Here is a 144179-nt window from a genome sequence, read left to right as displayed (position 1 = left end):
TTAATTGAAACTGATAGTTACAGTAACTCCATGAAACACATCACAGCTTGACGTTGTCCTGATTGGCTCTTCTCACTAAAGATTGTCTGAAATCTGTCCAATCAGGTCAGTTTGTCTCCGCTCAGCAGCTTCACCTTGTTTTGTGTCTGATCGGAACAGGTGTCCAGTATTTGTGCTCTAATTTGTTTAAAATCTAACTTCTCTTGCAACAACATTCAGTGTTTCCCTTGTGATAAGCCGAGGAGATTTCATAGTAAAAGCCTTCTGTGCCGATTTAATTTAATTTCCTCCTAAAAATGCAGCGAGACTTTCACCAGTCAAACTCCCAGAAGGAGGTGTGATGGTGACCAGACCCCCCTCCCGTCCTCTCTCTCGCCCCCCCGCCGAGCGAGCCCGCATGTCGTCCCCAGGTTGCGACAGCCCTAATTAAAATGTCCTTCCTCATTATCATCGATTGCCCCGCGCATTTTGGAAAACAACTGCAGCGCTGAGCTCTGGCAGCGGCGGCGACGGCGGCCAAATATAGACATGTGACACTGGTCTTTAGCCCCGTCAGATGGTCCCGGTCCGACATGAGAGCGAGAAAAGTGGGGCAGCAGCCGAGTCTCCCCAGTGGACGCTGGACCACAGCTCACACACACACACACACTAACACACACACACTAGACCGCAGATGGCCGGTGCCCCATTCCAGGGTTCATCAGCCACAAGAAAAACAAACTTCCATCATTAATGGTATGATTTATTCATTAACAAGTGTGTGTTGGGAAGAAAGTTTCTCATTTATACAATCTGTGACGATATTTCTAAGAGCTTTACTGGATCCAATAAAACACCTTCAATTATTAATAATGTGGAAATGCTCCGTCTAAATGAGAATATTTTTAAATTATTCTACTCGGTTTTAATTCTCAGATTTATTCTACTGGTTGGATGAAGACATTTGTGCATTTGAAAGTCACGTAAAGTTTCGTCTGCAAGCCTTTTACAGATACATTGCATGCAAACCCAGGTCTGTATGAGTAAAGTAGGCTAATCTAGGGGCGCTTTCACAAACTAACATTTAGTCTGTTTTAATCCAACTCTGCTGCGGTTCATTTGGGGAGTTGTGATTGTAGTAATCGTACTCTGGTGCGGACCAAAACAACTGATCCGAGACATCTTCTTCGAGGTGGTCTCGGACCGTTTCCAAGCGAACTAAAACGCAGGATGTTTGCTTGACATCTGGGCCGAAGAGAGCATACAGTATATGCTAAATAAAGTCTAAAAACTGAGTCATAAACTGGAGGAGAAGAGATTTGTGCACAGTCACGTTAGATCAGTGATGAGTCAAAGTGAAAAAAGTTCGACAGCATCAAAGTCCGTGATTTCCTGCATAGACGGGAAAAAGATAAATTCACTCCTTCGTACACGCCCCTCAGCAACTTGTTTTTTTTATTTGGTCTGCTTTATTTTGTGCACTGTTAAACCAAACCAGACTATATAGAGGTCTGCAGGGATGACGTATTTTTGTAGGAAGTGATCATCTCCCTGATTCCCTCGACAAAAAGCCAACGGGATTGTTTCATTGGGTTCTGGATTACTGCAGAAAATAAGATCTGTGGCAAACAAACATTTATGATACTTATACGTTTTGTTCAGTAAGATAATCTCAACAAATGAACACCACTTTAGGATTTTTGAAGAGTAAATGCAATTGCAAGAAGTAAAAAGCTAACGAACTACAGCGAGGTCACATGAGCGTTAGTAAACACAACGAGGCTGTAAAGGAGGATGAGTCGGCGTGATGACGTTTAGTAGTCTCATGTAGCTACTTGTTAACAACCGCCTTTTTTAAGACACGTAAAGTGTGACATTTATCGACATATTTTATGTCGTAGAACAAAACGTTAAAATCTCTTCAGCTTGTGTTAACCACAGACCTTATTTCAGGTATCTAACTAAAGACCCATTGACTTCCAGACGAGGGAACAGGAAGTGCTAAACTCATTTCTGGGTTTTAGGACTCATTCCTTTTAGCACTCTATAGAAAATGAACCAAAAGGAATTTCACTCTTATTCGGACTAGCCAAACAGCTTGTGAAAGCACCCTTAAACATTGTCTAGCATTGCTTTATTCATATCTAATGAATAACTAACAGAAAAACACCAAACCTGTGAAGTTGTCGGCCGTTAAACCAAAACACGAATCTGAAAGGAGCTGAAGGGAACTGCAGAATTGATGGTTAAAATCTACTAAATGAAAGTCATTGTTCATATAAAGAATGTGAATGCGTGCAGCTTCAATAGTGGTGGAGTTACAGTGGCCTGTAATTGACCTAAGTCGTACTTTGGATGTATCTAAAGACAGGAAAAAGGCTCAGTGCTGCAACATGTTGCCATCAATCATTCATCAGCCAATGTGGGCACTGAAACAGCCAATCAATGATTCATGGGAACATATTGCCTTCCATGAACCTTTTCTCCTAATTTTAGATATTATTTCTACCCTCTATGTTCTATAAGGAGGCAAATAACTCCCTTCCTGCCCCTTTAAATACCACTGTGCATTTTTATAACCCAGGCTTTAGGCTTTGCGAGCTTGACGGACAGATGGACGGACGAATGGACAGACTGAGTGAGGCAGACAGACACACAGGCATGTCAGAGGAGGCACGCTGCCGGCTGGCGAGGCAGGAGAGAGGGAGCATCTGCCGGCGGGTTTGAGGAGCAGCCATGGCTTCTGTGAATCAGGATCTCCCCCGACGCCGGTGGCGGGCCAAGAAGGGCCGCGGCGGTGCCAACGGGTCAGGGGAATCACAAATGGTTCAAAATATCATCACCTAAAAGGGTCGGGAATATCGAAACCTTGTGACACGCGTTTACCACAACAACCATTTACCCTTAAAGCCAATGAAACGTTATCATTTAGAGAGAGAGAGACTTCCTGTCATTCAAACATCATCATACTCCTTCTTTACTGTTTGGCTAAAGCTGCTCCTGCTAACTCCCCACTTCTTCTTCTTCAGTCATAAAACGCTGTAAAGCTTTCAGCAAATTGAAAACACTTCATCAAACATGATGGATGCTGGTGTTACTAAAGGGCTAGTTCACCCAAAACACAAACAAGCAAGCAATGCACATAGTGGCAAGATTTTGAAAGCGCCACCTACTCAGCCCAGTCTCACGGCAAAGCGTGTAATAGACCCTCCTGTCCACCGGAGGAAAGCGTGTCAGTGTCACCTTTTTTGTCGCTGAGGCGTTAATATTACACGCCTGCATGAAGGTGCAGTGTTATATAGTGACGATGACATTTGTCACGTGTTGTGTAGTGACAGAAGTTTAACTTTAGAGCTAGTTACGTAGTATATAAAGTGAGAAAGACCATTTACGGTGGGCCGGTGGATGGGTCAAACAAACACAGGACTTTCAAGCGGGAATCTTGTGTTTTGTTTTACAAGTTATTTAGTTTACGTACTTATTTTAAGCCCGACTATGACGTTTTCCCTTAACCTCACTAAGTGGTTTTGTTGCCCCCTGCTGGTATTGCACATTAATACAGCCGTGTAATATTCACATCTCTGCGAGGCAAAACATGAAACTGACATGCTGTCCTCTGGTGGACATACGGGTCTATTACACACTTTTGCATGATATCGCGTTGACCTATCGGTATGGGTATGTTACTGAATAATTTTGAAGCATATATAATTACTATAATGAAACAATCTGCAAAGGGAGAATCATTTATTGGGTGAACTGGTCACAACCTGTAGAGAGAGGCAACCTGGAATGAGAGGAAGCAGACAGAGTTTTAATAACTACATGCTATTGTTATAGACACAAAAACTCTCTCTTGAAACTCTAAATGCAGAGTTTAGTAACAACAAAGTAGAGGCAGAAAGTGAGTTGTGAAAGCGAGGAAGTTTAAGCCATCAATTTGTCCTTCTGGGGCAATAAAATATCTTTCATATTGCCCCTTTAACATTTAGAAAAAGCCTTTAAAGGCAGAATGCAACAGTCACACGTCCGAATTCCCCAAACCCGATTGCCAGAGCTCGCCCGAGTGCTTCTCCTCCCCCCTGCTGGTTATCTACGGAGAGCCACAGAAACCGGAGCAGGGGGGGCTTACCAAACACAGCCGCGGCCCATTTGACCACAGGGGAGGCCTGTCAATGGCCCAGATAGTTCTGGTAATTTCTCAGCGTTGACTCCACTGCTGCTGCTGTGTTTTACATATTCAGAGAGGGAATCAAATATGGGGGGGACTCCCTTTGTTCTGGTGTGTGTGTGTGTGTGTGTGTGTATGTGTGTGTGTGTGTGTGTGTGTGTGTGTGTGCTGGATCGCCGGGGCAGGGGCCGCGTTCTCCTCCGCGGATACGCCTTGAAGTCGAGGAAGGCGTAAGGTATATTTGAAATACTGAGGAGTAAACAGGATTAGCGTTATCGGCTGCACTTGCAAGGGAATGCACACACAAGCAGACGCACATACTGTATATATTTGAGGATGCAAACACTCACCAGGATTTGCAAGTGAAACATGAATAAGTGAAGCAATAAAGCATTCTCTTGATACACCAGCCGCAGTCAGAGAAATATTACTCTTCTCGGACCAAATAAGTGTTTTTCTTAATCTAAGTAGTCAAGCATGATTCTGAATGGAATGATAATTGACCTTAATGCTCCTCTTCTGTGAAGGCAGTGACAGCAACTCATGGCTCATAATGCCATGAAAGCGCGGGAGGCGAACACGAGGGAGGCGCCGATGCTTCAATTGCAACCAAACAGGCGATCAGTTAAAATAAAAAAGCGCGCTCGCCACTCAAAACGTCAAGAAAATGAGCGTTTCCCCCCCGCGGCGCGTTGAAGAATGGACGTGATTTTCTGAAACTTGTTTCTGCGTGTTTTTCTGAATATCAGATATCAGAGGGGCTGTTATTTTCAACCCCCCTCCCCCACCATACAAGCGGCGGATGGTGCTAATTTCAAAAACATCATCTCCTCCACGCCGAGTTCAGGAAGTTGATTTATAGACGGTGCTCGTGGAGTTAATTGCAGTGCGCGACACCAATCAGTCTTTGGGGAGATTTCTAAGGCAAGCGGGGATTAAATCGACACCCAGCACAAACAAACAAACAAACATATTCATATCTCCCGTATTTATTTATCAATGTTTTAGATTGCCTCCGAGATTGCCCCCTTTTTCTGCACAAGATTCAATAAGTTGACAGAAACATTGTCAGCACCGGGGTGTCGCTTTATATCGCTGCTGCCAACAAATCTGTCTTTGGGAAAATGGAAATGTATGTGTTAAGCACGCCCAAGTGATGCACCCCCCATCGCCCCCACCACCAGCACCACCACCACCCTCCCAGCACCCCTCCGTTGTTGCATCCACGAGAGTTGCTCCTCCACAAAATGATCATCGTTGTGTTCGGAAGCATTCATCTTGATTATAGAGACAGAAATGCTTTGATAATGATCTGCGGGAGACGGTCGTCAGAAGTTTGTCAAAAAGCACTAAATGTCAAATCCCCGGCGGTGGTATCTAACTATCTGGTGGTGTGACACACACACACACACACACACACACACACACACACAGACTTGGCCAATGAGACGTATGCCTCTTATTGCCTCCCATGCCTCCTCACTGTATTGCACTGAGAGAGATGGAGTGGAGAGCACGCAGCTGCAGACCAACAACAGCAGCAGTGTGTGTGTGTGTGTCTTTGTGAGGACACGTATGTTCAGGGACACAAAAACACTGCGGGAAAATGGAAACAGGGTTCGGCGCGTTTGTGTTACAAAGCTGTCAGAGCTGTTTGTGTACGAAGTGGTTCCGTTTGTTGAATGTGTTTCTGTCAAAGTTAAGAAATGTTTAAAGGAGCTTAAAAACAATCAGTCATGTTGAGATTGATTCTGAGCTCTCAGAATGACTTCAGTAAACTTTTGGTGGTTAACATGAAAGATATAGTGAATTGGAAAACAGAGATTCTAAAACACTTTATTTGGATGCTAAACTAACACTGAGTGCACATGAGATGTTGGTAATAACTTGTCTTGCACAGGAAACCTCTGAGTGTGCAACTCTGAGAAGTGCAGCCAACGCTGAAGTGCCTTAAACCTGCATTCTCTCTAACAGCCAGCAGGGGGCGACTCCTTTGGTTGCAAAAAGAAGTCTGATTGTATAGAAGTCTATGAGAAAATGAGCCTACTTTTCTCTTGATTTATTACCTCAGTAAACATTGTAAACATGAGTTTATGGTCTTAAGTCTTCTTCAATACAGCATGATGTTCATTCAGTAAATTATGGTCCCATTTAGAGTCAGATAGACCATAAAGCAGGGGATACTTTAGGGCGGGGCTACCTTGTGATTGACAGGTCGCTACCACGGCGTTGTCCGGTCTGGGAGCTGTCCGTGTTTTCGTATTACATCTTTAACCCTTTCACAGTGCGTTCATGAAAGTTAATTATAACATTTTTGGTCACCTAAAAATGTCTTATTCAGCGTTTGGTTGTACTTAGCTCCACCCTCTCGTGTCTCTTCTGGTTGCAAATAAACCACAGTGACATTATTTGTCTTATATATCTTTATAAATATCTTTTATAAATGTTATTAAAAGCGTGAAATTGCATTCTTGGCCATGAATATAGAGGCTACTTTGACACTCTAACCTTTTTGTTGTAACTTGTTTCCATGTTTAGGTCACAACTGAGTCATCAAGCCAGGCAAACTTCATCTGCTGAGGAAGACCGTGAGATGTAACTGAAAGCTCCAGAAAAAAAAGTAAGTAGACCTTAACTTTTTTTGTTTATTTTTTGTCAAATGCAAAAAATCTAATTAATATTTCAAAATACGACCAATTTCACCTCCTACAGTGTGTTCATAAACTGTCCAGTAAAACACAGCCCATCCAACCTTTCCTCGTGTAAATCTCAGTCACTTCTAAACTTTCGTCCCGCTCCAAAATCCTCAAAGTCAAAACATGGAGTGAAATTATAATAGGAAAGTGATGCTACAGTTTTAAATTTGTGCTTCATGCTGCTTCTTTAACTGACCTTCATTCAGTTTATTGTAACAGTTATCACATAATTGAAAACTAAGAATAGATATTTTAATTTAGTTTGTGACGTCATGTTATTTTTGGGGGGTCTTTACAGGGACCAAGTTAGTGATTTGGGGGCCGCAGACAAACGCTGTCTAGCTTTACTTTAGTCTAACTGCTCATGTTTTGTATTAATGTATTGGCAGTGGTAGAAGAAGTTGTCAACTCAAAATCTTTTTTTCGATAGTAAAACTATTCAAACCGCACAGTAAAAGTCCTGCATTCAAATACTTCAAGTGTTCAAGGTGGAGCTTTCAGTTCTAATATGATGCTAGATAATAATGCGTTATATTTTAATTGTTATTAGGGCTGTCAATCAATTAGAATATTTAATGATTGTCCATAGTTAATCACCATTAATCATGATTAATCGCCCATTTTTTATCTGTTCAAAATGTACCTTAAAGGGAGATTTGTCAAATATTGAATGTGCTTGTCAACATGGGAGTGGGCAAATATGCTCTCACTGCTTGTGATTATCATAAAGTGGGCATGTCTGTAAAGGGGAGACTCGTGGGTACCCAGAGAACCCATTTACATTCACATATCTGGAGGTCAGAGGTCAAGGGATCCCTTTGAAAATGGGCATGACAGTTTTTCCTCGCCAAAATTTAGCGCAAGTTTGGAGCGTTATTTGACCCCTTTCCCGACAAGCTAGTATGACATGGATTCATTAGGTTTTCTAGTTTCATATGATACCAGTATCTTCACTCTGGCTTTAAAACTGGAAAGAAATTAGCAGCGTAAAAAACTAATTTGCGTTAACGTGTTATTGTGTTAACTTTGACAGCCCTAATTGTTATATTTTGTGAGTCAAATCTGCAAACCACAAACCATAAACATTTCTCCGTCAGGTAAATGTAGTACTACAATGTTTTCCTCTGAAGTAGAAGTACACAGTAAGTAGTAGACAGTTGAGTTGCATATTTTTGAAGTGCTTTGAGGCCGAGGTTATATATATTTATACAAACGGAGCTCCTTCTGTGGTAACATACGACTCAATCAGCTTTTGTGTGCCTACAGAATCACTCCGTCACGCACACACATAATTTAAATGTTAATGACATCACAGGTTTCACTTCTTTAGGAGGAAGAGTCGCGCTCAGACGCCGACTGGCAGGTACTAAACGCTAAACGAGTGGAATTCCTCTTTAAAATGCTAATGAGGGCTGAACTCTGTGTGTGTGTGTGTGTGTGTGTGTGTGTGTGTGTGTGTGTGTGTGAATGCACTTCACAGCCAGGCGGCCGCTGTATATGCATGAGCGCTTGTGTATGTATCTGCAGCCTCTAAATGAACTGCCAGCTTTCAATACGATTACACTACGTGACCTTTTAGAGGAACTGACATAATATATACAGGATTTAGTTCATTATGGAGCAACTTTGTGCAACACAGGCTTTTATTTTGACACGTGAGATCACAAGAATCTCGCTTATTGTTAAAAATCTGCACTTTTTAGGAAGTTTTCTGCTGTAAGAAAGATCTTTTTCACAATAAATCCTTTTCAGTTTCTCACAAATCTCTCATTCGTGAGCCGAGTTTCCTCGCCGCCACCCCTCGTGTTGGTTTTGTCTCCACATATGGCCGGAGTGGCCGCCGCCCACCACCCGCCACCACCGCTGACAGCCTCCCTGGCTTCCCAGAGAGCAGGCAAACATCTTTTCGCGGGTACAAACATGGACCGACCCTCCCTTTGGCTGACGTCCAAACTCCGTCTCGCGTCTTCTGGGAGAACAAGAGGAGAAATGGAACAACTGGTTTTAATGAAACAATTACAAGACACTAATTATTATGTTAATGTTTTGCTACTATCATCAGCCACCGCTAACAGCCTCCTGCACCTAGAGGTTCAGAGCCTGCCGCAAGTGTGTGTGTGTGTGTGTGTGTGTTAGTGTGTGTGCTTTCTTTTCAGCTAGGTGGGAAGATGGACGTTTCTCAATAGGCAGCCGTGTGTACGGCAGGAATGTGTTGAAATGTAAAAAGGGCCACAAAGCGCCGGCTGTTGTCATTGAATGTCAGGTACATTAATTCCCATAATGCTCAGCGCAAATAAATTAGCAGCAGGGTTGCCAGTGATTCAAAGCCATCAGTTTTAGGTGTGTGTGTGTTTGTGTGTGTGTGTGTGTGTGTGTGTGTGTGGGAGGAGGGGGGGGGGCTCAGGAGACAGGCCTGGAGGCGAGAACACACACATGAAACACACACAAATAAACACATGCATCACGCAGACGCATGAAGACACACATGTAAACACATGCATCACAGTGCTGCTCTGCCTCCACACACACACACACACACACATGATAAGCAGCAGTGTATGTGGAGGCCATTGTTAATGCAGCAGCAGTTGTACATGTGTTGTGCATTAAAGGATGATTCCACCTTCCTGCGGCTTGTTGAAGCACCAGGTACGACGGCGTTCTGTAGATACACACAGAGAGAAATCACTGCAGCTGCAGCGTGTTTTACAACTGTTAGAGGAGGTTTTAGTCGGTAGTGTGACCAAGAAAGGGAGCTCCTCTTTGACAGGACCGTGACGCTGAAACTACATGTAGGGCTGTGCAACTATTTGAATTTCATTTTAATTTATGATTTTGGCTTTTAACGATTATGAAAACAAGATAATCAACAGAAAATGATTATTGTGCCGTTCAGCAACGATGATCTTGTTTTGTTTTGTCTTGTGTTGTCGGAGCAGCCGAGGATCACCTCGTAGGATCTCTCCCCAGGCCTATTTCCTCTGTCTTGATGTGGCGATATCGGCAACCCGCCCGACCCGTCTTGAAACCACCACATCTCGTTTACCATGCTTTGCTGTCTCATCACCATAGATATCTATACAACCAATGAGTTTATGATTAAATAGTTTACTAGAGCACAAAGTTCTTCATTGATGTCGCCTTTTAAGTTAGCTCTCAAAGTTCACCAGATTGATGCATTTAACTTTAAAATGTAGGCTACAAAATGTTCTTTCTAAATCTATAAAGTTTCCAAAGTCAATAAGTAATCGTGTTAAATAATCGCAAACTCAATATTGACCAAAATAATCGTGATTATGATTTTTGCCATGATGCAAAAATTGAATATCTCTGTTTTTTTAAACAAGTAATCTGAAGATGTCACTCTGTTGGGAACTTCATACTGTCTTCTCACATTTATAGCACATCAGTGGATAAAACAATTCAGTATTTCCCATTATTGTCCCGAATGATTCGATGAGTTTTAGGAGTCACTTATGGATCAAATTGACTTGATAAAGCAGATAGAGCTCAGCAGGAACAGGGCGTCTTTCTGAAGACATCGTACCAGGAGTTATTAAATAATCGTTTTAATTCAACAAGTGTAAAAGTCAGATGATTTCTCTGTGGGTTGTGTCCCTGATTCAGCTAATAATCTGTAAGACTTAATCGTCATGAGTCTAACAAGTCAAATGTTATAAGTAAAGGTCCGCTTCACCCAAATCATAAAGAAGTCTTGTGATTAAATGTGTTCATAGCCAGTAACCAGGACTCTATTTGTGGGAAGATATATGATGAATTGTCCCTTTAATTACCTCGTTTGATAACGCTTGACTTTGAAGAGTTTGAAGAGTTTTTGCAGTTAGTTGTTGGTGGCGCTCTCTGGGCCAGGTTTTCCTTCTCAGTGGGACTACCTGGCTGAATGATGGGTCAATGAAAGCAGTAACAATGTCCCAGACTGTCTGCCATAAGTCAGTGAAAGAGGTGATTCATGAACAGTGGGCACTAGGTCTTGGCTCGGACTCTTTGATTGAAACCTGTTTAGCAACAACTGCTAATTTCATTACATGGTGTCAGCGCACACTGAGCGGCTCCTAAAGGGCCCGCTTTGAACTCTCGGGGCCCGAACAATGACACGGGCCAGTCAGGGGGCCTGACGGGAGTGTGACGGGTCGGCGGTGGGAGGAAAAACAAAAAGGACGGAGGTTTTTCATAATGCTGAAGTCTGTCAAATATTTTGATATGTCCCACACACCATGGTGCAGCTCCTCCTGGGCTTTTTGCCTTTCAGCGGGGAAACAATTGACTTTCTTCACGATCAAGTCGTTCGCCTCCCCGCCTCCAGGCAAAACCTTTCATGAGGAGCCATGGCTCGCCGTTGCAGCTGTTCCGCTGGGGTTCTTCCCATGGACACCGGGGATAAAAACTCTTTGAGGAACAGTTGTGTGGCCTTGCAGGTTTCTCTTTTTTTCTCTTTGCTGCTCATCCAAACTTGGCTCACAAGAAACTTTGTGGTCCTTTTCTCTTTGTGGGACTTGGTTTGATCTTTTTTTCTCTTTCTTTTCTTTTTGTCTTTGTTGGTGATGATGATTAACCGGCGCAATGATCAGTTCAGTCAGCTCGTCATCTTTATGTGCTCTAAATCTGGTCTGCATTGCTCGAGCTGCTGCAGGTTGGTCTCTTATTCAGCTTTAAAACACGATTTTTCTTAAATCAGAACTAGAAATCGACCAGAGTGGTGAGATATGTTCACTTCTTTGCAGTGCTCCAAGGATTTTCTACAAGTGAGGTTGATACGCGTGTATCATATTTGATTCATAATACCTCTATGTCATCAATAAGATCAATAATTACCTGAAACACTTATTCTATCCACTCTGGCACATGTTAACTGCCCTTTGACTAGTGATCATTGGTGCAAGGCAGGAAGTAGACCTCTCTTATTTACCAAATGCAAGATGGCTACCTTCTTGTTGTGACCGTAGACATATAAGAAGTGCACGTTGTCATGGTAACGTCACCCGTTGGTTTGCTGTCTTGAAGCCTCAAGTTCTGCTTTTTTTGCCGTCACCAATCTTATCAATATTAAAAATTGTGCACTTTATTTTGTTACAATATAATGTCTAAAATATTTTATTTTATATATTTACTATATATATTATATATATAGTATATATATCATACACTCTTGATTAGTTAATCAAACTAATTATATATTAAATATTATTTTTATTTAAGACATTTTTAGTACAAATTGTGGTATATTTATATATATAGCCTTCTCTATCATAATTGTGGAGATTCTCTCCGGTAGTCAGCAAGTGGACAAGTAAAAAAAAAATAAAGGTGGAGAAAAGTAGAACTAGAGCAAGAACGTAAACACAACTAATAGATACAAATACAATAGATCAATATTTAATAAGATGCATGCGTATATTTCTTTATATGAATAATATAAATGTAATTTAAATGCAGTATATGCATGTGAATAATAACATTTAAAATATCATTTCAAAAGGAATAAATAAATAAATAAATGCAACTTAAAATTCATATTTTTGCATCTAAAAAAAATCCAGTTGAGATAAATAAATAGCCATGAAAGCCAAATGTATCCATATATGAAAAGTCATACATGCTAATTTAAATAGCCTAATATAATAATATATAATATAATAGTAAGGCTTCACAGGGTTAAAACAAGATCGCTGCTCTAGTTTCAAGAAAACGACACAAGAAGTTTCAAGTCTAAAAACAGACATTTTTTGCAGTGTGTACAACTTTTTACAGCGAGTGAACATCCTCAGTTACAGAGGAAGAGCAGCAGACTTCAGAACATGCACCATGAAGGTAACTTTGTAAAGTTCACTGCGGATAGAGGAGGCGTATGAATATTCATGAAAAATTACCCGAGCTCGCCGTGGCTGATAGCGGGCCCTTTTCTGCCGCCGTATTAGGCCTGTAAAAGAGATGAAAGGCTTGTGAACCATCCCCACTTCCTTGGCCTTATACTGGGACACAATGGCCAACCAGCCGCTCAATTAGTCTGCCATCTTAGACTGACTGTTTGACAGGTCTAGCTAATTGTTAATCCCGCCATAACTGTTGCTCAGAGTAATTAATCATGTAACAAAAGGGCTCTCAGCGAGGCAACCCCACCAGTGCCGATGTGTGTCAGAGCCGAGCGGGAAAACGCTGCAGTAAAGGTTGTCCAATTTACAGCTGATCAACAAATATTTAATCTTCATTTGCAGCACCTTTGCGGTGGCGAGTGGCGCCTGTTTTTCCCGGATGTAAACAAGTGTGTGCGTGAGATCTGGTGGCTTATGTAAATGCGTCTCCATGTGAGCCCCACAGGAGCGGGTTGCAGGGGTCAAGGACCATTCATCATGAGATGGAGTGTCATTTTCTCCACTTCATACGCAGGCAGCTGCTTAAGAGGACGAAGAGAAAAGGAGGTATTCTTTGAGGGGGGAAAGAAAAGGCAGAGCCAAGCACAATCCAGGCTTCAGAGAGGAGATGGCGGGGAGGTGGAGGCTGAATAGGAACACAAGGTGCCACTGTGTCAGAATTCAAATGTGAGCACAACCGGTGATGTCATTCACCTCCCCAACCCCACCTCGAGTCACAAGACGAACCACATTCCTGGGAACGGGAAGTGGACACAAAGAGCCACCGTGTTTTGCAGTTTTGCACCACTGACTCATGTCGTTGTGACCCATAAGTGATTTTTTTCCTCGGTGTGTCCAAATGATGATTAATATCTGTTTTCTATCTCCGTGCCGAATGGTCGCAGCGGCAAACAAGAGCACCTCTTGTTCGGATGAAAAAGGAATTCTGGGCTCCCGGGCTATGGGAGCTCATAAAGGCCAAATTGGATAATTTCAGGGAAAATGGACAGAGGTCATATCTCATTTCCATTTTTTTTTTTTTTGAGATTTAAAGATAGTCACGCAACCCTCACAGACCTTTCAACGCTGCCAAGAATTTGTGAGGTGTTTTACTAACTTCACAATAAAAGAAGAATCATCATAATCACCTCTTGAAAGTCTTCCTAGTTTCCCAACAACAATGTTCCCTTCGCAAGCAGCCGAACATGACAAAGAGCTGTGTTATTGCGACGCCAAAAAGGAGAAAAACCTGATGATTTGAGCAACAAAACAAAAGCCTTCGGGGAGCCACTGGCCGTCCCGCCGGCCGACCCACCTTCACCGCCACCGCGCAGGACCAAAGCACACACAAAAACCTGCAGACAATAAACAGAAACAGTAGGAATCCTTCCCTAATTTGACTTGCTCCACAGGTGGTCACCAGCTGCTTGTGAACAGGTTACTGGGGGCCCCAACGGAGGAGAGGGGATTTTCATTTTAAGTGGAACAATAGGCAACCGCTCAGGTCCCAAAACCAGGAGGTCTTTCTCTTTTTTATTTTTTTTATTTGGCAGTGCCTGGAGGTAAGTCGCAGCTCCACGGCAGCAGACAGTGAGGTCTTTTGTCTCTACGTCTGTGCACCAAGATGGGGGCTATCAGAAATTCCCCCTGTCTTAGTTCACATGATTCAATGAGAGCCCTGTGTGTCAGTCTGTTCTCTTCTTGTCTATTCATGTCGTCCACCGGAGGGAAAGACCCGGCTACGCTTACGGCTGCAGGCCTGCTTTTACTCAACCAACGACACAACAAACTGCAGAATGCATTTAACTCATAATTACACGGCTTCTCGTTCTGAATGGTGCTTCAGTCAAGCCCGAATGTTTGAAACGGGCGATGGTCATCCTCTTAAAATCCTTGAAATGCCTTAAATTTTCTGCCATACCTTAGCAAATCTCCTCTTCCAGATGAATCTAGCAGCTACCACGTATCCAGATAAACACATAAAAACAGCCTGTTGTCTTTGGGTGGAGATTCGGAGGGAGGCACATGGTCAGATTCAACTCCACACAACTGGAAGATGAATCTAAACAGAGGATATCTTGAAGGCAGAGGGACTTTTCCAGTAACTCCTGACTACATTCTGTACATGGACACCCAGACTGCTCTCCTGAGGCAGAAACAGACACCTGATCACCCAATATGAGGGAATAAGTTATCTTAAGTAACTGTTGGAATGTGATTCAATGGAGAAAAATGTGGATTTTCAGAGATGGTGTCTGAATCCACAGTAAAAACTGACTCCCAAGACGTTAAACTCTACTGGCGACCACTGGGATTGCACCAGATCTCTGGCACACGGACTGAAATGAACAACAATTTCTTTTATGCAAATGGAGGATGATATTGTCCAAAATTACAGGGAGAATTGTTGAATTTGTCATTGAAATAGCCTTGGAGAGAAACAGTTTTTCCTGGCAGGAGCAGAAACGGTGGTTGCTGGCTCACAGTGTGTTCATTGGACTCCACTAACGTCCATTCTGCTTGGTCCCGTCTAATCAAACCACACGTCTTCCAAAAGTGAATTAAACCAAAAGTGAAATAGAAGAAGAATGACTTAATCTGTAACAGTCCCACAAGAAAAACTAAATGGACTTTTTGTCACCTTGGAACCAAATTTTGTATGAAGAGAGCTGCAAAGCTCAGCTGGGGTTGAAACAGCGAGAAGTAATGAACTGTAATACGTTTATATCAAGCAAAATCATTATGTATGTACTCCACGTAATCGTGAAGCAGGAGGTAGAAGTGTGACAAACGCTGCATAGGGAGGAGGTCGGTGTGGATGGGTGGGTCAAAAACACCGGACTGTTTGTGTCCCGTCTGAAACCAGAAGTCAACATTGTAACGCCACTTATGTAGTCATTTGAACCCAAACCACCATCTTTTCCTAAACCTAACTGAGTAGTTTTGTTGCCTAAACTAAACTTAAGTAGTTTCCTGTGAAGACTGACATTTATTTTGAAGACTGTATACATGTAACCAGCGGAAATTGACACGTGTTGCTGGACATTCGTAGGAAAACAACCTAAAATTGTATATTTTTACTCTTTAGATCAATGTTAAAATAAAGATTTTAGATTTTTTTTTTGTGTTTCTAGCGGCAAAGTGCGGCTCGTCGCAATAATCAAAGTTTTCTGCAGCGAGGAGGTGCGATTGATTGGCTGCCGGTCCTCTCTGGCCACACTTTGCTGCAGAATCAAACGGCTGCAGCTCGCTGAGCTCAGGAGCGGCCGCCGCAGCTTTTCATCGACATAGCATGGCAGCTCGCCACAGGCCGTACTTCACCGCTGCTCTGGTGTGAATTCGGCATTAAATTGAAAAGTAAAAAAATGATCTGAGTAGTTTATAGTATCGATGCTGTGAGTTGACAGAGGTGGGAACCTCTTCCTAAAGTCTTGACTTTACTTGAATGTGATTGACCAATTGGGCCGCCCGTCTCACCGATCATCACACCTACTTTAAGGCGTCAAACACCTAATCTTTGCGCTCTGAAGCATCATTTTATACACATTTAAACTAAATTCAGTCTAAAATATTCGGTATCTTGAGATAATGACAGTACCAAAACTGAATGTAAAGGAATTCTGGATATGCTGGTTGCCCGTAACCTTTTCATTGATGTACTCTTCATATATTTTTGTTATTTTTCATCCCTCCCTCAGAGTTCATTCGGGGCTACAGTTGATGAGCTGTGGCGGTGGCGTGCCGTCCCTCGGGGTCACCTTAAACCGCGGTCAGGGCACTCAGCTTCTCCACTCGGCGCCCTAAAATAAAACTTTCATCTCCCTCGTCATCGCATCCTGAACTTGCCCCCACGTCCCTTCATTTAGATTCACACAGCTGATGTTTGTTGTGAAGAGGCGCTGTCAGAGAGGATAAAGAAAGGTTACCTGGTGGCTGAGAGCGAGACGCTTTACACCAGCAGATTTATCCACACTGATGTTTTGATGTCACCACCGGCTCCTCCAGGCGCTCTGCTGTTGTAACGAACCAAACCCCAATCAAATCTTTGAAGTAGTCATGTATGCATAAGCGCCGTCTACCTTAATGCTAAATAATTAGCAAGCGAGCGCGCGGCTCACTGGGATTGCTACCTCAGGGCTAAACTTGCTTTTCCTGCTTTGATCATTACGTTAATTAAATCTGGCTCCCTTGACAGGTCGGGGGCTAAAAAACAGGTAGGTGTCATAGGCACCTCGGCGGAGACAGGAGCACCTGGTGTGTGTGAGCGCTCCAGCTGTCAGCGGCGATGCCTTAAGAGTCAAGCGGCGGTGGCGTTAATTCGAACCGATGTCCCAAAAGGGGAGGGGAGGGGAGGGGAACAACTCAATTGTAAGACACCCCGATTCTCCGGTCTGGAGGCGGGCGAGGCTGCAGCTTTGCGGCAGCTTTGGCCAGAGGAGGAAAGAAGTCATGTTGTCAGACCTCAGTGTCAGCTCGCGTCATAACCAGCGCCTCAGGGACAAATTAGAAGTGTGTTTCCAGAGATGTGTCAAAAGTGTTCTCGGTCCACATCACAGCAGAGAAATCGTGCGAAGAGGGACCTAAACCAAAGTCAAATGCCAAGGGCAGCCAGAGGAGGGACTCACCTATGATTTATTTAAATCAAGATGGCTCTAAACTATGAATAATTACACAACTGTGCATCCATGTGTAGTCTTTTAATGTCATTATTCATGTATGGCGTGTACAGGAGGTCAACAGCAGGATGTAAACACCTCATGGAACAAGGACCTAATGCTCTGCAACTGCATATATTTATAGTACATACAAGAAGACACATTAACTAATATGTTAGTAATTATTTCAAAGAAGCCAAATCAAGCTTCCTACGGTGAAAAGGTCCCAACTAAGGATCAGGTTTAGGTTTAGAACTTAAAAATCTAGGCGACCTAGATGAATGTATCGGCATTTTAGGCTTTGTCCACACGTACACAGGTACCAGAAATACATCCATGAACGACGGACGTGGCCAAATAACCTGCTAACAGGACTTTTTACATGTTTGCAGTAGGGTTGTCAAAGTTAACGCCATAATAACGCGTTAAAGCAAATTTCTTTTAACGCCACTAATTTCTTTAACGCATTAACTCAACTTGCAATTTTGAGGTTGTAGCGGGCTCAGTTTTAAAGCTAGAGTGAAGATTCTGGTATCATATGAAACTATAAAACCTAAGGAATCCATGTGTACATGTAGACAACTGAAGGATTCTCTGTGCTCCAGCTGCAGGTGCATCAGTCTAAACATTGCTCCGATTGACTAGAAAAATATAAAAATGTGTCATTTCAAAAGTTTCAAAGTAATCTTCCTTTAACCCTCATACTCTGGAAGTGGGTCTCTCCTCCACAGAAGCTGACACGGGCTGCAGGGCAGGAAAGTCTCCCTGTCCATGATGAAAATAAGGCAAATGACGTTAATTTCATGTGAAATAATCTAGATTGTGTTTGTTGGATTGGCTGGAATTCAAAAAAACGACTTTCTGCCTGAGCCCAGCGGCCTTTCCTCCACATCCTCATCCAGCGCCCCACACCACAGAGCGTTCAGTAGTAATTAGTGTCTTCAATATGTTTAACCATCCCACATACCTGTTTAATCAAACCGTTTTCTGGGCATGTATTCAACCTTCAAAGGCAGCGTTTGAAAAGGACTCGGAAAACACAAAAGCGAGTCGTCTGTGAAGCTCCTTTTGATCTAGATCATTAACGTTTTGGAATCAGAAGTTGACATAAGGCCCGGTTTTGTTGCCGCACTCCTGGATCCGTTTCTGTGCGGTGGAAGTTGAAGATGTTTGGAAAATTGCTCCGATTATAGTGTTCATGTGCCATTTGATACCGGTTCCAAGAACAAGGAGAGCTGCAGCCAAACCAGACTACACCAATAAGAGCTGGCGGAACTGGCCGTCCTTTCATAGACCACATGGTCTCTTTACCGAGTGGACACATTTTATTATCATGGTAATCGACTTTGTAATTTCGGTGTGAGCAGCCCCACCCTGCTCCGTTTACAATGGAGAGATCTCAACACCAATTAAAGCCAAGTGTATCAAGGAACAATAGTTACTAGAAAGGACAACAGAGCTGGACTCTGAATGTGCAAAAGGCTACAAGTTTGTCCTCCTCCATCAAAAACTTCACATTTCAGAGTCAATTTAGCAATAATTGCTGCTGTTGTGCAGGAGCTCATTAGATAAAAACCTTCACTACAACTTGTAAAGCCGTCAACATACATTAGCTGGAGGTTTGGCCGTACGCATCAAAGATTGAGTCCATCGTGGAAAAGTTGTCGCATTGAGGGACGCGTTCAAAGCAAGCCGATGGGAGTTCTTCATCGCTCTCCAGCAGGAACATCAAATGACAACACAATACGTTCTTGGACTTGACAAAGACGGCTGTGAGAGACGGACGAGCCTCCCACACTGAAGCTCGCTCCATCTCCAAACCTTTTCAACGCGAGCCCGTCCTCGTCCAACCTCTTTGAGACCGATTCTCTGTGCAAACGGACGCATCAAAACCCGGAAAGCGCTCATCATCATCAACTGACTCTCCTGTCTATTTCTGTCTTCCTCCTCGAGCCTTGAAGCGCCGGCGCCTGTGCGCCCACGGGCAGCGTTTCTGAAAAATCACAAGAAATTCATTTCCTCCCTGGATGGAAAATAACAAAGGCATTCCTCATGACAGGCCTCTCTTCCTGTCATCTGCAGGCCACAAGTCAACTCATCTATTAATAGAAACCCCCTCCTCTTCGCTTCTTTATCACAACCAGACTGCACAACTCTCATCAGGTGATTTGATTAACAAATTACAGACGGCCAGGAAGTCTGTGAGCAGTTGAGGTGAAAACAGGGATACGGTGCTGTGTGGTTTTTAGTTTACAGCATTAAATATTCAGTTACTCTTTACTCCTCTGACCTAGTTCAGAGTAATTAGGTATACACTTTAGTAAACAAGGATTCCTGGTGAGATAACTTCGCAGCAGCAGCTCTCGATATCTTGGCGCCGAGCCTCAGCGGGGATTATCTTCGATCTGAAGGAGATACCTATCTGTTATGTTGATATTTCTGCTTTAATAACAGCGCTCTGTCCCACCGGGAACGCACAGAGAGAGCTTTTCACAACACGTTTTTAGTGTCTTCATTGTCACTGAATGTACTCATGGCTTTGTGTGATGGAGCAGGTGCTGCGTTCGGTTTATTTGTCTCCATTTGAATTACATCACAAAAACCTAAATGACAAACAATAGTTGTATATTAATATGTAAAATCGATTCGACAAAGCGATTAAACATCCCATTCACCTCAAGTGTATTATGGAAATTAATAAGTATTTATGATTTGGGTGAACCAGCCTTTAACCAATCAAATCAAAGCAGATGATGCTCTGATTGGCTACATAGTGTCAAAAGCATGTTAACAAGCCAAACGTTGTTTTAGTAATCATCCAAATGTGAAGTTAACCAACCTTAGCAGAGTGTGTGTGCGTCCTAATTCAAACTAATAAATTACAAAGTCCACTGAACAAAATCTGGTATTAGCACGAACACCTTTCCAGTTTAGTTAATTGTTAACAATGTATGCATGTAGGTGTACTCCACCACTTCTCTCTCATCCCTTCATATGTGAACACACATGAACATGACAAAGTCTGAGCTGTGAGACGCTGCAGTCCATCCGTCACCCACCAGCGAGCGCGTGCAACCTCTCATGCAGGCAGCCGGTCGGTCCATCACACCAGTCGATCGTACACTAATATCTCGGGGCATCAGCAGCTATTCCAGAAGCAGAACTAACAAGTTAAGCCCAAACATTGGGTTTGCATGGCGGTGGGGGAGTTTATGAATGGGGCGGGGGGGCATGCATACATCAAACAGAGACGGTCGGTCAATATTGGGGTATGGAGAATCAACACGCTCTTTTAAAGGAGAGGCTTATGCTCAAACATCACAGTGCCAGTTGCCGGGCCTGAGCGTTTCCTGAGGCCCGGATCGCCATTTCTCATTTGTTGCATTAGCAGGAAAGACGGCGTACAAATAAAATTTCCCTGAGCAAGGGAGGTATCTTTGCATACAAAACAAGGCTGTGTGTAATTTTCAACGGGGCGAGAGGGGAAATGAAAGTGCATGAGGGGGGAGAAATATGCACCTCCATCAGCGCTGTGGACGCAGTCGGCAAAACACATTTAGGAAATTAGCATTTCTGAAATAGTGCGATTTAAGAGCCAAACAGTTTTCCTGATATGAGAATGAGCAGTGTGAGGGTTAGAGGTGGGTGTTAGACACGGAGAAGGTGGGATTTGGCACATAATTAGATTATTTGGATGGTTTGAGTTCACCTGGAGGCACTTTTCTTCCCTCGCTTTCACAGAAAAGCTTCATTTTTTTCTCTTTATCTCACCTGAACTGAAAGTTCTCATGCACATTTCTCTATGAAGTGAGTCTCATTAGGTGTAAATGTGGGAGCGTGCACAGCAGCTTGTGCCGTTCAGTATTGAGGAGAAGAATAAAACGGCTCAAAACAGACTCTCCTTTTACTCACACTTCATTTTTAGAAGCCCAATTGAGCTTTATTGGCCATTCTCCGAAGCACAAACACACAAACAGCCATTCCTCTTCAAAATATTAGAGCGTGTGCTGATTGCCGCCACCTGCGTTATCACACCGGCTACTAAACAGATGCAGGAGAACGACTTCGGCGTAGAAAGCACAGCTGAGACGTGGCGTCAAATCTGGCAGAAAGCTATAAGAATCTGTTTGATCAGCAGCTCTGACGAGGAATGTCTCCCAGCTGAAGAAAAAAATATCCCGTCCTGCCCACAATGTAAGATGAGAGAAGACACCTACAACCACTGGCCACAAAATAGTACACTGCTGGTCAAATATAGTGCAGTAGCTGCAGAGTATTTTTGGTGTCGGGTGTGATGTGAACCTTCTGTTCTCAGTTTTCCTTAAGATGAAAGGCTGTTGTCCGTGTCAGATCTGTGAATCCTTCGCCAACACAGGACATGAGGTCAGCTTTTAATTTCTATCAAAACTAAACTAAAGCACACGCTGTCTCCTACCTGCATGCTCTCCTCATGCAAGTAACCCTGAAGTTGACACAAAGCCATGGTTTAAATATGTACTTAGGACTGGCTTCACATTGGAATACAGTCTTTTGAAACAGCAGTTTATATGTAACCTAGACCGGTTGTTCCTAACCTCGCCCTCCAGCCACATTCCCACTTCCTCGAACTCGTTCATCGCCATCCTCTTCGTCCTCGGACTTTCCCTCCAGTCCCAGTCTGCCCTTTCGACCCCTTTCTCTCCAGACCTCCAGTCACCTGACCTCAGCCGCCAACCTGCTCACCTGTTCCCTCTTTCCTCCTGCAGATAGTTAGACGGCCCTTTTCCACTCGCTCCTTGCCACATTGCCAAAGTTGCCTTGTGATTTGTACCTGCTGCGTTCCATTTACCTTGGAAAACGGAGGTCGGAGCTGTGCATCAAACTTAATCAAAACTTAATGGACTTAGCTCCAGCGATTGTTAACAATACCAGTTAATAACAACACATTATTCCCGTATTTTGTGCATACAAACACCGTAGCAACATGTCCACAGGTAGAAGTTGGACATTACTGTGTGTACGACTGATTTAATGAGACACAAATGAGATAGAAGTGCTATAAACAGAATAATACTACAGCTTTTTTACTGTTGATTCGCAGCGCAGCTATCTTGGATTTTGAGGTCAGGGTTGGTGAGGTTTGCTCTGACTTTCTGAATCCGACTTCAGGGGGCGTTCAAGTGGAAATTTTCTGACTGGAAACTCAGAAATGACGACTTCCTAGTTCAGATGGAACGCAGCATTAGCCGGAAAATACGAGTGTCTTACCCTGAGTCACAACATTCAGTTTCATTTTCACTTTACTGTAGTAATTCTAAGCCCAACCTTGTTTTTGCTAAACCTAACTATAGTGGTTTTGTTTGAATTCACCACATTAAACACGTATTTACTGCGACCGTGAAGTGACGCCGAGGGGTCTGACAAAGCGTCAGTATGTGACGAGTTGGGATGGGAACGTGTTGGTTGTTTCAGTGTGTACTGAGTGCTGCTTCACGTTGAAACACAGTCATATAAATGCTTTTGAAGCAGCTTAGACCAATCATCCTTTTTCCTCTGAATCAATTCTTCCAGGGTTTAGTCATAAAGTCATTGTTGCTTTCAACCTTTCTCATACGTGAAGAGATTATCTAATCAAAGTCTTTGCACAGAAAACACAGAAGCGCTTTTCTCTTGCATCTCTTACAGACGTGTCACTTTGCATTCAGGTGTGCATGAAAATAAAAGAAAATGTGAGTCCTGCAGCTTCACGGTGGTTGGAGCTTCGCTGGCCGTTTGAAAGGCAACACACTGCCATCAATGAAAGCCTCTCCCTCCACCTCTCCCTCTTGTCATGCCAAATTGTGTTTTACAGCATCTGTTCATTATAGATGGCCGACATGATGGATATGGTCATAATATTAATGTAAGACTGACACAGCAGAGACATGAATCATGGCCGACTTTATTTCAAAGCCGGCGTTTCATTGGCCCGCCACTAAAAAGTGATATATAAATGTCAGCGAATGGCAGCCGTAAAGCATTATGAAGTACATTTGATGGTGCATTTTCACCGTTATCAACCCGCTGTTATTTACTAATGCGTCTTCTTCATGTGACAGCCGATGTGGACGTCCATGTCAGTGTCATTTGCAGACTTAGAGACTCTACCTTTTGTCTCTTTCAGGTGCTGGTTGGGCAGTGAGAAGATGAAAAGGTAAGAAGAGGCAGAGAAAGGATGTTCTCATATGTAGCGAGCGCCTTTGGGTACGGAAGTCCTGGAATGACTTTAAATTGAAAGCATTCAATCAAATTGGAATTTCATTTCCCATATGTGTATATGATGTATGACAAGGGGTCATTATTCATTTCAAAGCAGGAATTCATTGGTGTTTAGTTTTATTTTCTAAATGCAGGTGAAAAATGGTTTGAAAAAACATGGAATAGGGATTTTAGATGTTATTATTTCCACTGCTCACTCTGCTCGACCAACTCACTTTTTGGTACCAGGTGCTTTTCTCCATTCGTTTTCCCCTGCAGATAGTACCCCCCTATTGTAGGCAGGATTCTCAGCTGATTGCCGTAGCAACGCCGCGTGAAACTGCCGTGACATCATCTTCAACACGACACTCAACCAAACAGAGGAACGTCTGCACTCCGTTGTAATGTACGATATAGTTTTGCAGGCTGAAATTTTTTTTTTAAATCTGGGTCAAGTAAATACAAAAATTGCGGTCTCAATTGACGTCAGCTTGGCTGTTTAAAAACAGCGGGTTTGTGCAGGATGTCCCGTGTCATGCTCGTGATGATTCTCTCTAACCAATCAGTGGTCTGCAGTGTTTTAACTCCACCTCCTAGTCTAGACACAGCTCGCTTGTAATCTGGTGGTGGTGCTAAATAAAGTACCAGGTACTATCCACAAGTTTTGGTAATGGAAACGCAAAAATAACCCCTCTAATGTATAACTGAACTGGACTGCTTGATGGGAACGCAGCTTTAATCATCTTAATTAGCATTTTTCACACCACTTTCTTTTATTAGAAGCATATTTGACAAGCTGTGCTTATTGCAAGATTATCTCGTTTACTAAAAAATACTGTGAGCAGTGTGTTATTGCAAAAGGAAACAAAATAAACGAAATACGGAGGCACTGTCCATCCTCTCCGCTGTCCACTATCAATAATGACAAAAAACAATGTCCAAAAAAATATATTTAAAAAATAAAGCCACATGGTGATCCTTATGTCCTGTCTAAATAATAATAATTAAAATAAAAATGACACAATTATCAGTGTCAAAACTGCAAATACATTTTCATTTAATTTGTGATACAATGATGAAATAATTCAAATTCAAAAGCTCAGTTAGATTTTTTGTTAAAAATTTAGTTTACACATTTTCTTCTGATTTGAAACTGCAAATAAAATGATTTAATATTTATTTTATATGGCTACTGACTAAGATTAACATTAAACTTCAGAGTTTTGAATTTATTTGATTAGCAGCAACTTTTTGTTTGCACATCATGCACACACATTTGTTAATCAGTTTAATGTAATGATCTGCGTTGGCTCATGTCACCTCTGGACTTCCATATTAAGCTGTCAATAGAATGATAAGAAGCATGACGGACTAATAGTTTGAGTTAGCATCAGTGTCACATTGAGTTTCTACATGATTGAAGACGCTCGTGTTTTCAGTGCTGCAGATTTAAAAGTTATAAAAGTATGTTTGGCGCTGTACGAGTCCATTTTAGCACTTTAACTTTTCTGAATCATCGAGCATCAGATCAAACTCGCTTCAACATTTTCAGCCCCAATATTTGACACAAACTTCTCTAAATCGATACCCCCAGGCCCGTTTGAACTTTGCACATTTGCAGATTTGATTCTGGTCTCGTTCTGAACGGTATCAGTGATAAGACGAGCAGTAAACAACCTGCAACACGTTGCACGAAGCAAACATCTCGAATGCTGAATGTGCTGCTTTCAGAGTGAATCAGACTACAAGCTTGTAGTTGTAAACACGCATGTAATCCTCTGAAGTACTGAAATGTGGTTACTCTCAGTCAGTTATTGAGTTATTCATCTCAGAAAACACAATGCAACATGCTGTTAAACTCTAAATAGTCCAAAAAATTATTATGTAGAGACTCCAGGTACAAATAAACACACAATTTTCTTCTCATTCTGATTAGAAATTATTCATTTTAGTTTGTTGTTTAGCAGATTTTCTGTTTTATATCATAGTGAATCAGATGTTTTGACATTTTTAGACGTCACCTTGAGCTCAGGAAAACATTTGGACTATTTTCTGATATTTTTATAAGCTAAATAATAAGCACTATTACTGTAGTTTCAGCCGTGCTGTTAACCCTACAGAGTTTCCGTAATCTGGAGTTGAGACTTTCGAGGTTTTTAGTGACAGTGTGGTGAAAACCTTCGACTCTCCACCCTCATATAATGACAGATCTGACAAAGTGAAGCCATATGGATCTCCAAAAATGTTTTGCCTTTATGGAAACTTAACTGAATACAAGTATTTATACAGTATACATCAACAACACCTTCTTGTGCTTATTTTATCTGCACGTGCAAATAATGCAATAAATGCAAAAAGCATCCTTAACCCTTTAAAAACAGACCTCCTGCAGGCGGCAGCGGGATGTCGTTGTTTGCATGATCCTGTTTAAATCAATGTCAAATATAAACCATAATATCTAGAGCATTCATGCTTTTTGCAGCAGAAAGCTACGGCTTCTGTCTTTCACGTTATCAGGTTGTACGCTCCTGATGACGTCATTATGTTACATTACATGCGGTATATACAAACATATCAAAATGCCTTTGCACTGATCTGCTCATAAATATTAACATATCTCCAAAACTAAAAAAAATTGCATAGTTCAAATAACTTAGAGAAATATTTTGTTCATGTTTCTACATTCAGAAATCTTTTGGATCAATATTTATATAATATTTTGTATTCATGTTTTGTGTTTATTTAGTAACATTTTATGAAAAAACATGTCCGATTTTTGTACTATTTTAAAATGTATGACACAATTGCAATACTTTTATCAATTATGATGCTTTATTGACTTACATAACCTTTTAGCTGAGGTTGTACAGATTTTAGAGACATGAAGCATTTGAAGATACTCCAATAAATGACATCACAATAAGCAAAAATATCAATGTAGGCACTGGTGGACCATTTCTATTGTAGAGTTCAAAAGGTTACAGTTGAAGACCATGAGAGTGGTTGAAAGCTCTAGAAAGAGTAAAAGTAGTGAGAGGACTTTGTGTTTAAGGTGTTTTTTATTGCTAACTCCTAACTATATGATTATAAAAACCGATATCAGACAGTTACAGACAGAAAATACACAAAGCAACAACTGAAGAAACTTCACTGATAACGTGACGACGTCCTAATCGCCGTTCAAAAACGTCTACCTCCCCGTGTGATTGGCTGCTCGTCTGTGACGCTGTGGATTGGCGGACGGTTCATGTCAGTTAATGGCATAATAACTGCAACTTAAGTGGTCAAGTGGCCTGTTAGATATGTGTGTGTGTGTGTGTGTGTGTGTGTGTGTGTGTGTCGCCTGGATTCCCTCCGTCGTGTTACTGTCTGCGGATAAAAACAATCATCTAATATTTTTCCATGACATCAAGTAATGTAAATTACGACGGGGTGTTGGTATGTAGTCTGTAATTACACATCACCCCCTCCCTCCTCCTCCTCCTCCTCCTCCTCCTCCTCTTCATCTACACTGCGGAGCGTTAGTGGTTCTTGTGTTGGGGCCTCGGTCTGCTCTTCCTCCTCCAGCTCTCCGCTCGGCTCGGCTCTGCGGCTGCTTCCAGCTCATCCTGTTTGAAAGACGACTGCTGCACCCTACAGTTTAAAAGCCTTCTCTCACTGTGGCTGCTCAGCTTCTCTGCTTTTTACAATAAAAAAATCACCAATGTTCATTTTTTTATTACATATCAAATACAAAGCAGCCTTCTCTGGCATCACATTCAGACAAAAACAGACCGTCTGATGATATTTTTAGTAAACTTATAGTTAATTTTAACACAGTGATGAATGAATAAAGCGTGTCACTGTCGTTCTGCAGCTTTAAAGTGCTTCCAACTCTTAAATAATTTCACCAGTCTGGTTTCAGTGGACACTTTTACTGTCCTGTGATGGTCTAAATGAAATATCAAAGGCTTTTTCTCCCTTAATGAGGAGAATATTCTGGCAATATTTGGAATTATTTAACAATAGTTAACATTCAGTTAAAATATGAACTAATATTGGCGTCATTCTCAGCACCTCAAAAGCTCCTTTTGGTTGAAATCTAATATAGAAGTTGTGCTTGTGAATCGTTTTATGTCCATATTTTGTGTTTTCTAATGAAGTATTTTTCTATTTTCAAATCAAAATATTATGCACTAACATTTATATAAAATGCACAGTTCTGCACACATAGCAAATGCATAATATTTTTTCAAAATATGAGGATGTCAGCACACTCAAAAACAATAAAATTCAACTGTAATCTACAATAATTTACATGTTGATATTTGCAGTGATTTGAATTTAAGTCCTTTAGAAAGTATTAAAATATATGATTGTTTTCATATTTTTTTCTTTTTATTCGTCTCACTTTTAATCTGATAACTTCCGCTAGATAATCTGCTTTTATTCCTTAATTTGAAAATATTTATTTAAATGTCTAAAAGTCAATACGATAAATGAGAGAAAAAATACATCAACTTCATCATCTCCTCTCCTGTCAGAGTTCAGTTTATAGATAGATGGCCTGTATACTTTATTGATTTAATATTATATAATATCATCTGGAGCTTTGCGTGTCATTGTATCCTGATGCAGCTTAAAGGGAGAGAAAATGCATCATTTTTAATTTCAAATTGTGATCCAATTTACTTCCATAACATGTCCTCTTTCAGACTAGTAGACAGAAAACATCCAACATACAAATTTAGATGTTTATTTTACTACTTTGCATCTGTAGATTTCTCCTAAATTCACCAAAAGTTAGCATTAAATAATGCCCCATTTGCATATCTATACATTAAATGTCAGAAAACTTGCAATACAAAAAATAATTGTCTTAATGTCAGTAATCATCTGGGGAAGTTATCTATTAGTTTATAATGTTTTACTCTATTCACCTGTAGTGTCTCCTCTTAAAGGCGGAATTAGGATAAGAGATGAGGTAATAATTAGTCGCACAGTAAAATAAAATAACAATATCTGATAAATAAACAAGTAAACAATAAAGATAAAGTAAGTAAACATTATAAATATGAAATGTTGATATTGCACAGAACAGTAAAATGGTGCATCATTTTTGTGCATCAATGGTTATCCTTAAAATATCTCCACATTCGGTCAAATATATTGTCATATTTATATATTTATTATTAATATGACACAGCTTTAATAAGAGACAACCTGTGGGTCTGATGAGTCACCACATTTGACCTTCTGAAAAACCCAAATATTCCCAGATTTGACCGTTTTATCAGGTGTGATCAGTTCAGTCAGAGAGAGACGAACATGAACAGACACAAATCTGACTGTTAGTGGTAATACTGGTCAGTCCGTACACACACACACACAAACACACACACACTCTTCCTGACAACCAAGTCAGCTCTGGACAGTATTTCTAAAACCCTAATTGTGCTGTTAGACCATCAAATGTAAAGAAGAGGAAACAGTGTTAATTACCACAAACTCCTCTCAAGTGGATTTTTCTTATTTTTGACGGCAGCTATAACCTTCATAATATTGGCGTTTTTTTTCAGGATGCAGTTTTTATAAAGACGTCAGGTTAAAGCTCATTTTAAATCCTGAAAAGTAGAATAAAATAAATAAACCATAAGTGAAATAGGGACTCGGTGCTGTCAGTTTATTTCCTCGCGGTAATTGTTGGATCAGTCCTGGAAGAAGGATCTCTCCTCCGTTGTTCTTCCTGAGCTCTCTAACATTTATTCACTGTTAAAAAGGTTTTTCCTCATCCGATGCGAGGGTCATAAAGGTCAGAGGGTGTCGTATGCTAACAGATTGTAAAGCCCTATGATATATTGTGATTTTTTTTAAAATCTAATTTTAGGAAACTGTCTAGTATAATAATAAACTAGTGTAATGAACACACCAGGAATACACACAAACACATTTCATGCAAAACAAAAGCTGCACTGTTTTTGCCACACACTGCATGTGATTATCATAAAGTGGGCATGTCTGTAAAGGGGAGACTCGTGGGTACCCATAGAGTCATTTTCATTCACGTATCTGGAGGTCAGAGGTCAAGGGACCCCTTTGAAAATCATGTCAGTTTTTCCTCAACAAAATTGAGAGTAATTTTGGAGCGTTATTTAGCCTCCTTTGCGACAAGCTAGTATGACATGGTTGGTACCGATGGATTCCTTCCCGATGCGAGGGTCATAAAGGTCAGAGGGTGTCGTATGCTTCCAGATTGTAAAGCCCTATGATTTGTGATATCGGGCTGTATAAATTAAATTGCCTGTTTTAGGATTGAAGATGCTGAAAATCAGTATTTAGTGTTTTGAAGTTGTCCCACCTAAAGCGTCTTTACCAAACTTTGACTAGATTCAGTTAGTTAATTTACTGTGGTTATTAAATGGAAGTGAATGATGCTGAATGACCTATTTCTGTTGTTTTTATTTTAATGGAAAGTATGAAATATTAGCTAAGTGACGTCTGAAACCATCTGAGTCAGTTACCAGTCTGCAGAAACTCAGAGTTTATCTAAGTTCAACAGTAAAAACAGGAGGCTAAAGAGTCAAAGGATGAAAACAACAGAAACACTTTGAATCTTTGTGCTGAGACATTTAATAACAATCAATCAGCGTCTGTTTAATCTGAAAATCTGCACAAGGACGTCTTCACTTATTTCTAAATCAGGTTTTTAATCATTCAAAGACACAACTTTTGTGCTTGAAAAAACACTGAAAGCTTTTAGTCTACTCGCCGTCATAATGCAAAGTCATCATAATCATTTACTCTATACATACTCTATATTTCTGCAGTGTCATGTACCATCATATATATAAATACAGGAATATATACAGTATGTACAGTGCATTAGAATAATATCTGTATCATGCAACATGAGTAGCTTCATATGCATCTAAACAACTAGGAGTGTTACGATACATTGATCTGGATCGATAAATAATATATAATCAAAGATCCAATATCCTCGATGCAAAGTCAAAATATTGATATCATCATCTTTAAGACCTTTATTTTGAAATTCACACTTTATATTTATTCTTTTTATTTAAAATAATATATTGTTTTCAATTAAATATCTGGAAGAGCCTATTAATAATAGATCATATTTAAGTGGCTTTTTGTGAGTTGAATGTTATTGATTGTGTTAAATTGACTATGGAAGAATATCTATATATATATATATATAGAATATGATATCGTCTCATATTGATTGCAGGCGCCTGAATTGAATCAAAATCATATCGTGGCAGACGTTGTGACATCAGAAAATATCGTATTGTCGTCCAGAGAATCAATATAATGTATCGTAACATTAATATAATCTATTAAATGCATGCATAAATATACAAACACTCTGTATATCTTTGAGTCTTATTCAATGTGATCACTATAATGAATCAGTTTAAAACACGCTTCAGTACATTATAGTAATGGATCATTATAATATTCAAACCAGTGACGCTAGTCTATTAGTATACAAGATAATGATCCGTGAATATAATATACACACATAATCACAATACACAGTTCATCTTTCACATGTGAACCAGCTACTTATCTCTTTACATCATGTATAAACTACAGTTTAGACATACTATATGCAGTATGATGACACATCATTATATGGATATGTACAATAAAAGTGTTTAATTCTCTCCAGCAGTGTCAGAAGTTAAGAAATATACGTGACAAACAAACAGTAAATGCTATAATTCTGTTCAGTAGTTGTGTTATAAGAGGACGTCTTACCTGAGGTCCAGTTCACACCAGAACTGAAACTGGGACCCAAACATGCAGCGAGCGACCCAGACTGGAAACATGCCACAACCACTGCTGATCCTCCACACAGACAATACGGCTCTTCATTTATTCTGCTCATCAAACAGCAGTACGAAGTGAAATGGAGTCTTTAAAGACAGTTTTCCCAGCAGGAAATTTCACTCAAAACCAAAGTCAATGCAAAATTATACACTTTTAATTTTAATTTTTTTTTATATATGAATTCAGTTTAACTTCAGCGGGGTATTGGCAAAAATCTGGCGATACGATACGTATCATGATACAGAAGTAACGATTCAATATACTGCGTTTACAACTAGAAAACCTAATGAATCCATCGGTACCAACCATGTCATACTAGCTCATCATGAAAGAGGATAAATAACGCTCCAAACGTACGCTACATTTTGGCGAGGAAAAACTGTCATGTCCATTTTCAAAGGGGTCCCTTGACCTCTGACCTCCAGATCAGTGAATGTAAATGGGTTCTATGGGTACCCACGAGTCTCCCCTTTACAGACATGCCCACTTTATGATAATCACATGCAGTTTTGGGGCAAGTCATAGTCAAGTCAGCACACTGACACACTGACAGCTGTTGTTGCCTGTTGGGCTGCAGTTTGCCATGTTATGATTGGAGCATATTGCTTTATGCTAAATGCAGTACCTGTGAGGGTTTCTGGACAATATCTGTCATTGTTTTGTGTTGTTAATTGATTTACAATAATAAATATATACATACATTTGCATAGAGGAGCATATTTGCCCACTCCCATGTTGATAAGAGTATTAAATACTTGATAAATCTCCCTTTAAGGAACATTTTGAACAGATAAAATTTGCAATTAATCGCGATTACATATTTTAATCAATTGACAGCCCTAATTATTTAAAAAAATATATTTGTCTACATAAAAATTAATCAATAAGACCTTTAAGATATCTTTTTTTTCTTTCCTGAGTGAATATGCTTTATAGAGTATTTGGTGTCGGAAGAAACCACATTGGGAGGCTGTAAGTGTGTGTTGATTTAATTCGCAGCATTCGCAGCAACAGTTGAAATGACAATCAAAAAACGACAACATAACACAGAACAGTCCCAGATAAAGAATAGTTGACATGGACTTTAGATTATTAGTCTTAAAGTTAAAGTGATAAGTAAGGATGCAACACAGACACAAACATCCTCCGAAAAATAGGCCCCGGGTCTTTATATTCTGCTTCTTCTTTAGGACAGATTATCTCCAAATCGTGCTCTTATTTTGTCAAAAGAGACTTAATTTAAGCAGTGATCCTTCATTTGTCTCCATTTGTGTGTTTTAAATAGTTCCCTGAGATTACCTGTCACTTGTGTCAGCGGTTGAAGTTTCAGATTAAACCCCCGGGGCTCGCCAGAATATCTGATTGTGCTGAAGTTTGGATTTAATCCAGCTTTAGTGTCTGAGCACTACTGTATGGGAGAAAGGAGGGAGGGGTGGGGTGAAAGTTGAGATGGAGACGCTTTGACTTGACTTCTCTCTGGCTGCTTTAAGTGAAGCCGCTCGGAGATAGACGGAGTAAATAGAAAACAGCGATTGTCGTCTCGCTCTGCCTCCCTCTCCGTAATCTGATTGGGCACGTTCCCCCGAATCGAGGGCAACGCCAAAACAAAAGATCACCAATCAGATAGAAGGGGCTCCCACTGAAGTTGTTGGCATGCTATGAATGCTTTGCCCTCTCATGTGCGCTAGTATCTAGCAGCGAGATTCCCCGTGTCGCTTTTATGTGTTAATCGTCACCGCTCAGTGAGACTATTGTGCTGTCTGCATCGCCGGGGGAGGAAACCGCAAAAAAAAATGAGGGGTGGGGGGGGGATGGTTTATATGGGGAATGAATGCGAGCGGCGGAGACTGCCAGCACCGTTTCACACGAGCTGAGAGTCGCCTCATCACCCCGTTGACGAAGGTCCAAGAGTGCAATGTGGTGCTCTGCCACCACAGACTTCTCTAATTGGTGGGAAAGAAAACGGAGTTCAATTATCACCTGAAGTTCATCTCTGAGATAAAGTAGAGCCAGGTGTTAAACACTCTGACTGGTCACCTGTAGTCCCTTAAAGGAGTTTCACATCTGCTTTTAATCACCTGTTCAAAATGTGCATGCTTTATGGGGAATTTGAAAGTGAAATCCGGTTTGAAGCGGCAAAAAAAACGTCTTTAAATCACAATGAAATGTTCTTAAATCCCAGTTTATATCCCAACGTTTCAACAGACACCAACATGTCCGGCTTAGTTTGATGTAATCGTGTAGCCAAAAACAATATTTCAATCAGTGGTACTTAATAAAAGGGTCTGAACATGCAGATACAGATGTTAGATTATATACAAAGTCATGCAGTGTAAAAAGAGCTTAAAGTGATGCTCTTCTTATCCCTTATAGAAAAGTTAAACTAGACAAAATGTCTATGCCACTCAGTTTTAGTGCTGCTTTTGATTACTTTTTCAAACTTGGGGATAATTTAGTTTGAAGAGGAAATTAAATCCCTTAACTTTATTCTTTAGTTAGTGTTCTAAATGTCTTTAATGATGTCAGTCAATGTGGATTAATGTGTTTTCTCTAATCTCAAAGTGATGAAATGGACAATGTCAGGAGAAGATCAATATCAGGATCAACAAGTCACTTTGTGTTGGTTTATTTCAAAGAGAAAGATTAAAAAAATACAATATGGTCAAAATGTATTTTAATCTCTAGTATGGGCAAAGAGCGTATAATGATAAGAAGTGAAAGTCAATCGTTCGTTCCACTGCAACGTCAGCAGCAAAGCTACGCTTCCACCATTCTGGACTGAAAGCGACTACGAAAACGTCCGCCTACTAAGTGCCAAACAAAAGTAAAACTAAATTATTTCTATTCCATTGTGATATTCTGCCGAAATGGCCTGTGTTGAACAATAAAGCATTATAAATATAATAAGCATTTTCAGTCCAAATGGCGGCAGCAGCTGTTAATAAAACAACAGAACTGTTTTCTTAAGTCTGTAGAATATGATGTGTAGGTCAGGACGTCTCTGCAGCACCACAGTATTTCATTTAAAATGGTGTTTTGACACACATTTTGCCTAATATTGCACCATCTCAATACAATTTGGATTAATTTTGCAGCCCTAATAAGTGTATATGTAGTTCTGGATCAACAAGTTCTCCGTGCTCCACCGCTTTAAGTGAACTATATACAGTAACTCAGACATTTTAATAGCTGCATGATTGTTTTACATGTAAAATGAAGATGAAAAGAGACACTGATGCATTTGATTCTCTTGGAAACTTTAGCATCAAATAAAGTAAAAGTTTAAAACAGTGTTTTGTCGAACAGTATGAGATCATAATGATGGAACGACCGCAGAGTCAAAGAGGTTAAGGGGAATTTAAAGTGTGAAGTTAAGTGAGTTTGCTCCCTCGCTGCTTAAAAAAGAACAAATACACAGAGAAGCTGCTCAGTTGCAGCTCTGCTCTGAATACTAATATCTCAGCAGTGTGTGTGTGTGTGTGTGTGTGTGTGTGGGTGTGTAAAGCAGATGCCATTCTGCTGATCTCAGTCCACATCCATCCGTCTACAACCCAAATCTTCCCGAAGGCCACCGGGGCGAGCCGTCCTCCTCGCAGCCTCTTCCCTCGGCGGGTCAGGCGGCGTCCACACTGTTTCATCTCGTCTCGCAGGTCGACCGACGCCTGACGGATAACATCTGCCCGCCAAAAATTCACAAGCTGCCGCGGAAACGACATCAACAGTCGGTTTGTGTTTCCGCTGCCACACGGTGTCATCGACAGTGTTGAATGTTGACGCATCTGCTGTGCTGTTGAGTCGCTGCGTTTCAACAAGTTTCCACGTGATCTTTAGGGATTCAAACACGCGATTCAAAAAGTGTGTTACTGTATGAAATGTTTTTAACCTACGTAATGTACATGTATTTACTGTATATAAATTAGGGTAGCAATTCAAATTTTTTTAAATATACATTTTTTTTCAGGGCAAAAACAGAATAAATGTGACAAAATTAAAATGAAATAAATCAATAAAAAATATAATATGATTTCACAAAAAATTTTATATAAAAGTACAAAAAAAAATATAACAAAAATAATATGACAAGTTACAAATGGCAAAATATAAGATACACAAATGTAAATATGATCATTCGTAAACAACATTTAGAAATATATATTACAAATAAAAGATTAATAAATAACAGATAGGATAAAATAACTAAATAAGTATTATAAAAATGTTGAAAAACAAGAAATTATTTCTAGTAAAAGATTAATTAAAATTAAATAATTAAATAAAAATACATAGTTGATCATTAAAAAGAAAAGAAAAAAGAAAACAACTCATTTAAAAGAAAAGATATTTAAAAAAATCTTTTTAATTTGGACCTGTACTTGATGGTTTTTTCTTCACATTATATAAAACTTTCAAAGGAAATTGCTGCACATTTTTTAACAGAAGAGCACTTTAACCCCGCTCCACTGTATGTGCTAAACCTAATAATCATTTGGTTTTCCAAAAACACCATCATGTTTTGTAAATGAGCTCTAAAAGTGTGTCTGCAGCAGCCGAACAAAGGCAAGTTTGCAGAGGTTTAAAGGTTGCATGGACTGTGTGGAAAGTGCAGCTCGTTACGACTCAAACTGCGACTCTCATTTGCAGAAACGAGTGTGCAGAAGGTTTAAAGGTTGCATACATTGAGCAGGAATGCAGCAAAACCGTTTGACTTTCCTGGAAAAGTACAGTCAATATTGTGCGAGGCTTTAATGGTCAAACATATGCATATTTTCTGCTCGAGTCCTCCCGCTTTGATAAAGCTCAAATACATTTGGTATCATCTATCAAACACGGGGGGGAGGGAGGAGGAGACGGCGGGGGGTGAGGCTGGAGAACAGAAGTTCGGTTTTGCCACGGTACCGAGCACTTATTTTATTGACGTGGGAAGACACAGGAAACGAGCTGCTTTCACTCTTGCATGTCGAGTCCTTCTGTTGGCGCGCGAATCCAAAACAATTTCAGATTTTGAGAAATACGGGGGCAGCTGGCGTTCCCACAGCCGTGCTGGAATTAGCCGTTTACGCGCTGCAACCCTATCTGCTCTGCACCTGGGCGGCTAGCGGGGCAGCCCTGCACCTTTGACTCAGGCCACCGCTGCACTGTGTGTGTCTGTATGTGTGTGTGAGAGTGTGAGAGTGTGCAGAGTGTCAGTGCACGAGGGCAACAAACAGAATCTAGAGCAGTAAAAGAGACGGTTGAACAGAAGGTTTAAAGTTTAACTTTCCTGACTTTAATTTGAACTAATAGTCTACTTATTAGCTTATTAGCTGCATCTCACAATCCTCATTAGCTCAGATGTCAACAAGTGGCTGAAGATGTTTGTCATTCCTACATTTTAAAGTGGAAATCTCGAAGATTTGTATTTAAATAAATGTCTGTGAAGTCACTATTTATAGTCAAATGAGGTAACATAATGGTGATTGAGCAACTCCATTGTAAACACACACAAAAAAATGGACATGTGCACAAAATTCAAAGATCATGCATATAGAAATATAAGTTTTCTATTCTATTTCTATGCTCGTGTATCAACAACAATACTCCAGATTGCTAAACTCTGAGCACAATGTATTTGTTTTCACTAAAATAGAAATTGTAAATCAACCAGGACTAAAACTTCAAGTATTGCCATTTAAAGTTTACATTGTCTTTGGTTCTGTTATATTTCCTCTGAAGCACTTTAAGGCTGTTTAAAAGCTACAAACCCTTTGCTCCTTGACATCTATTCAAACCCCTCTATTATTAAAAAGACGCATTCGTTTGCACGTCACATAAATTGTAGATGAGTCCAAGATGTGTGTTAACATGTTCGGTCACCTGATGCGCTAAAACCTTTACCGCTGATATCACGTCCAAAGTGATGTTTTACCTTCTGGTTCTGGACCTTCCACCACCTGTCTGTATTTACAAGATGTTAACAGTCAGAGTGCATGAACAAAATGATGCATTTACTTTTTCTTGAGTGGAACCACGAGGTGTATTTGTGTATATACAGTCTATACAGTACATACATACAAAATGACTACCTTAAATGTCAAATCAAAATTAATCTTGCAGTTAATATATGTATTTTTCTGCAGCCAAGATGCAGAGACAAATACTCTCTTGTTCAATGAATATGTTCTCTAAAAAAGTGCAAAATGCAACTCTCCTTCAAAAATAATCCGAGGCACACTGTAGAGTTTGTGCAAATTTAAAATGCCTTTATTTGACCTGGCATTAAGGGTCATTGTCCTGATGAAGACCTGTCGATCACTATGCATTGGTCATTTTAAACACAAGGCATTTTAATTTAGCTCAATCTTTACAGTGTGCGTTGAATTATTTTTGAAGGAGAGTTGCATTTTGTACTTTTCTGACAGCATATTCCTCCCAATGCAATGATCCCTTCTCAAGACTGATAAGCATCCAAAGAGCACCTGTATGTGATAACCAGCAGCGCTTCTACTCCGTTGTCTTCATGTCCAGTGATACTATCTCATCTTTGTAAAACAGAAGTTTATTTATTGTCATTATTTCTGTAAATTCTGATTTAAAAACTGGTCAGAAATATTGTAAATCTTCAATAAGCGCTCACCAGAGCAGGCCATGTGAATCCACACAGTGTTGTTGACTACAGCTACGCTGCTAGTCTATAAAACCTGTTAATGTTTAATTAGCAGGACTTCATTAGTTTGGGTTTTGCTAGAGAGATTTTGAGTCGTAAATGCTGTTTGAGAGTCTTCTCCATCACTGTGAGTTCTCTCCGTGTGTTGGAGCTGACAGCCCGGCGCGGTAAACAGCGGTGAGGAGCGAACATGTTGTCGCTCGTGTTGAACATCTGACCTGGCTGGAACCTGCGGCGAGCGGCGCAGCTGAACAGGAGGCCGTCTGGATGGGAGAGGAAGGGGGGAGGAGGTGGGGGAGGCTTGGCTGTACATGCTTGGCTACTTGCCCCGGTCCCATTGACCAGACAGCTGAACTAGCGAGGGAGGAAGGGAGGAAGGGAGGGAGGGAAGGAAGGAGGGAGCCTCTGTTTTTTATACATTACAAAATAATAATGTGCACAGTTATCTATCGTTTGACCTCCATCTCTGCTCATCAGTGCTGTTATGACAGCCTGTGTGTATTAAGGGTGTAAAGATTAACCGACACACATACAAGAGTCAGAGATCCAGCTATATGGAAACAACCACAGATTCAAACCACATTTTATATGAAATTTGGAAGATTAATATGCCAGCTGTCAAAACCAAACAGCCTCTCTCTCTCTCTCTGCCCTCAGCCAGCATGTGTGTGACCTGCTTCCTCTACAGACAACGCTGTCTGAGAACTTTACATTGTGCATTCTTCAAAACGTATACAGTAGTTGTATAATAGGAGAGACTTCAGAGACCGGGTCCGAAACACACTGGAGCACACGGAACAAACTTTATTAGAAGAAGGGCTGTCAAAGTTAACGCAATTATAATGCAAATTTCTTTAACGCATTAACTTGCGATTTTGAGTAGAAGAAGATACTTGTATCATATCCATCGGTGCCAACCATGTCATACTAGCTTGTTGTGAAGGAGGTTAAATAACGCCACAAACTTACGTTAAATTTTGGCGAGGAAATACTATCATGGCCATTTTCAAAGGGGTCCCTTGACCTCTGACCCCAAGATATGTGAATGTAAATGGGTTCTATGGGTACCAACAAGTCTCCCCTTTACAGACATGCCCACTTTATGATAATCACATGCAATTTGGGGCAAGTTAATTGTGATTAATTGCAATTATCTATGGACAATCATGCGATTAATAGCAATTAAATAATTCTATTTGCTTGTTTTATCTGCGTACTTTTCTAATGCAGAACGAGGCTCTTCAGCAGAGAGGGAAGGCTCCGTGAATATAACTTCACCGTGCCCTTATCCTGTTTATATCTTAAATAATAATTAAAAATTTAAAAATAACAATTTCAGAAATGAATGAGATGCTGAGATAAAGGCCAACTGTATATCTTTAACCCGTTGTAAAGTTTTGGCGACCCCTAGTGGGGCGTCAATGCTTTAAATATTGATTTATTTGTGTTTATTTACTAAAAACATTGTCAGAAATGTGCAATAATTTGCATTTACCTCAGGATTTCTACATGCAAATATAGTTAGAACATTTGTCATTCACCTGTGTGTGTTTGTGTGTCCATGCTTATGTACTGTAGGTCCGTACACTTGTCGGCGTGCACAGCGGGAGCTCCTCAGCGACTGTTAGTGGGTCTGCATGTGACTGCCTTCGCCTCCGCTGGGTCCCAGCAGCGGGGGGGGGGGAGGCTGCGAGTGGCCCCGCCCACCTCAGGCCGGTTCCAGCCAATCAGGTGCTAATGTGCGGGAACAGGAGAGGGCTGCGCTGACAGATGGCGGGCTGACCTGGAAAACCTGCCCCCTTTTCAGGGTTCAGCAGTCGACAGATGACAGGTATTATTTCATAACCCAAACACACACGCAGTGTCACACACACACACACACACTGTCAGTGTAAATCATTAACTAGTTGCTGTTGAGTTTTGTTCACTTTTATCAGTTAATATAGCAGTTTTTAACTTTTTTGAATTCTATTTTTCTTTGTTAGATAGATGATACACACACTGGACATGAACCTCACATCGATACGATGAATCGTTGCAGCTCTGCTTTATTCTGCTATTTATTTCCTTTACTGTGTTGTTAAAATGTCTTTACTTTGGTTTAGTGAGGCTGCAGATTCCCTGAACACACACACACTGGCTCACCGTGCACATAATTTCACACTTAGCCACTGACACACACACACACACATTTATCTGAGGCTCCAACCAGCCATGTAACTCCGATGTCAGGGCAAATCTGTCTGGCAGAAAGTGCTTTTTGATGAAGTCGTTCATAAATTTTAATACAACATGTCAGCGAACATGATGTATAGACGGGCTGCTCATTCATATTTCAAACAGGCTGCCGTTGAGCAAACAGCAGGGGTGTAGCTACCTTGCTCTACCTTAAAGTGCTGCGTGGTTACGGCTGTCAGAGCCGGAGCGGAGCACAGAAACGCTGCCAGCTACTCCGTTACACCTCTGATTCTTACAGTAGGTGCTGGGATTTTATTACAAATCAACCGTGTCCGGCTGTATCATGGAGGAGCACTGGAGAGCTGGCAGGAATAAAATCTGATGCATATTGTCATGCAAAATATCCTTTAAGGTTCAAATCATTTAATGGTACTTAAAGCGGCAGTCCACACACCAATGGGTGACGTCACAGTGACTACGTCCACTTCTTATACACACTGTATGATGAAACCAGAAGTCAACGTTGATTTATTTGTCACATAACTTCTGTACTTAAGTTACGCAACTAAGTTCCCACATAACTAAGTAGTTTCCTGTGAAGACGGAAGTTTATTTTGAAAAGACTGTATGCATGTAACGACCTGTAATTGACACTGAGCTCTATGGCACAGAGGAAGAAGAGATTTTTTGACTTTTTGAATGAGATGAGTTAAAGTAAAAAACGTTGAGGAGAAATAAGAGCCAGACAAAAAATATTCATTTTGCTATTTGCTCTCATATTGAATTCCTCTTCACATAACTCCGTGTGATTCTCGCCTTTGCTCAGTCGAAGGTGGCTGATATCTGATTTTCCCCGACCCAAGACTCTCGCCTTGTATGAAAATGAGACACATTACTGGTCCATTAATTGATCCGGCCGCTGCTTTGAAATGTGGACGTCCCTGAGAATCAAGAATTAGGGCCGACTCCGGGGCCAATTAGGTGAGGCTTCGCCGCGTCTCCTCCGACGCATCTCAATCAATCCGGACCGTCCGCAGGTGAAATGCCAGACGGAGTCGCCGGTCGCCGCCGTGAATGCTGAACGGCAGCCGGGCGGTAATGCTATTCATGTCCAAATCATGCCATGCATACAGCGCAGGGGGCAGAGGCTAATAGTCTCTCATTGGCTGGTTTTACCTTTCATGATCATCATGATGCTCCTCACTCAATATGTGATACCACCTTCCTTCTTCTTCTCTGCCAATAATAGCAACAGCACATCTATGAATAGCAAAGAAGAAGAGATGGGAGGTAATTATCCCTCTGGGAGGACCCCCGTCTCTCTCTCCCTCATTTTACTGGTTTTAACATGTAGCTTTGATAAGAGTTATGTCATGTTTTATTGATCCCTGTAGGGGAGGTTTTATCTGTTGTGTCTTCCACAGAGAGGTCAGAGGTCAGAGCTTCACTGTCTTAATCAACTTCACATGTAGTAACAGCGTGAAAAATCGGCAGTTTAAGTTTTTATTTCCATCACTATCCTTGTATCAGGTTCACAGATCACCCTTTAATGGTGGATCACCCGGCTCTCTGCCTGTCCACATGTCCAGCCCGTTCACCCCAAAAGGCATATGAATGACGGGATAATGCAAAAGGCATTTAGCGTGCAATTAAAACGCCATTTTTGCTTTTTGGTCATTTGTACGCCATGTGACTGCAATGTAATGCATCAGTGTAAATATGCTACGCTCAGAGCTAGTGGCAACTTTTAACCAGGAGACAGATGTTATGTTTTGTATGTTACGTTAGTGATGTTTGTGACATGTTTTTCGTACATATTTTACTTAGTTTACTTACTACATACTACAATTAGGGGGATCTATTGGCAGAAATGGAATATATCATATTAATAAATGTGTTTTCTTTAGTGTATAATAATCTGATAATAAGAGTCATTGTGTTTTTGAGCCCTTTATATCTTCATAGGGAGCAGGTCCTCTTCACGGAGTCCACCGTGTTGTACCGCCAAATTTCTACAGCAGCTCAGAACGGACAAACCAAACTATATTAACTTCTCCTGCTTGGGCTGGAGTCGATAACGTTACTTGCCGCCGCTTTCTCTCTCTTCCTTCACACAGTCTACGCACAGGCCCTCTTATCCAAATGACCTACAACTGGCTCTTGAGAGGACCATTCATGTTTTCGCGTCGACCACGGGAGAGGCTTCAGTCGGTTGCAATCCGCAATCTCACCGCTAGATAACGCCAGATCCTACACACTGCTCCTTTAAGCCCAGATGCTTTTCCTAAACCTAAGTGGTTTTATTACCTAAATCTAACTGCAGCTGTTACCATAGTTTTGTCGTGTGGCGTACAAATGACACGCGAAAAGCCTAAAATGCTTCCTCATGACACGCAGAATGTCCTTGTAATGTCGTGCTATTTATACGCCTTCCTGTGAGATCAGGTTGACAAGTTGAGGTCACGTTTTGTTAAATGTAATGTCATACTGTGCAGCCAACATTTGTTCAAATATACAGAAATATATTCAAGTTGTAGTGGAGAGAAGTTTTTCAGGATACCAGATATGTCCTTTGAGTTTTCGCTCAGTGTAAACATTGTGTGGTGTCAAAGAAGAGCTGGACCAACATGGTGCAGAATATATACGATGCTGTCAGTCAGAGTGGAACAGGATGATTTTAACAAACTTAAAGTTACTTAAGGGATAAATATACAGGAGGATGCTCAGAGACATACAGCGTAAAGAAAGAAAACAAAGCTAAACTTTGTTTGTTAAACCTACAGTATAAACAGGTCAGGTTGTTACTTTAAACGGGGTGTCAAATAGTGCAAGAATGTGTGGTTCCAACAGTGTAAGAGTGTGTGGGAGTGCGAAGAATGAATAAAAGGGATTAATTCCCAAGACAACTCAGAGGTCAAGGGTCAAATTCGTTTCCAAAAAACTCATTTTCAGTGCAGCTTGCGAGAATAATGAAACAATATTTAGAAAAAGGGACAAATCATCCCACTTTTAAATACTTCTGCAACTTTTTTTTTATAGAAATACATTTTTAGACACACAAAAGTATATATAAAAAGCCTGAAATCCAAGGACAGACCTGCAAAATACTGAAATAATTCTTCAAATTAAATAACAAATCCAGCTACACAGAACGGTATTGAGTCGGGACAATATGGGGTTCCTTATGAGCACTATAACAAAATTAAACATTAAAATTAAAGCAGTAAATAAAATGATATTTGTAATAATGTAACCGACTGATAAAAAAATAAAGTAGAAATATTCTCTGTATGCAACCTACTTCAAAATATTTTTTAAAATATATCCTTTTATAGAAAATGACCTCTCGTTTTAATGCTAATTATGACTGTCCCATTTCAGCCGTATAATCTGTGGGAGCTGTCTGAGCGTGTGCTGTGTTCAGATGCGTCCTGCCACTCTAAACCCGGTTGTAATCCCGCGTTCAACCAGCGTGAGCCTTAATTGAAATAATCCCTGCCGATGAGCGGGCCGGTGCTGCCCAGTGTCATGATGGGTCCAGTTTAACCCACTGTGTGACTCTGACCTTTCCCTCGCCGCTCGCTGGGACCATCTGAACCCGTCCCAGTAAGGACATCTGGTGGGATACTGGGGAGGGCGTTTGATCCGCCTGGCTGCTCCCAGAGGCCTTTCAGACCCTCTCAGACTTACTGTACAGCGCCGAGTGCTGCCGGAGGATGACATGACACCAGAACAGTTTAATACCGGTAAAGACGGAGCTTTTTCACTGAGTCATTTTAACTCAAATAGGTTCTGACTTTATGTTTTAAAGATATAATCCAAATGTGAACAAGAATTATAGAGCTTTCTATCGGAGGTTAATACCCAGAACAACAGCTAAATATTATTAATCATGTTTTTGATGCTCTTTTTTAGTTTCTAAATAGCTAAATCAATCAATTCAACTTTATCAACACAAATTAGTGCAGTTCAGATTGCTTCTCAGATGACTGACAAGCCAAAATAAGACGGAACAAGTGTGGACTGTGAAAACAACAGAAAAGAATGAAACAATTCAGCAATTTGACAATTTGAGACCAATGCAAGCGAGAAAATAAAATGATAAAAATATAATAAAATAGAATTAAAAGCTAGGATAACAGTAATAGTAAAAGTGTGAAGTAAAATAAAAATAGATGAATAAATTAACAGTAAAATCGGATACAAATTATACAAATTAAATACAATAAAATAAGTAATTTATAAAATAATCAAATATAAAATTCTACTAACAAATACAATGAAATAGGTGATTATTAAAAAAATAATATAATAAAAGTTAACAACTTAAATACAATAAAAAAATAACTGATTAAAAATAAACCTGGATTTATTTTAACACTCATAATAATTTAATAAAAATGTACGTTTTCATCTCTATCTATATTTTTAATTTGATAATATTTTTTAAATGTGCATAAATATATTATTTAATTAAAGTCCAGTGAACTTTCACCAGATAATCATCTTCCAGGAAGTAGTAACAGTCGGCACAGGCAGTCAAGTGTACAGATTTTAGTTTTGTTTTGCATGCTAGCCATGCTGAGTTTATCTAGCGGGGATGCTAACAGCAAGAAAAAGTGAATTACTTTTATTAATCACATATTGAATCATTTTAATTTTACATTTTTAACCTTCACAGCTAATAGAATATGATAAATCAGATTGCGCCTGTGTGTTGGGAGGAGATCCAATTGTGCAATTAAATAAAAAGAATAAACATTTTGCTTACCTTTTGCAAAAGTTATAAACATTCAGTATAGCAGCATATCATTCTGGCAAATACAGAGCAACCTATATGTCTTCTAGTTAAAAAATGATCCTCCTTAACAAGCATTAAAAAAAAAACAAGACTCATGAAATCAGCTGATTTCAACTCCAATGTAGAGAAACAATATTCTCAAATGGTTTAAGAAAAATACCCCAAACTGCATTTAAACATATCTCAGCATTAAATGCATGAAGAGGATGCTTTTTTGCAGAATATACTGTAATAATTATACTGTAAACATAAATAAAATCCCTCAATTTCCAGTTTAATTCAAGCATAGGAGACCTGTGAGACAATCGCAATAGAGGCAAAGGCATGGAAATCTTTTTTTTATTTATTTAATATAAATAAAGGTCAACACTTGGATGAAACTTGGAGATACAGATGTCCTGCCTGACTTAAACAAAAAGCCTCTTCGGACTGTGACTGATCTAATAAACAGAAGTAAAAGCTACACATTGTCTGTTTCTCAGATTTTAAACATGCCCACTGTGTTTAAACAGTCCTGTTTATAATGCATCACCTCTGAATTATTATCCAGCGCGTGTTCTTCACTAATGAATGTGTTCCTCTCTCTCTCTATTTAGTTATTCTGCGTCTGAATGGGGCCGTCTCTGCCTCTTTTTCCTGCCACTGTATCTAAAACAGTGCATTAACATCTGCAGCCCATTTAGTGCTGCTGACACCAGGCTAATAACAGTGTGTGTGTGTGTGTGTATGTGTGTGTGTGTTAGCGCGTAGCTTAAGCACCAGCCAACTAGCACAGCTGAAAGGTGTCACCGAGGCTCCTACGCCTCCTCTAACAGTTACTGATTCAGGGGGCGCTTGCTTTTTTTTCTTCTTCTTTCTGTTTTTTTTGTGCGGCCTCAAGCTGCCGGCTTTAAAGGAACATTCAACAGAAACTCTGCGTGTCTTTGACGTCCAGTTGGTTGTTTCCAGTGGCCGTAATCAAACGCCTCAGAAGGTCGACGGCGCCGACACCTGAGGGACTAGTTTGTCCTATCTGTAGGTGAAGGAGGGAGTGATTGGTGGCTGCAGACGGAGAGGAGGGGGTAAACACCGAAATAAAAAAACATCCTCCACACCCCTCGCTTATTCTTCCACTCTCTCTTTCTCTGCATTGTTATTTGTCCATTTCAAATTATTGATCTTTTACAAATATTTTTCAAGGTATCTTAATTACTCGCAAAAGAAGCGGCGCCTTGGCTGGCGGACAACACAAATAAGTTAATTTGCATTTCTGTGTTGTGAGTGTTTTGGCAGGCGCTGCGCCGGTCCAGATTGTAACCCCTATTTCTGCCTCCAAAAACCTGCCTTGGAGGAGCGTCCACGGAGGGATTAGGGATTTAGTGGGGAAGGTAAGTGTGACTACAAGCTTTGGCTCGCCATCTGCTCCCCAGCAGAGTTGAGGCCAACCTGTGCAGCCTGCAGCAAAGACCTGGGCACTGTGCTAACTCTGGTTGGAGCCAACCTGGCGCCCGCGGCCCCAATCACCAACAGTCTGCTGATTAGTTGTAAGAAGCACTCCATATGTAGCAAAGTTTTTTTCCCTCCTCTCTCTCTCTCTGTCTGTCTCCTTCGCTTCCTTCCTCTCCTCCTTATGTATTCCCTCGCCGCATTAAATAAATATGGATGTATGGAATTTTTTTTTTTAGCAAATGGCGGATCGCCTTCGGTTGTCTGGCAGGGCGAAAACGAGCCTGTTCTTCTCGCTCTTCCTCCCTCTCACCTCTGACAGAATACCAAGAAAAAGATGAAGAAGAAGAAATCCTGGCTCTTCTTCTCCCTCCCTCCCTTGCTCTCTTTTGCCTGGCAGCGCCGGGAGACAGATGACAAGGGTTTGTGGCCGTCTGATCACCCCTGGGTGGGTATTTTCTAATTTATTTAACGGCAGCTTATTAAAGAAAAAACAAGATGAAGAAGAAGAGGAGGAGGAAGAATAGAGAACACAGGCGGAAGGCAGGTCTCTCGCCCCAGTGGCCAGGGGAGTCAACCCAGCCAAGGAAGAACCAACGAAGAAGAAGAGGATGCACCGACTCCCCTGGTAGAGATACCCGAGAAGATCAAACGACACCGGAGGAGGAGGAGGAGGAGGAGAGAAAAAACAGAAGAAGAAACATAATGCTCATTATTTAATTGCAGCCATTCCTGTTGCCAGGAACCTATTTCTCAGTATTAATTATTCATATTTTATTTCAGTAATCCAATACTCAGGTGAGAGCGGCTGCTCTTGATAGAACATGTAATTTGGAGGCTTAATGGCAGCAGGGCGGCCGGAGCGAGGGATTACAGACCCAGTATAAATCACTAATGGCTGCGTGAACGTACGGCGGCTTGAATCCGTCTTGCTTTGTGTTTACTTGTGTTTTATTGTTGCTCCGAGGGAAACACTTCGCCGTGACCTTTCTCCACAACGTGAGAGAGAAAAATAAAAAATCACGCTTTCCGGCAAAATAAGTAATTTCCTGATTTGTCTAAACAAAGAGTTCATCAGCATCTTTCTCTGGCTGACAATGAATATACAGACACAGCGAGCAGAGGAGGACTCATACAAATCATCAAGCAGCGTAGCACCATCACTTACTTCTGATCCGATTAGCTTCCTTCTCCTGCTGCATGAAATTCATCTCGTCTTCACCCCAACACCTCCATTTGTCTGCTCCACCAAACACTTCATGATAATAACAATTTATGGACTTGCAGGAATTTTGGGGGAGATTATAAACATGCAGCGTTTTTGTCAGCTGACTGTAAAGCCCGAGGCTGTGCCTTTTTTTATTTTATGCTCCCACATAAATGTCTGTGTCACCCCCGTCGCCATCGCTCAGACAGGCTGACGGAGCAGGAGGCGTTCGCTCCTTCTCACCCATCCGTTTCTCTGCTACGGACGTGGAAATAACTCAAATAATCATCAAATCATTAAATCCAAAAACAGATTTATTTATAATTATTCCCAACATATCCTCATACTACTTTTTGTTTGATATCTTACGCACGTTTTTAAGTTTTTTAAACTACTTGTTAGGTTTAGGAGAAGACCGTGATTTTGGTTAGTTAATTGATTTTGTGGAATAAATATGAATTGCCGTGCATTACTTTTCATAGGTATAACTACGAACGGACATTTACTTTAGAGGTGCTCTTCGGTGGCTTTTATTGTTACCTTTGGACAGCTAGGCTAGCAGTTTCCCCGTTTCCAGTCATTATACTAAGCTAAGTCTGCTGTTGTATTTTGTCGTGGAATACGTTTGTCTTTGACGTATCACAAACAACAACGTTGTTAGTCCGCAGACGGCCGCAGCGAGTGATGTAGTACAACAAGCAACTTAACCCAGTAGTTGTGTTGCCTAAACCTAACTAAGTAGTTTTGTTGTGTTTTGTTTCAATTTACAATCTTAACCACGTGTTGAAAACTGCGACTGTAATCCAGGAGAAAATACGTTTCCCTCGGAACTTAATTGAAAATGTAACTTGAATGTCATTTTGTAGGAGACAGGGTTGCGTACAGACATGAGAGGTGCATCAATCTTCTCATCTCACTCCCAGAAAGAAAGTAAATATGTTTTTTTTTCATCCTCATTTAACAAGCCACTCTGGCTAAAAAAGGCCTCAGCCGAGAGAGACCAGTCATCTGTGAGTGTAAACCTGTAAATGTGCTGTTGCATCTACTGTAAAGCTTTAAAAATCACATGTGATGAGCTGATTTTTGACACCCGTCGTTCTCGGGTAGGAAAGGTGCTGCGCAGCATTTGGCCACACAAGAAAAAAGCCAATGAGGTCATAGAATATGCACACGTCGTGCATGCTCTCTGGTCTCCCGCAATTTGGGCTAAAAAAAAGTAAAGGTCAGCCACGTTAGTCAGATTGCGCTAGACAAATTCTAAAAAGGCTCGCTGGTCACGCCGAATGTATTCCCTGCAACATAATTAGCCCCCTGAATTCCCTGCCGTGCCAGGCTACCGGGTGTCTCCAAAGCCCCACCCCTTCCCCCAAAATGCCTTTCACCTCTGCTTGCTCTGCACTGATGCCCCTTCCTCCCTCCTCTCCCCTCTCACCGCTCCATCACACATTGTTGCTACCCTAAACTTGCTGCAGATGCGGTCGGCTGATGCATAAATTAGTCATCAACATTAGCATTAGCCGGCGCGTGGCACCCGGTGCCAACTGCTCTCCGAACGGCCATAAAAGGTCATGTTTTGATGACTGAATGCCACACAGGCACCTTGGCTCCCCGGAGGAGGGTTCCCCAGGTGCACGTGAAAGGTTAAAAATTACCTACCCGCCGCCGCCTGTCTCTGGCGAAGGAAATAATTAGGGGGTTTTTAGGGAGCGGCAGAATGCCTCGCTGTCAGATGACAGAGCGTTACCTAATGGTCGTATCTGGGGAAGAGTCAACCGGCCTGTCATTCTCTTGACAGGACAAATGAGCATAATGGTGGCAGGGAAATGGGCGCCTGTTCCCCCTTTTTCCAGCCAGGGAGGTGGGGGGTGGAAATGAGGGGGGTGAAATGGCAGCGCCTGAGCAGAATAACACAAGGACGTTAACCTTTTACATAAATCTGTTAACACGTGTATGAGTGCTGTTTAAAAGTGAGGCGTGATGCTCTCCTCCTCCAAGGTGCGTCAAGCTCGTTGCAGTTCTTTACTTGAATATATTTGTATGTTATTGCTGCACTAAACTGTCATGTAAACTTATATCTGTACTGGAGCTGCAAGAAAGCATGACGACATACGTAATCTACGCAGGCTTCACAGTACAGTATGTTCAAATTAGGGCCATCAAAGATAACTCGATAATAACATGTTCATTTGTTTTAACGCCACAAATTTCTTTAACGCATTAACGCAACTTGCGATGCATACTAGCTTGTCGGTAAGGAGGTTAAATAACGCTCCAAACTTACGCTAAATTTTGGTGAGGAAATAGTGGCATGTCCATTTTCAAAGGGGTCCCTTGACCTCTGACCTCCAGATATGTGAATGTAAATGGGTTCTATGGGTACCCACGAGTCTCCCCTTTACAGACATGCCCACTTTATGATAATCACATGCAGTTTGGGGCAAGTCATAGTCAAGTCAGCACACTGACACACTGACAGCTGTTGTTGCCTGTTGGGCTGCAGTTTGCCATGTTATGATGTGAGCATATTGTTTTATGCTAAATGCAGTACCTGTGAGGGTTTCTGGACAATATTTGTCATTGTTTTGTGTTGTTAATTGATTTACAATAATAAATATATACATACATTTGCATAAAGCAGCATATTTGTCCACTCCCATTTAGTATTAAATACTTAACAAATCTCCTTTTAAGGTACATTTTGAACAGATAAAAAATGTGTGATTAAATATTTTAATCGATTGAAGGCCCTAGCTCAGAAACATGTCTACATGCAGTAAATACTTTAAATATGTATCATCAAATGTTAAATCAAAACCAGAATCAGTAAAGAAAAATGCACATTTTCCAGTGAGTTATAATGCATGTTTTCCTCTACACTTTCCAATACTCATACTACCTCACTATTTAGTATGCCAGAAAAAGATTTACTATGTTCCAATACATAGTATGTCAAATGCATTGTGCCAAAAATACCAGGATGTCCTACTACATCCGGTTGTATTTTGAAGTATGCAAGCCAGCATGCTTTTCTGGCTATTCTGACCCATAATCCTCTGCACACGAGGGTCAAAGTTCAAGGCGGCGTTATGATGAAGTAGTACGTCCCAATTGTGTACATACTGCATGCAACAGTGCATACTTTGTAAGGGCAGCTGCAGTACGTACTAAAAGTAAAAAGCAAAATATGCGATTTGGAACATAGCTAATATGATGTTTTCAAACTCAACACTTCCTGTAGATCCTTCACATTAAAAGCCTCACAGAAAAAGACAAGTGATTATGACTTTTAGCCTGAAGCAGTTTTACAAAGTGTGGAGTTCCGACTGTAGGAAGACTGAAGACAACATGCAGCAGTTCTCTCTTTGTTGTATTTGAGTATATGAATGGGTAGGAGTTGAACCAACCTCCGAAGCAGAAGGTGGCAGTAGTGCACCTCAGATGTGAAATGAACAGAAGAAGAAGAAGGAGGAGAGGAAGTGGTGCTTTAGCTCAGGTGGATCACATTGTAATCAGAGAAGTTTGTGGATTGTTTTCACTGCTGCTGCTCTTTTAGCTCTTCCTCCTGCACCACAAACATTATGAAGGTAAAAATAAAACACCTTTCCATCTGCCATGTCTGTTCAAACATCCCTCCACCTATAAACCTAAAAACCAAACAAATGTTGAAAGCAGATTGAGATGAGCTTCACAGGTGGAGAGAGGAGGAGAGGTAAACTAGCAGCAGCTGTTGGCTCACCTTGGTTTCTCTCAGTAGATCTAGATGGAGACAGAAAGGAGAGGATATAACAAGTGTTTAAAGTTGTCTCTGTTCCTGTGTCTTTATAATGAACTGATTAAATATGTTGATAATTTACTGTTACATAAAGTTGATACTGTGTCAGGTAATGGTGTAAACAACAATTAAAGTAAAGTAAAGTTTTCCATATTTCAGGTACACGGATTTCCTTAGTAGTATAAGTGGTACTTTATGTACTTCCTGTGTACAAGGTTAACTCTGCAGTGAGCTCTTGATCATATGACAGATGACACTAACACAGCCAGAGAGGAGGTTTTATTACAGGTTATAGGTTGTAGGAGTGATGCATGAACCCTGGCCGTCAGGGTGAAATCCCCCAGAGCAAGGCACTAACACAGCTGGATTAGAGGGTTCATTTCTAAGGTTGTTGGTTCAGTTCTTCAGAGCAAGGCTCACACTGTACCAGAGTTACTCCCCTGGGGCCATGTGTAGTTAAAGTACACACATTCATGTAGTTATTTTGAGTATCAAACAGTGTGTTTTCTTGTGTTGTCATAGATTGATCAGCAACGTCTGCAGCTGCATCCAGACATCCAGCCGACCTATGACAGCGACGTTCCTCCACTCACATGATGTTTTGGTAAGCAGCGTTGTATTGGATGTTTACTTCACTCTACTGGTCTGTCTTAGTTTATTATGGTCTGTCACTCTTGTTAACGTGCATTATATTTAAAGGGTTAGAGCTCACGCTGATGACTGTTCTGGTCTTGACTCTGTAATTTCTGCCCATCTTGCTTAAACTTGATCATAAATTGAGATTATTTCCAAGTGATCATCTTTGATTATAAAGAAAATCCTTAACAGAATGTAACGTTTATTGGTACAGCTGGATCTGTTAGATATAGATACTGATATATGTTCTCAAGCAGAAACTTTAAACACTTGTAAACAAGCTAACTAATCAACTTTTCTGTGTAAAAGGGGACGGATAAGGAAGATTTCACTGTGCAAAACAATATTATCATTATTAAAGCAATAACTTAATGCTAGTTAGTGTTAGTGATTTCAAAGATGCCCCACAGTTAAAACAATATAACATCACATCCTTTTTTAATTTAAAATGAATACATTTTACCCATAATTCCTTGCAGGTATCATGTATCATGCAAAGTATCATGATCGTGATCAGAGGTGTGAGGAGCTGACAGCAGGATGGAGACGAGACCAACTGAGTCTGATCCACATCCACCTGAGTTCTCATCTAGACCAGGAATTCATCCTAATTTCAAAATAAGACTTAATGAACTTTATGAATGACTTAAACTGATATTGATGTTTTTAGGTGTCTAAAATCCGTTCTGCAGCAGTACATTGCTTTGCTCCCGTGCTGGTGCTCACTGACTATGGAGAAGTACCTCATACAACCACACTTCTAAACATCTAAACTATCCCTTTAAGTCATTCATAAAGTGAACCTGCAGTACTCTGACATATCCAGCAGGAAACTCACCTGCATCTAAAATGTCTGTAAAAATCAGATAATTTCCGTGTTGAATTTACTAAATAGAATAATTTCTAATTATGTCTTAATTTGAAATTCGAATGATTTCCTGGTCTAGATGAGAACTCAGGTGGATGTGGATCAGACTCAGCTGGTCTCGTCTCCAGCCTGCCGTCAGCTCCTCACACCTCTGATCGGCCTCCGAGGTTTCGCCGCGACGCCGAGGTGCAGTTTAACTCTGTGCTGCAGTGCAGTTTAATTCTTCCTGTGCCACATCCTGCATGTTAACAGAGGGGTTATTAACATAACAAACTTAAATGCCCTATATAAATAATATGTTCGCAGAAATGCAAACCGGCTCAGCTGACACTGTTTAGGCAGCGCCTCCAACATCTGTTTATGAGCACTTTGCCTAATGATATCATCCGATATCATTAACTGTGGCAGTGTGCGCCGCAGCAGCAGGTGCAGCTGTTTATGCCCCCCCAACACCTCCCCAGCACACACACACACACACACACTTGAAGAGAAAGACTTTCACAGTCTCCTCCAACAGCAGCACCAACCCTTCCCTCCCCTCCACCCCACCAATCGCCAAACCGCTCATTAGGACAATTTTCCTCAACAAAAAAGCGGCCCCTATGATTTCAATCTGTATATCACCTGTAATTGTAGTTTTTAGCGAGAGCCTGATTCCATACATTTAGCGGGAGTAAACTGCGACTGCGGGTGCGAGCGCTGAAAGCACGCCTCTCGCTGCGGCCGCCAGCTGCAGAGGCTGTTTTTAGATGGCAGCCGCTCTCATAGGCCTCTGGGGGAGGCGGAGGCGGAGCTTGGCGGGCCCCGGCTTTGTTTCCTGACTTGGTTTGCTCTGTTTAGATGCTGGAAATTATAGAAAATTATTGAAATTATTATTTCTGGCAGCGACAATGAGGCTGCTTCCTCTTCCTGACCGGAAGGCCACGTTCAGGGTCCTCACAGGTTCTCTGATCGTACGCTGCTGTAATTAGTCAGATGGTGCATTCAAATGTTGTGCGACACAGAGCGATCTGTTGCATTAGCTCTGTATTATACTGTAGATCCAAAACAAACAACACAATAGGAACTCTCTGCCGTCAGGTGCTCAATGTCATTCTTTATTTTAACTCTTTGTGCAAACTGATAGTTTCATTCTGATAAAGGTCACAGCTCTCAGACAGAGGGGTGGACTCGAGTCAGACTGGAGTCACAAACTAGAAAAACCTAATGAATCCATCGCTACCAACCATGTTATACTAGCTTGTCGCAAAAGAGGCTAAATAACACTCCAAACTTACGCTAAATTGTCGCGAGTTATGGGTGTTGAGGTGAAGGTTCAGGTTCTATGGGTCAAACGAGTCTCCCCTTTACAGACACGCCCACTTTATGATAATCACATGCAGTTTGGGGCAAGTCATAGTCAAGTCAGCACACTGTTAAAATGACATGTATTGCTCCACGTGTTGATGTTCTCTCTTGCGGTTTGGGTCAGCTGCATTTGGTCTAATTCTCCTTAAATGAATGCATGTTGGGTGTGTTCTCTATGGGCCTGGTTTCAGTTCAGTTAGTGATGAGTCATTCATAAAAACTAAGAGAATGAGCCTTGAAAGCTGTGACTTCAGCGGGTTAAAGGCCCAAAAGTTGCAAAAAAGTTCCCAAACAAGTGTTGATGATGTAAAATAGAACGTATATGTAACGATAGGTTTGGTTTCGCTGATACTTTAAACTGTAAATATCAACGTTCTTCTGTGAATCACAGTTTCTTCGCTCTGACAGTTGAACCCAAAGACGAGCATGTTGGCACCCAGAGGAGGAGTTTGATTTGCGGGCAAAGACCCCGACACTGAACCCGCTCTGGGCACTGAGGGCCAGCAGGGAATACACACCGACCACACACACAAACACACACATACACACACACACACACACACATAATGATGTAGTTCACCAGCTCATATCTACTCTTGTTAACGCCGTAGTAGCCGTTTATACGTGCACACACGCAACAAAAACACACAGATCAAATATATCCGAACGTGAGAAAACACACAACAAACACACACACTCCTCCTCCTTCCAGCTGTTCTCTAAATGTTGATTACACAAGACACCGGGGGGAGCCTCCTCCTCCTCCTCCCTCCTTCCTCCTCCTCCTCCTCCTCCTCCTCCTCAATCCGGTAGCCGGGCGATTCCCCCACAAGGAGGCTGAGCGGGACCGGCTGACCCGAGGTGCTCAGTGACCCGGGGTTGGGGGTCCAGAGAGGGCCGCGGCCCCGGGGCCTCTTGGCTGGGCTCTACTTCCCCCGTTTCCCTTCCTTCCCTCAGCTCATCTCAGGACGGGAGACATGGGCCGAGACAGAACGGCCCGGGGACAACTGGCCGAGGAGCACAGCGCAAAAATAACAAATTTAAATCATAAAACTCCTCCACTGTCGAGATGCTCGGGTAACTTTGTGTCAAGTGAAACGGAGACGGGGAATTAAAGTGAGATGATTTTTATCCGACGTGAATATTTTCAGGCGTTTGAGGCTCTTATCCAGCAGGAGAATCACATTAATGTGCACGAGGCAACATGTTTATATGAAAATAGTTTCAAAAATCAGTCTAAATCACCAAGTGGAGATTCACTTTTGGGCATCACGTGTTGAGATGAACTTTAAAATCTCTTGAAATCAGGAGATGGATTGTCATATGTGACACAAAGCGTGTGATGCATCACAGAATTTTGAGGAATCTGATAAAAAAGGGGAGTCTAATCTAACCCCAGTTGTTCACTATAGTCCAATCAGTGGTCACTAGCCAACATGTATCTGCCATTACACACTGCATAGAGACATATACACATTACAGTATTTAACATAATCCTTTAGGTCGTTTTATGCCACAATCCCTGACAACGTGACATTTGTGTCTTTCCAGATTGTCACCCTGTCGATCATGGTGCCAAGAGACCCGTCAGTCAGATGTTGAACTCCAACCTGTCAGCAGTCTGTGTGACGTATAAAGGTAAGAGAGCAGGAGAGACATTTATGTTCAGTAATGCCAAAAAAAAACAGGTTGTCTTCCTGTAAGTGTTGTGGAGCAGGTCGTACACATTGTCAAACTGATTGTGACATGATTGTTTATACCTTGGAGCCTCTGTTGTCTTCCTGTATGACACACTGCATGGGATAGAAGAACACATTTTCCACGATTAACACCTTAATAATATAATTAATGCTGATATGGCAAACTTCAGCTCGAAACAAGGCTTATTTTAAAAAAGCAGCTGCAGAAATGAACACATTTTATTCTAAATACATCCAGAATAAGAAGTCAAACAGCCTTCTGCTCTTGATTTCTTTGTGGTACAAGTAAAAAAAAACTTGTTTTGAGTCGACCTAATTTGCATATCCGTTCATTCAGCATTCAGTTCCTGCATCAGCTGTCTGTTAGCCTGAACTTCCTGCTGGTTAATGTATGCTCGCTGTGCGTTTGCACGACCTGTCTGAAGTGATTTCTGACGGCCTTGTTTAATTAGCCGCATGTGTGTGTACTTTTATACATATTCATCGGCCGCAGATTTCAGCCCGATTGATGTTGTAATTGATTCAGAAGGTTTTATAATTCCTGCAAAAGCAGACTAGGAATTTCAATGACTTTGCAATTTGGGGAGCAGAAGAGGAGGAAGAGGAGGGAGGGAGGGAGGAGATGTGAGCGTCTCCACCTGAGGACGGTGTGATTTCTATCAGAGGAAAAGACAGCGAGAGAGGGATGTCAGCTGCTTTGTTGTTCCTCTTTCACAAGTAAATTACACATTTAGGATTTATTAAGACAAGAAACAATTTTCAAATAGTGAAAGCGTGAAGTCTCCATGGAGATGTGCTCATTACTCCGTAGCCTCAGGCCATGTTCACCGCCTCGAATGCATCCTTTTTTTTTCTCTCTTCCTCTTCCCCTCTGTCTGTATTTCTCGGCGCTGCCTGATGCCGTAATGTCACAGCGGTTTGTTCAAAGCTGCGACAATGATTTGGGCTCCCAGCAGGTGCCGCCCCGATGTCTGTTCAATTATTAAAGTGAGGGCCACATGGATGCATTACAGCCGCCGCACCCATTAGATAAAAAGACGACGGCTTTTGACAAGGCGCATATTTCCTCTCTGCCTCACAAAGACGCCGCCGCTGCAGCCCTTTCTTGTTGCTTCTTTTTGTTTTATTCATCACCGTCCTCATGATTTTTTTTCTTTTAGTATGCATGGAAATATTAAAGAGCCATTTGTTCCCTTTCAGTGTTGTGGGCACAAGAGCTATCGTGATCTTTTTGATTCCCTCTCGTCAAACTGAGGTCATGTATGCTCCTTGTAGCTCCCTCAACTCTTTTTAACTTCCCAGCAGCCCCCCCGTCGCCCCAATCTAACCATGAAAACGGCCGTCGTGTTGATAAATAAATCATGTGGTGGACACAAAGTTAAACCTCGACACAATCGCTTCCAGCAGCCGCCTCCCGGCCCTTTTCCCTCTTCCTCAAGAGCTCAGAACTTCACACTTTGTTCAGGCGCTGATTGGTCATTACGGCGTCATCAAAGTCTGTGGCGGTTGTTGGCATTGGAGCCGTTTGTGGCGACACTAAAAGATGTAACCTATGAATTCTTTATCTGTTATTTCTTCTTCTTTCCTCGTTCAAAAATCCCCTTAAACTTTCCTTTATTCGTCAAACTGAGTGGCAGCAGAAAATGATCTGCAGGGTCAGATCCACACGAGGAGATGTGTGTTTTTAGAAGAGGTTTTCAGAGGAAGGTGAAGATGATGTTGAAATGCAGACGAGAGAGCTTCATTAGCCTCAACACAGAGGTTGACATGATGTTTTTGTTTGACTGTCTGTTCCAGCCGCTTGAGCCTAATGGTGTCCCGTCATCCTGGGGATGATAACAAATGTCCCTTATAATGCTGAATTGTGAACAACAAATTAGATTTCCGTGTTGAAATCAGCAGGAGGAGAGCTAGTTAACGTTAGCCGATGGGCAGCACAGTCCTGTTTGGCTAAATAACAGAGCTAACAGCTAACCTATGGAGGTTACATTATGGTGCCTTCAAGCTCTATTCCGTAGAAATGAGGCAAAGGAAAATTATAACATTATCAGGATGTGTTCAAATGTAATTGTAAAACGTAGTTTTTGGCAAGAAACCTGAGGCGGATCATCACGGATTAATAATAAATTCACAATTAGTATGCAAATTGTGATAAAAGAGTGTATGTTGAAGTACATGTTTTTTTTTGTTGCGGTATCGTATTGGGTATAAAGAATCGCGCAATTTCACCTGTACTGGTGTCGGCTACAAATTTTCTGGTATTGTGACATCCCTCACTGGTATCATCAATTTTTAAACAATACCCAGTCCTAGCCTCCGGTTCACTTCAGCTACTGACAGTAAGGGCTGCACGATTATGGCCAAAAGGATAATTACAATTATTAATCCAGATTATTCCTACATTTTTGGGACAAAATATTTTTATTGCAATTTCACATTTAAATAAAACAAATCGTTGCACCAAAATATGACTGGTACTTATACACAGTTCATCTCCAGAAGCAAAATAAAATTGTTCCAAAACCTTTTATGAAAAATTAAATCAACAGAGCACTGCTTTCACGTTTCTGTTGTGCTAAATTCCTGCTAATTAACAAATCTTTGCATCAAAATAAGACTTATAATAAGGTTCTTCTTCACCTGAATTCAGTGCATTTCAATTTGTTCTGTCGTATGACAGAGAGCAGACAGGCAAAGCAAGTAATATAGAGTATTTTACTCCTCTAGTTTGGACTGCAGCCACAACATTCGGGAAAGTTGGGCATCACAGCCCCCAAAAAGTGAAGCCAAAACTTCACTATCGCCCCGTGGTGACTGGCTGTTAGTTTAGGAAGCGCTTGATTTGATATGCAGCAGAGCTTTCTGTGAGTGGAGCATTTTAAACGCCAGTATCATAGTGGATCGTGTTCATTTAATTGTGGTTAGCCAAAGTCTTGATCACGATTAATTGTGCAGCCCTACTGACAGTTTGATCCATGTTCGCTTCAAGTTTTAACTCCGTATTGAAATGAAACCAGGTCCAGTCGCCCCCACCTGTCCTTAAACTATACATTTTCACTCTCTGTTGTCATATGCAGAGTGAGTTGTTTGGATTTTACAGCATTGATTTTTACAATATGTGAAATTTCAGCAAATTTCAAATTTGAACAGAAGTCAAATTTTTTTAAGTATTCAAACGCTTCTCTCCCATCTTTTAAAGTGAAGAAAAAAAAGTACAGTAGAGTAATATCAGGCCACACATGCATCTCTCCACTCCTACACCAACGCACCCCAACCTCTCTTCCTCTTCCTCCTCCTCCTCCTCCTCCTCCTCCTTCTTGTTTGATTCTTCACTGTGTGTTCTGTACATGCCAACAAATCCTAATTGCACCCCACACTCTTTTCTTCCCATCGATGCCGCGCGATTCGTGCCACCAAATTCCTTGTGTGCTAATTAGGCACGCAACCACGGTGGATACACTCCTGACAGGTGCTGCTGGCCTGCCGGGGTCACACACACACACACACACACACACACACACACACACAGGGAGAGACAGACAGAGAGAACGAGAGACGCTCGTGCTCACAGCATTAAAAATAAATGGAGAGAGGAGAATAACGAGAGAGGCAAGACGTGTTAATTTCTAGCTTCCATCTGTTATTACATAAGCACTGCCAACAACGACGCATCTCTGGAAGAACAGCGAGAGGAGAACGAGAGGAGGAGAGGAAGACAGAGAGCAGCCATAACTGAAGTCCTCCTGCATGGAAGAAGAATTCCTCGGGGAGGCCGGCGGAGTGGAAATCAGATTGATTGAGCAAACGAGAACTTGATTCATTTGAAGATTTCGCTTCCAAAACAGTTTGAACACATAACCTGGTGTTCCTTTTTCCAAAATGTGGCAAAAAACCCAAATGTGCCGTCTAAAATGTTTTGCCGTTTCAGAAGTTAAGGCCTCCAGAGAGCTCAGAAATGTTTAAATGAGAGTTTTAAACTTTTTCTTGCTTGCAAACAATTTTGTAAAAGAGAGAAACGAAGAAACAAGTAAAGGCGTGTATGGATTAGTAGCAGTGAGCAACCCCGCGTCTGAGAAGTGAAGCCAACGCTTAAGTGCCTTAAACCTGCATTCTCTCTAACAGCCAGCAGGGGGCGACTCCTGTGGTTGCAAAAAGAAGTCTGATAGAAGTCTATGAGAAAATGAGCCTACTTCTCTCTTGATTTATTACCTTAGTAAACATTGTAGACATGAGTTTATGGTCTCAATCTCTAGTTTCAAGTCTTCTTCAATACAGCATGATGTTCATTTAGTAAATTATGGTCCCATTTAGAGTCCTACAGACCATAAACAGGGGATGCTTTAGGGTGGGGCTACCTTGTGATTGACAAAATGCCGAACTCGAAGCTTCAAAACGGCTGTCCACAAACCAATGGGTAATGTCCACTTCTTATGTACAGTCTGTGATTAGTACCAACATGAATTTCCAAGAAGCTTTTGGAAACGCAAAGAAGATGGAAGAGTTTCTATAGAAAACGTCACAGCAACGGAGCCATGTGGTATGATTTATGAGGTGAATTCATCATTAATAAGCTGCTTCTAAATACATTTTATTATCACAGAGTGATTTTGCTCTCTGGCTGAGAGTTAGATGAGAAGATTGAAGATTGATACCACTCTCATGTCTGTTAGCTTAGCATAAAGACTGGATACGGAGGGAAACAGTTAGCCTGGCTCTGTCTAAGGTCACAAAATCTGTCTACCAGCACCTCTAAAGTCTGACAAATGGTACCAGATAAGAAATGTATGGAAGACACTGAGGCCCTCATTTTCACATTTGCAGTATTTGCAGAAAACCCCTTACTAATTCTGACAATGATCTACTTCTGCTGATGTTTTCTTAAAGCTCAACATTTTCCACCAGCTGAAGCTGTCCTGTAATAATAATCCAGTGACAGTGAAGACGTACCGGGTGTCATCTAACAAAAACAATCAGAGGAACAATGGGACGAGCCGAAAACAAAGAGCTCCGCCGAGTGACGAGCACATCGAAGCGCCGGTCGGGTCTCTGCTGCGTGTTTGGGTTTGGGATCTTTTCCACCGCCGAGGCGCTGAGGCCCTGGACGTGTTGATGTCCTGAGGTGGCGTTTGTTTCCTGTCACGAGGTGCAGCAGACAGGAACGCTGCCTTTTGTTTTCGTGGACGGAAAGACACCGGGAGAGGCTGTGAATGTTTGCAGGGACGGTTCAGATTCTTTCCCAGGACGGAGGGTCGCTCGCTGCCAGAATACACACCAGTCCTCCATAGATCTTTGCAGCATTTCAACACTCCTACAGTGATATATTTTGGACTGCCTGTAGCTGCTCCGTCTGTAACCGGCAGTGTGGGAACACATTATAATTGTTTGTTCAATTATTTTTCTTGGATGCTGCACCTGCACTTCACCAAGTGAACTCCTGAGACCGTAGTGCAATTAAGCCCCACAGAGCAGCGCGGCGGCCTGTTTAAACAGCGGGGAGGGAGGCGGGTAAATACCTTTTTAGTGCTCAAGGTAACAAGCAAGTGGTGACAGTGAGAAGGCTCGCAGGGAGCAATTTCCTATTTATTTGTCTTGTGATTTGACCTCTCTCTTGACAAGGTTCCAGAGCTTATTACCGTGTCTGTCCTACGCTCTAATCGAGGCCCATTACACATGTTCAGCAGGCTGGAAGAGCCAGATGTGGGCGAAAGATAAAGGAGGCAGCTACTTGTGCTGACCGTAGTTGACGCTCTCTGAATTGTCTTTGTGAGGTTGGAAATTTCACGGATAAGTAGCTCAGATGTTTGCAGAAATAGTAAATTGTGTTTTCTGACCTCCGCCGGCCGTTTTAATGAGAAGTTCTACATAGTGAAGTGCAGAGGTGTGAAGATGTTTCATAGGGAGGAGAAAAAGTTGATACTCTCTGCAAAGGTTAAAGCACCAGAAAACATGGTGTGTTTCATGTTAACAGTTACTGGATGTGGCTTTTGTCAGCTGTTGTCAAAAGCTTAGAAATGCAGAAATGTTTACAGAAAATTAATCTCTGACATGCTCTTGTTCCAGCTTCTCCAACGAGATCATTAGTAATAATTATAATAATTATATCGCTTTGGTTTTTAGCTTCGTTGGCCAGACAAAATAAGCACATTTTTCTTTTTTTTCCCACTTCTAAACAATCTTTCAGCTAATCAAATTTGGTAAGAGCAACTTTTAAGTGGTGATGAAACAGTCTCAGTTTAAAGTCTCAAAGTAAACGAGACCATCAAAGAAAAGATTGATCCATAGTTGATTAGTTGACGATGTTTGTCATCGGTGCCACCGGGTCTGATTTCGTGCAAAATCAGACAAAGATCATGCATGTTCACCAGAAACTCCGCTCAGACTCCAGCGGCGACCAGCCTGCCGCGGTCAGACCCAGATCCAGCTTTGCTGCCGCCTTCCACCTGCAGTCAGAGCTCCGGCTGGAGGTCTGTCAGACCCTGCTGCACTCAAATGAGAGGTTTTCTAAAGGGACTTTGGTGCTCGAAAACACTACCGCTTTTGTCCACAGGGACCGCCAAAATCAACACAAAATGAAAATTCCTCATAGGAGCTTTAAGGAAATTAAAGACGGACTGTTGCATCCGTACGATTCAAGTGTTTAACAATCACTTCCTCATCACAGGGGACTCTCTCTGTCACACTGATGTCTGCTGGTGTCTTTGGGAATGACCATTTACATTCACAGCATATTTACTATTGGCAGTCAGCTCGTCCTGCACAGAGATGCCAGTCAGTGTTGTACAGCTTGCTCTGTCTTCAGTCACACAGCTATCACCCCAGCCATGCATACCTCCCTCTATGCTTTCCATGCTCACCGCCCTGCATGCATTATTCACAGCCAAATTAAAATACCGGGCCGAGAGTGAGAGTTGCATGTTAAGGCAGCTGAATCGGGGAGGTGCCGTCACAACAGCTGAAAGTGTCTGTCACAGAGTTATAACTTTTTTTTTTTTCCCATAGTTCCCCGGCAGTGCAGCTGCCTAAATGAGAGGGATTAAGTTAACTCCCTGCTTAGAGGAAGAGCAGGCCCTGGATTAGGGCACTGGGCATGGACACAGAGAGCATTCAAGCAAGAGCCACAGCTTTTTAAAAAAGAGACGTGGGGGAGAGAGGAGGCAGCGGTGCACAGCCCTCGCAGGGACCGGCGGCCGAGTTGCTTGAACAAATACATTGACAAGTGTAACGCCGCACCCGCGACACGGAAAAGTGTGTCGAAGCAGAGAGGGGGAACACTGGCGGACACGCCGACAATCACAAATGCTTTTTTTCCCCTTCTTCTTCCACCTCGCTCTCACTCCCCCATCTCCTGTCATAACCTGAAACACTGTCTCTTCCAGAAATACAAGAAATATCTCCTCATCTACAGTAGATGTTATGGAAATCAATATTACAACATTAATAGCATAGTGGCAGGTTTCTACGACGCAGAGACGAAAACTGTTTTTTTACTATAATAGTGTTTGAGCCAAAATAGCCGAAATTTTTGTTATTGTGGTTAAATAAATGTAATTTATGGTGTTGTTAGATTGCTGCTAGACTGCCCCGTTAAAACAGATGCGTCAAGCAGGAGAGCAAATAGGCTTTTTGGACGATTTTCGCAGTGAAAATGTTGCTTTTTAAGCTAAACACCAACAAATATGGATTGAAACTGAATATTTCTTTAGATTTTGCTTCTAAGTAGCAAAAAAATATACTGTATATATTTTTAAATAGTTTTATTTTTTGTATAAATTAACCAGTAAGTGTGTTGTTATGATTTTATTTTAGTTATACATGAGCAAATCCGAAAAATCCTGGCGCACCCCCTGTGATCTTTGGCGCCCCCCTAAGAGGGGCCCAGACCCCAGGTTGGGAACCCCTACTTTATGGGATTAGATTAGAATATTTGTATTATGTAAGTTAAAGACATTGAGATGTTTCCTTACTGAAACACCTTCAGCTTTTCATAAACAATTTGGGTGTACAGGTCATTGAATGCATCACAGCATCACATATTTTATTTTGCTTTTGGGTAAATGCTCCAAATATGAAACTAGAACTGGACCTGAATATCTTCTTTTCCAAAGCTGTATTAGTAGAAATGTTTACTGCTGCATGTCAGATTGTGTTTGTAAACTCATCCTTGTCCTGAGAATGCACTGAGAAAAAAGACCTTTCTTTCTTTAAAAGGAGAAACAGCTTAGTGTATGTTGGCCCTGTGTTAATGTGAATCCTTAATTGAGACAGAAAAATAATGCATATATCTATTTTCAAAAGTAAAAACGATGCATCTCCTGCTCTCGTTACCTGATACAGTAATAGTCCAACCTAAATGTATGCACACCCGGTTCTCTGAGGTCTGTAAAGCCCTCACAGAGAGGAGAAAAAAAAACCTGGGAAGGAGTGGAGATGAGAACAGGTGGTGAAACAGTGTGAGAAACACGAGGGAGAAAAACAACAGACACCTGCTCATGAAACCCAACCTGGTTCCTCCATCACATTCCAGCAGAGTTCAGCTGACTGAGCTGCTCAGACAGCGGCTCCGTCTCCGACACTAAATTATACCGCTGACAGTGGGACCGTATGAGGGAAACGGCATTCATAAGGCACATATGTCTGGATACTCTTTCTATAGTGGTGTCTCTAAACCTAAATATCTTTTTTTTAACTGGCATTTTGGCGATCATTGGAGTCTGAAACTCTCCACTAAATCATACAGTAATTCAGAAAAACTGAGTAAGCTCAAATCTAAGGGCCTTATCTTACACCCGTTGCACAGCGCGACTGTCATTGCTAGTTTCAGGCCGACGCAGTTGTCATTTTCACGCCCAGCGCCCTCGTTGTGTAAGTAGCAAATGTGGGTGTTGGCGCATACTGATCTTGAGGCAGCAGAAAGCGCCGTTGACCAACAAAAACCTGGTCTAAAGTCACTGGCCCAGTGTTTTCCTGCTATTTAAAGGCTGCATTATTCGGATAGTAAGATGCATCATCAGCGTCAAACACTCATTCTGGTGAATTTTCATGCACTGATTTTAAGGTGGAAATGGTTTTATTTATATAAAGGAAAACACAAAATCCTCTGTCACACATCAGACGCTTTCCCCACATATATATCTTTTAACCAAATGTGTCATGATGAGTCCATGAGTGCTGTTTTTACGCCTCATGTGGACGGTGCACAAACGCCTCTGCGGTTTGGGGTGTTTTGAAGCTATTGTCTTCGCACGTTATGCACCACCTCTCTAGCATTGCCCGGTTACAAGCCTGTGTGTAATGCAGCCTCGGGATTCAGCACCCCCTGTCAATTAACAGCGACAAATAGTAAACAATGTGCCCTCCTAATCAGTAAACAGCATATAAAACTCATCAATATAAGACAACTCTCGGGCCGTGCCGAATAGTTCGATGCTTCAATCATAATGTTGAAATTCAAATTCTAAATCTACACTAATATTAATTATATTATACGATTCGTAGAATTAGATTAGGTTTTTATTTATTATATATTATATTCTGCTTCAATCCATATTTGTTGTTGTTTAGCCTTTCAAAAACAACATTTTCCCTCCAGCAAACCGCTCGCTTCTCCAATTTGCAGAAGCCACCATTTAAATAGCGATGCGCCCAGTGCAGGCGCACCTGACTTTTAAAGGGAATGGGACATGACATTGGTTTAATTCATGTTATGCCCACACACCTATGATTAATTAAGAGACTAAATACAACTTCTTACGCCTCACTTTCCGACCAGATTATGCGCCACTTAACTAGTAAAAGTGGAGTTGCACATGCCCTAAATGCACTATAGACCATGCGCTATAGATTGTTTAAATCTGGCCTTAAGTCTGTAAGGTCTGAGGACACCTTTTACTCCAGAGATCTTTTTAAAAAGTAGCATGTTTATTGAATCATCTGATTAATTTAGCTGATTCAAACCAGGATTGAGTTTTATTATCAGTGTCAGAGTTTGTTGGATTCTGGTTTTTACTCTGCAAAGTCAGAGTAACACCAGAAATCAGGAATATCTCACAGCTGTGAGGTTATATATATATATATATAGGTTTAGATCATTTTCAGGTTTCTATTGTCATTTTATGTCAAATGTATGTCCAGTGGATTAAAGGTTAAGTCTGGAGCATGATGAGTGAGGACAAGTGGATGATTCCCTGTGATGATTTCCCAAATATCTGCCATGTAGTTTCAGAATCAGAAGGATCAAACTGGATATTTGAGTTAATAATTAACCGGTCCTGATATTCTCTGTCTTGTTCTCGCTGCAGGGAGAGGAACCTCCGTCACGTCAGCTCCGTGACATCGCAGCGACCGCGACACCGCAGCCAACCGGCGATGACGGATGCCTTTTTGTCTTCTGCAGTCAGGCCGGATCGACTGGCCTGCGGACGACTGTAATTGCACCGACAGGTGACACATATGTGGAAACCAGAAGATGATGGGGGAGACTACTTAAATCATGTGACCTGCACCTCACACGCCTCCTCCGAGTACCGTAAGTGTCTGAAGAGCTTCACTCTGATATTAGGTGACATTTAGGAAACAAAGTGGTGTGCTTAAACTGATAAGATCCTGTAATTTACAATACAATGCTGCTCATTGAAGACATGTTGAATGATAATCAAGGGAAAATGGCTTAAAAAGAACCCACATAATGGAGGAATTAATGATACCTGAGCTGCATCAATAAGAAGTTACTGCGTTTAAAAAAACACTTCCTCGTGCCAACAGTAGTGTTTGTTTTCTCCTATTTAAGACCACGTTACCCATCAGCCCTGCTGCGTCCTGCCTCCTCTTCTCCTACATTAACATTTGAATTAACATGAATTAACATTCATCCTTTCTCTTCACTATTTGTGTAAAAATAACCAGTGCAGTTTTGTGGTTCCCCCTTTTAATTTGGAAAATGCAATATAACAGTGTGTACAAAACCTTCCAGATATTTGTACCTAACAGCCTTTTCTAGTTTTTCAATACATGTACTGTACTGTATATGCATATGCACGAAAAGAGGCATGCACCCTTCCACATGTACAGATTTAACACATACACACATCAATATTCATCTGCAGACCCACACGTATACAGCCTACATGTCCATGTGTACTTCTCCTTCAATCTGTCAGTAGTTCTGTTTAACTTTCTTCTTGCACGGAGGCATCGTCATGTCAAAGGCCAAACTGTTGACACAAAGTTGAGTCCCTTCAGCTCGATTCAATACGTTTCTTGTTTTGGGCATTTCTATCGGCATCATCTCCAGCTCACATTTTGATATGTACGTTTCATTCAGTGCGACCTAATTATGACCGTTTCCCCTTGAATCATTCTCTGAACCTCGACAGCGGGGCGGCGGTGTAAAGTGCGCCGTTTGAAGCAGATATTTGTGTTTTGCTTTGACAAACTTCAGAGAAAGAGTTGAGCTCTTCGTCATCTGTGGACCAATTAGCAAACAAATTTCCCAGCAAACAGTGACAGTGAAGAAATGTATGTTCTTGTAGGTAGATCATTAGTTGGAAATAGATGAAAACCCCCCTCAATGCTGCGTCCTCGCTCCCCGACTGTTTCAAAGCTTGTTTTGTGCTGTCGAATCCCCTCGTTGTTTATTAGTCGGGGCGAACTCGAACCGAATCTTTGCCCCGGCTTCTGTCTCAGACACATCTAAGCCGGCGAAGCCTGTGATAGCCCTCTTCTCCTCTAAACAGAGCAACAGACCCACAGGGCCAAGAAGGAGATGCAGCTCGCTCGGAGCCCGGGGGAGGCGCGATCCACTCCTCTTTGTCAGACCTCTACATCGTCACTTTTCATCGACGGGGGGCTCTAATGTACTCGCCGTCTTCCTCGCCGCTTGAGTGTTCTCTGTTTGGCTGCTGTCACTGAGAAAAGACACATAAGTACTGGCGCTGTATCTTTTCACACACTCTTTCTCTCTCAGACATACAGTGTGTGGACGGAGCGCCGTGCTCTCCAGGGCTGAGATTTCTCCCCTCTCTGTCTTTATCTGCTGGTAAATGTTGACAGACCACTGAACCCTGATGTCGGACTGTGACAGGCGTAGCTGTTTGTAAAGTGTTGGGGTGAGAAAAAAGCGAAACAAAGGGGCCTCTGGTGTGGTGGTTAGCCATCATGGCTGCTCAGCTCGCAGTGAAAGGACCTCTAACACCATCCCTGCTCCGCCACGGAGGCGAGCGCTCGGCTGCGCCCGGGTCGGCCGGCTCGCAGACCATTAGGGAAATGGCTGAAGGGTTCTCGTGTTTCAAACCCGGCTGCACTGTTCAAATTAATGAGGGGATTGTCAGCATATCAGAGGTGATGGGTGTGACGAGCGAGGCCCCAGTACGGATCCTCAAAACAAGAGCGCTCAGGACAAAATTCACTTCAGTGACTGTTGTCTTTGGCCTAGTTTGTGCTCTGCTTTGGATGCAGATGAATGCAGTTTTCTACCACATCTGACCACCTGACTGAGTTTTAGATACAGATGGAGGGACTGCGAGAGAGACAACAAGCTGAATTTAAGGAGGATCAAAAAGGCTGTTATTTATTGCTACCTGGCCTTTCAAGTAAAATCAATCAAATTTATGACTTTATAAACTTAATAATAATAAATATCCAAATTGTTTCTTGTAAATTCTGAGGTTTTTCTTGCAATATCCCCCCCAGCTCCGTAATTATATTTATTTATTGTACCTACAATAGCTCAAATAGGCTGTGGTACTGTATGCTGGAGACAGAGACTCTCTTTTCTTTTTTTAAACCCACCAGCTGCAGTTCAGCTGCTGAAGTGTCACAGGCGCTCACCTCTCCTCGTTTGATATGCTTCCCCTGCATCTTTTCTCCCCCCTCTTGACTTCCTGTGGGAACTGCGTTTGTCGAGCGGTCACGTCTGAACAACCCGCCGACGCGACAGTCCATGAAGACACAAAGACACAAAGGTGAGGACAGACAATGAGGTGCGGCGCTCGCGGGGTCTCGACCCGTCGGGGCCACCGAGCTTTGACGGTGACAGCGTCTTCCGCCGAGGATGTCGCCCTGACACATCAGGAGAAACAATGGAGGCCGGGCCGGGAGGATGGAACTGAGCAGATTGAATCTGGTTTCTTTGAATGGAGATGAAAATGTGTCACACACCTCTGTATTGTAGCTCTGTGGCTCTAACACGGCCTACAGGGACGGGACACAGAAGATTGGATTTCAGCTGCTGAAGGCCAATTTAAATGTGTCCTCGGTGTCCATCCCTGCTGACGTGCCCTTGAGCAAGACCCTGCCTGCTTGAGCTTTTTGGTGAAATGTCATGATGTGGAATTAAAATGAATGAACGTGAATTAAACAGAATGAAGGTGAAAACTTAGAAGAAGATATGAGCTTACACATTTATGGATCTATCACCTCCATTGCAGGGCGAGCAAGTGACTTAGCTGCTCCCCATCGGATCTTACTTTACCGATTTCACATGCACACGCGTGCTTCTTTCCTCTCTCGTAATCTGCTACCTGTTGTCTCAGTCGTGCACGCTGCAGATTGCAGGAGGAAGTATTGTGGCTGAGAAGGGTCGAACGAATACAAACAGTGTTGTGGCTCTTGCATTCACGTTGTGGCTTTTGCATTTGCGTTGTGGCGGTTTTTGTATCGTGGCTTGATCAAATGTTTGCAGAAAGACTCATAGACTCGGATGCACAAATACAAGTTGCACCTACAGATGATTTTGGATTTCAAAGATGCAGCAGGATGTTGATATACATAGTACTGTATGTAGAAATATGAAAGCGTAGATTTGTTTTAAAATGTTGTGTAACGTCCTGATTGGCCTTTGGTTTCAGCAGCTATGAGGATACAAAGTGTGTTTTAACACATACTGTACTGGGGGAGCAGACGGGAGACTAACAAGTATGATTGACTTGCAAGGCAGGTGATAAGAGACAGTTGGACACAGAGTTAAATGTAGTGACTCCTGACCTCTTGTGCACCCTCAGAGGAAAAACATCCAGGTCTTTAGATAGCTTTCACACCGCTGATTAAACTAAAGCTGAGCTCATCGTTTTCTCTCCTCGTCCTCACACCCGTTTCCAGGCCTGTCCACTTGTTTTTCTTTTTTCTTTCCCTCTCTCCGTTCCCCCTCCATCTCAGGGAATTCACTTCACTTTAATTGTTTGACAGTCTTTTCCTGCCTTTATGCCACGGCCGCAGAAGGTGCCGAGGATTTTTTCCTCCTTTTTTGAGGCATTAATAACATTCCGCTCGACTGATTCCCCAGGGCACAACCTCATTATGGCTTATAGGCAGAAAAAATAAACTGTCTGTAGCGCCTGGCAGCTTTTTTCCCTCCTTTTCTCAGAGAAATGAGGAGTTGGTGTAAAGTGGCTGCTTATAAAACAGTCTTCTTGTTGCTAACTAAAACACATGTCCAGGGTGTTATCTGTTTCCATGACAGGAAGTGAGTGGCTGGCTGCAGAGAGACGGCTGCTGTTGACGGCAGTCTGCACTGGGTGGCAGCACTGTGGGTGAGATTACAGAGGAAATGTGTGAGCCAGCATGTAAAAAAGGCAGACTTTAAAGGGCAGGTCTGTATTTTAATCCGTGGTAACACTTCATTTTACCACCCCTCCCCCTTATTTAGCATTTATAAGTATTATAAAAACACTTAATAAATGCTTTATAACACTTAAAGTAGTTGCAAGCAGATTAAAGACCATTAATATATTTATCAACAATTATATCTGCCTTTATCAGCATCCATCTCCATGACAACTGATCTGAAGATGGAGATGCACGGCAACAGATTTATCTCAATAAGTGAGAAAACTGCTGATGAATATAGCAGCCCGGTCGCACGAAAAAGCGTATGAATGACACGACAATTCGCAAGGCATTTCACGTGCCATAACAACACCGTTCTTGTCTTTGGCGTGTCATTTGTACGCCGTGTAGTCTGTACTGACTGCAATGTAAATGCATCCGTGTAAATATGCAACGCTCAGAGCACCCCGGCTCATCAAGTTAAAAGATATATAAAAGTATTTCCTTTTGAAGTGTCTAATAATCCAAACTTCTCTCTGATGTAAAGTCAGTTTTAAAAGCATCAAATCATCCGAGGGTTGAAGGCACATCAGTATTTTCATCTCGTGCTGTTTATTCCAGCTGGAAGCCGGCCAGTCCTCTGCTGCCGGACACACAGCAGCCTGGGGTCAAAAGCCTTGCTCAAGGGCAGCGGGGCAGCAGCAGGTTGAGTCAGAGGGCGTCCTCATTGACACGGAGCAGGAACATGTGACCATGTAACACCGCGGTCGGCTGACGGCAGCTTTGAATTTTACAAGCGAATTATTTCAACTTTCAAGACGTCACCTCTGTGACTTTTTGGAGAACCTGTTGACCTTCATTGTGACCTTCATGTTGTAAACCTGCTTCTTCACAAACTCAAGTTAGAACCACAGATATTCCTTGTTATTTCTGCACACTGTCAGAAAATAGACTTTCATCGATAAACAGTTTTTATACAGCAACAATCAAAAGAGGATTCAAATAACAAACGACGGAGACAGTTAGACCGTCTGTTTATGACGTTTGCTTCTCAGGTGCAGCTTTGTAAAACTATTGAAGGTAGAGGACACTTAAATCCTTCCGAAATGAAGAAATTAGTTATTCATTTTGCATAATTTATGAATGGAGTTCTGAGTTTTTCTTGCAATTTAATCAAAATGTACGACGGCATGTTAGTAAGTAAAAAAATATTAATTACGGAGCCGGGGGAGGGGTTATATTCTGAGAATGATCTCCGAGATTGAAGTAAGAAATTTACAAAAAAAAAACGTGGATATTCTCTGAGATTAAAGTGACAAATTTAAGATAAAAAAAATTGCAAATTTGCAATGTTGTAAAGTCATAAATTTACGAGGAAAAAACTCTGATAATGTCTGAGACATTAAGTGGCAAATTTACGAGAAAAAACTCAAACATTTGCAGGATTATATAGTCATAAATTTATGAGAAAACAGCTCTGATATTCTCTGATATTAAGGAGACAAATATATTAGAAAAAACTCACAAATTTGCAAGATTGTAAAGTCATTCTTATAAATGTAGGACTTTATAATCTCGCAAATTTGTGAATTTTGTTCTTGTAATTTTGCCATTTTAATCTCAGAGAATATCCAAGTTTTTTTCTGGTAAATTTATGACTTTAATCTTGGGAATTCAGGAGTTTGTTCTCTAAATATTATGACTATTTTTAACCTACAATGGCCTTAATACGCTGTAGAAGAAGTAGAATATATCCAGATACATGCCTCTTAAATATGAAGCTTGATATTTCTTCTGTATTCTCATCCATGTTCAGAGCCGATAGCAGTAACACAAAATGACTGATCCGATGCAAACGCTCTCTCCTCCTCTTCCTCAGCAGCCACAATGTGTTGCTGCCTGAATGCACACAGTGATTGAATATTCAATATGAAGCCGATTTATCATATATACGCTATATGAGTCATGTTCGGTCGGTCTTGTCACTATTTCAATCGTTGCTGCTCCTTCACGGAGACAGATTCCTGTACACTAAATGTAGATTCTGTTTCTAAAAGCTTTTCCTTGCACTCTATTTATATTCATTGAGTTAAGTTAAGGGTTTGGTTTGTTGGAGAGGAGTTAAGCGTCAATACGACTTCAATCAGCATCCAGGCAAGGTCTGCATCAAACCCCACTAATGTGCCTCCCAAACAGATCTTAGCGTTGCTGTTATTGAGTGAAGGGTTGTAATTAAAGGCAGGTTCACATCGATGAATATGGGTTATTTAGCTGAAAAGATCATTTCTGGTGATGCTTTACATAATCCTTAAAATACACAAGGAAGCGCTGCTCTTGAGGAAAAAAATATAAATTAATGGGAAAGCTAATGGACATGTTGATGGCATTTGGGTAAACCTAATAAGAATTGATTCTTGGTTGTGAGAACATTTTCTCCGCCATGCTTTACATGTGTAATGAACCTGCCTGAGCATTGATCAAAAACAAAAATTGGGGGAGTAAATCTGCTTAAAAAGCGCGTCCCCCCCTCGTCTGCCTGGGCTTTGTCCTGGCAGCAGGCTGGCCAGCACTTACAGAGGTGCTATATGTCTCTTAAATTACTAAATTGCCTTCTGGCCTCCGTGCTTTTTTCCCCCCACGATGGTTTGCGGGCATTAGTCGAAAGTTTTTCCCGCAAATATTTAATCCTTGCCGTGACTGACAATGTTGTCAGACCTCCGGACGGGTTTTACGCCGTTATTACAAGCGCTCCTCCGTCCGTGGCACTTTGGATTATTCAAGATTATGTTGTAATCCCTTTAATCCTCATTGCATTAAGATTTCAGTCAAAATACGGCAACAGTAAAGTAGCACTCAGAAGCAATGAGGTCTTAAGCAGGCGTCATGATTGGGCGGCCGCCTTCATTTCCTCCCTTTTCCTCTTTATTTATTCTCCAGTCTCTCCACATTGTCAATACGCTGAGCAACAGATATGTATTTGCTTTTAGAAGCCACAATGATTTATTCCAGCCATCTCCAATCACTGCGGAGGAAAACACATATTTACCAGCTCGCAGTGTCGAGGCGAGGCGAAGACAAACTGAGGGCGGGGTGCGTTCACAAGCACACTGAGTCTCCTCCAGCCTGTATCTAGGAACTTTTCTGATGAAATATTTGTCTCCGGCGGTGCGTCCTGTGGTTACTGTTCAACTATTTTTCCCCAACTGATGTTCTCCCGCTGCTCTATACAGCCCTTATCTCTCCTCGCTTGACTTCCCGCCATGCCAGAGAGCTTCCAGCACACTCCTCTGTCTGCGTCTGGAAGCTACATGAATAAAACAACCTCCAACTTTGAAACTATGGCTTGTTTTGCCATAAAAGAACAAATCTGCGTCGTGCTGCTGCGTGAGTCTCGACAGGATGCAAATCTATTGAAATATAGCTGAAGCCACTTTATTTACAAATCACAATAAGAGCATGTGGTTGCTGATGTAATATTCAACAAAGACTTGCTACGAGGCTGAGGCCTCTCTCACCTCCTGGTGTCTAAAGTAAATACCAGAGGACATTTATTCAATGTCAATTTAAACTTTGAATTACTCTGAAGCACGTTGTAACCAGTTGGATAATGATTTCCCAACTCGCATGAGAAACCTTTTTTATCTTCCACCTCTTTGTGGGTTTCATTATTTTAGAGCGTGCTGTATATAAGAAGTGGACGTAGTCACCGCGACGTCACCCGTTGGTTTGTGCACTACGGTTTTGAAGCCTTGAGTTCAGTATTTTGGTCGTCGGCATCTTGGTTTAGTGGTTTAGTGGACTAAGGATGGACGATTATGAAATACTCAGTACACATACTCATCTTACTCCTAAAATCAGTGGTGTAAGTAAACCCTACTTGTTAATACTTAAAAGTATTTCAACAGCAGGAAAGTTAAGTTAAAGCTACTCAGTTGAGTTTTAGAAAAAACATGTTTTTATTCCATGAGATCTGTAGCTTGAACACTAAAGGAAATTTCCACAAGATTGTGATTTATAATTTGAAGACTACAAGTTCCAGTGCACACTAAGGTCACATCTTTCTATCTTCCTCAGTTTCTGATGCATGTAGAGAAAGTAGAACAAGACATGAGCAGTAAGTTTCTTCTGTGCTGACATGTTTTTACCGGTCGGGATAGAAGAGCTTCAAGGCCAAAGATGCAGAGGATGATCAGGTCTGAGGGAGGTTTTTAACAGCATCATTCTTAATGTGATCACTGATGCTCCACTGATCCTTACCAACCACAAAGAGAAACCAGTTCTGCCTCCTGGAGATGTTCTGTTTTTTTTTTCTTTTTGCTTGATCTGGAAGATACTTGACGATGTTGTTGCTTTTGTTTCTGGGGGTAGAAACGCTCCGAGGTGAAAGGAGAAGCGGGTACTTGTCGGTGCCGCCGCTCTCGACTTCAAACCCTATAAGATCTCTAACGCGCCTCAGAGTCAGACTTCAAACTAGCAGCGAGTGGCTGAGAGAAGACGAGCAGGATGATCCTGAGTGGAGCAGATCTGGTTCTCGGTGCTACGGGCCAGCCGTGCGTCTGTGTGTGTTCCTGTTGGTGAGTTTGCATCGACTGGAGGTTAGCGGAGGGGTCGGCAGCCTGCGGGGCAGCAGCTAGGCACCACGCACAACAGAAACAGAGCAACCTCGTCTCCCAGAAAATGCTTTTATATACTAATTTGTTTTGCCAAATTGGATTTGGAAGAAACATAATTGCTGCCTGGACAACTTTCTCCCAATACAGGAAGTGTGACATTCTACCGCACAGAAGTCGTGTTGATGGTTGGACATAAATCTGTGACATTGGAGACCAGAAAGTGCTTTCAGTTGCTTAAACATAATCATGTTTTCATTGCCAAGCGTGGAAATTAGGGCTTCCAATCGATTAAAAATGTTAATCCTGATTAATCGCAAATTAAATCGCACATTTTTTATCTGTTCAAAGTATACTTTAAAGGAAGATTTATCAAGTATTAATACTCTTATCAACATGTGAGTGGGAAAATATGCTGCTTTATGCAAATGTATGTGTATATTTATTATTGGAAATCAATTAAAAACACAAAGCAATGACAGATATTGTCCAGAAACCCTCACAGGTTATTATCATTTATTATTATCATTTAGCATAAAACAATAAGCTGAATCGTTACCCCTGTATCATGATACGTATTGTATTGCCAGATTCTTGCCAATACACATCCCTATTGCATTATGGGAAGTGTAGGATCCTTTGTTTTTGGAGCTTGACCCTCATAATAGAGGCTAAAATCTGCAACGATTCTTTCTTAATCCGTCTCTTTTATCGCCCTCAGCTATGTGCTAGTGTGGCACTAAATCGTTGTATCCTTTAAAAAGTCTTTGTAGTTTTGTGTCACCAGTTTCTTCAATCTCTCCCTTAAATATAAACATATTACAAACTTTAACTCACATCTGCAGAGTAGCACCATCTCATCGTGCTGGTATGTAAAATGTATACTTTAGCTGCAGTTATGCAAATGGCAGTAACACTGCAGGGCTGAGGGATTGGAGCCACCCACACTGAAACCAACGGCACTCTGGGAACTCGGAGGCTCTTTGGTAGATGCCCTAAAGTTTTTGGTGAACTACCTCTTTTCTCTTGTGGCCTTTTGACTTTGCAAAACAGAGAGTGGACTCCGTGGCAGGATGTCTGACTGGCTCGCTGCAGTGAGTATGTGTGTGGGGGGTGAAAGTAGGTTACAGTTTGCTTTTAGGACATGTAGCTAACCCCCTGACCCTGGCTTGGATCCCGCTCCCAGACCCCTTCAGCAGCAACAAACACACACTTCTCCCTGACGGTCGCGGCCTCCGGGACTTGGCTACCGGTGTCAAAGTGCACGGGCAGCCCGGAGAAGCTTTCACATAGTGGCAACACTCAAACCGCCGCCCGTCCCTTCCTCCTCTTCCTCCAACACCACCCTACACATGTGTTTTTCTCCGGCTTGTCCCCAAACACGGCGTCCTCGTAACGACCATCATCCTGAGCGTTGTGTCGCAGCAGATGAGCGGCCGCTCTCTGCCGGTTGAGGCTGAAACGGATTGAGTTTGGTTGAGTCAGAGCTGCAGCGAAGCCTCCGATGCCCCTGACGCTTCGCCTGTGGATAACCCGTATCCTGTTGACAAAAACAACAGCGGCGGTTGCACCTCAGAGACACATAAGTCACTCTGAAAATGTCCCCCCCATTACGCTCAGGGGTTAAACTGACATGAAGACGATCATGGAGTGTGTTTGTCCCCCATGTGTCCAACTGTATACAGTTGCATCTCCCGCTTTCTAATGCATCATGCCAGCACGTATTCCTCTGTAATCAAATTAAAACTTTCTGATCCAGTTCAGCCGGGCTGCTGCCTGCAAGTTCTCAGAGTGGTTTACACAGATACAGAAAGTATTCATTCCTTCTTGATTTAAACTACGGACACTAATTTATAGAAATGTTTTGGAGCAAGTTGATATCTATTAGAGAGATCATTTCATTTCTTTTAAGAAAATAATGTTTTAAGGAGTCGATTTTAGGCAGAAACGACTTAATAAGATGCTGCTGGTCGTCACTATGGCTGCGTCCATCACCCCGACAACTACATGCAACTTTGGTTAAAGTCTGGCTTTGTTTATTTTTCCTTAAATATCATAATATACTGTATGATCAGATGAGGAATTGATAATTAATTTTTCATCCTTTTCTGCAAGTTTTGAAGAAATTTTGGTCTGTAATTTAGTCCTTGAAAATATTATTTGCTTAAATCAAGTGACGTTCTTTTAGTAAAGAAAAGTTATTTTCAAAAATCAAGTTATATTTTAGTTAATTATTTTAGACACTAATTTTTTAAGATGTTGAAACGTGATGATCGGCGTTGGAAACAGGTTGAAATATTGTTTGACTTGTTTAAGGAAATAAGGTTTTTAAACACATAAATTGCTTAATAAAATGGAGATTTTTGCTATGTAAAGTTCTGTAGTACGTTCATATTCATGTATTCATCCTTAAATATTGGCATAGATTCTTCCTTAAATATCTGATTGAATCAGTAGCCTGTTTCTCATCCAGTTCAGCCGGGTTGTTTCTTAAAGGATCTGATTCTTTTTAAGCAGTATATGTCGGAGAATGGAGCAAAAGTGCACGAGTAGAGCAGTAAGTTTGGACTAAAGGTGAGACTGAGCGCTGTCTGCATGTCTGAGGGAAACGCAGGGCGTCAGAGTTTTCTAAGCCGCTATACGGAGAGCTTTCCAGGGAGCACTTGCGTGAAATGGCCGAGATGTTCCCGCCAGCGCACTCGTGTTTCTTTTCCAGTTTATACGAGTCGCAGTATACACATGCCATAACACAGAAATATTTTGTCAATAGGCATATACAAAGCACTCTTTGGGCCACAGGAGAGCCATGAGAGAGTGTCCAATGTTTTTAAGAGGTCGATTCTGTGTTAAAAACAATGGGCAGTAAAAAAATCCCCTCGCCGGAGGAAAATAGCCACTTTCACCGCGGCTCCCCGGATGAGTGTTTACACATGCTCAGCTGGATCCGTCGGACCCCACCTCGCTGCCGACCTGCGCCGCCGTACAAATAAACAGGAAGACCACAGGCACTTGGATGAAGGCCACACTCATAATTCACCAAAAGCAGTATATTTTACAGAGGACCGGGGCGCTTTGGTGTGGCTCCAGCAAAAGGAATAAACTGTTAATCCATAAAAAGGCACGCTGGTTATGCGATACAGCACTTAGGTGCCATCTGAAAGCTCCATATCCTTTTAGCACTGGCCCTCTGTGAGCAGCGCCGAGGCTGAAAGAGAACTGTTAACAATAGGGATCGTATAACATGGATGTTATGGTTGTTTGTTAGAAGCATATTTATGTGGAAGGGGAACACTGCAGTTATGAAAGTCTTTATTGCCGGGTTCAGAAAATGCATGAATGTAAAAATGTCCAAAACAGCTGGCAGCTCAATGAAGTTCTCTCCACAAAACTACTATTTCCATCAACCGCTGACTGTTCCCACATGTCATTTTGCACGATGTTGAAATGTGACACCTTCGGAAGAAGCTCTGATTGACAGAAAGTGTTTATCTCGTTAGTGTGAAACAATAGCAGGAAATTGCCTCTAAAGCCGCCGTTTTCAGACGCTTCAAGTCGTCTCCGAGCTGAGTGACTTCTTTTTTTTTTTTTTCTCGTTTAAGAAGCCGAACTGCTCCACAAAAGAGAAACCCGTCCAGATCTCCTCCGCTACACTTAGACAAACGTAGCGAACATGAAAAGCAATCTTCAAAAGCTATCTTTATCCCTCTGCAGTTTGAAGTGCTGAAATTAAAGTTGCATATGGATGCCATCGAGACGCGAGCCACTCGGGGAGATTAACGACAACGCGAGGCATCTGTGCATTCCTAAAGCATGTGTGTCCTGCTCGTATCCACACACAGCTGACACATGCACACAGATCAGGCCGTGATAATCTGAAATTGCCTCTTTTCAAAGATCTCTAAATCCAGACTGGGGTGCAGCAGAAAGTCATGTGGTCAATGTTACATGGAAGCTCTCTGAATTATCCTGCCAATCAGTATCAAAGCAACTAAACTGAACAAAGTAAAATAAACCACTTTGATGAAATACTACTTTTTAAAAAAAGTTTTAATGGGTGTTAAAATATGTTTTATTGATGCTTTATTGCTGATCAATAAAGCATGACCTTTAATGGGTTGAAACTAATGTTAAAATGATCCTTTTGCCAAGTTGCAAGAAATCTCTAATATAGGGCCATATACTTCCTACTTTATGTTATTGTAGAGGAAGAACCCTTTATTAATGAAATATATTCATATTTATCACTGCAGAATTAAATAATTATAATAAATTGAGAAACTTATGACTCTTTATTCACTTTCTAATAACTTATAAATGTTGGTAATTCATTAATAAAGGTTTCTGACTTTCTAATAAGCCATCAAGCGTGCAGTTGTAAACGGTAATAAGCTGCTAATTAATGGACTTTGTTTAATTGGTCAAAAAGTCCATTAGGGCGTCTTTCTTAAGAATTAAAGAGCAAAATCAAAAGAGATATTCTCAAAAAGCAAATACTGAACATGAGCAAAAAGGTTTTTTTCACAAACTGGCAACCCTGAAAAATAATATTTTTTTCTCACCTGAATGTGTGACAGGTGCATCGGCATACTGCTGCTTTATTTCATACATGTTTCATGTGACATTTATTTTTTTGGCCGTAATTGACCATAATTTACTAAATGAACATCATGCTGTATTGAAGAAGACTTGAAACTAGCGATTGAGACCATAAACTCATCTGTACAGTGTTTACTGAGGTAATAAATCAAGTGAGAAGTAGGGTCATTTTCTTATAGACTTCTATACAATCAGACTTCTTTTAGCAACCAGAGGAGTCGCCCCCTGCTGGCTGGCAGGTTTAAGGCACTTCAGTATTGGCTTCACTTCTCAGACGCGGAGGTTGCCCACTGCACTGAACATAATCTATTTTGCAGAATCATCTAATAAAGACGTTCCTGACAGGCGATGTGGTTGCAGATCTCTGTTATTAGGGGCGACGTCGTCCTGTAGAGACCTCTCCGTTGAAGAAACAAAACAAAATACATCCAGGCAAATCTACAAATAGTAATCATGAATTTATTTACCATTAATAAATCTATAATTTATGACTTATCAACCTTTGTATAAAGCATGCCTTATTAGAGAGTGGTACCAAATGTTCTGACATGAATCCACAGCTGAAGGTGCATTCTGGGATATATTAGGCCACCAGGACACACCGGCAGCAGGAAATATTTCACAATAAAATATACAGCACGATGGGGGGAGAGCAGGCTTACAAAATACACCTCTTTTGCAATATAAACAGGATTTTCATCTAAATTGTGTACACAGCCGCAATAGTTCAGCTGGAGAGCCTCAGGTCTTAGCTCACTAATATGGCAAACAGCATCAATGCGGATATCACTCACGCAGACCCCAAAGTAAATACAAGCCGGCGATTCGTCCAAGGTAACAATTGAGGTTGTGTACGATATGATGGAATGCACAAAACCCCCCCATTAAACGCTAGTTCAAATATTTATATTTCTTTTTGGTATAAATATAACAGAAAGTTTCACATTGTTTGGAAGGGCAAGGAACCCGCTCGTGTTATAAATGAGAGCTCGGTGACAGGTGGCGATGCAAAAATGAAGAGCGTCGGGGCCTGAAGGTAAACACAGCGCTGTAACAATACGGACTGATGTGTTTGGGAGCGGAGCAGCGGACCGCAGCGACGCGGCAGCATATTTCACCAGACTGAGTCAGACTTTTATTGCCTCGGTCAGGTCCACGCAGAGAGGGAACAGCTCTTCTGTCCTGGACCCCTTTCTTTTTTTTTCTCCTCCACGTCTGCAGATTTAAACATTTCCAAAAGGATAAATGTGTGTGTGATCCTGCAAATGCACACACACACTTACAGTCCCAAACTCTGCAACCCGATCACTCTCTGCTTCACCTCACACACTTCTCACCCTCATTGACACTAACACACAGATGCATTTCCATCACTAGATTAATAAGGATCTCTACAAGCTTAATTGATTTTCTTACCTGCATTACTGAACCTATCCAAACAGAAAACACAACAAAACTGATGTATGTTGTGTTTTTTTCTGTGTTTTTGAAAAGGAGGTTAAATAAAGCTCCAAACTTACGCTAAATTATGGCGAGTAAAACGTCATGTCCATTTTCAAAGGGGTCCCTTGACCTCTGACCTTCAGATCAGTGAATGTAAATGGGTTCTATGAGTACCCACGAGTATCCCCTTTACAGACATGCCCACTTTATGATGATCACATGCAGTTTGGGGCAAGTCATAGTCAAGTCAGCACACTGACACACTGACAGCTGTTGTTGTCCGTTGGGCTGCAGTTTGCCATGTTATGATTGGAGCATATTGTTTTATGCTAAATGCAGTACCTGTGAGGGTTTCTGGACAATATCTCTCATTGTTTTGTGTTGTTAATTGATTTATAATAATAAATATATACATAGATTTGCATAAAGCAGCATGTTTGAGTTTTAAATACTTGACAAGTCTTCCTTTAAGGTACATTTTGAACAGATTAATTTGCGATTAATCATGATTTAATTATTTAATCAATTGACATCATTTAAGGATGTATATCTCCCTGAACTCCAAACTAAACCTGAACCTCAAATATTTAAATCCTAAGAAATCCAAGAATACTATGACCTTTAAAGGTGCTATAGATAACATTGATAACCCAGAGATACCACGTGATACCAACGTCGTTTTACTATCGGCTCACAAGCCTCGTTAGAACCAAACGTCAGATATCTTCCACAGAGATACAAAACAAAACATTCATTTTGGACCCGCCACCATTTTTTAAATAATTAATTCACAATAATAATATTTTTATTTTTATTCAGCACCTTTCTAGAAGCTCTGTGTTATTTAAAAAATATATTGGTCTACATAAAAATGTTATCAATAATAATTTAATAACACATTAAAAATAAAATCAGATCTGGTAAAAAAACACGAGGCAAAACCACCTATAATGAGCACAGACGAGGGCCGACATCTTAACATGTTGTCATAGTCCCCATAATGAACCAGAGCAGAAAAAGTGACTTAAAAACCGTCTGGCCGACCTCGCACGAGGGCGCAGATCAATAGGAGGCGGCTTTGATAATTGCTCAGCGCTTCATTGAAAGCACGAGAGGATGCCCCCTCTTCTCGCCGCGGACGGGGCCACGTCACATCAGAGGCCAGATTAAAAAAAAACAGAAACACACACTTAAACTTGTTCCCTTCTCTGGCCGTGATGGTAAACACGGTCTGATTGGCTTTAGGAGGAGATGAGCGAGGTATCAAAGCCAGTTAATTTGCCCGGTTAGGAGAATCTGTCAGCGCTTAGAAACCCTTGAGGAGGAGGACACTGTCGGCTTAAATAGGACGTAACGCGTCCAAAAGCCATGACCGACCATCTCCATCTCACACTCTGTAGAAATGGTCTTTTTGTGCAGCAGAATCACTTTAATCAGCTCCTCTTGAATTCTTTAAAAATGAGATTTCATTCGTTAAAAAAAAAAAAGAAAAACCTTGTAATTCTAGTTGCTACTGGTGAAACGAGGTTCATTAAGGTTTTGATGTGACTGAATAATCACCCTTCAAAATATAAGCAGCGCTGGTAAACATGAATTATCAAGGGAGGAGGAGGAGGAGGAGGAAGAACCCAGCAGGACCTCATTGGTAATGCAAAACTTTAATACTGGTGACTGAGGAGGCTTGACGTGCCGAGGTGTAATGTCAGCTATCGATTGATCGGCGGTCGGGTGTCTCAGTGTCAGGCCCCATTGACATTCTCTCATCTTACGATGGAGGGAACTTGTTATATCTGTTTACGGCGGCGTGGATGTGCCAGGAACTCCTCGCTCTTCTTCTTCTCCTCTTTTTCTGGGAAGGAATCGTAACGGATCTCCCAGCGTGTTGGCCGCGGCTCGGGCTGTTGACTGTAAGTGCAAAGGCAATTGATCACCCTCCTCCTCTCCTCCTCCTCCACAACGCACACACACCGACACATAATCATGCAACATACATGCAAACATTCAGTGTCCTCTTACAGAACAGCAGCCTTTATAAAGAGCTGATAAACCTGAAAACTCCCACTGGTTCCAGTTTCTGTCCATGCTTTCGAAGGCCGGAGCTGAAAGTCACCATATCCATATATGAGTGTTGATGGAGCAGCTACAATGTTAGATTAGCCTAGCACTAATCACTCTGAACTCCATTCAGAAAAGTTTGCTTGCTTGCCATCTTGCAGACAGACCTGACAAAGCATGAATTCAAACTTTTTACAAATCTGCATCGTTGAGTAGTTATTCCGGCATAATTTTGATCCGTTTATTGCAGTTAAATCATCTAAATCTGTTTATTTTACCGCTGTAAACCAGATGAATTCAGCCGATGTGCATCTTGCTAGATGCAGCGAATACAGCTCGGTGAAACGCCTCCGGATGATGTTATGATCCCAGATGCAATGGCGGTTTCTTTTCCGTCGTATCTTGGACTTCCACAACATGTACAAAGCAGCAATAGTGGTTATTTTAGCAATGATTGATGACACATTGTTGGTATCTACATGGTGGTAAGAGCTCCTCTTCCTCTCAGTGACTCAGATAAACACAAATGAACTTGGATGAGTAACTTGAGGTGAAAGTTCGTTTGGCGTTTGGTGTGAACTTCCCATGATACAACTCAATAGTAGATTCTGCCTGCTTAGTTAATGTCCGTCGAATTCCAGTTTGCAACATGCACTTTCTGTAAATAAAAGTCCCGTCTGAAGCACGAGATGAAACTAAAGTAGTTCTGTAATGATTGCCTGTTAATGCATCAGATATTATTTAACAGTCTTACCATAATCTCTCTTCACTGCATCCAAACCTGCCGCTCTGCCGTACCTCCCTTGTTTCCTCCTTTATTTTGTTCCCTCCCCACCTCTACCCCCCCCCCCCAGACGCTGACCTACAGTTTATCACATCACGTATCACACCTCCACAACTCGCTCTTCATGCATGCATGCACGCCTGCACACGGCGCATATGTATTTCCTCAAAACAAACTCCCAAAGACCCGGAGCGAGTGTGTGTTGTTAGGTGACAAGTCAGCGCCACCACCACCCACCCTCGCCACCACGCCCTCCCCCTCTGTACAAAAATAAAAACACTGGGAGAGGTGGCGGGGAGCGTCTACACCCCCCCGGTCCATCGCTCTCAGCAGGGGTTATTGATTGTGACGTGCGCTCGCAGTGCACCTTCCCAGTCGCCTGTCAGCCAGATGCATGCTGGCAGGTCCGGTCCTCCCCCCCTTGACAGCTCCCGCGCGGCAGGGAGGTTGTTGGGGTGGCGATGGCGTTGGAGGGGGGGAGGCGTTTGTCAGAGAGCCAAAACAGAGGGAGAAAGACAGCTGGCGGGGCCCTGGCCCTCGATTTCTCCCCTCTCTGCTCTTCCTGAGCCTGCAGAAGGTGAACCTCGACCCCCTCAGCCTCGCTCTTGTTTGCGTCGTTGTCATCGTCGCTACAAGGTGCGTGGAGCTGCCTGCGCGGGTTAGCCTCTGTTTGAGGGTACCAGGTCTGTCACAGCGCATTTTTTCCGGTTTTTCACCCCAAAGAGCCCCTCAGGATAAGGATGAACCGTTTCAGAGTGTTCTCTACATCACTGTCGCTTTTCACCGCCACGTTTAGTACCACAAATCCCCCCCCCCACCTGCGCAGCTTGTTTAACGCCAGCGTCTCCAGAAGGTTCATCCTGTGCACGCTCGGCGGCTGAGACAGGTAATGAGTTAGCTCGGGGGAGGCCGACATGACTGCACGCGTGTGAGAGTGTGAAATTACCTGACACAGCTTTCATCGGCACAAGGTGCTTCCCCCGTCTGTGTGTTCGCAGCCGTGGGATTTGTACACACATGTTCACACAGAGAGGGAGTGGAGGGGGGGGTGGGAGAACAGAACATATGCCACTTGGTGAACGCTTTAATCCTAATGGCGCTGTTACTGTATGAGGCTCCACTGGCGGTGTGTAAAGTGCCCCGTTCACATCAGCAGAACACTGCTGCAGGTACATCAGTGAGGAACTTTAAATGGCTGCTAGTTAAACAGGTAGCACTGATATCTAATTGAGGTCAGGTTTGGTTTGAGGACGAGTAGATAGATTTATCTCTTCACTAAGTTGTATCTAATGTATTTAATATTTAAAGGACTATATTTTCCCATGTTTTTTAATCTAAACTAAAGCAAAGTTCACACTACACGACTCTCAAAGTGGTCAGCTCTCCGTACTGGTCCCACTGCACAACTTACTGTCTTGAAGTCTTGAAGTCATCGTGGTTTTCACACTACAAGATCTTTCACCAGGAGGGATCTCCGATGAGGTCTCCAAACTACGTTTTGTCACGAAAACACACGCAAGAAATACACAGTAAATAACGTCATACCATATGCGAGACATATTGCTGATTGTCGTTGGCACACGTGTTTAGAAAATAGCCGGTTCCCACATGTCTTTTTACTATTTATTCTTCTAGGTGCAACAACAACTTTGCTCCGAGTTACTAATGCAGTTATTTAAATGAAACTAGTTGGAAAATGTGTTGGGCAAAACTAGAGCAGCCACTGGTTTAATTATATTTTATAAACTGATCATATGTTTGTTTTTTTGAAAGTATGTCTGTCAAATAAATGTAATGGAGTAAAAAGTGCAATATTTCCCTGTGAAATGTAGTGGAGTAGAATTATAAAAGCATAAAATGAAATTATTCATGTAAAGTACCTCAAAATTGTACTTAAGTAAAAGTACTTACTGATCTGTGACGCCCAAACTGTACCGTCTGTTTTAACATCATGAACAAAACAAAATCCACTTTTTGTGAAGCAGATTGTTCATGTCAACAACACGTGATCTGCATCGAGTTAAAGCTCATTTCACTAAGTTAAAGCTGCACAGTATGAGCGAGTATTAACTCCACTGTGCAGCAGAAAGGTGGACTGAGAGGAATAACCAGCACGTGTTGGGACAAGCCCGAAATACTAAATGGATCATAAGTAATAATCACCCCAGGGTTGCAGACAATAAGCCCCCCTCCCCCCTCAGTATCTCAATCCATTTGTCTTGGAAAAGGAAATTACTAAATCCAATACAGTTCGATAAAAATCTGGCCTGTCTGGATCGGCTGCTGGAGGATAATGCGGCCTGATAAAGGCGCTCGTTTCCGGCCGCGCGCCATCCGTCATCCGGGGGTTGCTCCCCTGGTCAAGCTGTCTGCTGCTCCAATAGATGACTGCAGCAGTTCAGCTGCTCGCTCCGCCGCCTCGTGGCCTCCACCGCCGAGGTCACAAAGTTTAGTTGTTTGTTAAAGCCCACTCTGTGCTGAGCAAAGCGCCTGGATCACAATAACAGCAGGTTTACTGCAGGATGTTCAACTGTAAGACACTTCCTGTCCCTGCAAGCCTGACTGCTGGTTGATTGTGATGTCGACAATGCAAGAATGTGAGCTTTTTCTACCGTTCTGCTCATTGTGCATTGATCAATGTAACAGTATGATTCAGTGGTTCACAAGCTGTTTTTGCTTGTACGTAGAATCTGTACAACAAGGTCTGAGTTGTGAGTAGTTAAATTAAAGAGTGATTTTTCCCTCTTCAGTCTCTTCCGTTGCAAAACTATTAGAGCTGTCAAAGTTAACGCAAATTCATTTTAACGCCACTAATTTCTTTAACGCATTAGTGCAACTTGCAATTTTCATGTTGTATCAGGCTGTATTTATCATATTGTAGCGGGCTCCGTTTTAAAGGTAGAGTGAAGATACTGGTATCATATGAAACTAAAAAACCTAAAGATTCCATCGGTACCAACCATGTCATACTAGCTTGTCATGATGGAGGTTAAATAACGCTCCAAACTTACCCTAAATTTTGGCGAGGAAAAACTGTCATGGCCATATTCAAAGGGGTCCCTTGACCTCTGACCTCCAGATATGTGAATGAAAATGGGTTCTATGGGTACCCACGAGTCTCCCCTTTACAGACATGCCCACTTTATGATAATCACATGCAGTTTGGGGGCAAGTCATAGTCAAGTCGACACACTGACACACTGACAGCTGTTGTTGCCTGTTGGGCTGCAGTTTGCCATGTTCTGATTGGAGCATATTGTTTTATGCTAAATGCAGTACCTGTGAGGGTTTCTGGACAATATCTGTCATTGTTTTGTGTTGTTAATTGATTTACAATAATAAATATATACATACGTTTGCATAAAGCAGCATACCATGACCTCTGACCCTCGTAGGTCTCTTACTGCGTCGCTTTCACGGTTTACATTCCAGAAATGTGAGCATATCTCACTGTTGCAGCAGCTTTAAGTGTCTCTGGACGGGAGCTTCAGCTGAATACCTGAGATGTAATGTAATCGAATACGCTGTTGCGTCCTGCAGGCTGAGCTCACAGCTGTAGACGTGTGTTGTTGGCAGGAGAGCTGTGTGAGCACAGAGGGGCTGTACACTGTTTAATCAGGGTTAAGAGAGCCACTTTAAAGTCCTTTAAATCATGACTGAACCTCTGGATGTTGGAGGTATTACTGAGGCTTTTTGCTAAAGAACCTGTAAATGTTGAAGTCCTTTTTTTAGAGAGAAACCCTAATCACTATGAAGTCACACAAGGATTCAGTGTGTAGAAATAGGACACAGAAAATGAATACTAATCGCCTATTACGATGCAGATTTGCTTAACAACTCGCTCTCGGCGGCCTGAGGGAGAACAGGATGCGTCGTCTTTTACTTAAGGTGCCGCGTGACCTCTGCACGACCCGCTATTAAAGAGGGACAAATGTTGCTGCTGTTAATGAGCAAAGAGCAGCGGAGCTCATAAAAAGGTGTAAATATTGGGACAAGATCACAGACGGAGAGAAGAAGGAGAAGGAAATGTAGTGTTGAACACTGAAAAAAAAACATGGTAACGCCAGCCGCAGTCTGAATTTCATTGCTCCAAAAGTAGTCTTATTATGGTATGGATGGCCTTCTTAAAGGTCCTGAAAGATACATATACACATTTTCATTTATGTTCTTTCTGTGTTCTTTTATGAACATGCATAAATACTAATATAATTAATATGTTTTGCACTCGCCGGCTCATGTTACCACTGTGTTTAACGGTGGCGTCTGTCGTGTGATGAGTTTAATCCAACTACGTGAATTGAGGTTGTTCATTGACAAAATAAAGACTATTTTTCCAAGTTTTGTCTCTCATAAATTTGTGATATTTATCTTCGAATTTTTCTTGCATATTTATGACTTTATAATCTAAGAGTCTTAAATTTTTTTCTTGTAAATTTTTTATTTTTTCTCTCGCAAATTTATGATTTAATAATCTCAGAATATTCAAGTTTTTTTCTCGTAAATTTGTGAGCTTTTTTTCGTGCAAATTTACGGATTCATAATCTCAGAATATTCAAGTTTTTCTTTTAAATTTTTGTTTTTTTCTCACAAAGACTTTATAATCTCAGAATATTCAGGTTTTTTCTCATAAATTTTTGAGTTTTTTTCTTGTAAAAATGTGACTTTATAATCTTATTATATTATTTTTCTCGTAAATTCGTATTTTATCTTGTTAATTTATGACTTTATAATCTCAGAATATTTTAGTTTTTTTCTCCTAAATTTGTGAGTTTTTTTCTCGCAAATGTATGATTTAATAATCTCAGAGAAATTTAATTTTTTTTTCTTGTATATTTATGATTTTAATCTCAGAAATTCATGTTTTTCTCTGAATATTACCCTCCTCGCCTGGCTACCTACCATGGCCCCAACATGCCGTCGTACATATAGGTATTCTGTTAATACCTCACCTTGATTCATTATATATTTTCAAACATTTTTATACATTTTTAATGGTTTTACGAGGGCAGTTAGTGATGATGAAAACACACCTAAACTCTTAAAGATGAGGCCAGAGTTATTCATATTTACACCAATCAATTCTTTCAGTCTGTGTTGAAATCTGCAGGTTTCACAGACGTGTTCCTGCAGTCCTTTTTGTTTGACTCAATATGGACCAACTGTGAGTGATTTGACTCGAGAGGCCACTCTGGTCACCCGCCCGCCCTTCTGACAGCTGAATAATGTGAGCGCCTCAATTCGGTTCACGTCCCTGCCGCAGCATTTCAAAAGACACTTAATTTCATACTTGTTTACGGCTCTCTCCAGAGATCTAAAGTTCAAAATCGCATGCATTTTTAATTCCAAATTAAGCCAGGGAAGAAGGAGGAGGAGGAGGGAATATTTTCCATGTTCACTTTGCCACATTTTGACAAACATGACCTCCCCTCGCTGGGGTGGAGGGATTATGTGGAACAAAAGTTGGCCCACTCGCCGTACCAGGGCTTAAGGCTATTGGGGCGACAGATTAGAATATCTTTCACCCTCTCAAGGAGATAAGAGAAACACAACCATCAAAAAACGGTGCAAAACATAATGAACTCGTGATCTCCCACCACCAAAGAGCATGTGTGAAGTTGAGATTCATAAATCTTCAAAACAGTAATGCAGATTTGTGGATTTTTTTCTCTCCGCTACTTATGCGTCTCCTAATGCTTAAAACATGATCTGGGTTATCAAAGGTTGGAGGAATCTTCCTGCTCATTGTCTTTTCCTCGAGGAGTCCACTTCCTGCCAAAACTATCACCCTCAGCTCGGCTGTTTTGTTGCCGTATTTCGTTTCTTATTATCCCAGATAATTACAAATATGTCAGACGTGTCACCGTATGACGTCTGCTGACGCCGGCACGTTGGCGAGCCGTGCGGCTGAAATGACACGGTGATATATCTCACCCTCTCCCGCTCTCAATTAGCTCCCGGTGCTCCAGGTTAATGGAACTTTTGATTGGGGAAAACTCTGGTTTCCTGGAAGGCCGGTTTCCTTGTAGATGGGACGTATGGGGGTCGACCTCGTCCTTATCTGCTGTTGCAGAAAGGCGACTTACTCTTATGTGTGTTTTCCACTCTGGAGGAGTAAGTGCACCAAACCACCATGCTTTTTATTTGGCTTCCTTTACTTTGTATAATGAAAGCAAGCTGGAAATACACTGTAAAAACTAACATTGTAATAAATTTGACAAAAAAAGAATCTTTAAATAGGTCAAAAATGTAATAAAGATGCTCCTGTAATAAGATTTAAAGGTAATTAAACATCAGTTATGACCTCACACAGCATTTTTAACAGATGACCTCATCATTTAATCATACTGATGAGGGTTATTTGTGCAGGATAATCATTATTATTACTCAGCAGTTAACAAATGTTACCGCCCAGATGACGTTACATTGTGTTATTACATCATCACTCCACATATTAAGATCTGTGTCCTTTCAGAAGCAACCTGCTGCATAAGTTTTAAAAATGTTTTTTATAAATAAATATATCTTCTTAATCCTGTAAAATGGTGTTTTCCTTAAGTGGAAATCCAGGCATATTAATACTTTAATTTGCTTTATTGATTTATGTTCATATTGTCCAGTTAGACAAAAAAATAAGAATTGCAATTACAAGCTAGGGATGCACCGATTCGACTTCTTCAGTCCTGATACCGATGGCGATACCTGGGCGTTGAGTATCAGCCGATACCGAGTACCGTCCCGATACCAGTGTTTAATTAATCAGCTGCATGCCTCACTGTGTTAGTGACTGGGATCATTCTTTTATGTGTAAGACAACATCAGGCTTGACTTTAACATTGCTTTTCTTATTTTGTAAAACTAAATGTAACAAATAAATACATAAATATAAATTTACTGAATTATTTATTATGAAAATAATAAATCGAACACCAGCAACTTGGTAAAAAATTATCAGACATGCCCACTTTATGATAATCAGATGCAGTTTGGGGCAAGTCATAGTCAAGTCAGCACACTGACACACTGACAGCTGTTGTTGCCTGTTGGGCTGCAGTTTGCCATGTTATGATTGGAGCATATTTGTTATGTTAAATGCAGTACCTGTGAGGGTTTCTGGACAATATCTGTCATTGTTTTGTGTTGTTAACTGATTTTCAATACTAAATATATACACACATTTGCATAAAGCAGCATATTTGCCCCCTCCCATGTTGATAAGAGTATTAAATACTTGACAAATCTCCCTTTAAGGTGAACAGATACGAAATGTGTTATTAATTATAATAAAAAGTACATGTTTTGATTTGCTTAATCAGCTACTGTAAATGATTAAATGTGTGACTATGTGACTAAACACAGCGTTGAAATGGTGGAGTAGAGTCCATCTCAGCTCCACTAAATGACCAGCAGAGAGAGGAGAGTGCACGCTGAGTTCCCTCCTCGCCGGCTGGGCAGCGAGGTCACTGAGATTACTGGACACACAGTCAGCCTCGCGTTCAGCATCCCTCTGCACAAACCTCCTCCGGCCAAACCAAACCCGCTATCAGAGGATGACACGAAACACCAGCCCGCCGGGCATCCTCCTCCTCCTCCTCCTCCTCCTCCTCCTCCTCCTCCTCCCTTTCTTCCTCCTTCCTCCACAAACGCATCAGTGAGTTTCACTTCAGCTTGTTTGCGGCCATGTTGGAGGCAAGGTGACAAGAGCAATACAAGAGAAACATTCCTGTAATTTCCAAAAAGAGCTTAAGGTGGAATTGTTCTCCAAGGGGGAAAGCTGCCACCTCTCCTCCTCCTTCCCTCCTTCCCCTCAGTTTACCTAACTCACCAAAAAAAGGGGGAGATTTATCCACACACACACAAACACACACACACAACCCTCCTGAGGAATGGCTGGCGAGCAGAGAAGAAATGCGCCCTGACAATCTCCCCTTCCCTCCGGCGGCTGGATGCCAGAAACGAGCGCTGTTTCTTCTGAGAGATCTTTTACCGAAGATGCCAGGGATTAAGAAAGAAAAGACTGCAGGACACTGCTGTGTCACCTAGCATTAAACAGCCCTAAACTCTCCGGTTATGAGATACTCTGCGCAAAATAGGCCAGGAGAGAGAGAGAAGGAAAAAGAGAGGTTTTGATTTCTTATCTTTTTTTTTCCGTTTTCCTCCGAGCCCTGATGCCCCTGGACTCTTCTCTTGGTGCTTGGTGCCTTCACACACACACAGTCATGCACGAACATGCAAATCACAACCAGTTTTACTGGCAAGCTACACAAGATAAACAATTTTTATGAGGAAAGATGGAGGAATTAGTTCAATAAGTTGTATGCAAAAGATGAAGGTATAGAAGAAATGTTTAATGTTGAATCCTGCGCAGAAAACCGATGCAAAAACATTAGAATCATATAAATATGGATATATAACAGCTAGAATACATTTGAGTGTGTAAAACTGTCTGATGTCAAGTTTGTTCTCTTCACAGGTATCTAAAGTTGAGAGGAATATCCTGGCACAAGAAATCAGCAGGCAAACAGGACTCGAGTGGAGGTGGGTAAGAAAAGGTTAAGATTTAATTTAAGGACTTAAATGTACAGTGAAGTTATTCTACATCTGAAAACTTAGAATAGCTTCCGTTTTGTAGCGTAAAAGTGAAGATTCACTGGGTAGAATTCACGTTTTAGGTATTTGCAGATTAATATTTGTAAAAACTGAACTCAGGTCTGCTGAAAAAGTGCTCCTTTTTAAAATCAGCTCATCACAGAAATGTGTGTCCGATTTGAACCGGTTTTAAAAGTGCAACTTTAAACTGCTTTCTTGTTAATTGTTTGGAAATTAAAGTTTCCTTTTCCGTTTCCTTCTCTAAGGTTACAACCACTGATTATTGTCAGTAATTATTAATTTGCAGGTTTTTTTCTCCATTAATAAATGAATCAATTGATCATTAATCATTGTCTGGAAAAACATTAGAAAACAGTGTAAAATGCCGCTCACAGTTTCCTACAGCCCGCAGTAATCTCATTAAATGTCTTGCTTTTTCCAACCATCAGTCCAAAATCCAAAGAGAATCGTTTTATTATAATAAAAGACAATGAAAAGCAGCAAATTCTCAGATTTCAGAGCCTGCAGCCGTCAAATTGTTTTGCATTTTTGCTTTGAAAAATGACTTAATCGATTATCGGCCAGTCGATGCAGCTCTACTTTATTATTCTCTTCTTGAAAAGTGCTCATTTCAGAAACAAGCTCTCTTTGTAGTTTAAACATCCGACATGCAGATAGCTGTTGGTTTATAGCCACGCACATTTTGACTCATTACATTTTATATTTTTGCTATTTCCGGATTGGGAACATATTTTTGCAAAAATGTGCATCTGAAAACATTACATTTTTCACTTTTATTATTCACGTTTATGAGCTAGTTGACAGTTTGGAGACACCCAGGACACATGGGGCTGAGAGAGCGGTATGTCATGTAGTTACACCTATAGTGTATGTTTCTTAACCACGCAGCCAACAGGATGCCCTACAAAAACGTGTTCCTCTTTCAACAAGCGTCTGGTCTCGCATTCTGAAAGAAAAGCGGCCAAAAGTTTCCCGTCGTCTTTGTCATCTTTTCGAAGCCGCTCGGCCCGCTCTGAATAATTCAGCAACTGCCTGGTCGAATGCAAACAAACGGAATAAAACATAGATAGTTATGAGGCATAAATATGAACAAACAGCATCTAAAAGCATTACGGAAACACAGAGCGTCTGGGGTTTGGAGCGACAGATGAGGACAGTGTGTTTGACTGGCTGGACGTAGCCGTTACCCCCCCACATCTCCTTCACCCCCCTAATGATGTGTGGCCTGTCAGAGAGACGCAGCCAAATTACATTCAGGACTACAAAGCCTCCGTCCGAGGTTTTCTCTCTCTGTGCAACACCCTGCAAAACAATAACTGGGATTCAGCAGCTGCAAATTGCACTAAAATTTCCCATTCTCTCTCTGTGAATTATTAATGAGAGCCAAACCAAAAAAGACAAAAAAAGGAAGGGGGGAGAGAAATATCTACAGCATGCCCGAGCAGTGGAGAATGCTATAAAGCCGTAATTATGCCAGAGAATGAGAAATGGAACAAAGTTGTTGGAGCCAGAAAAGGCGAGGCAGAAACTGAAACTAAGAGCTCAGAGGGTGAAAAGAAAAGTAGTTTTATTACATATGCAAAACGCCAAAGCTGCAGGATCGACACACAATTAAAACGGGGATGAACAACAGCATTTGCATCCGAGTCTGTCAGGTTTGTTCTGTGGGAAAGTGAAGAAATATGTAAAGGGAGGAGAAGAGGTCCGAATGCCAAAACACACAGGATCTGCTCTGGAGGGAACACCGTATAACTCCAAATGTGTCGACTTTTTAGGAAATATGAAAAACAGCTTTAAACCGAAGCATTTGACGACAAAAGTAAAACAGAGAAACTATACTGCTTACGTTGATTTTATTCTCGAGAGAAGCGCCTACCTTGTCAATGACAAGTCAATTAAATTCACATTAAAGTGCATACAGCAACAAGTTAAAAAAAACAACAAAAAAACAACAAGAAAATGTAAAATTAACAAAAAAATAATAAAAAGTGTTGCATCTACTAGAGATATTTGGTGCTTTATAAGAGAAAAAGAACAACTGTTGAGTGAAGGCAATAAATCAGTAAGTAATAATGAATGATAACTTAATAAAAATGTAAATAAACTAGGATTAGAGAGCTGATAATGGCTTTTATTAAATATCAGATAGTGATGTACAAATATTAACGCATTGTAAAAATACTACATTGCAAGTAAAAGTGCTTAAAAGCAACTATCATACTGTTTATTATTACATTCTATATTATTGGGTTTATTTTTAATCATGCACTAACGTGAAAGCAATTTCTGTTGTACTTTATGTGCGTTTTGGTAGTTTAATCTGCAGCGTTGTGTTATACTTTAAATAATTTAAAATCAGATTGGAAAGTTTTGTACCAAAGATGCTCCGTATGCATAGCAAAGTACATAAATATATAAATATATAAATAAATGAAATAAATGTAGTGTAAAAATCACAATAGTTCCCTCTCAGTTAGATTGGAGTAAAAGTGTAAAGTAGAATAAAATATAAAACTTCTACCTCAAAGTTGTACTAAAGTACAGTGATTGAGTAAATGTACATATACCAGTCATCTGTGGTCGAATGTAACTAATAATAATAATAATAATAATAATAATATGATTCAGGTTCCAGCTCGGTCAAACAGTCTGAAAAACCTAAAAGATGCTGTCAAATAGTGGAGGTTGTTTTCTAATTGATTGATTTAAAGGCAGCGAGTCTCGCTACTGAATAAGTTCCATGGAAACGATGCTTTGAAAAGTCAAAACATGATTTTATATGTTTTAATTATAAATGAAATTCAGCAAAAAGATGGTGTTTATATCAATCGCGTCAGATTACGACAAACAACATAGTTTTCTTTTATTTAACCTCAAAGTTGATGTTTGAAATAATTAAAAATATTGATTTTTTTTCAGTCGACTGTCATTTTCAGATGTAGAAATACTAACTTTCAGGATTGGTCCTGAGTTTTGAAACCTGTTCATTTATTATCGGTCCAACTTTGAAACAGCAGCTTCTTCTGGAGGATGTTGACAAATCGCAAGATGATTAATTTCAGGATTCTTTAAATACCTTAAACATCTCAACAGAAGCCACACACACATCTTCACTGTGTTGTCTTTTGGCGCATGTTTGGGAAAGTGCCAGCCAGAGTATCTGTCTCACACACACACACACACACACGCACACACACACACACACACACACACACACATGGTTCAACCGAGGGCCTGGCATGGATCCTATGCTCACAGGAGGCAGTGGCGTCCCTCAGGGATCCATAACCAACCAAATAGCTCTGAGAGAGAGAGAGAGAGCAGCTAGCTCGCCCAGCTGGGCCTCAGCACTCTCTCACTCGCTCTGTGCGTGTGTGTGTGTGTGTGTGTGTGTGTGTGTGTGTGTGTTGATAAGAGGAGGGTGGTGGACCAGATGACACGACTCCCAGCGTAGTGTGATCACCTGATCTGGAGAGAGACAATTCAGTTGGATTGTGAAATGAGACTATAGAGTTCTAAACCCCAGAAAGGAATTTGCATTGTAGCACATCCGGTTCCCACGTCTGGAAGTCAGTGGGTTTTTTGAATGGGTTTTTAGTGAGATGCCTGAAATAAGGTCTGTGGTTAACACAAGCTGAATATAAAATAAAAAAAGATGACATAAAATACATCAATAAATGCCCCACTTGTGTATTTTGAAGCCTTTATGTGTCCTAGTGGCTAAATGAGACGACTAAACGTCATCACGCCGACTCGTCCTTCTTTACCGCCTCGTCGTGTATACTCGTGCAACCGTGGTGTAGTTCATTTATAGCCTAATGTTATCAGAAAGTGGGTATATCAGACGTAAAGGGAACTCAGCCCGCAACAACCTCTGAAAGACAGAATAGCAGCCGGGCTCGCCGGCGGAGTTTTAAGGGGTTAAAATGTAAGATTTCAGGAAGACAATGGGAGTATAAACGCTGCTGGGTCTTTGTGGTAATCACATACAGTACAGGTGCTCTTTGGATCCTTCAGGTATGCCTATTCAGTCTTGTGAAGGGCTCATTTCACGGGTGGAACATGGTCTCAGAAAAGTATAAAATGCAAAAAAGACTACAATGCAACAATCGCTCAAAATGACCCACGTGTTGTGACGCGATTTCAGCTTTAGGCTGGTTAATTTAAGCAAAATAAAGGAGGCGTATCAAGTCTCTTGTGTTAGCAGCTGTTGCTAATGATTTAATACAAATAAAAATGTAAAAACATTTTTCAGCGCTCGCCCTTTTTGCAACATATTTGAGCTCAATGGTAATTGATTGAAACCGCCATTAAATTCAAGTTTTAAAAGTGCAACTTTAAACTGCGTTCTTGTTAATTGTTGCATTTAATCTTGCGACCGTGGTGTAGCTCGTTTATAGCCTAACGTTAACGTTTACTTCTGGAAATTGTCAAAAATCATAAAAGTGGTGTTCACTTGGGGAGATTGTCTTCCTGAACAAAACGTCTGACCCGAATGCTTCGACGCTTCGACCGTTGCCATGGTAATATCGACCTCCAAATCAGTATTTGAATGCTTAATTTGGGGTTTTTCTTTTTATATATGAGTGTTATAATAATAATTTATAAATCCCAAAATATCCCATGAAACAAAGATATTCAACATTAATTATAAGTTATTCTCAGACGGACATCGCTGTTCGTTGTGTGTAGAGGTGTGTGTGCAGTAGTGCAGATGGCCAAAAGTGTGTGGACACCCAAACGTTGCAGCCGTTTGTGATTGTTGAGCATCTCATTCCTGGTGTTGCTATAACAGCCTGATCTTTTCTGGTTTGTTCCAGTTCATCCCAAAGGTAATGGATAGGGTTGAGGCCAGGTTTTCATATTGTATGTGACCTTTTTGTAATGATTATTATTTAATAATAGTGTTGACAGGATAAAAAACAGGCTGCAAAGAAAATCATTTGAATAGACAAAATAATAATAATAAAAAAACATAACATAGATGATTTTTAGTTTAGCTTAATATGACCTTAGAATAATTTATTCAATACAGTGACGAAGAGAAAAGGTCCTTACTTTTACTCAGACTTGACTCTTGTTTCAACATTTTTATCAAATTAAGGCAAGCAAAGAAAAGAAATCAGGCTTTTTATGGTTCAAATTGAGCTTTTTTGGGGAGAATATTAATCATTTGTTTTGGTTTAGCAGCTAAAACCTTTAAGATCAGGACTCACAAGTCAGATTTTCTTCAGTCAGTATGTGATATGAGAGGCTGTTATCTTCAGGATTATTGTAGGAAACAATCTGTCAAATGATCGTCTTCGCTCAGTCAGTTAAATATGTAAAAGGGAATGACCCAGACCTTTTAGCTGTTAACTCTACCTGGTCAGGGTTAAAGGTCATGTGTGTGTTTGTGACTCAGGATTGAATTAGTGTTTGGATGATGCTGCTGCTGCTGGTTGAGATGGATTCATGTGTTTCCTGGTGCTGTTCTGCCCTCTACTGGCTGCTGGCAGGAAGTTACAATAAATGATTTTAAAGCTGCACGGCATCAAAACAAGAAATCCTGTTTATTTCTTCTAAACCTGTTTTTTGCAGCATTTTGCATGTTTTTTTTCAACACATTCATGCACGTGTGTTTCTAAATCTGCCTGCTGGTTCAAATGTTTAGATGTGAAGGTCTCCAGAGCAAATATTGTGTTAGTATTCAGTAAGGTTGTTTCTGTCAGTATTTATTTCTGGTGTATTTTGTAGAAAGATGAAATAACAAAAACATACCTGACTTGGCTCCTGCGTAACTTGAGAACCTTTCGGCTTATGAAACTTTATTGGATTATTTGAAAGTGAGCGATATCTCTAATATTAGTTAAATATAATCCTCTGTATATGCTTGAACCTGTGTGAATGTGTGTGTTTCAGAGCTCCTGTCACTCCTCCGCCTCCTCAGAGTTCAAGGTCGCCGTGCGCGGCTATTTCCAGCTCGTCTTCACTTTGATCCGTGTCGCAAAATGACAAGGTAACGCAACTCGGGGGGTCAGCTGTGTTACAGGAATGCTTCCACGGATCGGGAAAGAGAAAATCAATCCTGCCTGACAGTGTCTTCAGGATACTCCGACCTGACTGGACCATGACAACTGCAAACACACACATACACACAGACACACGCAGAGGAAAGTGTATAGATAAATACTTAAACTCACACAAACAAACACTTGTAGTACACACAAACACAACCAAATATAGCACCCACACACGCTCCAGCTGTCTCTCTGTCTGACACACATGACCTCTGTCAGCCCCGGTTTGTCTGTCGTCTTGTCAAGGTGCATCAGAGAGACGAGCGGGCGGCCAAAAAAAGTTCATCAACAACTAACTGCTTCTGAAAAGTTTAGCTCAGAAATTAAAGGATAGATGGAGATCAAGTCTGATGAGCTTTGACATGTGAGTTTGTCTCGTTGACCAACAGCAAACCATGTTGACTTTCTGAGGCAACGAAGACGCAAGAAGTCCAAAGTGCATCGCCCCGTGAGAGACCCATCTCCAGCAGCTCAGCCTCCGTCGTTCTTCGCCACGGGATCTTTGGTCGGCCTCGTTTCCTTTTTCCTGGTGGTCCATGTGAGAGGATACCTCCATGTTTGTCAGGTATGGACCATTTGGGAATTTGATTCGTATCTTTAAAATCTAATTAATTTTTAAATAGAAAAGTTATTTTTTATGACATACAATACTAATACTTTTTTACGACATACTATACCATGACTTTTTCACGACATACTATACTATGACTTTTTACGACATACTATACTATGATTTTTTTATGACATACTATACCATGACTTTTTACGACATACTATACCATGACTTTTTACGACATACTATACCATGACTTTTTACGACATACTATACTATGACTTTTTACGACATACAATACTAATACTTTTTTACGACATACTATACTAATACTTTTTCACGACATACTATACCATGACTTTTTACGACATACTATACTATGATTTTTTTATGACATACTATACCATGACTTTTTACGACATACTATACTATGACTTTTTACGACATACAATACTAATACTTTTTCACGACATACTATACCATGACTTTTTACGACATACTATACTATGACTTTTTACGACATACTATACTATGATTTTTTTACGACATACTATACCATGACTTTTTTATGACATACTATACCATGATTTTTTCACGACATACTATACTATGACTTTTTTACGACATACTATACTATGACTTTTTTTACGACATACTATTCTAGACTTTTTATAACATACTATGACTGTTATGCGAAGACCATTTTATGACATACTATACTATGACTTTTTCCTTTTTCCTGGTGGTCCATTTGAGAGGATACCTCGATGTTTGTCAGTTATGGACCACCTGTGAATTTCATTAGTATCTTTAAAATCAAAGTAATATGAATTTTACTTTGAAGTTGAATTGTGTCCAGCCTCCTTCCTCAGAGGTTGTAATATCTGGTGTTTCTGTGGCCAAACAATGCCTGTAAGCACTGGTAATTACAACTGGGCCTGTAGTTGTCCCCCCCTCCCTCTCCTGTCTGGAAACACACGGGCATCTGTGGAGGACGGTGGGAGGGTCGCAGGGGTTGTGAGGGGGACATATTTCTGACGAATGTGCCATCTCCATAATTAGCTCAGAACCAACATATGAAACATTAAACACGCCAGGCGCTGACGACAATCAAAACATTTCATTTGTTGTCAATTATTCATTACTTTGAAGGTTCTGAAGGGGTCGTTAATATGGAAATAAGCTTCGATGCTAACAAGGTTGTAGTATCTGATTCCAAATCATTTGAGCACAGAGCACCCCTTCTTTCCTTTTTCTCTTTTAGGCTAATATTTTGCCTTTTTTGTCCCCTTTATAGTGATTTCTTCTTTCCTGTTCTTCAAACAAAACCATTTTCTGACTTAAAAACAAGCAGCTTTTATCCACTTTATTAAAAGTATTTGATGGAATTCTTTGATAGCTTCATGTTCAGCTCGGCCTCAAATAAAGTTAAACCACCCAAAACTGATGCAGTACATTGTTTTTTTAGTTTCCTTTTTGCACCTGGCGTTATTAATGTGTACTTCCCCTCGGTGGCTGTCATACCACACCCGCCAAGAGAGTTGCTACTAAAGTTCCCGTCTGTAGCCTTTCACGGTTTAGTTCCCCTACAATTAATTAATGGGATGAAAAGTCTCACGCAGCACCTCACTGCTGCAGCTACCTTTGCCAGCTGTCAAATTGGAGAGACATGGACTGGAAAAATAAGCCTGAGACTGGGGCTATTTAAGGTAATTAGTTTTGATGCATGCAGCTCTCAATCCCTATTACCTGTCGACTGCTGCCACCACCGACTGCCCAGGGCGCCGTTCAGTTGGGGAGTTCGGCTTAACATGTCCATGCACATGACGGGAGGGTGAGGAGAGGACTGGTGATGTTTTACAGCCACTGAGTCGATGTTTACAGAGGAAGGATGTCAGAATAGGTGAACATCTAGGCGAACATGCCTCCTCCTCTAGCCTCTACACTGAGTGACACGAGATGGTGACGAACATTTTTTCGACATACTATAGTATGACATTTTTAAAATGAATATACTATACTATGACTTTTTTTCGACATACTATACTATGACTTTTTTTCAACATACTATACTATGACGTTTTTTTCGACATACTATACTATGACTTTTTTTTCGACATACTATACTATGACGTTTTTTTCAACATACTATACTATGACGTTTTTTTCAACATACTATACTATGACGTTTTTTTCGACATACTATACTATGACGTTTTTTTCGATATACTATACTATGACTTTTTTTCAACATACTATAGTATGACTTTTTTCGACATACTATACTATGACTTTTTTTCGACATACTATACTATGACGTTTTTTTCGACATACTATACTATGACGTTTTTTTCGACATACTATACTATGACGTTTTTTTCAACATACTATACTATGACTTTTTTTCGACATACTATACTATGACTTTTTTTCGACATACTATACTATGACGTTTTTTTCGACATACTATACTATGACGTTTTTTTCGACATACTATAGTATGACGTTTTTTTCGACATACTATACTATGACGTTTTTTTCAACATACTATAGTATGACTTTTTTTTCGACATACTATACTATGACGTTTTTTTCGACATACTATACTATGACTTTTTTTCAACATACTATACTATGACGTTTTTTTCGACATACTATACTATGACGTTTTTTTCAACATACTATAGTATGACTTTTTTTTCGACATACTATACTATGACGTTTTTTTCGACATACTATAGTATGACTTTTTTTTCGACATACTATACTATGACGTTTTTTTCGACATACTATACTATGACGTTTTTTTCGACATACTATACTATGACTTTTTTTCAACATACTATACTATGACGTTTTTTTCGACATACTATACTATGACGTTTTTTTCGACATACTATACTATGACATTTTTTCAACATACTATAGTATGACGTTTTTTTCGACAAACTATACTATGACGTTTTTTTCGACATACTATACTATGACGTTTTTTCAACATACTATACTATGACGTTTTTTTCAACATACTATACTATGACGTTTTTTTTCGACATACTATACTATGACTTTTTTTTCGACATACTATTCTATGACTTTTTTTCAACATACTATACTATGACGTTTTTTTCGACATACTATACTATGTTTTTTTCGACATACTATACTATGACGTTTTTTCAACATACTATAGTATGACGTTTTTTTCGACATACTATACTATGATGTTTTTTCAACATACTATACTATGACGTTTTTTTCGACATACTATACTATGACTTTTTTCGACATACTATACTATGACTTTTTTTTCGACATACTATACTATGACTTTTTTTCAACATACTATACTATGACGTTTTTTTCGACATACTATACTATGACGTTTTTTCAACATACTATAGTATGACTTTTTTCGACATACTATACTATGACTTTTTTTTCGACATACTATACTATGATTTTAAATTTAAAATGTCATAGTACATAGTATAGATTTTCATGGTACTTAATGAAACTTTACTCAGGTTAAAATGATCATAGTGTTATCATAGTACACTTGTAGAAGTTATTTTATAACTGTAATCATAGTTGTTGTTTTAGGCTCAGATGTTTGTGAATGAGATGCAAATCTCATGTCTTCCTTCTCTTCTTTTCTCCCCAGAAGAGTGCAGAGTCTTCTGAGGATGACTGAGTTCATCCTTCGCTGACTTCATCCACGTCTTCGTCTTCTTCTGTATGAATGCAGACGGTGTAACCAGAAGGATCGGAGGGGGGTCATGCCAAGATCACGCCAACAAAAGTGTATTGTTCTTATCAAAGACTTTATTCATTTTACTCATGGCTCAGGTAGTAAAATGCATTTCTTTAACATCTATAACGTGTCTCTGCAGGACAGATGAGCTGATCCCTCGTCGTCTCAACACCATCATAGACAGCGACAGGATACTGGTGAGTCCTCTTACTCATAGATTCTAGAAAAGAGTTCTTGATAATCATCATAAAGGTCATAGTATGTCATGTAGCGTTATTGCACAGAGCGGATTAGTAATCAATCATTACTTAATATAAAAATATGGATCTATAATTAATAACTCAAAATTATGAATCATAAACGGAGGAGAGTGATGACAGTCAGCAATAACAATTCACCCTTATATTCAATTCAATTATTTAATTTAGGACGGCACCCAATTTAAAAAAAACAAAAAACAGGGAAAATGTGTGTGTATGTATGTATATATATATATATATATATATATATATATATATACATATATATATAGTATAGTATGTCGGAAGAAATCATAAAAAAGTCATAGTATAGTATTTTAATAAAATAGTCCTACTACAGTATGTCCAAAAAATGTAAAAAAAGAAAAAAGTCATGGTATAGTATGCCAAAAAGAAATTATAAAAAAACATAGTATAGTATGTGGCAAAAAAACCCATAAAAAGTAATAGAATAGTATGTAAAAAAAAAATAGCCATGATATGGTCTACCTGTTTACTTACCTTTTTTAACATTAAAGGGATAGTTCAGGTGTTTTGAAGTGGGGTTGTATGAGGTACTTATCTACAGCCAGTGTATTACCTACAGTAGATGATGGTCAGCACGCCTCCAGTTTTGAGAAGCAGACAGGAGCATCAGCATGGGAGCAAAGCAATGTACTGTTGTGGACGGGGGCAGCAAAACCTAAAATAAATATCAGTTTAAGTGTACGCTCTATTAAGAATATTTTCACCACTTAACCTTACCGTCAGACAGCCCCTTTCTGATGGGGAACTGAAGCCGTTGTATCCATCTATGCTCTAGTCAAAGCCACCAGAGTCCATAGAAAAAACCTGTAATTTTACCTTGCTGAATACGGGAGCCGCTGGTCTACCGCTGCCTCGATCAATTAATTTGTTTGTGTTTATTTATTTATTTATCTAAAAAGGATCCCTATTAGCTGATACCAATGGCACCAGCTAGTCTTCCTGGGGTCTGAAATCATGTACATTAATTTATCACATACATACTATATACAACATCACATTTGTGTTACACCAATAACACTAAAATTTTCAAACATATATAAATTTCAGATTTCAAATTCATACACAAATGTTCCACAATTTTTGTTTAGCCTCAAGGCCCATCATCAGGGAAAAGGAACAAAGAAAACCATACATGACCAACACTGGACTATCGATCAGCTGTTTAAGTAATGTATTCTTAGATGGTATTTGAATGAGGATTTGTTAGAGGATTGACGGATGTGAAGAGGGCTGCTATTCCAGTGAGCGATGGCACGGTAAATGACCGTCTTTTTTAAGGCATTAGTTTTTTAGAGTTAAAATGATTTGGCCATCACCTGCTGTTCTAGTGAAATGACTGTGAACGTCCCTGCATCTGGTAATTTGACTGTATAAAAACTCGGGTTTAGTAGAATAAATGCTGTTACTAAAGAACGTCGCTGTGCTTAAGGCAAGTCTTTTCTCTACTGGTAACCATGACAGTTTATGATGCATGCTGTCTGTGTTCGTTCTCATGGGGCAGTGTAACACAAGTCTTGTTTTGGGCAATTTGTAGTTTCCGCAGTATGCTTTTCGGTGCAGAAGACCATACAGGTGAGCAATAGTCCAGGTGGCTTAAACTTAAAGATTTAACTACTTGTCCCAGAACGTGTGCCGGAACATACGGAAGGCATTTTTTTGCCACGGAGATACCATTTCCCATTTTCCTGACAATTGTTTCTATGTGCTCGACCCATGACAGCTGATTGTCTATAGTTAGTCCCAGTAATGTGACCTTATCCACCTGCTGTATAGGTTCACTGTCCAAGTAGAGATTCATTGTGGGCATAGATGACAGCTTATGACTAGATCCAAAAATAATGGATTTGGTTTTTGAGATATTTAGTACCAACTTATTTTGTTTTATCCAATCATAGACCAAGTTTAGGTCTAAAGATAGAACTCGGTCTAGTTCGCCGCTTGTATTTGCTGCGTAATACAGTGTGGAATCATCGCCGTACATTTGTATACTAGCTTTATGCAATACAGATGGCAAGTCATTTGTGAAGATGGAGTACAGGAGAGGTCCAAGACAGCTGCCCTGTGGCAGGCCACAGTTAAGCCCTTTACTGTTAGACATGCTGCCATTGTAATACGCCCTTTGTGTTCTGCATAAAAGATAATTCTTCATAAATGTGATTGCACTTGATCTAAATCCATAACGTTGTAGTTTATTAATTAAAAGGTCATGATCTATGACATGAAATGCCGCGCTGAAATCCAGTAACACTGCACCTGTTATCCTAGAATTATCTATCTCTTTTAGCCAGTCGTCTGTCATTTGCGTTAGTGCAGAACAAGTGGAGTAGTGATGTCTGTAAGCATGTTGAAATCTAGTGTACAGTCAAAGTAATCTTGTATTTGTGAATGGACTATTCTCTCCTTCTTTCCAAATACTAGGATATATACCTTCCATTAGACATTTATTTAATATATGACATATGGGACTAGAAATGTAGTCGGCTGAGAGACAAAGTACCTTACTGTCCAGCTTATCGGTGCCTACGGAGCCATAATCAGGAAGGGCTTTTAACAATTTCCTTACTTCACTCTCATCCACACTGTTAAACTGAAATGAACAACTTTTGTTAATTATTATATTGTTACTTATAAGTTTGAGAGTATTGGAATCCATGCTGCTCATATTCTGCCTTAGTGCATCGACCTTATTCACAAAGTAATCATTAAAATAATTGGCTATGTCAAATGGTTTAGTCAAAAACCTGCCATCCGACTGAACAAAAGAAGGGCTCCCAGTTTTATTTCTCCCCATTATTTCATTCAAGGTTCTCCAGAGTTCTTTACCATGTAGTTTCACTGCATTTATTTTATTTTTATAATATTCCTTTTTCATTCTTTTATTCTGTTTGGTCACTCGGTTTCTCAATTGACAATATTTTAGTCTGTCTTCCACAGATCCTGACTTTGCTGATTTGGCTTTGTCTCTCTGTTTCATAAGGTCTTTTAAAGAGTCATTCAACCATGGAGCTGGTCTGGATTTGGCGGTATACTTCTTCACGGGAGCACGGTCGTCGACAATCCTCATAAAGATGTTCATAAAAATATGTAAAGAAGCCTCAGGCTCCTGTGTAGCATACACATCGGCCCAGTTTACATTCCTGACATCCTCCAAAAAACGTTCTGAGATGAATTTCTTATACATTGTCTTATTAATAATTTTGACACCACATTTAGGAATTATTGTGTGACTTTGGTGAATCCGAACTCACCAAAGTCACACAATAACAAACAAACTAACCGATCGAGGCAGCGGTAGACCAGCAGCTCCCGTGTTCTGTGAGGGTAAAATTACTGTTTTTGTCAAAGGAGTCTGGTTGCTTTGGTGAGAGCATAGATAACGGCTTCAGTTCCAATATGCAAACATAGACTGTATAACTGTCTCACCTCAGGGTAAACTGGCAAAAATATTCTATATGTAGCGCATACTTAAATTGATATTGATTTTTTTCGGTGAACCTAAAATACATTTTGCTGCTGCCCCTGTCCACTTTGGTTCTGTGCTCCTGTCTGCGACTCCAAACTGGGGGTGTGCTGACTGTCATCTACTGTAGGTAATACACCGACTGTGTATCTCATACAAGCCCACTTCAAAACACCCAAACTATCCCTTTAAACACAGGCTTTGTACTGCTGTCCACCACAGTATCTTTTCTGATATCACCAGAGTCAGACACGTTCAAATACGAGACATTAATTGTTGTGATAAAAGAGAGAATAGTGTCCTGAAATGTGTTTTTCCTTTTTCTGTTAGAGATGGATGCCGGCTCCGTTTGTTCCAGTGGCGGGTTCAGGCAGAGTGCAGAGGTGGAGGACCTGGTAAGATATTCCTTTTGTCTTTGACTTTATTTACAACTTGTATTTGTAGCTGAAGGATTTATGAAGCGCATTATTTAGTAGGGGTGGGGGCATAATGAATACAGTATAGTATTGCGGTATTTTGCGTGGCAATATTGTATCGATACACAGACACCAAGTATCAAACTTTTATTATATAAACTATTAATCTCTTAACAATCTGATGGCTATTGTGTCTTTCAGAGGTTGTAGCTGCTCAGTTTTAAAGCTAGAGTGATACTGGTATCATATGAAACTAGAAAACCTAAGGAATCCATGTCATGTTAGATTTTGGGAAGAATTGTAAATAATGCTCCATATTAAAATTTTGGCGAGGAAAAACGGGCATGGCCATTTTCAAAGGGGTCCCTTGACCTAGATACAGTGATTTCAGAAAGTATTCAGACCCCTTCACTTTTTTCACATTTTGTTATGTTGCAGCCTTACGCTAAAATCGATAAAATTACTTTTTCTCCTCATCAATCTAAATGCAATACACCCTAATAACAAAGTGGAAACAGAGTTTTAGAAATTTTTGCAAATTTATTAAAAAGGAAAAACTGAAATATCACATTGACATAAGTATTTAGACCCTTTACTCAGTACTTAGTCGAAGCACCTTTGGCAGCAATTACAGCATCAAGTCTTCTCGGGTATGACGCGACAAGCTTTGCACACCTGGATTTGGGGAGTTTCTGCCATTCTTCTCTGCAGATCCTCTCAAGCTCTGTCAGGTTGGATGGGAACTGTCGGTGGAGACTCATCTTCAGGTCTCTCCAGAGATGTTTGATTGGGTTCAAGTCAGGGCTCTGGCTGGGCCACTCAAGGACATTGACAAAGTTGTCCCTAAGCCACTCCTGTGTTGTCTTGGCTGTGTGCTTAGGGTCATTGTCCTGTTGGAAGGCGAACCTTCGGCCCAGTCTGAGGTCCTGAGCGCTCTGGACCAGGTTTTCATTAAGAATATCTATGTACTTTGCGCCGTACAGCTTTCCCTCACCAGTCCCTGCCGCTGAAAAACACCCCCAAAGCATGATGCTGCCACCACCATGCTTCACCTAGGATGGTATTGGGCAGGTGATGAGCAGTGCCTGGTTTTCTCCAGACATAACGCTTAGAATTGAGGCCAAACAGTTCAATCTTGGTTTCATCAGACCAGAGAATCTTGTTTCTCACAGTCTGAGTGTCCTTGCAATCTCCAAGAGGGCTTTAATGTCCGTCTGGCCACTCTGCCATAAAGCCCAGATCGGTGAAGCGTTGCAGTGACGGTTGTCCTACTGGAAGTTTCTCCCATCTCCACACAGGATCTCTGGAGCTCAGCCAGAGTGACCATCGGGTTTTCGGTCACCTCTCTTAGCAAGGCCCTTCTTCCCCGATGCTCAGTTTGGCTGGGCGGCCAGCTCTAGCGAGAGTCCCGGTTGTTCCAAACTTCATCCATTTAAGAATTATGGAGGCCACCGTGCTCTCGGGGACCTTCAATGCAGCAGAATTTTTTTGTAGCCTTCTGCAGATCTGTGCCTCGACACAATCCTGTCTCTGAGCTCTGTAGGCGGTTCCTTTGACCTCATGGTTTGGTTTTTGCTTTGATATGCGTTGTCAGCTGTGACACCTTATGTAGACAGGTGTGTGCCTTTCCAAATCATGTCCAATCAATTGAATTTACTACAGGTGGACTCCAGTCAAGGTGGAGAAACATCTCAAAGATGATCGAGGGAAATGGGAGGCACCTGAGCTAAATTTCAAGTGTAATAGCTTGAGTCTGAATACTTATGTCAATGTGATATTTCAGTTTTTTCTTTTTAAGACATTTCTAAAATTGATGAGGGACAAAAATAATTTTATGGATTTTAGCATAAAGCTGCAACATATGAAAATGTGAAAAAAGTGAAGGGGTCTGAATACTTTCTGAAGGCACTGTATGTAAAGCAAAACTCTGAGATGAACAAACTGTATCTTATTAAATAAAACAGATGTTGTCAAACTGTCGACATCTCACGGCTTTGGTTTGACCTCCCGGTCACATTAGTAACCTGTCTCCTTCTTGTCTTCAGATGATGTCAGTGGAGAGAGTGGTGGAGTACACTGAACTGGAGAGCGAAGCACACTGGGAAACCCAGAAGCGTCCTCCTCCCGATTGGCCCAGCAAAGGCCCGGTGACCTTCGACCGGGTCAGCTTCTCCTACGGCGGCGACGGTGCTGCAGAACCTGAAAGCAATGTTCCGACCCAAAGAGAAGGTCAGCTGTCTTTAGTCTTCAGAGGACTGAATTCATCACGTTCAACCTAAACTAATACATTAAACCAGATTCTTCTCTCCTGTGCTTCAGGTTGGTATTGTGGGGTGAACCGGTGCTGGGAAAAGCTCTCTGGTCTCAGCTCTGTTCCGCTTGGCAGAACCTCAGGGGAAGATCTACATCGACGGGGTTCTGACCTCTGAGATCGGCCTCCACGACCCGCGCCAGAAGATGTCCATCATTCCTCAGGTAGACATCAACTCACCTCCTCTTATTGGCTGTTAAAACGCACACACGCAGAGGAAACAATCTGGGGACGTCCCGATCAAGTTGTTTTGGTTCCGATTCTTATATTTACCTAAAGGTTGATTCAATATGAATCAATCAATCAATCAATCAATTGAGTATTAATATTGATAGGTATCTTTAGATTTTAATGGTACTTACTACTCTTGCCAATACTGCTTATTGATCTGGTACTTTAACGGTACTCTGAACAGTTGTTTTTCTTGTTTTTAGAGAAAAAATGAAAGAAATTAATAACAGGATTAACATTGCTTTATTTTGTCATAAATAATGTATATACATTAACATTCGAGTAGCAACTGCAACAGTATTGTTTAGAACAAATCACTGATAATGTGATAATTAAAATGTAAAATAGTAAAAAATATTTCTAGTATAAGAAGCGGTCATGTTTTGAACAAATCACTATTATAAACTATAATGTGAGGGTGAATTGGGCAACTAGGGATGAAGGAAAACGTCTGTTGAAAACGGTACATTTCTCCACCTGTATCTGATACGCTTTGGCTCGATGTTTTTGACAGATATCTTGTTTTTCCGCCCTTACAAGCAAAAAACTTGTCGCTGTTTTGGCAACAATCATTGTCTGCATCGACTAAACTGAAGCAGAACCACATTTTGGACCGGTTTGTTCTCTACGCCACTGTCGCTAAGAGCCGGGTCTCTTTGACGACAGGCCAAAAGAGAGATCTCTCCTCTGGATTGGAAAATGCATCATTGACGATTGTTTTAATTTTATAACAAATTACAAACAGAGTTTGCGAGTTCAAAGGCGCAAGATAACGTTAATGTGGCCGAAATAAATAGGAAATACATTTTAGTAATTAAGTAGCGTTCAGTAAAGATCAGATGGGATTTGGCTCTCACGGCACGTCTGTTTCTCCTCTCTGCTACACTGCTTTGCTGTGGCCTATTTCAGAATAAGGGCTATTAACCTGAGCCCAAAACAATTGACCAATTCCAAAGGTTAAAATAGCTGGAGACTCAACTACATTAAAGTCCTCCCTCTCCCCTGTTTTCCAGGACCCAGTGTTCTTTACAGACTCCACGAGGAAGAGCTCCAGCAGCCGGCGCGTCTGTCCACAGCCGTCCTCAAGAAGAACCGCATCCCGGTCATCGACGAGGCCACGGCCAACGCGGACCCCAGGTACCGCTGACACAACTCGCCTCACCGGCAGGGGAAAAATGATGCATACTGCACCAGAACTGCACACAATGTGACCTTTTATTTTTTTCACCATCAAAAGTGTAATGTTCTTATCAAAGTCTTTATTCATTTTACTTGTGGATTTATTTAACATCTACGACGCGTCTCTACAGGACAGAAGAGCCGATCCAGAGAACCATCCGGGACAAGTTCAGAGAATGCACCGCGCTCACTGTAGCTCATCGTCTCAACACCATCATATACAGCGACAGGATGCCGGTGAGTCCTCCTACTCATAGACTCTAGAAAAGAGTACTTGTTTATCACCATACAAGTCATCGTATAGTACGTTATGAAAAAGACAGCGACGTACATTAAATTTGCCTCGGCGGAGGTCATACTACAGTATGTTGAAAAAAATGTCATAGTATGCTCTAAAAATACATCACAGTATATGTTGAAAAAAGTGGCTTAGATGAAATTCAACTTTATTGTCATTGCACATAGTACAACTGAAGAAGCTATGTTGCTTGCGGTGGCGTTGGCTCATAAAACATTGCATGAGGTGGCATGAAAGAGTAGCAGAACAAGCTGTGAACTAGAGGACAGGAAGGTAAGTCACACCTGCTGCGATTAGTGATTGGCAGTGGCTCGTTGTCAAGGCGAGCACTGCGATTGGCCGGTGTGCAATCTGGAAGAGGTGCGGTCAGCTGTTGTGCAATCTGGAACAAGCACGGTCAGCTGTTGAGCAATCAGTCCGGGGCGAGTTCAGGTGCAGTTGCCGGCACATAAGCCGGCAGTTTGTGGAGCGACAGCGGAAGCGGCAGTCAGGTTGCGCATAGACGGCATTGTTGCTCAGACGCTCATTTTGCAAAGACAGATCTATGCAAAGAACTGTCTTAGCAAACTTCGGTCTTCGCAAAATGAGCGTCTGAGGAAAAGGGCGAGGGCACGGGGCTATGCCACAAGTGCTGCCGGATTTTCTCCAGGTTTGTCTTGTTTTTTCCTGCATTCTCTTGATACCATGTGCCTGACATGTGCTACAAACATTTGCCTGTCTTTCAGAGTCCTTCAATCCTGAACCAAACCTCATGGCTGCTCTTTGTCTGAATCCTTTCTTCTCACCCTTGGACCAAAAGAACCTGCGCAAACAACTTCTAAGGCTTCAGCCTTAGTTACGCAAGTGACTATCTTTTTTGAAATTCCTGCTTGGCACAATTTAGTTCTCATGTGCCAGGACTAAACCCTTTGTCTGTCTTTTCTCTTAACCTCTGCACAGAAGAACCTGCAAGAGTTTGACCGAGCTAGGACACCAGGACGCTATGCCCAATTTTCTACAAGTTTGTATTCTCCTTTGTCCATATTGTTCTCTTGCTGCATGCCACATGGCTGCCCTTTGTCTGAATCCTCTCTTCTCACCCTTGGACCAAAAGAACCACAAGAGGCAAGTGACTCTTTTTTGAAATTCCTGCTTGGCACAATTTAGTTCTCATGTGCAATGACTAAACCCTTTGTCTGTCTCTTAACCTCTGCACAGAAGAACCTGCAAGAGTTTGACCGAGCGCAATATTCTACAAGTTTGTATTCTCCTTTGTCTGTATTGTTCTCTTGCCTAACATGTGCTATACCCATTTCTCTGTCCGTCCTAGACCGGACTGCATGGCTGCCCTTTGTCTGAATCCTCTCTTCTCAACCTCGCAACAAAAGAACTTCTTCTGAGGTAAAAGACCTTACTTTTTAACCTTCCTACTGCTAAGCCAGACTTAAACTTTAGTGCCAGCAACTGAAGTCTCACTTTGCCCGCAGGAACAAACCGAGACCTCTGGAGAAACAAAGGATTGACCCAAAACGCTTTTCTTGCGTGGACTGGGTAAAGTACCTGGTCCTGCCTTAGCGAGAGACTGTTTAACCTCTGTTGATGTACATTTACTGATTTCATTAAATACTCTTTATTGCCTTTTGTGTGTGTGACTATTTGTAGTTCTTGTGTGCTAACTTAGTTATAATGGATTAAACCAGTGGACCCTATTTTCAGTTAAGCTGTGGTTTAGGCTGCTGAAATTACAATTGGAGAAATGTGCGGGGGTCTTGCTGTTCAGTTGCAACTGTGGGACTTTTTCAAGTACCTGCAAGTTAGAGATTACTTTAAGAAAAAAAATTACAAAGCATCAAAACAAACAATTTGATTACTGTATTCAGTAATCAAATTGTTTGTTTTGACAGTTTGTATTTTTTTCTGAGAGAGAAACAAAGACAAAAACAAAAACAAAAACCCACACCTACCCAGGACCCAGAAACCCAGAGCCCAGAAACCCAGGGCCCAGAAACCAGAAACCCAGGGCCCAGAAACCCAGAAAACCAGGGCCCAGAAAACCAGGGCCCAGAAACCCAGGGCCCAGGGCCCAGAAACCCAGGGCCCAGAAAACCAGGGCCCAGAAACCCAGGGCCCAGAAACCCAGAAAACCAGGGCCCAGAAACCCAGAAAACCAGGGCCCAGAAAACCAGGGCCCAGAAACCCAGGGCCCAGAAACCCAGGGCCCAGAAAACCAGGGCCCAGAAACCCAGGGCCCAGAAAACCAGGGCCCAGAAACCCAGGGCCCAGGGCCCAGAAACCCAGGGCCCAGAAACCCAGGGCCCAGGGCCCAGAAACCCAGGGCCCAGAAAACCAGGGCCCAGAAAACCAGGGCCCAGAAACCCAGGGCCCAGAAAACCAGGGCCCAGAAACCCAGGGCCCAGAAACCCAGGGCCCAGAAACCCAGGGCCCAGGGCCCAGAAACCCAGGGCCCAGAAACCCAGGGCCCAGGGCCCAGAAACCCAGGGCCCAGAAAACCAGGGCCCAGAAAACCAGGGCCCAGAAACCCAGGGCCCAGGAACCCAGGGCCCAGAAACCCAGGGCCCAGGGCCCAGAAACCCAGGGCCCAGAAACCCAGGAACCCAGGGCCCAGGGCCCAGAAACCCAGGGCCCAGAAACCCAGGGCCCAGAAAACCAGGGCCCAGAAACCCAGGGCCCAGGGCCCAGAAACCCAGGGCCCAGAAACCCAGGGCCCAGGGCCCAGAAACCCAGGGCCCAGAAAACCAGGGCCCAGAAACCCAGGGCCCAGGGCCCAGAAACCCAGGGCCCAGAAACCCAGGGCCCAGAAACCCAGGGCCCAGAAACCCAGGGCCCAGAAACCCAGGAACCCAGGGCCCAGAAACCCAGGGCCCAGAAAACCAGGGCCCAGAAACCCAGGGCCCAGAAACCCAGGAACCCAGGGCCCAGGGCCCAGAAACCCAGGGCCCAGAAACCCAGGGCCCAGAAACCCAGGAACCCAGGGCCCAGGGCCCAGAAACCCAGGGCCCAGGGCCCAGAAACCCAGGGCCCAGAAAACCAGGGCCCAGAAACCCAGGGCCCAGAAACCCAGGGCCCAGAAACCCAGGAACCCAGGGCCCAGAAAACCAGGGCCCAGAAACCCAGGGCCCAGGGCCCAGAAACCCAGGGCCCAGAAACCCAGGGCCCAGAAAACCAGGGCCCAGAAAACCAGGGCCCAGAAACCCAGGGCCCAGAAAACCAGGGCCCAGAAAACCAGGAACCCAGGGCCCAGAAACTTTCTGGGCCCTGGGTTTCTGGGCCCTGGGTCCTGGGTGGGTGTGGGTTTTTGTTTTTCTCTCTCAGAAAAAAATACAAACTGTCAAAACAAACAATTTGATTACTGAATACAGTAATCAAATTGTTTGTTTTGATGCTTTGTAATTTTTTTTCTTAAAGTAATCTCTAACTTGCAGGTACTTGAAAAAGTCCCACAGTTGCAACTGAACAGCAAGACCCCCGCACATTTCTCCAATTGTAATTTCAGCAGCCTAAACCACAGCTTAACTGAAAATAGGGTCCACTGGTTTAATCCATTATAACTAAGTTAGCACACAAGAACTTTTCTCTGTGTGAAGCTTAACTAAACACGTCTACCCAAATCTCCTAACTACAAATAGTCACACACACAAAAGGCAATAAAGAGTATTTAATGAAATCAGTAAATGTACATCAACAGAGGTTAAACAGTCTCTCGCTAAGGCAGGACCAGGTACTTTACCCAGTCCACGGAAGAAAAGCGTTTTGGGTCAATCCTTTGTTTCTCCAGAGGTCTCGGTTTGTTCCTGCGGGCAAAGTGAGACTTCAGTTGCTGGCACTAAAGTTTAAGTCTGGGTTAGCAGTAGGAAGGTTAAAAAGTAAGGTCTTTTACCTCAGAAGAAGTTCTTTTGTTGCGAGGTTGAGAAGAGAGGATTCAGACAAAGGGCAGCCATGCAGTCCGGTCTAGGACGGACAGAGAAATGGGTATAGCACATGTTAGGCAAGAGAACAATACAGACAAAGGAGAATACAAACTTGTAGAATATTGCGCTCGGTCAAACTCTTGCAGGTTCTTCTGTGCAGAGGTTAAGAGACAGACAAAGGGTTTAGTCATTGCACATGAGAACTAAATTGTGCCAAGCAGGAATTTCAAAAAAGATAGTCACTTGCGTAACTAAGGCTGAAGCCTTAGAAGTTGTTTGCGCAGGTTCTTTTGGTCCAAGGGTGAGAAGAAAGGATTCAGACAAAGAGCAGCCATGAGGTTTGGTTCAGGATTGAAGGACTCTGAAAGACAGGCAAATGTTTGTAGCACATGTCAGGCACATGGTATCAAGAGAATGCAGGAAAAAACAAGACAAACCTGGAGAAAATCCGGCAGCACTTGTGGCATAGCCCCGTGCCCTCGCCCTTTTCCTCAGACGCTCATTTTGCGAAGACCGAAGTTTGCTAAGACAGTTCTTTGCATAGATCTGTCTTTGCAAAATGAGCGTCTGAGCAACAATGTCGTCTATGCGCAACCCGACTGCCGCTTCCGCTGTCGCTCCACAAACTGCCGGCTTATGTGCCGGCAACTGCACCTGAACTCGCCCCGGACTGATTGCTCAACAGCTGACCGTGCTTGTTCCAGATTGCACAACAGCTGACTGCACTTATTCCAGATTGCAAACCAGCCAATCGCAGCGCTCGGAAACCAAACACACTGCTCAACTTGACAACGAGCCACTGCCAATCACTAATCGCTAATCACAGCAGGTGTGACTTACCTTCCTATCCTCTACTTCACAGCTTGTTCTGCTACTCTTTCATGCCACCGCAAGCAACATAGCTTCTTCAGTTGTACTATGTGCAATGACAATAAAGTTGAATTTCATCTAAGCGACTTTTTTCAACATATACTGTGATGTATTTTTAGAGCATACTATGACAATTTTTTCAACATACTGTAGTATGACCTCCGCCGAGGCAAATTTAATGTACATCGCTGTCTTTTTCATAACGTACTATACGATGACTTGTATGGTGATAAACAAGTACTCTTTTCTAGAGTCTATGAGTAGGAGGACTCGCCGGCATCCTGTCGCTGTATATGATGGTGTTGAGACGATGAGCTACAGTGAGCGCGGTGCATTCTCTGAACTTGTCCCGGATGGTTCTTTGGATCGACTCTTCTGTCCTGTAGAGACGCGTCGTAGATGTTAAATAAATCCACAAGTAAAATGAATAAAGATTTTGATAAGAACATTACACTTTTGATGGTGAAAAAAATAAAAGGTCACATTGTGTGCAGTTCTGGTGCAGTATGCGTCATTTTTCCCCTGCCGGTGAGGCGAGTTGTGTCAGCGGTACCTGGGGTCCGCGTTGAGCGTGGCCTCGTCGATGACCGGGATGCGGTTCTTCTTGAGGACGGCTGTGGACAGACGCGCCGGCTGCTGGAGCTCTTCCTCGTGGAGTCTGTAAAGAACACTGGGTCCTGGAAAACAGGGGAGAGGGAGGACTTTAATGTAGTTGAGTCTCCAGCTATTTTAACCTTTGGAATTGGTCAATTGTTTTGGGCTCAGGTTAATAGCCCTTATTCTGAAATAGGCCACAGCAAAGCAGTGTAGCAGAGAGGAGAAACGGACGTGCCGTGAGAGCCGAATCCCATCTGATCTTTACTGAACGCTACTTAATTACTAAAATGTATTTCCTATTTATTTCGGCCACATTAACGTTATCTTGCGCCTTTGAACTCGCAAACTCTGTTTGTAATTTGTTATAAAATTAAAACAATCGTCAATGATGCATTTTCCAATCCAGAGGAGAGATCTCTCTTTTGGCCTGTCGTCAAAGAGACCCGGCTCTTAGCGACAGTGGCGTAGAGAACAAACCGGTCCAAAATGTGGTTCTGCTTCAGTTTAGTCGATGCAGACAATGATTGTTGCCAAAAGAGCGACAAGTTTTTTGCATGTAAGGGCGGAAAAACAAGATATCTGTCAAAAACATCGAGCCAAAGCGTGTATCTGATAAGATACAGGTGGAGAAATGTACCGTTTTCAACAGACGTTTTCCTTCATCCCTAGTTGCCCAATTCACCCTCACATTATAGTTTATAATAGTGATTTGTTCAAAACATGACCGCTTCTTATACTAGAAATATTTTTTACTATTTTACATTTTAATTATCACATTATCAGTGATTTGTTCTAAACAATACTGTTGCAGTTGCTCCTCGAATGTTAATGTATATACATTATTTATGACAAAATAAAGCAATGTTAATCCTGTTATTAATTTCTTTCATTTTTTCTCTAAAAACAAGAAAAACAAATCGTTCAGAGTACCGTTAAAGTACCGGATCAATAAGCAGTATTGGCAAGAGTAGTAAGTACCATTAAAATCTAAAGATACCTATCAATATTAATAATTGATTGATTGATTGATTCATATTGAATCAACCTTTAGGTAAATATAAGAATCGGAACCAAAACAACTTGATCGGGACGTCCCCAGATTGTTTCCTCTGCGTGTGTGCGTTTTAACAGCCAATAAGAGGAGGTGAGTTGATGTCTACCTGAGGAATGATGAATATCTTCTGGCGCGGGTCGTGGAGGCCGATCTCAGAGGTCAGAACCCCGTCGATGTAGATCTTCCCCTGAGGTTCAGCCAGGCGGAACAGAGCTGAGACCAGAGAGCTTTTCCCAGCACCGGTTCACCCCACAATACCAACCTGAAGCACAGGAGAGAAGAATCTGGTTTAATGTATTAGTTTAGGTTGAACGTGATGAATTCAGTCCTCTGAAGACTAAAGACGGCTGACCTTCTCTTTGGGTCGGAACATTGCTTTCAGGTTCTGCAGCACCGTCGCCGCCGTAGGAGAAGCTGACCCGGTCGAAGGTCACCAGGCCTTTGCTGGGCCAATCGGGAGGAGGACGCTTCTGGGTTTCCCAGTGTGCTTCGCTCTCCAGTTCAGTGTACTCCACCACTCTCTCCACTGACGTCATCTGAAGACAAGAAGGAGACAGGTTACTAATGTGACCGGGAGGTCAAACCAAAGCCGTGAGATGTCGACAGTTTGACAACATCTGTTTTATTTAATAAGATACAGTTTGTTCGTCTCAGAGTTTTGCTTTACATACAGTGCCTTCAGAAAGTATTCAGACCCCTTCACTTTTTTTCACATTTTGATATGTTGCAGCTTTATGCTAAAATCCATAAAATTATTTGTGTCCCTCATCAATCTACACTCAATACACCATGATGACAAAGTGGAAACAGAATTTTAGAAATGTATTAAAAAGGAAAAACTGAAATATCACATTGACATAAGTATTCAGACTCAAGCTATTACCCAGAAACCCAGGGCCCAGAAACCCAGGGCCCAGAAACCCAGGGCCCAGAAAACCAGGGCCCAGAAACCCAGGGCCCAGAAACCCAGGGCACAGAAACCCAGGGCCCAGGGCCCAGAAACCCAGGGCCCAGAAACCCAGGGCCCAGAAACCAGGGCCCAGGGCCCAGAAACCCAGGGCCCAGAAACCCAGGGCCCAGAAACCCAGGGCCCAGAAACCCAGGGCCCAGAAACCAGGGCCCAGAAACCAGGGCCAAGAAATCGAGAGCCCAGAAACCAGGGCCCAGAAACCGAGAGCCCAGAAACCAGGGCCCAGAAACCAGAGCCCAGAAACCAGGGCCCAGAAACCAGGGCCCAGAAACCAGGGCCCAGAAACCGAGAGCCCAGAAACCAGGGCCCAGAAACCAGGGCCCAGAAACCAGAGCCCAGAAACCAGAGCCCAGAAACCAGGGCCCAGAAACCAGGGCCCAGAAACCAGAGCCCAGAAACCAGGGCCCAGAAACCAGGGCCCAGAAACCAGAGCCCAGAAACCAGAGCCCAGAAACCAGGGCCCAGAAACCAGAGCCCAGAAACCAGAGCCCAGAAACCAGGGCCCAGAAACCAGAGCCCAGAAACCAGAGCCCGCCATATTACCAAAAGGTGGCAACTGAGATCCATAAAATAATTGGAATAAAGTTAAAATAACAGAAATTGTTTTTCACAAAGGCTAGTAGTAGGAGACATTCAGTTTATATATTCTGTACATAAATAGGAAATACAAAACCCATTTAAAACAATTAAGCAAGCGGTGTTTTACTCGATTTTATTTATTAATTCTATTTGTGCTTTTTATAACTTAATAGCACATAAACAAACTGAAGTAAGTACTAGCCCTGACTGAAATCTGTCCACAAAACACCGCACCAGCTGCGCTCTCTTTCTCCTCCAGTTTAAACACTATTGATCAAAACATCAGTGGCGCAACTCATTATTCTTCCTCTAGTCTGCTCGCTCCAAACACATTGACCTTATACTTACCGATAACATTTCAACCGTCGGTAATCGCTTCTCTGAGCCTGACTGACTCGGCCTGCGGCCGACAGCTAAAAGTACCAATCCTACCGCATACTACCTTTCCTGTCAAAAATACTAAAGCGCGCACACACAGTCTTTAATCAAGTCTCTGAATTCTACCATCCGGCTTAGAATATGGCACTTTATTCTTAGTAGAAAACAAACAAACTACAAAAAAACATACTGTAGGGAACAGGTTTGGTTATTAGCTAATTAATAAATAACAATTATCAATAAACATTAATAATGAACGGGGCACCGCCCTGGAATCAGGGACCAATAACCAAAACGTTAATCCAGTCTCATAAGGGGATTGTTCACTCCAAATGCCAGTATTTAAACACTACTTTACACTTAGGAGATGAACGGTGAAGGGTGAATCCGAGCACTAACTCTCACAACCGGCTGTTACCGCAATACAAATGCACAATAAACACAGCCAACTGCTATTTAAAGTAAGACCATTTATTTAAATATAGTAATATCAATCTAAATCAATAGTTATTAAACAGTAGTAATTAATGATTAACAACACTTTCAATAAACAAATGGATATTCTACAAGGCAGCTCTAAGCACTAAACTAGAATCAAGCAAAACACAAAAGCAAGAGAATGTGTGTTTGTGATCACGTTTGCCAGCCGTGCACTGGTCTTTTACTAATAAACTACAGCTACAGATCTTCACGTTTTGGCAGAAGCTAACATAAGGAGAAGCCCACAGCGTGGCGCACACAGTCAGCAACAGTAAACAAAGCATAACAAACAAGCAAAGCAAGTAAAGCAAACAAATGGACTCAGCGGTCCGTACGTTTAGTACAAATCAACAATAGTTATTAACGTATTAGAATACACAATTTCACTAGTCTCTGCCCAGACACAAGCCTCTTACTTGAATCACTTCTCCAAAGCGATAGTGGCGTATATCGTCGCGCAGGCTCGGACAATAACGGGCCATTATGATGCGGATGAACGGAAGGGCTGATCCTCCGTGTGGCAGCGGATGGGAAAGCAGCCAGAAATGAAGGAAAAGGCGGTGTGCACTTTTCCTTGGTGAAGAACGGGGTCCTTAGGCCACTTCTTTATCGCCCAGGACCTGGTGAGGCCCCTACACTACGAACAAACTACGAACAGGGGAAAAAAAAAGAAAGATTAGGACAAAAGACTTGGAAAAAACTACCATCAGACATTTAAGTACCATCAGACATTGAACTACGATTAACTGGCATTAAACTAAGAATTATCTACCATCAGACATTTATGTACCATCTGGCATTAAACTACCATCTCACATTAACTACAATTAACTGGCATTAAACTAGGAATGTCTGATGGTAGTTTATTTAAACTACAAACAAAATACCAAACTACCAGCAAAAAACTACCATCAGACATTAAATACGGATAGACTACCATAAAACTATGATAGAGCATACTATACTATGAAATTTAGTTTTTCAACATACTATATGACATTTTTAGAGCATACTATACTATGGTGTGGTGTTTTAATGACTTACCTTCTCCGCCGCCACACCTCTTGTGATGCCAACCGCTGAGAACCAAGCATTGGGGCGACAGAGCATTCTCCGTAGCTTTCCCCGTCGCTCCCCAAACGCGGATGTGTACTGCACCAATCTGCTCAAATCACAAAACAAACCTCGCATTTTTACAACTGCTTTGTGATTATGTGTGATTAATGTAATCTGGCAAAACTGTCATCTCACCAATATACATATTGAATTTTTAGATTGTATTATCTATTTTTTTTATTGTATTATCTTTTCATTAGCACCTATGGGATTGTCACAATCTCATTTCGTTGTACTGCACGATGACAATAAAGGGCTTGAATCTTGAATGTTGTGTTTGAATATTTTTACCGTGTTGTTTGCTATGATCATTTTAACCAGAGTAAAGTGTCATTAAGTACCATGAAAAGCTAAACTATGTACTTTGTCATTTTTAATTTTACAGTGTGTTGAAAAAAAGTCATAGTATAGTTAATCGAAAGATAAAAATTCATAGTATGTTGAAAAAGAGTCATTTTTTTCCCCCCCAACATACTACCGCCACACTCCTTCCTGCAGCCTCGGCTACTGTCTCCAAGCACTGGACCTGGGGCGACAGAGCATTCTCCGTAGCTGTCCCGTCCCTCTGGAAGTCGCTCCCCAAACACGTCCGAGACTGCGCCAGTCTGTTGAAATCACAAAACAAACCTCACCTTTTTACAACTGCTTTAAATGTGTGATTAATGTTGTGTGTTGTTGCCGTGTTGTTTGAATAAACTGTTGTACCATGAAAAGCTATGCTATGTACTATGACGTATTTGTAGAGCATACTATACTATATCTTTTTCAACATACTATGACATTTATGCATTTTTCTCTACATACAGTACAGTACAGTATTTTTTTCGACATACTATACTATGACGGATTTTTTTCTACATACTAGAGCATACTATGACTTTTTATTTTTTTAAACATACATTTCATGACTTATTTTTTTCAACATACTATACTGTGACGTATTTTTAGATCATACTATACAATGATATATTTTTAGAGCATACTATATTATGACATTTTTTTCAACATACTATACTATGACTTTTTTTTAACATACTATACTATGCCATTTTTGTCGACATACTATACCATGACATTTTTTTCGACATACTATACTATGCCATTTATTTCGATATATGACATTTATGCGTTTTTCTCTACATACTATGACTATTTTATTTTTTCAAATATACATTTCGTATGACTTTCATTTTTTCCCAACATACTATACTATGATGTATTTCTAGAACATTCTATACTATGACGTATTTTTTAGATCATACTGTACTATGACATATTTTTTGAGCATACTATACTATGACACATTGTTTTCTCTACATACTATACTATGACTATATTTCATTTTTTTCCTCATACAATACAATAAATACATGTATTTTTAGAGCATACTATACTGTGGCGCAATTTTTCCAACATACTATACTATGACTATATTACATTTTTTGACAGTATACATACTATACTATGACGCAAGTTGCCCTATGCCTTTTCCTCTACATACTATAATTTCATTATATTTTATTTTTTCCACATACTATAATATGACTATTTTCGACATACTATACTATGACTTTTTATTTTTTTCAACATATTTTAGTATGTTTTTTTTCTATTTTTTTCGACATACTATACTATGACATTTATGCCTTTTTCTCTACATACGTATATATATATATATATATATATATATATATATATATGTGATTGAATTTTGAAAAACCCCTGCATTTCTCCTGCATGACCCCCTCCGACCCATCTGGGTACATCGTCTGCATTCAGCAGAAGAAACAGAAGAAGACGTGGATGAAGTCAGCGAAGAAAGGCCGTCATCCTCAGTTGTGGTCAGAAGACTCTGCACTCATCTGGGGAGAAAAGAAGAGAAGGAAGACATGAGATTTGCATCACATTCACAAACACATTCTGAGCCTAAAACAACAACTATGATTACAGTTATAGAGTAACTTCTACAAATACTACACAACTATGATTACAGTTTTAGAATAACTTCTACAGATACTCGCACAGGAAAAGCGTACTATACTCTGACTTTAATGACTTTTTTTTACATAATATACTATGAAATTTTAATGATTGTTTTTTACATACTATGACTATTTTTTTAACATAATATACTATGACTTTTTAGGCATACTGTACTATGACTTTTTATTTCGACATGCTATACTATGACTTTTTAATGATTGTTTTTACATACTATATTATGGCTATTTTTTTTTTACATACTATTCTTTTACTTTTTATATTTTTTTTTCGACATACTATACTACTCTTTTTTTGACATAATGTTGTAGGACTATTTTTTTTAAATACTATACTATGACTTTGTTTTTGACATTCTATTAATTTTTTTTTCAACATAGTATACTATGATTTTTTTCGACATACTATACCATGACCTTTTTTCAACATACTATACTATGACTTTTTAATGATTGTTTTTACATACTATATTATGGCAAAAAATGTTTACATACTTTTCTATTACTTTTTATGTTTTTTTTGCGACATACTATGCTATTTTTTTTTATAATTTCTTTTTGACATACTATACCATGAATTTTTTATTTTTTTTTTAACTTTTTTTGGACATACTGTAGTAAGACAATTGTTTTGACATACTATACTATGACTTTTTTATGAATTATTTCAATAAACTAAACTATACTATGACTATTTTTTTGGCAAACTGTACAATGACTTTTTTTGACAAACTATACTATTAATTTTTTTCGACATACTATACCATGACTTTTTTTTCAACGTACGATAATATGACTTTTTATGATTTTTTTTACATACTATATGACTATATTTTTTGAAAAACTATACTATGACTTTTTAATGATTTTTTTGACATACTATATGACTATTCTTTTGACATATTATACATGCATTTTATGACCTACTATACTATGACTTTATAATGACATACCATCACATTTTTATGGCATAATATGCTATATCATACTATTGTAAGACATTTTTGTGACATACTATATGATATTTAATGACAAACTAAACTATAGCATGCCATACTGTGACTTTTTTATGGAATTCTGTACTATGACATACGATAACTATTTATGACATACGATACTTTGAGATTTTTATATGACAATATAATGACAAACTATACTGTGACTTTTTTATGACATACTATGACTTTTTATGACATTTTTATATACATAATAAATTATGACTTTTTTTATGGCATACTATACTGTGACTGTGATTTTTTTGACATACCATACGATGACTTTTTATGACATTTTTATATTCATAATAAACTATGACTTTTTTATGGAATACTTTACTATGACTTTTTAGTATTCTTTGTATTAACTGTGTTCCTTCAATTATCCTTTATTAATTTTATTACCTTTGTTTTATATTTATTCAATTATTTTCTGTTAGTAGTACGGTAAAGTAGTTAGTCAAATAAACATTTAATTTTATAAAGAACTTGGTTACTTGATTTGTGTGTTTATAAACAACTAAAATCACTGTTCACCATGTGCAAGAACTCAATGAGACTCAATTGATTAATATGAAATTTTGAAGTTTACCCTGTTTCTTTTTCAAAATTGGGTGCCGTCCTAAATGAAATAATTGAATTGGATATAAAGGTGAATTGTGATTGCTGACTATCATCACTCTCCTTCACATTTTACGACAATTCATGGGTTTATGATTCCTAATTTTGAGTTATTAATTCTAGATCCATATTTTGATATTTAGTAATGATTGATTACTAATCTGCTCTATACATGACCTATTATGACCTTTATGATGATAAACAAGAACTCTTTTCTAGAATCTATGCGTAAGAGGACTCACCGGTATCCTGTCGCTGTCTATGATGGTGTTGAGACGATGAGGGATCAGCTCATCTGTCCTGCAGAGACACGGTAGAGATGTTAAAGAAATGCATTTTACTACCTGAGCCACGAGTAAAATGAATAAAGTCTTTGATAAGAACAATAAGCTTTTGTTGGCGGGATTTTTTGAGTTTGTATCTGCTGCACTAGTGGTTTGATGTGGTTTGATGTTCTATGTTTTGATACAGTTCTAATTACCAGATGAAAAATGCCTCCCTTTTCTAACATGCAGATCAGAGCTACGTCTAAAAGCACCAACATACTTGCTTTCACTGCACGTTTGCTACAGCAGGACCAGCAGCTACAACAGGAAGCTTTGAAGACAAACTAATAGGAGGAATAAAAACGGAGTACACAGTACTACTGCATGCATTTTTTGCCAATGAGGTGAGTTGTGTCAACAGTACCTGGGGTCCACGTTGGCCGTGGCCTCGTGGATGACCAGAATGCAGTTCTTCCTCAGGATGGCTCTGGCCAGACACACCAGCTGCCTCTGGCCCACGCTGAAGTTGGAGCCCGACTCGGCCAGAACCGTCTCCAACTGCCCGGCAGCTCCTCCACCGCGGACTTCAGCTGCACCTGCAGGGAACGCTGAGTGAGTGATTGCCTGACGCACATGACAATGGAAGCTAGAAGATCAACTGCTGGAGTGTGCTGATTGGATACTGACCTCCTCCAGAGCCTTCCTTATATTCTAAATATAGCATACACTTAAACTGATTTTTTTCATGTTTCTAAAATCCGTTTTGCTGCCGGCCCCGTCCACAGCAGTGCATTGCTTTGCTCCCGTTCTGGTACTCCTGTCTGATTCTCCAAACTCCATCTACTGTAGATAACACACTGACTATGGAGAAGAACCTCATACAACCCCACTTCAAAACACCCAAACTATCACTTTAATATGAGAAGATTAAAATTCTTCCTTACGGTCTCTGAGCAGCAGGCAGCCAAAGGTGGTGACGGTAACAAAGATGGAGCAGATGCCGTGGAGACGGACAGCGAACCAGCGAGAAGTGGTCAGCAACAGTAACCAGGCCTCTGTTCAGGACGAGGACATAGATTATAGACACTGCACTGACGCAGCTCACAAACGCTTCATATTGATGAGCAGTGAATGTAAAGGTGCTGAGGCTGAGGAGAACCTGAGTGCAGGTCCTGCTGGGCATTGAAGGCTTTCTGGAACCTCTCCTCTGCTCCAAAGGCTCGGATGGTCCACAGGCCCTGAAGAGACGAAGACAGGTGGGACAACACTGGACTCCGAGCTGCAGGACAGATGAAAAAAAAGTATAAGGGCTTACAACATTATGATATAAGTCTGTGATTATTATTATGTCTCATAAGTTGTTGCAGCAATTTTTGGGTTGAAACCATTTGTTACACAGATTAAGTGCTAAATTGAACAATTAACTATAATTAATATTAACTCTACAATTTACCAAATAACATTACTTTAGTTTTGTTCAAGTTTAATGTTTTTATATCAAACCATATTTTTACTTTGCTCATTTCTTTAGTGATGTCCTCTCAATACCCAATTTATGTAATCCAAGACTGTTTAGGGACCCCAGCATGCAGAAATATTCAAACACACCATTTTAGAATAGGAGAAATCACCAATCAATTTTCAGGTCACCTGCCACCATGGCAGACAGGTTTTCCTTATATTAAGAAATATTATTTTTAAAAAGCAATTCTCAAGCCTAAATTAAATATATGGTAACACTTCATTTTACAGGTCCACAAATTTCATGGTAGTTAGGTGATAATTAGCAAGTAACCTATTTGAAATTTCTTTGGAATTACTGCCAAATTACCCCAATATTTACCTATAAATTTATTGAAAATTACTTTATTATAAACATTATTTCATAATTATATTCTGCTATTTCTCAATAGCTGGTAATTTATTTAATACATTTCCAGGGTAAAGAACACAAAGTTAATTGATCTGCTTTATTTCCATGTCTGCTGGTATATTGATGATAATTAGCAAATAACTTCTTTTAAATTTCTTTAAAAACTCCCTGAAACATGACATTAGCTTCCAGGTTACATCTGTGTTGACAATACACAATTCATAATGGTGAGATTTGTGTCTTTTATTAGTTTTGGTTTTCCACCTCCGATGAAGAGCAGCGCCTAAAGGCCCTATTTTAAAGATTATATACTATTTTAGCATATAATTATTAAATTATGTTTGTAATAAAGTAATTTTAGGTGAATATTGGGGTAATTTGGCAGTAATTCCAAAATGAAGTGTTACCAAACATAGTCATGCATTAAGGTTACATGATATATTACATAATTCTACAGCCTGGTACCACTGACTCAGAGTTTACCATTTTAAAACCTATATTTCAGAAGTGGCATACAAAAACGTTCATTTCAGACCCTGAATCCACCAGTATGCAGAAATATAAAAAAAAATACACCATTTTAGAATATCATAAAATAGCACATTTATAGTGCATTCAAATAAAGTAGGTCAGATTTCAAAGTGCCTGTTGTGCAATTAGAAAAAGTTCCCACAGCTGTGTCCGGTCTGTGCAATCAATCAATCAATCAATCAATCAATCAATGCAACTCTAACTGTGTTATGTTATCAGTTCTTTTACTAATATTTGTCAAACAATGAAGAAAACATATACACAAAGGTGAGTTTTTAGCATGGTTAGTGATTATTGTTGGTTTGTTTGTAATTGTTTTAGTCTTACCTGTTTGAAGCGCGCGCTCAGGTCCTCGTTTCCTCCCAATCAAAGGTCCGACTGACAAACAGGAAGTGGAAGAATCCAATGTCATTAATACAAGAGGGAACCAGACTGTACCAAGTGGAGGTGGAGCACAGGGGTGTTTGTTTGGCTTAGTTTGATTTATTTGCACAATTTGGATATAAAATATGTACTATTTAATAAAATAAAAAATGGCATTATTGCTCATCAAAAACAAAACAACAAATGAACGACCAGAAAACACACACATATATATATATATATATATATATATATATATGATTTTTTTTTAATTAATATTTTAGTTTGAATTATGTATTTTTTTTACAGCTTGTTGCTACTAATTGGATGTTAATTCCAGTTTGCATAACTCAAAATTGTGTTTGTAATCAAAGAAAAGTGTTAAATCACTTTAAAAGTTGCAGGTTTGTATTCAACATAAAGAAGTGAGGGGAGAAAAAGTCATCTTTAATTCAGTGTGTTTTATTAAAATATTTCACTCATTCAGTCCATCACAATAACAAAAGTGTCAGGATTGAGTGAAATGTGCCATGGTGACGCTCATTTAAAATCACAATATTACAAACAAACATTATGCCACGTATAAATGTGAAATCTCCCAAGTTTTTTTATATATGTATATATATATATACATACACATACATACATATACATATATAAACATATATACATATATATACACACATATATATATGTATAAATACATATATACATATATATTCATATATATATACACATATACAGTATATACATACATATATATAGATATACACACATACACATATATATATATATATATACACATATATTCCAACAGCACTCACAGCAAGTAATGGGTTAATGTACGTCATCGTGACGTCGTATCAAAACACGGAAGTGGATCGTGAACGTGCTAACACGTGTTGAACATGTTGTTGTAGATAATGTAATTTAGTAAACTGCGAAACAACTGTCAGAAAGCAGTCTCTGCCCGACGACCTCTCGGAACCTGGACCATCTGAGATCAATACCTGACGTGAAGCAGCTCTAGAGAGAGACACAGTCTGTGTGTGTACAAGTCTACTAGGAGCTCGGAGCTGCTGCAGACTGTTACAGCGTCCCAGCTGGTTACCTGAGAGGTGGACATGTCCCACACTCATCATCCCACACCTGTGTACTCCCACGCTGGACGAGGACACTTCCGAGACGTCTACGAGCCGTCGGAGGACTCGTTTCTGTTGATTGACGCCCTGGAGAGAGACGCAGAGAGGCTGCAGCTGATCAGGTCAGACACTTTGTGTTTCCTTTAGCTCACCTGGACATGTCCTGCTCACCTGTGCATGTCCTGCTGACCTGTGCATGTCCTGCTCACCTGTGCATGTCCTGCTCACCTGGACATGTCCTGCTCACCTGTGCATGTCCTGCTCACCTGGACATGTCCTGCTCACCTGTGCATGTCCTGCTCACCTGGGCATGTCCTGCTCACCTGGGCATGTCCTGCTCACCTGTGCATGTCCTGCTCACCTGGGCATGTCCTGCTCACCTGTGCATGTCCTGCTCACCTGGACATGTCCTGCTCACCTGTGCATGTCCTGCTCACCTGGACATGTCCTGCTCACCTGTCCATGACCTCTGAATGTGTCTGTTTCTCTGCTGTTTCTAGCCCCTGTGTGTGTTTGGAGGTTGGCAGTGGCTCAGGAGTGGTGTCAGCTTTTCTGGCATCAGTGCTTGGACCTTCAGCTCTATATCTGTGAGTTAAAAAACATTTTTCCCCCCCATGTCTGGTTTAGAAATAATGGGCTTATTCTAATCTTAAATATGTGTTTCTCTCTCAGTTGCACAGATGTGAATCCTGCAGCAGCAGAGTGCACAGCAAAGACAGCTTCCTGTAACAATGTTTCACTGCAGCCTGTCCTCACATCCCTGGTGAGTCTTTTACCTTCACATTTCATGCTTTAAAGGGACTATTTGTAACTTTCAGAAATGCTTGTTAACAGCGACACCTGTAGCCGTTAAGTCAACGAAAGTCAGCGTCGGGCTCGCGCTTGCTCGCTCTACATAGACATGAACAAGCATCGCTCAAAACAGTGAGGCGACGCACGTGAGCTAAAAGGTCGGAGACGATAACGTTTCTCTCTGCGGAGCCCCGTCACTTCACAAGACACGGGAAACCTCTGTTGGTCTGGAGCAGCTGCAGCAGTTATTTCTGCACAAACGTCCACCGTACATTCACTAGATATTCTCAGAGCTACTAACTCTTCTGCAGTGTGGAGTGAGCGCGCATGCACGTGTAGAGGTGGAGCGAGACAGCGAGAGTGCATGCGGTGTGAGTGAAGACAAGCAGGCAGAGGAGACGAGACTCCGGCCACACGCGAGCGCGCATATGCGAGCGTGCATGTGTCCGACCCGGTACATTTATACGCTTAAGAAGTTACAAACAGTCCCTTTAAGTGCAAGGATTTTGATTCTTAAACTTCCTTTTCTTCCTTCAGGTGGAGACTCTTCTGCCCCGTTTAAGTGAGAAAGTGGACGTCCTCCTCTTCAACCCTCCCTACGTGGTGACACCTTCAGAAGAGGTGGTGCAGCAGCTCTGTACATCTTCAGCTCACAGATGAGGAGCATTTGATCAATGTGTGCTTCCCTTGCAGGTGGGCGGTACAGGTATAGAAGCTGCCTGGGCCGGCGGAAAGCGAGGGCGAGAGGTGACCGACAGATTTCTACCTGTGGTAGCACAGTTGCTCTCCAGTAAAGGGTTATTCTACCTCATTACCATTGCTGAGAACGATCCAGGTGAGTTGTCTCTAAAAATGATTTTCAGTGCAGGAAACTTTCTGGATAACAAGTTTTTCCTTTTCTCTCCAGAGGAGATCATCCGTTTGCTGGGCGAATGTGGTCTGAGCGGAGAGTCATGCTTGTCGACAAGAGCTAGAAATGAGAGGCTGTCCGTCCTGCGCTTCCATAGGAGCTAACGAACATGGAACTGTCGCTTATTAATCCGCTGAAAGGATTACAGGAACTGATGAGAAGAAATAATATTTTTACCTGATGGGACGCAGTATTGTCTGCAAGGAAGGACAAATGTTCTGATTAAATCTCAACAGAACGAAAACATTTTCTTCAAGAAATTGGCTGGATGAAAGGACTAAAGGTGGCTCTGGTGTACTGGTACATTTGTAAAAATAAATAAATGCCACACAAAATGAATCCTTGCATTCACCCAGGCAGGTTTAATAATGACATAACAGTGTCAGCATTCAAAAATACATAATTATACTAACATCCAGACAGCATTACAAATAGGACATTTTTTTATTATTATTTAGATTCCAGTGCAACCAACATGTTTTAAAAGGTACCATTGAAATGTAATGCAGTTTCAAGTATGATGCTGTGAACGGATCTCTGCCCTGAAACGCCTCATATGCAACCAATAACGTCACCCACGCAGGGGACTGTGGGAAGTGACTGCCAGACTCCATTAACATATTGTTCAATTTAATTTTACTATTTTACTAAATCAGAGATTCTGCTTTGTAAAACATTTATCAGATGAACTGAGTGAATAGCGATTTGATAAGTTAATTTACATTTTAAATGACTGACGAGGCAAATAAAGTAAACTGTTTCCTACTGTCTGAGCAAAACCTCCATTGACATACTGTTAAATTCAACAGAGCTAAGCTTACCTGTAAACATCTACTCCTCCTTAAAGATAATTTATGATTTCTTACAACTCATAAACAAACACCAACGCATTCGGCCCACATGATGTAACATTTTTAGCTCTATTATTATTAACATGATGCTGAATTTAGCAGAACTCGGATGTGGGACATGAAGAAAAGTGGTGTTTAATACATTTGATTAAATCACTTTTCACTATTAAACTACTAAATCACTATTCAGTAAATATTTTTTATGTCAACACTGTATATATATTTATCATAACACTGCAAATTTTCCAAAGTTTCATTGCTGGGACTTAAAATGCCCGTAGTTGCAGAAACACCCATTAACACTGGAAAGTGGACAAACCTGAAGACTTCCATAGTTCCCAGGGACCATGCACACTAGTTCACCTGCAACACAAAATAAATAAAAGTCCATTCGTTAAACACATGAGCCATTTAACTGCATTAAACTACACTATTGCACTAATTGTGAGTATTTTAGCTTGTCACTTTCCCCATGTGCTCATGCACAGATGCTGTTGATAATAACAGTAAGAAAACTGTAAGACACTAAAGACTAAAAGTGAAAAAACAATAAATAAAGGGCACTAGAGATAGAATATTTGAAATTATCAGGGTTCAACTGTGGCTCAGAGGGTAGAGCAGGTTGTCCACCACTCGGAAGGTCGGTGGTTCGATCCCCGGCTGCTCCAGGTCACATGTCCATGTGTCCTTGAGCAAGGCACTTAACCCCAAATTGCTCCCGAAGGCTATGTGTGTGAATGAGTATTTAGATTAGATCCTGATGGGCAAAGTTGGCACCTTAGCAGCCTCTGCCTTCATAGTGTGAATGCTGACATGTAGTGTAAAGCTCTTTGAGTGATCGGAAGACTAGAAAAGCGCTATATAAGTCCAAATCCATTTACCATTATTGTTTTCTTGACTTTGGGTACAAATATTATGCAAACCCACTCAAATGCACAATTTCAATACCTGACTGTGGCTCCTCGACCGGGTTTCTTCACTATTCTCTCTTAGCGTATTTGATTTCTTCATTTTGGGTGTTGGACCTCTAAATTCACTGAACAATTCAGTTGAAAATGTTGTGCTACTGGAAGTCATTTGCATTGAATTACAACCCAAATGTCCCCAGTAAAATCTCCTTGTAAGTGGTGAATATGTCCAGAAGGCAAACATTATCTGCAGAGTGAACACAGCTGAGCAGTTTGACGCGGTTGGTCAGACAATCAGACATGTTTTTTTAAGTTTTAAAAGTCTTAATTTACACAGAATTCATTGCAAATGACATACTACTTCAAGATAATCGGGAACTACACAGCTTTGTGCATCAGAAGAATTTAGACCTGACTATAGTCAAAGTCTATCTTTGTGAAACTGGCCCAGACTTGAACTTTTTAAAGTAGGATGTTTTAGTTATTTTGCCACGTCTGCTCTTAATATCTTTTCAGAAGTACCACTGTTTGTTTGCAGATTTACTTTTACACTTGCTCCTCTTTGATCAAAACTGTCCATTCTCCTCAGCGGAGACACTGCTTCTTTGTATTTCTTCCTCTGACACTGTATGTGTGAAAGCAGCAAGCCCACAGTCATCATTAAGACAGTAAATCTGCATATTCCCTTTTTAACCGTACAGTCACTTTACGCTCAAGCAGCCCAAGGAAAGACAATACCCATCCTCTCTTCAATTATTTATTCTCACATCACCCCAAAAAGATGACAAATGCTAATTCTGGTCCATTCCCCAGCTGGGCATCCAAGTGCTCATTAGTTTTAAAGAAGGTTAATCCATTTAGGTTTTGCATATTGATATGCCAATTATGTCTAACCATGGAATAGGCATCCGTCAAGGTAATAGTGCATAAACACATGCAAGAACATTAGGAGGAGTCGACGTTATAATAAAGTAGGTGTTAATTGGTGGGGGGAGGACTGTCGGCTAACTCATGTGTGTAATGTACAGCCGGGTGAGGAGGGAGGCTTTTTCCCCCAAAATCATGTCATTTGCAAACCCCATGCTGCGAGCTCTCTGGGTGTCGCGGCCAAACGCTCCACTGAAGAGGAGGGTTACGGGGGCAAGGGATTGTGGGAGCTATGAATTTGAATTTGCAGTGGAGAGAAAATGTTTTCAAAACCAGAACAAATACGTGGAGAGAGTTTCCTGGTAAGCTTTGGTTTGGTGACGTGTAGGTCATCTAGGTGTCTTGTTTAAAACTAGACTATGTGGTTACATATATAAGTATTGTTTTGATTTAGAAATGCTGCTAAAACAATAGTTATTTGTAATCTAAACATTTAAAGACATTTAGCCCAGTTTTAACTTCGACATCAAGTCATCTTTTGACCTTAAAAAAAATCCCTTAATCAAATTATAGAAGTATTATCAGAAAAATGTACTTAAAAGAAGAAGAACTTATGCAACCTGGACCATATTCTCCCATGTTTTTGTGTCTAAGTGACTAACGGGGACAACACTTTTTGAAACTGGTCCAGTATTGAGGGAGAACGCTGCAGCTGCAGTCGCTAGACGAGCTGTAATGTAATCATTTGGGGCAACCTGAAGAAAAAGGTTTTATTTCTCTGTAGGGTCCTTTCCTTAATGTTGTCTAACACTTACAATAATCTGGCAAAAACAAGCATTTTTAGTGGACGTAAACGGTACCAGGTTGCCCAAAATGATTACATTACAGCTCGTTTAGCGGCTGGCGGATGCAGCGTTCTCCCTCAATACTGGACCAAATACCAAATTTATCCTTTAAAAAAATATAATACAAAATTGTATAATAGTTTTGTTTCTTGTAAAAAAATATGATTTGTGTTTTGTAAAAAAAAAAGAAAAAAGAAACATCCATATTCTTCTGTGAAAACAGTTTTTAACTTTAATTAAAATGGATGCAAAAAATCCATCGATCCAAAAAACTTGATCGTCCGTTGTTCCACAGTGCTGGTGAAGATAATGAGGTTTAGAGCAGATGTATGTTCAGAGTAGACCACAGACCTCTCTTCATTCATTGGCTGCTGGCAGCAAGAGCTGATCCCAGTGTTTCTATGAAGCGGTGAACGTCGCTGAAGGAGTTGTAGAGCGGCACCGGAGCGACTCGCAGCACACTGGGCTCCCTCATGTCACACTGAACGACACCAAAGGACAAAGTTAATGACATAAACAGACAGATCTATTTCAGAATGTTTTGCTATGTTGTGATTTTGTAGTTTTTTTTCTTCTTTGTTTTTATAGTTTGTCTGTTTTTGAAGAATACAAAGCAGTCACAAGTAAACTGTGTGAACCTCATGCTTTCTCCACAGGAGTCCAAAGTCCTCTCCAGCTACACATACTGAAAGAGGAAGTAAATGAGGCAAGAGGGAAGAGCTTACAGTCTTGAATTACATTAATTAGGTATCACTGTAAAGCTGAGACTCTTGTGGATCCAATGAGCCCAACTGTATTCATGCTCCTCTACTAGAAGCTATTGGATACTCACAGCGACTCCCCTCTTCTCCAGCTCCTGGAAGATCGTTCGGATGGGGACAGAGAAGCAGAGTGAGAGCTGACAGCCTCTCTGCTGAGGGTCACAGGGCGTAATGATGCGGACGTGAGGTTTGTGAGGCTGAGTGGGGTCCTCAGTGTAATAATGCTGGATCAGATACTCCAGGTAACCCGTCAACAGGAGGGACTTCCTGCGCAACGCCTGCATACTGGTCATCTTGAAAACCTGGCAAAATTAAAATTTAAGTCGACATAAATCACCGCTCACAGCACAAGAAGCTTTTTATGTCCTGTCATGATGTTCATTGTTACAAAGCTGAAAACAGAGCTGTTTTATACACTCAATTAAGAAATAAAACCCATAAATGAAAAATGGAGAGCATATTTTTTTAAACCAGCAAAGTTCTTTCAATGAGTGCACTGCAGTACCTCCAAACTGGCCTGCAGGAGGCAGACCAGCTGGATGGGCTGGTTGGACAGTCTGAAGCCGCTCAATCCAGGCTGCAGCTCCATCTCTGAGAACACAAATACACCGTTACAATTTATGTATGACACATGTAGGAAAATTGTGGTGATACATGTGACTTTTAACTATAAGTATTCAGTGTATTATAGTTGTAATATCCAATGAGACCACAAGATGGCAGCATACATCAACTTTAAAATCACATCACTGGCTTCAGAAAGGTGGAGCTTTATTATGAAAAGACAAACTAGCAGCATGTTGCACTGCAAGGTGCAGTTGTGAGTCATATACAAACATGAGAGGTTGAGTGTGAATTATAAAATCAATTATTTCCTTTACCGTTATTCATCTGGAAGCGAGTTTTCACGTCATGTCCCCACCATCCCAACAGCCTGCAGGAGACAGAAGAAGAAAATGGTGTGACTGAGCAGTTTGGAGAAAAGGGAACAGATTTAAATATATAAGTTTCTCCTTTAAGTTGAAGTCAAAACCTAACAATTAAATCACACTGACTGACATGTATGTAAACGGTGTGTGAGCACTCACGCAGGTTTGATAGTGTCTTTGTGTTTCTCGTGCATAAACGCCCCGGCTAGACCGCCAGCACCTGAATTTACATACTGAGAGAAGACAGTCATCACTTAGACATGCACTGTATTGTCCACATGTATTTGTATTCTCATATTCACCCTGAAACACGTTCGATAATACTGATAATCAGTGGAGACAAAGGACCTGTCAGCTGACCTTGTAGGAGCACCAGCAGGCAAAGTCGACTCCCCAGTCGTGCAGCTTCAGCTCGACGTTTCCCACAGCGTGGGCACAATCAAAACCCACATAACAGCCCTGACACACAAAAAGGGAGTATTAGTTATATTGTGTTTAAGGATCAAGACTTCTCATGTGAGAGTGGATGAGACTGAAATTTAAAACAATTCAGCTCCTTCAAATGTCTCTTTTCTGATCAACATGCAAAATATATATTTTCTTCTCTATGAAACATCTGGCAAGCAAAAGAAAACAGTGTGTTGTACTAAAAAGTACAGTACTTGAGTAAATGTACATTCCACCACTGATAAACATGAAGTAAAAGTAGCAATATCAAACAACAATTCTTAGCATGAAAATATACTAAAAGTACCAAAAGTAAAGATATAAGACAATTTTAACTTCTTTATATTCTGCAGGGCAGCTTAATATATAATAATATATCATATTTATTTATATTTTGTATTAATAATCTGACTATGCAAAGTACACAAAATACACAGGATAAACATGAAGTAAAAGTAGCAATATTAAATACTCTGTTGCAAGTAAAAGTCCTGCATTCAAACTCTTAATTTCTTTTTATATAAAAGTACAAAATTATTAGCATGAAAATACACTAAAGGTACGAAAAGTAGGAGTACTATTAATGTATGCAATGCATTAATCTGTACATCACTTTAATGTTGCAGCTGGTAAAGGTGGAGCTAATTTCAACTACTTTATATTCTGCAGGGCAGCTTAATATATAATATCGTATTTATTTATATTTTGTATTAATAATCTCACTCTGCAAAGTAACTAGTAACTAAATGCATATAGCTAAAATAAATCCATTGGAGTAAAAAGTACAATATTTACCTCTGAAATAGCAGAGTATAAGTATAAAGTAGTAGTGGATATACTCAAGTAAAGTACAAGTACCTGAAAATTGTACTAAAAAGTACCGTACTTGAGTAAATGTACATTCAACCACTGATGAACATGTAAATATATTGTATGCAGGAAAATATCTTATTTCTTGAATGCAAGTTTGAGCGATTGATATGATATAAAAAACATGAAATCAATAGAAGAAATCGAGTTATCCGTGTGTGTGTGTGTGTGTTACCTTCTTCTGGCTGGCCTCAGTGATGGCGGCCATGTCGAACAGCTGGCCGGTGTAATACTGAACTCCGCTGAACATCACCACAGCAATGGAGTCGCCCTCCTTCTCGATCACCTCCAGGATGTCCTCAGTTCTCAGAGTCTCTTCTCCCTGAACAGAACCACCGGTCAGACTGTTGTTGATCACTATGGACGACAGTAACGGTAAATCATATCTATTATGTGTAAACTGTGTGGCTCCAGCACCGGTCTGGGGGACAGCAGCAGCATGCTCTTCTCAGGGTCCAATCCTCGCAGCCGGATCTGAGACTCGACAGCATACTGAGGAGGACAGGAGAGAACATAGAGAAACACTCAACACAAGAAAAGACGAGTATTTCCACTGGATACAAGCTTATCAACGGTCTTCGATCAATAACCTTGCTCCATGATAAATTATCTTAAAGTAACCACTCTGAAAGTCACATCACGCTGAACAATGTCAGTGTCTGACATCAGTAAGGTTGTCTGCCAGTGGAGAGAGGTGATTTCACTACCAACTGAATCCTATAATAACCTCGAGTATTTGATTCTTCTGATATGCAGAAAATACATTTGAATGTAGAACAATGATGATCTGGGGATGAATTTGGATTAGCTTAGACAATATACTCTTATGCCTGTCATCAAGGACAAAGCTGGCAAGGTTGGGAGCCTGGGTAATTACAGGCCAATCGCACTAGTCAGTGTGGTATCTAAAGTCCTCGAGAGGATTTTATTCGAGTGTTTATGTTAATATCTTGGTACCACAGACAACCAGTTTGGCTTCAAGGCTAAGCATGGCACTGATTTGTGTATATGTGTCTTTAAAGAAGTAGCCGAAATTTATAGAAGGCAAAAAACTCCTCTATTGTAATTGTTTTTATTGATGCATATAAGGCTTTTGACCGAGTAAATCACAAAAAAAGTTGAAATTGAGTCAAAGGGGCGTGCCTGACAGCATTATAAGAATGTAAGCATATTGGTATGCGAACCACAACATGCAGGTCAAATTGGGCAATCGAGTCTCCGGTTACTTTCACCAGCCCTCTTTAATGTGTACATGAATGAGTTATCTGACCAACTAAGAGGCTGTAAAACATTCAGTATGATTGGTAACACCCTGGTAAACCATTGTATGCTGACGATCTGAATATTGTCTCTCCTAGCAGTGCATTTATATGTCGGCTAAATGACTCTCAGAACGCCACTATCATGCTACCGTCAAATCCTTGTTTTAGTGTTAAACGATACCAGTCACCCCTGTGGAAACATTGGTAGAACTGTTTTTTATAAAAAAGTGTCAGTTTCTACTTTAATGTATGTATCGTTGTATGTTTTTTGATGGACTTCGAGTCTGTCAATAAAGATTAATTGAATTGAATATCCATCGACTACTTGTGACAACTTGCTATGGAGGACGAAACCTATATCTACTCTTCTATTTCACTTTTATTTATAGTAAATACATATTTATTTATTTTTATTAACTTTTAAATGTTATTTTTTTATTCATGCATTTATTTTAAATGTACTTTTAAATGTAATTATTTAATTGTATGTATTTATTTATGTATTTATTTCTGCATGATTTTTCCCCCTATTTATTTCTTTCTTTATGCATTTCTGCCTCATTATGCAAATAAAAAATTGCATAATTGCAAATTCCAGCAGCAAAGGAAGTATTTCATAGAAAACTGGTGTTTTAGTGTCAGCATGTGGGACTTTGACCCGAACAGAACAAGCACCTGAAAACAACGTCTGGTTTACTCACATGGTCTGAAGGAAAGGCCTTGTCCTCTAGAAGGATTCTGTGCCGAGCTGCAGTGGGTTTGTAGAAGGAAAGCTGCAGAATAATGACATGAAAAGACTGTTAGCAATCACTTTAATTGATGTTACACATTTACATGACATGGTTTCAACTTGTTGTCCTCCCCTCATTTTTGCAATACACATAGTTTACAGCTTCTGACAATCTTTTGCAAAACAGAGAACTTAAAATGTGTGTTTTGGCAATCTACCAAATGTAACATGCTGTAGAAAATGACTGTATTTTACCAGTAGAAGGTGTAAATTAACAGTCAGGCCATTCATCAGTGCCACCTCCTCAGTTTTAGCTCCTGGAAGAAACATTTCACGTTTTATTGTTCATTATATGATTGTTTAAATAAAATATCCATCTCTGGTTGTTTTTTCAGAAAGGATTTTATCAATTTTTTATATACAGTGTACAGTTATATATAAGACGTTATGTTCTCATCTACTGCAGCGGTACTTTTGGAGGTCATGTCCATGTGGGCTGTACTGTACTATATGCTGTTTGTACATGACACATACAGAATATACATAAATAACTAACTAGTCTGCTTTGCACAAAACTCACACACTTCTACAGAAATCTGCCACGAGAGGTTATTCAACGTACCACTGCTGAAACAATTAGATGATTAATCTATTAGTCCTTTAAGTTATTTAGCAAGAAAAGCGTTTCTCGGGTTTTATATCATTGTGAGTCCTCTGACAAAATAAGTTATTTGAAGATGTCACCTTGGGCTATGGGAAATTGCAATAAACCTTTATTTGTACTGTTTTGCGACGCTTGTAGACTAAATAATTAATAATTTAATCATCAATGAAAAATGGATGTTCACTGCAGCGCACCGACTCATACGCACTGTTTAACTGCTGATTTGTTTAAAGACTTGGACTTTGGACTTTGGAGAAAGAGCAGTGACCTGAACAAGCTGCTTCACAGACAAATCAATAAAAAGTTGCAAAAATAGGTGTATGAGCATCACATTTATAGAACAACACTGGTGTTTCTCACCAACAACATCAGCCATCAGTTCCTCTATGTTGTTTTCAGCCCACGCCCAAGGTCGAGAGCCTTCTAAGTGACCATGGACACCCCTTTAAAAAAAAGTTTGTTTTATGCAATCTCACTAAACATTTATCTGCGACTAAAGTCCTTTAGGAAAATGTCGAGTGGACATACATTTTGGCCCACTTCTCCAGCTCTTCTCCCACGTACTTCCTGGCCATTTTGGGCTGAAGCCCCAACGAGTTTCCCACAAGGTAGATGCATTCCTTGGAGCCATCGACCAGCGAGAGATCAGCTACAGAAACATCATGAAAGAATTGAAATCTCTTATCAATGCAATACCAAACACATTCCTTATCCTGGCTAAACAAATATCACTGTACTCTCAGTCCCCATCTCATCTCCCCGACACCTTTAACAAATGCATATTCATTTTCTTGATAAAAGGTCTGTTCTTCAAATACCCTGTCCCACCCAAAACAAAAGAAATTCATTACGAAATAATGAACGATTTTTACCCTTCCAGTGAATTTTTAAGATTAAGATTTGGCTTTGAGAGCAATTAATATGTTTTCTGTAAAGTTGATATTGAAACAACAGAAACAATTCACACTGACAGCTGTTGTTGCCTGTTGGGCTGAGGTTTGCCACGTTATGATTTGATAATATTGTTTTATGCTAAATGCAGTAACTGTGAGGGTTTCTGGACAATATCTGTCATTGTTTTAATAAACATATAAATATATATATATATATATTTGCATGAAGCAGCATATTTGTCCACTCCTATGTTGATAAGAGTATTAAATACCTGACAAATCTCCCTTTAAGGTACATTTAGAACAGATTAAAAAATGTGAGATTAATTTGTGATTAATCACGATGCAATATTTTAATCAATTGAAATTCCAAAAGAACGCACCCATCTTCATGTGCTACTATAATGAAACTCAACTCTATATGAAGTCCCTGAAATTAATGAAATCCAAATATGCCAATGATCTCTTTATATTACTTGAAAGTTATAGGTTATCTTTCTTTAATTATTTGTTTTATTTATGTCATTTTTTTTTAAAGATTTACTCTGCTTACATTTTTTTTTTTATTGTCTATGTAAATGTTTTATGTCTACTGTATTATCTGCTCAATTTTGAGGATGATATTTATAATTATAATGATTGCCTTATTATTTGTAAATTCATCTTGTGAATAATAATTTAAAAAACATCAACAGAGCTAATCCAAACTGATAGAACAGATCCTGAACATTGATATCCAAATAACATCCAGAACTTTAATGCACTTTTTTGTTACTCACATGGAGGCAAATCTGAAATTGTGGGCATCAGGAATTCCTCCCTGAGATGTCTCAGTGTGTCATGCTTGTCGAGGTATGCAGCCACTTCTGCAGAGTTTGGACTGCAGCCAAGCAAAGCTGAAACTCGCTCCAAACTTTCTGTCACAGTTGAGCCAACAAACTGGTCCATTGCAGAGACAGAGGGACTGGGAGGCTGCTGGCCTGCAGAGAGAGCAAATACATCACTTTATGAGTTTGATATGGTGGCTTGAAGTAGACTTTAATGAGTAGAAACAGCAGAATGGAGATGAAGAACTTACTTCCGTCACACTTCCTCAACTTCACATCATTTCCTGGTTCCTGATTAACATGTGACTGAAGTAACCAATCAGAAGCTAGGTGGACTTGGATGAAAACCACAGAGGCAGATGCAGCAGATTATTGTTGCTGCATCTGCCTCTGTGGTTTTAGATGTGTAAATAATTAACTGTAAATATATATTTTATTAGTAAATTAACTCAAATATATTAATTAAACTTAACCTCACCTCTAAGCCTTACAATATAAATTACAAAAACATTTTTTCCTCAATGAATTAGTTGCAATGGTACGACGGAGTATTAGGGCCACATTGAAGAAAAATAAATAAATCTGAGATTTCGAGAATAAAGTCATAATATTACGAAAATAAAGTCATAATATTACAAGAATAAAGTCATAATATTACGAGAATAAAGTCATAATATTACAAGAATAAAGTCATAATATTACAAGAATAAAGTCATAATATTACGAGAATAAAGTCATAATATTACAAGAATAAAGTCATAATATTACGAGAATAAAGTCATAATATTACAAGAATAAAGTCATAGGTTTACGAGAATAAAGTCATAATATTACAAGAATAAAGTCATAGGTTTACAAGAATAAAGTCATAATATTACAAGAATAAAGTCATAGGTTTACAAGAATAAAGTCATAATATTACAAGAATAAAGTCATAGGTTTACGAGAATAAAGTCATAATATTACAAGAATAAAGTCATAGGTTTACGAGAATAAAGTCATAATATTACAAGAATAAAGTCATAGGTTTACGAGAATAAAGTCATAATATTACAAGAATAAAGTCATAGGTTTACAAGAATAAAGTCATAATATTACAAGAATAAAGTCATAGGTTTACGAGAATAAAGTCATAGGTTTACGAGAAAAAAGTGGTAATATTATGAGAATAAAGTCATAATATTACAAGAATAAAGTCATAGGTTTACGAGAAAAAAGTCGTAATATTATGAGAATAAAGTCATAGGTTTACAAGAATAAAGTCATAGGTTTAATAGAATAAAGTCATAGGTTTACGAGAATAAAGTCATAGGTTTACAGGAATAAAAATCATAGGTTTACGAGAATAAAGTCCTAGGTTTACGAGAATCAAGTCATAGGTTTACGAGAATAAAGTCATAGGTTTACGAGAATAAAGTCATAGGTTTACGAGAATAAAGTCATAGGTTTAAGAGAATAAAGTCATAGGTTTACGAGAAAAAAATTGGTAATATTATGAGAATAAAGTCATAGGTTTACGAGAAAAAAAAGTGGTAATATTACAAGAATAAAGTCATAGGTTTACGAGAATAAAGTCATAGGTTTACGAGAAAAAAGTCGTAATATTATGAGAATAAAGTCATAGGTTTAAGAGAATAAAGTCATAGGGTTACAAGAATAAAGTCATAGGTTTAATAGAATAAGGTCACAGGTTTACGAGAATAAAGTCATAGGTTTACAAGAATAAAGTCATAGGTTTAATAGAATAAGGTCACAGGTTTACGAGAATAAAGTCATAGGTTTACAAGAATAAAGTCATAGGTTTAATAGAATAAGGTCATAGGTTTACGAGAATAAAGTCATAGGTTTAAGAGAATAAAGTCATAGGTTTAAGAGAATAAAGTCATAGGTTTACGAGAATAAAGTCATAGGTTTACAAGAAAAAAATTGGTAATATTATGAGAATAAAGTCATAGGTTTACGAGAAAAAAGTCGTAATATTATGAGAATAAAGTCATAGGTTTACAAGAATAAAGTCATAGGTTTAATAGAATAAAGTCATAGGTTTACGAGATTCTTACATTAATTGCAGTGGTCTGCTTATAATCGAGTCTACTTTTTATTAGAAGAATACAATCAGTTAAAATGCTTTTAGTTTACATTGAAAATCAACTGCACGACAAGTCATTCATTCTTACAAAAAGAAGAGCATGTAGTGGACTGAAACACGTAACTCACCGTTTGCAGAACTTCCTCTCCACAGACAGCGGTCTCACTGAGTGAATCCTCTTCTCTGGAAATGTCCTTTGACCTCTCCTTGTTCAGCCTCAAGTTAATCATTGTTCTAATGGACCAACCATGAGATAAAACCTCTGATTATTAACCCACCACTAACAGACATTCAATCCGTAACTCTTTGATCAGACTCATCTGATCCAATAAAATGACCTGTGTTGACCTCTAGGATAATCATAGCCTCATGAAACTTTACAACAATAAACTAGAGACCTAGAGCATTCAGAGGATGGATGGATCAAACTAGAGACCTAGAGCATTCAGAGGATGGATGGATCAAACTAGAGACCTAGAGCATTCAGAGGATGGATGGATCAAACAAGAGACCTAGAGCATTCAGAGGATGAATGGATTAGACTAGAGAGACCTAGAGCATTCAGAGGATGGATGGATCAAACTAGAGACCTAGAGCATCAGAGGAT

General features: G+C 40.6%; 4 protein-coding genes and 5 long non-coding RNA genes across 15 annotated transcripts; 5 read left to right on the top strand and 4 right to left on the bottom strand.

The window, feature by feature from the left end:
• Positions 1-23513: 23513 nt before the first annotated feature.
• Positions 23514-100676, top strand: LOC119483672. Its single transcript, XR_005205770.1, has 9 exons — positions 23514-23543; positions 39645-39897; positions 51972-52053; positions 55852-55938; positions 66299-66525; positions 92500-92564; positions 98538-98634; positions 99085-99260; positions 100546-100676. It is a non-coding gene; the product is annotated as an uncharacterized LOC119483672 (long non-coding RNA).
• A 2467-nt stretch (positions 100677-103143) lies between these two features.
• On the top strand, positions 103144-111035 carry LOC119483670 (multidrug resistance-associated protein 4-like). Its single transcript, XM_037762031.1, has 7 exons — positions 103144-103199; positions 107080-107144; positions 109211-109394; positions 109485-109498; positions 109549-109640; positions 110721-110844; positions 111018-111035. The coding sequence occupies exons 2-5, from the start codon at positions 107082-107084 to the stop codon at positions 109585-109587; spliced, it is 300 nt and encodes a 99-aa protein (XP_037617959.1). The 5' UTR covers positions 103144-103199; positions 107080-107081; the 3' UTR covers positions 109588-109640; positions 110721-110844; positions 111018-111035.
• Positions 109505-112398, bottom strand: LOC119483671. The gene is made up of 5 exons (XR_005205768.1): positions 112380-112398; positions 111933-111998; positions 110157-111130; positions 109839-110112; positions 109505-109749 (listed from the first exon to the last, which is right to left on the bottom strand). It is a non-coding gene; the product is annotated as an uncharacterized LOC119483671 (long non-coding RNA).
• A 2829-nt stretch (positions 112399-115227) lies between these two features.
• Positions 115228-116323, top strand: LOC119483674. Its single transcript, XR_005205772.1, has 3 exons — positions 115228-115246; positions 115365-115430; positions 116230-116323. It is a non-coding gene; the product is annotated as an uncharacterized LOC119483674 (long non-coding RNA).
• Positions 116324-117467: 1144 nt separating this feature from the next.
• LOC119483675 lies at positions 117468-117703 on the top strand. Its single transcript, XR_005205773.1, has 2 exons — positions 117468-117529; positions 117611-117703. It is a non-coding gene; the product is annotated as an uncharacterized LOC119483675 (long non-coding RNA).
• A 1649-nt stretch (positions 117704-119352) lies between these two features.
• LOC119483673 lies at positions 119353-120778 on the bottom strand. Its single transcript, XR_005205771.1, has 3 exons — positions 120657-120778; positions 119507-119714; positions 119353-119471 (listed from the first exon to the last, which is right to left on the bottom strand). It is a non-coding gene; the product is annotated as an uncharacterized LOC119483673 (long non-coding RNA).
• Positions 120779-121020: 242 nt separating this feature from the next.
• Positions 121021-127874, bottom strand: LOC119483668 (multidrug resistance-associated protein 4-like). 5 transcript variants are annotated; one of them, XR_005205766.1, is made up of 8 exons: positions 127750-127874; positions 126178-126297; positions 125963-126073; positions 125524-125614; positions 125443-125465; positions 124995-125052; positions 121623-121741; positions 121021-121081 (listed from the first exon to the last, which is right to left on the bottom strand). XR_005205766.1 is itself a non-coding variant. In XM_037762028.1 (7 exons), exons 1-6 carry the CDS (start codon positions 127832-127834, stop codon positions 125039-125041), a joined length of 444 nt encoding a protein of 147 aa, XP_037617956.1. In that variant the 5' UTR covers positions 127835-127874; the 3' UTR covers positions 122966-122998; positions 124995-125038. The 5 variants fall into 5 exon arrangements, 3 of the variants coding, with proteins under 3 accessions (XP_037617958.1, XP_037617957.1, XP_037617956.1); XM_037762028.1 differs by lacking the exons at positions 121021-121081; positions 121623-121741 and adding an exon at positions 122966-122998; XR_005205767.1 differs by lacking the exons at positions 125443-125465; positions 125524-125614.
• Positions 127875-128639: 765 nt separating this feature from the next.
• On the top strand, positions 128640-131164 carry n6amt1 (N-6 adenine-specific DNA methyltransferase 1). Its single transcript, XM_037762027.1, has 6 exons — positions 128640-129049; positions 129428-129514; positions 129600-129690; positions 130257-130340; positions 130413-130554; positions 130627-131164. Exons 1-6 carry the CDS (start codon positions 128910-128912, stop codon positions 130731-130733), a joined length of 651 nt encoding a protein of 216 aa, XP_037617955.1. The 5' UTR covers positions 128640-128909; the 3' UTR covers positions 130734-131164.
• Positions 131165-131669: 505 nt separating this feature from the next.
• kynu (kynureninase) lies at positions 131670-143748 on the bottom strand. 3 transcript variants are annotated; one of them, XM_037762025.1, is made up of 15 exons: positions 141735-141841; positions 141436-141636; positions 140292-140412; positions 140124-140206; positions 139355-139416; positions 139071-139142; positions 137525-137599; positions 137283-137429; positions 136151-136249; positions 135950-136023; positions 135737-135795; positions 135367-135452; positions 134933-135163; positions 134452-134581; positions 131670-131843 (listed from the first exon to the last, which is right to left on the bottom strand). In XM_037762025.1, the coding sequence occupies exons 2-14, from the start codon at positions 141602-141604 to the stop codon at positions 134462-134464; spliced, it is 1398 nt and encodes a 465-aa protein (XP_037617953.1). In that variant the 5' UTR covers positions 141605-141636; positions 141735-141841; the 3' UTR covers positions 131670-131843; positions 134452-134461. The 3 variants fall into 3 exon arrangements, with proteins under 3 accessions (XP_037617953.1, XP_037617952.1, XP_037617954.1); XM_037762024.1 differs by lacking the exons at positions 131670-131843; positions 141735-141841 and adding an exon at positions 143701-143748 and having other exon boundaries at positions 134310-134581; XM_037762026.1 differs by lacking the exon at positions 131670-131843 and having other exon boundaries at positions 134310-134581; positions 135743-135795; positions 141735-141839.
• Positions 143749-144179: the final 431 nt, after the last annotated feature.

This window comes from Sebastes umbrosus, chromosome 24 (genome assembly GCF_015220745.1).
Source record: "Sebastes umbrosus isolate fSebUmb1 chromosome 24, fSebUmb1.pri, whole genome shotgun sequence".
Taxonomy (NCBI): Eukaryota; Metazoa; Chordata; class Actinopteri; order Perciformes; family Sebastidae; genus Sebastes; species Sebastes umbrosus.
Note: the sequence above shows the minus strand (reverse complement) of the source record. Positions and strands in the feature narration are given on the sequence as shown.

What these genes read in the sequence shown, in the direction of transcription:
- LOC119483670 (XM_037762031.1), top strand. Translation starts at nt 107,082, where the DNA reads ATGGATGCCGGCTCCGTTTGTTCCAGTGGCGGGTTCAGGCAGAGTGCA. An exon ending in GTGCAGAGGTGGAGGACCTG is followed by an intron (nt 107,145 to 109,210) that starts GTAAGATATTCC and finishes TCTTGTCTTCAG; the next exon opens with ATGATGTCAGTGGAGAGAGT.
- LOC119483668 (XM_037762028.1), bottom strand. Translation starts at nt 127,834, where the DNA reads ATGACATTGGATTCTTCCACTTCCTGTTTGTCAGTCGGACCTTTGATT. An exon ending in CTGCCTGCTGCTCAGAGACC is followed by an intron (nt 125,615 to 125,962) that starts GTAAGGAAGAAT and finishes CGTTCCCTGCAG; the next exon opens with GTGCAGCTGAAGTCCGCGGT. An exon ending in TTCAGCGTGGGCCAGAGGCA is followed by an intron (nt 125,466 to 125,523) that starts GCTGGTGTGTCT and finishes GTCATCCACGAG; the next exon opens with GCCACGGCCAACGTGGACCC.
- n6amt1 (XM_037762027.1), top strand. Translation starts at nt 128,910, where the DNA reads ATGTCCCACACTCATCATCCCACACCTGTGTACTCCCACGCTGGACGA. An exon ending in GAGAGGCTGCAGCTGATCAG is followed by an intron (nt 129,050 to 129,427) that starts GTCAGACACTTT and finishes TGCTGTTTCTAG; the next exon opens with CCCCTGTGTGTGTTTGGAGG. An exon ending in CATTGCTGAGAACGATCCAG is followed by an intron (nt 130,555 to 130,626) that starts GTGAGTTGTCTC and finishes TTTTCTCTCCAG; the next exon opens with AGGAGATCATCCGTTTGCTG.
- kynu (XM_037762024.1), bottom strand. Translation starts at nt 141,604, where the DNA reads ATGGACCAGTTTGTTGGCTCAACTGTGACAGAAAGTTTGGAGCGAGTT. An exon ending in ACTGATGGCTGATGTTGTTG is followed by an intron (nt 139,417 to 140,123) that starts GTGAGAAACACC and finishes TGTTTCTTCCAG; the next exon opens with GAGCTAAAACTGAGGAGGTG. An exon ending in TGCTGCTGTCCCCCAGACCG is followed by an intron (nt 137,430 to 137,524) that starts GTGCTGGAGCCA and finishes GGTTCTGTTCAG; the next exon opens with GGAGAAGAGACTCTGAGAAC.